The sequence below is a fragment of the Musa acuminata genome, chromosome BXJ3-9 (assembly GCF_036884655.1).
Source record: "Musa acuminata AAA Group cultivar baxijiao chromosome BXJ3-9, Cavendish_Baxijiao_AAA, whole genome shotgun sequence".
NCBI lineage: Eukaryota > Viridiplantae > Streptophyta > Magnoliopsida > Zingiberales > Musaceae > Musa > Musa acuminata.
The window spans coordinates 45,644,042-45,784,103 of NC_088357.1; the positions used below are offsets into that span (position 1 = coordinate 45,644,042).

General features: G+C 37.8%; 20 protein-coding genes across 30 annotated transcripts in view; 15 read left to right on the forward strand and 5 right to left on the reverse strand.

Annotated features, from left to right (window-relative positions):
- Window positions 1–324: 324 nt before the first annotated feature.
- On the forward strand, window positions 325–21,636 carry LOC103999055 (serine/threonine-protein phosphatase BSL3). 2 transcript variants are annotated; one of them, XM_009420698.3, is made up of 21 exons: window positions 325–1,021; window positions 1,296–1,356; window positions 1,543–1,621; window positions 1,812–1,891; window positions 1,977–2,071; window positions 2,181–2,280; window positions 5,727–5,796; window positions 13,352–13,453; window positions 13,544–13,625; window positions 14,335–14,514; window positions 17,608–17,881; window positions 18,053–18,296; window positions 18,521–18,691; window positions 19,033–19,271; window positions 19,572–19,656; window positions 19,772–19,870; window positions 19,948–20,147; window positions 20,241–20,316; window positions 20,418–20,553; window positions 20,631–20,770; window positions 20,858–21,636. In XM_009420698.3, exons 1-21 carry the CDS (start codon window positions 670–672, stop codon window positions 20,939–20,941), a joined length of 2,949 nt encoding a protein of 982 aa, XP_009418973.2. In that variant the 5' UTR covers window positions 325–669; the 3' UTR covers window positions 20,942–21,636. The 2 variants fall into 2 exon arrangements, with proteins under 2 accessions (XP_009418973.2, XP_065022701.1); XM_065166629.1 differs by having other exon boundaries at window positions 1,007–1,021; window positions 1,296–1,384.
- Window positions 21,637–23,171: 1,535 nt separating this feature from the next.
- On the reverse strand, window positions 23,172–29,421 carry LOC135648515 (uncharacterized). Of its 2 annotated transcripts, none has more exons than XM_065166272.1 (6): window positions 29,133–29,421; window positions 27,897–28,294; window positions 25,860–25,945; window positions 24,083–25,775; window positions 23,745–23,946; window positions 23,172–23,652 (listed from the first exon to the last, which is right to left on the reverse strand). In XM_065166272.1, the coding sequence occupies exons 2-6, from the start codon at window positions 28,261–28,263 to the stop codon at window positions 23,439–23,441; spliced, it is 2,562 nt and encodes an 853-aa protein (XP_065022344.1). In that variant the 5' UTR covers window positions 28,264–28,294; window positions 29,133–29,421; the 3' UTR covers window positions 23,172–23,438. The 2 variants fall into 2 exon arrangements, with proteins under 2 accessions (XP_065022344.1, XP_065022343.1); XM_065166271.1 differs by having other exon boundaries at window positions 27,897–28,299.
- A 1,069-nt stretch (window positions 29,422–30,490) lies between these two features.
- Window positions 30,491–34,120, reverse strand: LOC135648282 (large ribosomal subunit protein eL15z-like). The gene is made up of 4 exons (XM_065165778.1): window positions 33,969–34,120; window positions 33,605–33,771; window positions 31,010–31,207; window positions 30,491–30,887 (listed from the first exon to the last, which is right to left on the reverse strand). The coding sequence occupies exons 1-4, from the start codon at window positions 33,970–33,972 to the stop codon at window positions 30,642–30,644; spliced, it is 615 nt and encodes a 204-aa protein (XP_065021850.1). The 5' UTR covers window positions 33,973–34,120; the 3' UTR covers window positions 30,491–30,641.
- A 2,017-nt stretch (window positions 34,121–36,137) lies between these two features.
- Window positions 36,138–37,904, reverse strand: LOC135649496 (protein WHAT'S THIS FACTOR 9, mitochondrial-like). The gene has a single exon (XM_065167898.1). The coding sequence runs from the start codon at window positions 37,819–37,821 to the stop codon at window positions 36,433–36,435; it is 1,389 nt and encodes a 462-aa protein (XP_065023970.1). The 5' UTR covers window positions 37,822–37,904; the 3' UTR covers window positions 36,138–36,432.
- A 5,387-nt stretch (window positions 37,905–43,291) lies between these two features.
- On the forward strand, window positions 43,292–45,732 carry LOC135585378 (zinc finger protein JAGGED-like). Of its 5 annotated transcripts, none has more exons than XM_065167901.1 (5): window positions 43,292–43,589; window positions 43,831–43,942; window positions 44,057–44,164; window positions 44,260–44,683; window positions 44,760–45,732. In XM_065167901.1, exons 4-5 carry the CDS (start codon window positions 44,667–44,669, stop codon window positions 45,343–45,345), a joined length of 603 nt encoding a protein of 200 aa, XP_065023973.1. In that variant the 5' UTR covers window positions 43,292–43,589; window positions 43,831–43,942; window positions 44,057–44,164; window positions 44,260–44,666; the 3' UTR covers window positions 45,346–45,732. The 5 variants fall into 5 exon arrangements, with proteins under 5 accessions (XP_065023973.1, XP_065023975.1, XP_065023974.1 ...); XM_065167903.1 differs by having other exon boundaries at window positions 43,298–43,589; window positions 44,749–45,732; XM_065167902.1 differs by having other exon boundaries at window positions 43,304–43,589; window positions 44,765–45,732.
- A 25,702-nt stretch (window positions 45,733–71,434) lies between these two features.
- Window positions 71,435–72,397, forward strand: LOC103999060 (protein TIFY 5A). Its single transcript, XM_009420710.3, has 3 exons — window positions 71,435–71,665; window positions 71,748–71,847; window positions 71,929–72,397. The coding sequence occupies exons 1-3, from the start codon at window positions 71,562–71,564 to the stop codon at window positions 72,166–72,168; spliced, it is 444 nt and encodes a 147-aa protein (XP_009418985.2). The 5' UTR covers window positions 71,435–71,561; the 3' UTR covers window positions 72,169–72,397.
- A 5,399-nt stretch (window positions 72,398–77,796) lies between these two features.
- LOC135649105 (uncharacterized) lies at window positions 77,797–78,270 on the forward strand. Its single transcript, XM_065167214.1, has one exon. The coding sequence runs from the start codon at window positions 77,797–77,799 to the stop codon at window positions 78,268–78,270; it is 474 nt and encodes a 157-aa protein (XP_065023286.1).
- A 9,390-nt stretch (window positions 78,271–87,660) lies between these two features.
- LOC135649106 (probable glutathione S-transferase GSTU1) lies at window positions 87,661–88,324 on the forward strand. Its single transcript, XM_065167215.1, has 2 exons — window positions 87,661–87,705; window positions 88,028–88,324. The coding sequence occupies exons 1-2, from the start codon at window positions 87,661–87,663 to the stop codon at window positions 88,322–88,324; spliced, it is 342 nt and encodes a 113-aa protein (XP_065023287.1).
- A 4,283-nt stretch (window positions 88,325–92,607) lies between these two features.
- LOC135648504 (glutathione S-transferase U19-like) lies at window positions 92,608–93,844 on the forward strand. Its single transcript, XM_065166257.1, has 2 exons — window positions 92,608–93,002; window positions 93,360–93,844. Exons 1-2 carry the CDS (start codon window positions 92,619–92,621, stop codon window positions 93,702–93,704), a joined length of 729 nt encoding a protein of 242 aa, XP_065022329.1. The 5' UTR covers window positions 92,608–92,618; the 3' UTR covers window positions 93,705–93,844.
- A 783-nt stretch (window positions 93,845–94,627) lies between these two features.
- Window positions 94,628–96,160, forward strand: LOC135649529 (probable glutathione S-transferase). The gene is made up of 2 exons (XM_065167997.1): window positions 94,628–94,993; window positions 95,685–96,160. Exons 1-2 carry the CDS (start codon window positions 94,667–94,669, stop codon window positions 96,027–96,029), a joined length of 672 nt encoding a protein of 223 aa, XP_065024069.1. The 5' UTR covers window positions 94,628–94,666; the 3' UTR covers window positions 96,030–96,160.
- Window positions 96,161–97,468: 1,308 nt separating this feature from the next.
- Window positions 97,469–99,411, forward strand: LOC135649107 (probable glutathione S-transferase parA). Its single transcript, XM_065167216.1, has 3 exons — window positions 97,469–97,486; window positions 98,235–98,333; window positions 99,067–99,411. The coding sequence occupies exons 1-3, from the start codon at window positions 97,469–97,471 to the stop codon at window positions 99,409–99,411; spliced, it is 462 nt and encodes a 153-aa protein (XP_065023288.1).
- Window positions 99,412–101,822: 2,411 nt separating this feature from the next.
- Window positions 101,823–103,161, forward strand: LOC135649528 (probable glutathione S-transferase parA). The gene is made up of 2 exons (XM_065167995.1): window positions 101,823–102,212; window positions 102,674–103,161. The coding sequence occupies exons 1-2, from the start codon at window positions 101,886–101,888 to the stop codon at window positions 103,016–103,018; spliced, it is 672 nt and encodes a 223-aa protein (XP_065024067.1). The 5' UTR covers window positions 101,823–101,885; the 3' UTR covers window positions 103,019–103,161.
- A 16,370-nt stretch (window positions 103,162–119,531) lies between these two features.
- On the forward strand, window positions 119,532–120,338 carry LOC103999066 (glutathione S-transferase U19-like). Its single transcript, XM_009420716.3, has 2 exons — window positions 119,532–119,875; window positions 119,965–120,338. The coding sequence occupies exons 1-2, from the start codon at window positions 119,552–119,554 to the stop codon at window positions 120,292–120,294; spliced, it is 654 nt and encodes a 217-aa protein (XP_009418991.2). The 5' UTR covers window positions 119,532–119,551; the 3' UTR covers window positions 120,295–120,338.
- Window positions 120,339–122,285: 1,947 nt separating this feature from the next.
- On the forward strand, window positions 122,286–123,548 carry LOC103999070 (probable glutathione S-transferase parA). The gene is made up of 2 exons (XM_065167998.1): window positions 122,286–122,796; window positions 123,024–123,548. Exons 1-2 carry the CDS (start codon window positions 122,482–122,484, stop codon window positions 123,366–123,368), a joined length of 660 nt encoding a protein of 219 aa, XP_065024070.1. The 5' UTR covers window positions 122,286–122,481; the 3' UTR covers window positions 123,369–123,548.
- A 779-nt stretch (window positions 123,549–124,327) lies between these two features.
- Window positions 124,328–125,173, forward strand: LOC103999071 (glutathione S-transferase U20-like). Its single transcript, XM_009420721.3, has 2 exons — window positions 124,328–124,675; window positions 124,760–125,173. The coding sequence occupies exons 1-2, from the start codon at window positions 124,361–124,363 to the stop codon at window positions 125,087–125,089; spliced, it is 645 nt and encodes a 214-aa protein (XP_009418996.2). The 5' UTR covers window positions 124,328–124,360; the 3' UTR covers window positions 125,090–125,173.
- Window positions 125,174–125,345: 172 nt separating this feature from the next.
- LOC103999408 (glutathione S-transferase U20-like) lies at window positions 125,346–126,328 on the reverse strand. The gene is made up of 2 exons (XM_009421164.3): window positions 126,002–126,328; window positions 125,346–125,702 (listed from the first exon to the last, which is right to left on the reverse strand). Exons 1-2 carry the CDS (start codon window positions 126,326–126,328, stop codon window positions 125,346–125,348), a joined length of 684 nt encoding a protein of 227 aa, XP_009419439.3.
- A 510-nt stretch (window positions 126,329–126,838) lies between these two features.
- Window positions 126,839–127,812, reverse strand: LOC135649013 (probable glutathione S-transferase). Its single transcript, XM_065167105.1, has 2 exons — window positions 127,486–127,812; window positions 126,839–127,370 (listed from the first exon to the last, which is right to left on the reverse strand). Exons 1-2 carry the CDS (start codon window positions 127,804–127,806, stop codon window positions 127,026–127,028), a joined length of 666 nt encoding a protein of 221 aa, XP_065023177.1. The 5' UTR covers window positions 127,807–127,812; the 3' UTR covers window positions 126,839–127,025.
- Window positions 127,813–128,633: 821 nt separating this feature from the next.
- LOC103999073 (uncharacterized) lies at window positions 128,634–129,882 on the forward strand. The gene is made up of 3 exons (XM_018818145.2): window positions 128,634–128,763; window positions 128,844–128,939; window positions 129,022–129,882. Exons 2-3 carry the CDS (start codon window positions 128,858–128,860, stop codon window positions 129,789–129,791), a joined length of 852 nt encoding a protein of 283 aa, XP_018673690.2. The 5' UTR covers window positions 128,634–128,763; window positions 128,844–128,857; the 3' UTR covers window positions 129,792–129,882.
- A 606-nt stretch (window positions 129,883–130,488) lies between these two features.
- On the forward strand, window positions 130,489–135,571 carry LOC135649012 (pentatricopeptide repeat-containing protein At4g21065-like). 3 transcript variants are annotated; one of them, XR_010501158.1, is made up of 3 exons: window positions 130,489–132,364; window positions 134,613–134,860; window positions 134,963–135,571. XR_010501158.1 is itself a non-coding variant. In XM_065167103.1 (2 exons), exon 1 carries the CDS (start codon window positions 130,517–130,519, stop codon window positions 132,314–132,316), a length of 1,800 nt encoding a protein of 599 aa, XP_065023175.1. In that variant the 5' UTR covers window positions 130,489–130,516; the 3' UTR covers window positions 132,317–132,364; window positions 134,486–134,625. The 3 variants fall into 3 exon arrangements, 1 of the variants encoding a protein (XP_065023175.1); XR_010501157.1 differs by having other exon boundaries at window positions 134,732–134,860; XM_065167103.1 differs by lacking the exon at window positions 134,963–135,571 and having other exon boundaries at window positions 134,486–134,625.
- Window positions 135,572–136,950: 1,379 nt separating this feature from the next.
- The window catches only part of LOC135649011 (BTB/POZ domain-containing protein At1g30440-like), a 6,639-nt gene continuing 3,527 nt past the window's right edge, over window positions 136,951–140,062 (forward strand). The window contains exons 1-3 of one of the 3 annotated variants that reach the window (XM_065167101.1): window positions 136,951–137,424; window positions 137,604–137,774; window positions 138,348–138,641. In XM_065167101.1, the coding sequence (XP_065023173.1) occupies window positions 138,583–138,641 (59 nt within the window). In that variant the 5' untranslated portion in view covers window positions 136,951–137,424; window positions 137,604–137,774; window positions 138,348–138,582. Of the gene's footprint in view, window positions 137,425–137,603; window positions 137,775–137,867; window positions 138,642–140,062 lie in introns of those variants that run through there. The other 2 variants (XM_065167102.1, XM_065167100.1) reach the window with 2 other exon arrangements.

The following is a 140,062-nucleotide window of genomic DNA, read 5'->3' on the forward strand; positions in this document are numbered from 1 at the left end:
AGATCAAAGAAAGCTACGTCATATACCCGACGCCATCGGTTTCTCGTACTTCTCATTGGGCCCCAAAATTTTACCAATAAAAAAGGAAGTAACCTTCGCTGGTAGGAAATAAAGTACTCTTTTGAAACGAGAGATTTGTTTCGGTCTCTACAGTTGAAATGTGATTGGAAGAACGGCGCGACCGTGTGGGCCCCACTTTTTTCTTCCAACCAAAAGGCAGGTTAGAGTGGTTGGTAGAAATTAAAGTGCCGTTTTCGAAGCGAGAGTATTGTTTAGCCCTTTCGATTTATTTCCGGTTGTATTTTTTATGGTTTGCTTCTATTTGCTTTCCGCGAGGGCGATCGATCGAGGGGGAAGAGAGAGAGAGAGAGAGAGAGAGAGAGATAGGGGGGGCGATAAGGGAAGCGAATCCGAGGAGGGAAAGGTGATCCCTTTCTTCCGCCTTCCCCTCATCATTTCTTGGTCTCGATCCGATACGGGCGGAAGATTCGGGGGGTCAATTGGGGTCGCCACCGGCCGATGCGGTGATCTCGAGTCCGCCTCGCGTGAAACGACCTGTGCGATGTCGGCGCCTTCTGCTGCGCGCCGGAGGAGCTGTCGCCGTTTACCGGGGTTGTAGGTCGTCTTCTTCACCGTTCCTGACGCCCGCCGCCGGTGGCAGCTGCGGTGATGGACGTGGACGCCGCGATGTCGACGAATTCAGACCACGATCTGGTCTTGGCGAACCACCACGACGGCTCGGGCGAGCCCTCGTCGCCTCCGACACCGGCGGCGGGGCAGGGGCAGCCCGTTCTCGCGGGGCCGAGGCCGGCGCCGACGTATAGGGTGGTGAATGCGATCATCGAGAAGAAGGAGGACGGGGCTGGGTGCCGCTGCGGGCACACGCTCACGGCTGTCCCGCCTGTTGGGGAGGAGGGCACGCCAGGGTACATCGGCCCGCGGCTTATTCTGTTTGGCGGCGCGACGGCGCTGGAGGGCAATTCGGCCGCACCGCCATCCCCCGCAGGGACTGCTGGAATCCGTAAATGCTCTTTCTGGATCTCTCACCTTCAGTAGTTATAACGAATCCTTTCACTAGAGGAAACTTCATTAGTGGCGATTTTAGTCCTCTGATAGGTAGATTTAGGGATTTGTGGAGTTTTGGTGAATTCTATGGAGGTTGTCTTAGGTTTTCAGGGGAAAAGTGAGACGTACAATATAGGTTTTCATGAATATAATTGGATCTGGTGTAAATATGCATACTTGAAAACTATGTTGTTTGTTTTACCGAACTGCCATTTTTTTTGTTCTTGCAGGTCTGGCAGGTGCAACAGCTGATGTTCATTGCTATGATATGCTTTCAAACAAATGGACAAGGTGTGAATATCAACCAACCGATGAATTGGTTGTACTACATGCTCCTAGTCTCATTAATCTGTATTTGATGTAGCTAATATGAGAAAAGAAACAATTTTGTAGGAGTAACATGTTGTTCAGTGTTTTAATGATCCCTTCAAGCAGTTCTGAAGTAATTATGATGGTTGTTCTGTTATGTGTTATCAGATTGACACCACTTGGTGAACCACCATCGCCCAGGGCTGCACATGTTGCAACTGCTGTGGGCACCATGGTGGTAATTCAGGTATCTTCATAATCAATGTTTTGATAATTTTACTTTATGGTTCTTTATTCAAGATATTACGGTCATAGATGGTTTTGTAGATGGTTGTTCATGTGAAGCTATCTAATATATCGATGTTTCTCTCTGCAGAATAAAATTCATTCAATTTCTAGTTCTCAGTGCCAAATTTTCTTTTTGTGACTATATTCAGGGTGGAATTGGCCCTGCTGGTTTGTCGGCTGAGGATCTTCATGTTTTGGACTTGACACAACAGCGGCCACGGTGGCATAGGTGATAGTCTAATCCAAGCAATCATCTTGACCACTGTGTATGCTTTACAGTTATAAGAGCTGATTAAATATATTAATGAATGTAGAGTTGTTGTCCAAGGACCTGGCCCAGGACCACGTTATGGGCATGTGATGGCTTTGGTTGGGCAAAGATTTCTATTGACAATTGGTGGAAATGATGGTAGGTTTATGCAGATAAAATCATGTTTTTACATACTCCGAAACAATATATATTTCTGCATTCATAGTTTTTGTTGATGAGGTTCACGAGAAAGAGTAAATTATATCAGGTAAGCGGCCTCTGGCTGATGTTTGGGCTCTAGACACTGCTGCCAAACCCTATGAATGGAGGAAATTGGAACCAGAAGGTGAAGGTCCACCTCCATGCATGTGAGTAATTGAGAGTTTGTTTTCTCCATCGAGGTTGTTGTTAAATGAGTCTTCAAATGCAGATAATTTGGCACTTCATTTTAATTTAGTGCCTGGCCTCCAGTTAATAACACTATTTCTTATGTCCTAATCCAATAAAAAAGAATTGATGGAAACATGTGAACAGTGCTACTTTGGAGTAATCTTTTCATAGTTATCTACACATAAGAAATTTATGTTTGTTTTACCTATCAATGACTATCTTGCAATATTATTGAAGGCTTTTGCTAAGGTCTTTTGGAGCCTAGGCATAAGGCAAGCTCACTGAAATAAGGCATACTTAGTGTGTAAATTTATTAAAACACAACATTAATATTAATTAAACATGAGTGAAAATTTACTTAACATTTAATGTCGTCTAAATGATTACATTGGTTCTTGCTTAATAGTTTAAATTGTAGAGTATTTTTCTTTTCATTGCACTACTTGTGAATGCAATGATGTAATTTGGAATCCTGCATAAATTGACAAATCTTAGAAAATCAGAGGGAACAAAAATATAAAAGAATGGACACACTGACACAGTACATTAAAAAAACAAAACAGAGATGAAAAAAGATGCATTGGAAGACGAAGACAAGGCAGAAGTAGTAGAAGAAAAAATGTCACAAGCGGCAAAAAACTCGGGAAAAAAGCTTGGAAGAGCGGCAGCAACAGCAGTAAATCAGAGAATCTGGTATATCAGAATAACAGTAAAGGCATGAGGAACAACGGGTCAGCAGTAACACCAAGAACGGAAAAACATCTGTGAAGTGTGAACAAGTGAAAGAAAAATCAGTAGTAGTAATCAGATAAAAATAAATGTTAGCGTGGCTGCGTGGGACAATAAATGGTTTAGAGCCTGGAACTTTTTTCTTCTCTATCTTCTCCTAGTCTACCTGATATGTTAATAGAGATAAATGGTCACAATAGAAACCTTTTTGTATATGCATTTATAACACTGTAGATTCCAAACCTTTCCTCACCTAAGGTTCAAACACTTCAGTTAGATGCATAAAAGGCAGGCGTCATGTGCGCTTTGCGCCTCAGCCAGGACACACTAGGTGCATGCCTTTTATTTGCTTGATTTGACTGTGTGAGCCTAACATGAAGATCAATTTGAGCTAAATTCAAAATTGAGTTAATGGCGCTTAGGTTGATTCTAGAAGTTTTAGGCTTAAGGTTTTTATTTTTTGGGGTATTCTTGGACATATTTTTATGGGTATTTTATAGGTTTAACTTTTGTGATAGAGATTTTTTAATATTCCAGTTATTTTTGGACTTATTTTGTTCTAATATTAAGAAAGAAATTTTTTAGATTATCTACTTTGGTAGTTGTCCATGTCTACTTTAATGATGTCGACAAAATCAGCTTATTATCTGGCATTTACATACATGAATGATGTATTGCTGGTGGCACAAGAAACTATAGCACTAAACCAGGAGTTGGAAATGGTAATGGAGATGGAGTGGAGTGGCCTAGCTTTTGATCTGTTTTGGCTCTCCTTTTTTTGCCCCTCTAGTGTTTCTTCTTTCTTTTTCAACAATACAAAAATTGTGGTTGAGTGGTGCCCCCGGACTTGATTTCGGGAACAATTGTTAGAGGGCTTTTATCTGCTGGCATTTGCAATGAATCTGATTGGGACTTTGTGTAGTCATCACATCAACATGTTTCATGAATAGGGAGTGAATTAAGAACGAAGTAAGATAGGAAGGGGGGAAAAGAGAGTTTCTATAACAGTTGGAATATCCTGCTTATCAGTGCATAATTCATCTTAACAAGAATGGATGCAGACATAACACTGTATGGACACACCAACATGGAATATGTTTAAGAGAGTAGGGCAAGTTACAGACTTGAAACATGAACCAGACGGTAACCATATGTTTTTTAGATGATAAAATAATTTGATTATTTTATGATATATTATGTGAAATTTGATATCATGGTCATCATATGTGAACTTACAACAGCCAGTTCAAAGAAATACCACAAACTCATACGCACAAAATAAGGAGATCACTTGTATCATTCTAATTCAATTGTATCAGATATAGTACCACGATAAACATGTTTGGGAGCCTTACATGGATGACATAAGCATTTTATGCATGTATCATAATTTAAGATGAAGTGTAGGTGATGCTTGTGGCCAAACATGCTTTGAACTATCTGACATGTAAGAAGAGTACATGAAATGGACATAACAATGATGATCAAGTACCTATGCTACATAAAATTCATTTCTGGCAGATTATAACTTCATCTATTGTAGTTGCTAACGAAAATTTGATTGGACTGTTATAGGATTGGATAAGGGTTGACCCATATCCAATCCACTGAGAAATCAGGTAATGGAATTGAAACAAAATCTTAGTGAATCAAAAGTTTGATCATCATCCATCATTAATCTTTCTTGCAAGATCATTTGATTCTCTCTATTGACAAGTCTTCAAGATCTATTTCTTTCTGGATACACAAATGCTGGTAATCAAGAAGACCACCAGACGGTAGACAATTCACTCAATAATTTGCATTAATCTTTATGGTTTTATTGCTAGTAATATGTGATGAATTAAGTCATTAAGGATTCCTCTGAGTTTCATTTTTGTGTAGATACCTTAGAATTGTTAGATATTCTGCCTTTATAATTTTCTTAGTTGTTATGTAAGTTATTAAAATCTTTGTTTAAGATCTATATTACTCTTTCTCTGATTCTCTAGTTCTTCTATCTCCTAGAAAACTTTTAGTATTTGGATTCTATCTTTTAACAGATTATTATATTTATTGTCTGTAGTTCTATTTGTTGATCTGTTTGGATTTTCTCTATTATCCTCTGTACTCTAAAAAGAACTTTTTTGAGCTTTGTTGGTTGATTGGTTGTGCTTCCCCTCAGAGTACCACAGGGGCAGTGCTCCAATTTGTGATGTACATCTACTAAATAACTAGAGTTTGTCCAATTGATACTTGTTTTTCAGATGGAGCAACTTTTGATCATTATCCGTGCTCATGACAACCTTCCTGTTGAGACTAAAACCCAGGTGACTGATGGCAGTTTGTGATTTAAGTTAAAAGATAAGCTCCCAAATGATTTAAACCTGCTTATTTAGGCCATAAGGTCGAAGCTAAGGTGATTCAAATATGAACTGCCTTGTCCAGTAAACCTGATTATAATATTTAATATTTTTTTGCCATGTTTTATTGTTTATTTTCCTATACATGTGACTTTCCATTCTGGAGGTTGTAGCAAGCAAGCACTATGTACTTTTAGAATTATATGATGATTTTTCATGTTGATTGCGTGGTTGTATTTAAAACCAACTTTGTGGTTGATGAAGTTCTTAAGTTATGAAAATAGTTGTCTAGTTCTAATAAATAAAAAGTATCATTTGTTTAAAGTTTGATTTCACGTCCTGTTTTTGTTTAGGTATGCAACTGCTAGTGCACGTTCTGATGGTCTTCTTCTTCTATGCGGGGGGAGGGATGCAAATAGTGTGGTGAGTTGTTGCTTTTGATTAAGAACATACTGTCCTATCCCCAACTTAGGTCCACCAAGTGATGTTTCTGGTATAACTTAAATTTCCTGCTGTCTTTCTCGATCTGATTAGTTATACTGTATGGGCAGAAATGAATCTTCATTTTTCATTAGCATTGGGCATTTGATATATGATTAGTTGAGAAAGATAATAATTTGGCATTTGGTTGTTTACATTCTCCCTATATTTAATGGTTCAAAACTTCAAGTAGTACTGGTCTTGAAGTTGTGTCAGCCAAGTGAAATATTGAGCAAAGTTTGGTATTTTGCCATATAGAACCATGCTGGCATCCTGTTGGACTGGTTTGTAGCACATGCTAGGCCATGTCGACACCCCGTATGGTTGGGTTTCCTGCTAACATCATTGGTACAATTAGTACAACTGCATTCTTAATTGTATTAAACTTTTCTCTTTTGTGATGAACATGATGAGAAGAGGGTTTAGTTGCAGTTGATGACAAAATCAACAGGTTTTCATGAAGAAAAACAAGATCACCATAGCTTAGCTTGGTTTTTATCTACTGGTGCTAGTCAAGAAGTGATTGGCAAGTGCTACTGGAGATCAGGGCTTTATTGCGCTGGTTGGTAAGCCTTGACTTATGATTTTAAATGACAAAGAAGAAAGGGAACCTGTCGATGTCTAGTGTCCTTATTGACCTGCAGTTTTAGGGAACTGGTCACAAGAGGCAATTGGATCTTTGCCAAGTGTGATCTTTTCTTTGAGCATCGGTGAGTTGTGGTCGCATTCACAGGTTTGTCGGAGGAAGTACTATGTTATACCAAATAAAAAACTACAAGTTTTGGTCTATATGCTGCTGAAACCATAAAATTTTGACCAAAGCTCAGTGAAGCAGCTTCAAACTTGGGCCAGATTGACCTGCTAGGTGTCTATTTGTTGTATTTACCAGGCAATATGCCTATGGACTGAAATGACCATCCTTGAGTCTATAACATGTGTTTTTACTTAAGCAGGCAATATTGCTGCTGAAATGTGGTTTTTATTGTATCCTTATCGAATGTGGATATGCTGTATGTTTCTTCTTAGATTTTGGAGTTTCTCATCTTCATTTATGTTTTTGGTGTGCTACTGTTAGTTATTATTTAAAATTTTAAATAGATAAATAAATATATTGAAACAACTTTTTTACTATGTGGATAATTGCCATGCCATACTAGAAGTCTAGAAGGCAACAAAGGTAGCTTCATGACTTTGCCAATAATTTCTGTGCCCATTCTAGTCAGTTGCTAGCATGTTACATGTTCCCACCTGCTGTGCTAATTGAACCCACAGTGTCATGCATTTGAGACTAAACTAGAATTTGTATAAAGCATGTTTAAACATGTTATGCCTATAAAATTTGGTAATAGCAAGGTTTAAAATTCTGGCTGGTGCCAATATGGTCAGTGTTTGGACCAGTAGGGTTCCAGTATGGACCGATGCATCAACACTTGGAGTTCAGTACTGTCTGAACCAAAAGAAAGGGGCAGAGACGACGGAAGGAGGAAGAACATGATTGGTGACAGGAGGTGGGAAAGGAGACAGAAAGAGGAGGTGAAGAAGAAGCAATAACCTAATGATGCAGCAGGGTGACAATGAGGCGGTGGGAAGGAGGAAGAGGCAGAGGGGGTTGAGAGAAAGAAGAGCATGCGATGAAAGTTAAAAAAAAAAAATACAACTGCCAAAAGCTACAAAAGAAAATGATAGGGGTACCGGGTAATGATAGGCTAACTGCTTGGTCTCAGTTTTAACCATGCCCAGTTCTGTGTAGTACCAGTAAAAGTATGGATCGGTCTAGGTTTTCTAATCTTTGGCTGAGGTTTGTATTATGTTTCATAGACCTATTTAAACATGAAAGGATATTAGTCTCTTGTACTATATGTTATCCCAAGAGGTGTTTTGTAAACATTCCATGTAGTGTAACCTACTAAATGATATAAGCTGTACAATCTGGCTGTCACTTTTGTCCATGTAATCAAATCCCTCATTTAGGTATAATTTTTTATTTCCTTTTTTGCTAATGAGATTTAGGACATAATTATCCAACATACCAAATAGGATGATGTTATTTTTGTCAGTAAATTAAACGAAAATAAATATTAAATAAATACAAAAGTAAAAAAAACCTAATGTGGAGGGCTCACCTTCTCCTATTTAAGGGGAGGGATTCATCTTCTTCATTTCTCACCAAGTCAAGCCTAATAGTGGGAGGAATGAGGTGTTGCATCCTACTAAGGATAGGTAGGTTCTCTTCCTTAAAAAATAAAAAATTTCTTTGATTCCTTTAAATATTTAAAATCTTCTTTTAGATTAAAACATGTTATGATTTTTCATGTTATATATAGTTTTAAAATATTCTTTTAAATGTTTAAAATTTTATTGTCAGATTAAAACATGTTATAATTATTCATGTTATATAAAGTTTCTAAAATTTTCTATTATCCCTTTAAAGATTTAGAAATTTATTTTAGGTTAAAACATATTGCGATTATTCATGCTATATGTGGTTTCTAAAATTTTTATCTTGGATGCATGATATTTGATTTCTTTTGGATTTATACAATACTTGATTAAAAATATTGTTTTATCCTTTATGCAATTATATATTTTTAATCTACTACTATTTATTATATTTAATGATTCAATACTAATGAATAAATATTTTGATTATAATTTCACGTTGTCATAATTTGAAATTAAGGAAATTGTTTAGAATTTGGGTTGAGATCAGCCATCAGGCTAGGCCCGGCCTGTAGGATAGGTTGTAGCTCGTAAACTAGGCCCAGCCAACAGGCCATGCCTAGCTAGCAGGTGAGACCCAACTCATAGGTCTAGCCTTAGCCCGTAGGCTAGCTTGGTCCAACCCAACATGGGTAGTCATGTGCACTACACAAGACTAGTCCATGGGCTATGGGTTGGCCCAACCTAGTGTGGTGCATGCACAGCCATGTGCAGTGCACATAACCAATACATGGGCTGGCCCAATCTTGCCCAGTGTTACGCAATCTAGCCTATTGCCCTTATTTTGTTTGATTTGGGCATAAACATTGATTGAACTAAATCAAATATAATCAGTTTAGATCGATTCAAGGTGATTTCGAATCGGTTTAACTTATTCAATTTGTTTAACCTAAATTGAATCCCATCTAATCTAAATTACACTAGTCTAAGGTAGTTCCAGACCGGTTAAATGAGGATTAGAGATCGATTCGGTTAGGTTCTAGCGAAATCGAGTTTAATTAGATCGATTGAACTATGGTTCAAGTTGATATTATTTGAGTTTAGTTGAGGGCTAATTGATATTATTTGACATTAATGATGTTTGAAAGAGACATTTCAATGTATTATTCTATCTTGATATATACATGACTAGTATGAGATGATATTGTTTCCTTGTCGAGGGTAGGTAGGGTGATTCCCTTCGAGGATTAACGGGCTATCAGATGTGGCGGTTGGATGGTTCCTCTAATTGTTGTTGGGAGAAATATGGCCTCATCTTGGCCGATGAGGGATACCACTTCATCCGTTGTCAGGAGTGTGATATGAGTTTGTCTCCATTCATTGATAGGAGAACACAAACTCATCTCGTAAGGTAAAGCCTCTCCATCTGTTGTTGGGGGAGTGCTCTTTGGGGTATTTGATATATGCCAAAGGGATGATTAACCTTTGGTAATGTATTTATTCTACAGTTGACTTGTAAGGGATCCTACTCACCATTACTAAAATATCTTTGTTTTATTTTTACTTTTAGAGCAACCTCCCAGTAGTATCAGATCGGATTTTAATATAGAACAAACCTTTCTCTATCACTAGGTAGAGCTAGTTGGATTTATTTTTGAGTTGATATCATTATGTTTCTCAACAATCAACACTTGCATGATACTTTGAAAGCCAGTCTATACCCAAAATAGCATCAAAGTCTCGAAACTCTAGTAGAATAAGGTGTACTAGCAAATCACGAGTTTCAATCAAGGTATGCAATACCAGGCGGTACGTATCGGTCCGTCAACTGACCGGTACACGGACCGCCCGTTACCGGACGAAACGAAATATATATATATATATATAGGCGATGCGACGTTGCCGAGGCGATGCGAAGTCGCCTTTTATAAAAATATTATATATATAAATATCTTTATAAATAAATAAATAAATAAATAAATAAATATATATATATATATATATATATATATATAAATGAGACGACGTCGTCCCGTGTGGGAGAAGGAAAAGGCGATGTCGTCGAGGCGATGCGACGTCGCCTTTTATAAAAAAAAAATATAAATATATAATCTTTTATATATATATATATATATATATATATATATATATATAAACGAGGCGACATCGCCCTGCCTGAGAGAAGAGAGAGGCAACGTCGCCGAATTATATATATATATATATATATATATATATATAAAATTTACCGAGCAGTATATCGAATGGTATATCGCTCGGTATACAATATCGTACTGTACCGAGCGAATGTCGAAACTCTAGTACGGTACGATATTGCATACCTTGCTTTCAATAGTAACAATGCAGTTTTTAAATATCTGATCAGTTATCAGAGAGTTTCCAATTGATGTTGTTTTCATGAGCAATCCTTTGATATGTGCCTCGGTTGTTGACAAAAGAAGCATACACGTCCCACGGGGCATGAGATGGAAACATGATCAGTCTTCTCACAAAAATAACATCTTATGACAATTTGATTACTGGGAGCTCTTGCCTGCTGGTGTCTAGATTGTCTACTCTTGCTTTTTTTTTTTAGGGTCCAAAGTGTGATCTCCTAAACGCAGATGGTGCAACACTAAAAGGTCGTTTCGATCCTTTACATGTTGCAATTCATTATCCAATTTTTTTACCACCAAAGTTTGATTGAGTACTTCAACATGTGTTGATAAAATCAATATAGCAACAAACTTTCTAATTGACGGACGAAGTCCCCTCTCAAAGTGATGAGCTATCTGATGTTCATTGACGGCAATATGTGGAGAGAACTGAGCCAGCTTAGTAAAATAATTATCATACTCTATCACAGTCCTACTTCCCTGATGGATGCTAAGAAACTCTTGTTGCTTCTCGAAGCAGACTGAATCAGGGAAGAATTGCTTATAGAATGCATTTTTAAATTGCTCCTAAGTCACCACATTGCCTCTTGCCTCCAACATCTTCCTTTTTGAGGTCTACCAAGTGTCTGCCTTCTCTTCCAAAATGAAAGAAGCGAAAGGCACCTTTTGATTTGCCCTACATTCGATAGCTTCAAATGTTTTCTTCACTTGAAGGATTCAACGTTCAGCAAAGATTGGATCTGGCTTGCCCTCGAAAATAGGTGGTCCCAATCTCTTAAAGTGATCGAAAGTGTCATTTCCACCCCGTAGAGCTTCATCTCGCTCCTCCTAACACTTAAATTAGCCTCTGATAGTATTGAGGACTCCGTGTACATCATCTAGAGCATTGCCAGGTGCTGAAACACGAGGTGCATTTTGTGGTGTTGGAGAATTTGGCATATAATCTGTCACGACTCAGGGCTAATAAGCTAACTGGCCCATTAACTTTGTTTGACCTAAACTATTGGTCAAAATGCTTAAGTTGAAGTGATAGTAGCATACTCATCAGACCCTTATAGGTCAATCTTAATTTTACTCACTTTCGATGTAAGACTAATCGGGGTGTTACAGTCAGTGATTTAAAAAGCGCTAGGCGCCAAGGTCCAAAAACGCCCAAGGCGCTAGGCACTCGCCCGAGCGAAGTGAGGCGCCGAAATATAAAAATATATAATATAATTAATAAATATAATTATTTAAATTTTTAAATAAAAATATGTTATTAAATTAATATAATAAATACAATTACTATTACTAGCATACTGTTAACTGTATACTGTATACTGTTAACAGTATACTATCGAAAGAGAAGAGTGTAAGGGAAGAGTCGGAAGACCGAGGGTGTTGATTGAGAAGAGAGGGAGCGGCAGTTGCGAGCGATGGTAGCGGCAGCAGCGAGCAGTAGCAGCGACAGCGGGAACGACAAGTGGCGAGCGGAGACAGTGGCAACGGTAGCAGCGAGCAGCGGGAGCGGAGATAGTGGCAACAGTAGCAGTGGGAGTGGGAGCGGCGACAGCAGCAGCGGCGGCAGTAGCTTGAACGGCGAGCAGGGTTAGGGTTGAGGAAGTCATGCTGATATCAGTGCTTTAGTTGGTTCGACGGAGACCGAAACAGACCTCAAACGCTGGTTCGATCGCTTGGTTTAACCCAGGCGCTTGCCCGAAGCGCCCGGTGCCTGGGCTCGGGCGAGCGCCCAAGCGACGCCTCTTTGAAACGCACGGCTTGGAAATGAAGCGAGGCGCTCGGGCCTCGCCTCGCCTCGCCTGAGCGCCTAGGCGAGTGCCCGAGCACGTTCTTAAATCACTGGTTACAGTCCATGCCCAACAAATACTACACATTTTTTAGTTTCAAGATTCTAAGTCTTTACTTATCCAGGTAAAGACTAAAATTTAATTTCCACCTTACACAACTAGTTGGAGGTGAGTAGCGGTTCGAGTTGGATTACTTTCATATTGTATAAACTACTAATTAAAGATATTTGTGTGATTATTATTATTTGTCACTCATAAGTAGAAGTCACTAATGTACCAAAATCAACCATAAACTTCTGTTATACCTTTAGATGTTAAGCCAATTTAATTATCCTATCCTTGTTTGTATATCTAGTTTCATACAAGAATAAAGACTTAAAATCCTTTTTTGTATCCCACATGTGTTTTCCAATTATGTTGACCTTAAAAATGACCAAGTTGATTACAAGGTCGAAAGGACAGGGATTGATCTTGGGATCAACAATGGAATTTTGGGACCAGGAGATAATATGGTCAGTTGGAGTTTAAAAATATTTTTAACAGAAATAGTAAACAGAAAAAGTAAAAAAGCTAGCAAACTCATTTAACAATAAGCTGAAGAGCATTATCGGGTCAATCAAACTGGATATTTCCTTAAAAAGAAAAGAGGATTATAAGGTCAATGATATATGTGTGATGCAAGCCGAAGTAATTTTCAGAACAGATTACAAAGAAGTCTCCAACAAAATGCACATAATAACCCTCCTAAACTTAAATGTAGGTGTTTAGGATATGTAATTTACTCCAGAGGGTCTTGTCATAAAACAAAATACACTGAGAAATTTGCATGTTTGGATGGGATGGCATGATGATGTGATCAGTCTGAATTGGTCACAACTTATGATTGGTCTGGCAGAGGCAGACTTAATTGACCCCCATCATGAGATCAGCATACCTTAACTTTTCTACTGTTTTGTGTGTGGGTCCTGCTGAACCTGATTATTTGTTTTTTGATCATAGCTTACTTAGCTAATGTAGCATTTACATTGTTCCTTTTCTAAAGGTTTGTCTCATTAAGACATGACAAGGTAATAAGATCACCTTGTATAATTATTAAATATACTTAACTTTCTGTTTCCGAGGTGAGCTGATAAGTGAAAATTTATGTTGATTCTGTAGCCTTTATCCAGTGCTTATGGTCTTGCAAAACATAGGGATGGGCGTTGGGAGTGGGCTATAGCTCCTGGTGTCTCTCCATCTCCAAGATACCAGCATGCTGCTGTAAGATTCTCATATTTTGCCCCTTTCTCCTATCATCACTGCTTATGATTTAACCTGATCCATTTACGTTAAGAAGCATTGTTCTTTTAGGTCTTTGTTAATGCAAGACTTCATGTGTCTGGAGGGGCTCTTGGTGGTGGACGCATGGTAGATGACTCTTCAAGCATTGCAGGTAGTTTCTGCTCAAACTAGTGTAGGACTTTTAGCTAGCCTCATTTCACAATTGGATTGTTCTAATAATATTAGGCCACCTTACATATATAGATTTCACTTTTTATTATTTTAAGCTGTATATATATTGAATATTTGAAGATGATATGCATTAAATTAGTATACAATTTGCATCAAGATCTTCATTGACAATCATCCTCAGGAGTTAAGATAATGGTTTGAAATTTCAAGCAGATCGATGTGTACCACCCAGTATTTACTGTTTTTTTCTCCCATGTAATGGTTCAGTGCAAACATATGAAGTGCATAATGTGGTTGCACACATGCTTGTAAATGATTTTATTGAATGCTTTCTCTATTGTTTTGGAGCACTGTTTTTGTTCTATAAATTATTTTTACAGCAATTGTGCTTTGGCTTATTGTTCATATCCCTTGCTGTCAATTGTCTACCAAATAATATATACAGAAGCAAGTTATGTGATGTGTTATGTAGTCCACATGGTTGTTTCTTGTCACGAGCAATGAATTAAAATGATCAGTTCTTCCTCTGTTTGTATTAATGTGTTACAGTGGCTATTAATTTCTTGTTTCATGAATTCTTATTAAAATTTTCTCCACAAAATAACATTAAGGATGATTGTCTTGGTTTCCTTATGATAAAGTCCTACGAGATATTAAGTGCTATTGTGTGGTTTTCTTTTTTGTGGTAGTGTTGGATACTGCTGCTGGAGTTTGGTGTGATACAAAGTCTGTGGTGACAAGTCCCAGGACAGGTAGGTATAGTGCAGATGCAGCTGGCGGTGACGCATCTGTTGAGCTAACACGGCGTTGTAGGCATGCAGCTGCTGCAGTTGGTGATTTGATCTTCATTTATGGAGGGTTACGTGGAGGTAGGAGTATAAACTGATTTATCTGTAGTAAATGGGATGCATTTTTCCTAACAGAATATTCCGTTTTTTTCCTCTCTTTTTGTCCTCCTTTGCAAGGAAAAAGAAGAGAAAAAAGGGGGATATATCTCATGAAAATGTCTATGAAATTTAAAATCAACTCCTGAACTTCTTATGCTTGCCATTATTTTGTTACTTAGTTATAAGCAATTTTCTTGGTTTGGACCAAGGTTCGCAATTTTATGCATAAGTACTGTTCTAGTCAGGTTCACATGTCTACTGTATCAGTTGTTACCAGTGTACAACACTTGGTACACTGGTTCATCTCAAGGTTTGAAAAAAATTTAAAATGCTGAAAAAATAAAAAAAGAAACTGCCCCTGTCCTGTTTACCTTGGTCCATGTACTGATAACATGTCGGACCTGTAGATACTGGCCGAACAGAACCGTATTGGATGGTGTTGTGAACCTTGGTTTGGACAATGATTTTTCTTGGTTTTGCCTTGTGTCTTGAACTTTTACATCGATTGACAAATTGGTTAGTATGGAGAGATGCATAGACCACTTTCATCAATATTTCCAATGGAAATTTTCCATATTATTTGGTTGTTCATGGTTGGGTTAGAAAACAAAATATGCCCAATGCCAATGTTAGATGTACATCAATAATCCAAAAATTCAACTTCTGCATTATACCAGATACCTTTCTTAGTACTAGCATATTTGTATAAGATTAGCCCAAGTAAACTATTGAACCTTCATGAATACAATATTTTATTACTTTTAGAAATATCATATTTGTCCTGGTATTATCAGGTAGGCGTAAGTATTTTCGCATATAGCACCCAAAATGTTATGATCTTCTGGGGTTGATGTGTTTGTTTAGAATTAAGCATTTCAATTAAGATGAATTTGTTATTGGGGCTTGAAACAATTTACAATAGTAGTCATGCAGCTAGTTTGGGGTTTACATATGATTGCAAGTGTCATTTTAGTTTTGGATGTTTGACTGTGCTGATTAATGAAAGGATGATGCACAATTCTCCCAGACCTCTGTCCTGTTGTTAATTTATGATGCAATAGCATAAATTTAAGACTATAGGAAAAGCCCGAGAAAAGAAGAATAAATGTTGTACTATCATGGCAAACTTGACCTGAAAACACAACATTTGAAAGCCATCATAGTTTCTTTGTAGTTTGTAATCTTTAATGAAACCATAAACTGAAGCATCTTTGGTTGGACCCTGGAGCACGATTATTTTAAATATTGATTTTGCAGACACGTGACAGAGATTAAGTTCCTGAAATTAGCTATATATGATTGCATTAACTCAATTATGTAGAGTGAAATAGTTAAGAGAAAGCTGAAAGGATAAAGGATTTTCATATTCCACCATTTTGGAAGAGATTAACATGACAGAAAACAAATAGGAGACAGCAATGGGATTTTCACCAGACAGATTGTGTTTTAAATGATATTATTTCATTGTTTCTAAACTTGTAGCTTCTATTACGCTTTAAATATAATGACTTCCAGGACATCTTCAGATTCAATTTGTACCCTAGTTTCAGAATCTATTGTGCCTGGAGTTAACCTATACATGGGAAGTGAGCGACACTTTTTTACATTGTTTTAGAGGGTGGTGGTCAGTTCAAATATTTGCAACTGCTGTTTAGAAACTTCAACTGCGACATTTGTGTATATGACCACATGTAATTAATCACAAACTGATGAGAAAATGTCTGTTTTGTGAGGAATTACAAAACTGGTGGTGGTCAGTTCAAATATTTGCAACTGCTGTTTAGAAACTTCAACTCCGACATTTGTGTGTATGACCACCTGGAATTAATCACAAACTGATGAGAAAATGTCTTCTTTGTGAGGAATTGCAAAATGATGGCTTAGATTAAGATGGTTACATCAATGAGATAGCACCAATGGGCATACGTAAGTTTTCTTTAGGTTCTAGTTGCTTATTTAGGGTGTCTTTTTTGTTCAAAATGTTTGTGACCAAGCACATCATGATCAAGAAATTCCTTTGAATGTCTTAAACTCATTCCTTAATATTACATTTATGTGTATAAACCTGCTTTGTTAGTTGACAGTGTGCATAATAACATGCAGTTTGTGACTGGTGTTGTATGCTCTTCATTTTTTTTATGAACATCACATTTGTTGGTTTTATGGTTCTTATTTATAGTGATAATTAATTAATTATATGCCTCATGATCAAGGATTTGTGAGGTTTCTTGCTTACATTAGTTTTCTAATGCTTCTATGTTAGGATTTGTGACCAGTTCCTTTTTGATACCAAGGATTGAAATTTTGTACCATACCGGGGTTTCGTGTTTTGCTCGGTATGGTACAGTACAGGTGTATCGAGCGATACGCTACGGCATACATACCTTTTGGTATGCTTAAAAAAATATTAAAATTAATTTTAATATTAAATATATATAATCACAGAAATTAAAATAGCTAATGATGGTGTGCTTAAAACGATATTAAATATATTATATTTAAACGATACTAAAAATGTAAAAAATATATAACTTAGCAGCGCCCGAACCCTAGGCGAATAGCTGCGGCGTTGAGGGATGGCAGTGGGCGCTGCAGCGAAGGAGTGGAAGAAGAAAAATCTTCTTCGGTGTCGAGGGAACGATGGTAGCAGGCACCGAAGAGCTGCAGCGTTGAGGGAGCGATGGCAACGGGCGCTGCAGCGAAGAAGAAGATGATGAAGAAGAAGAAGGAGGAGGAGGCGGCACCAAGTACTATTTATCGAAGCTTCTCCCTCTTCTTCGAACGCCTCTTCCTCCTGGTCTCGCCTCGCCTCGCCTCGCCTCGCCTCGCTGCAGCCGGGCTGATACCACCCGGTAGCAGGCTGTCCGCGTGCCGGTCAACTGGTGGACTGGTATGTACCGCCCGGTATGGGCGGTACCATTCGGTATTGCAAACCTTGTTTGATACTAATATTTTTTGGGAACTAGTGGAAATGTGTTCCTATATATTAATAGGATTTTGGTTCATATGACCAATTGCAATAAATGCTTGTCAAAATGCTTTTGTTCAGTTAACTAGAATGTGGTTTTTCTGCAGGTGTGCTTCTTGATGATTTACTTGCTGCTGAAGATCTGGCTGCTGCTGAAACAACAAGTGCCGCTTCCCATGCTGCTGCTGCAGCAGCTGCTACAGATGTACAAGTAGGAAGGGCACCAGGAAGATACCTGTATTCTGATGAAAGATCGAGGCAAGATATTCCTGAAACAGCTCCAGATGGTGCAATCATGGTGGGAACTCCTGTTGCCCCACCTGTCAATGGAGATATATATACTGACATAAGTCCTGAAAATGCCATGCTTCTGGGACCAAGGTTGTCTAGGAGTTATGACTCATTTCCTTTTTTGACTTACTATGTTTTGTCAAATTTCGACTTAATTGCCATGTGTTTGTTAGCTGTAAATAGCTGATGTGCTCTCTTGCAAGTTAGGTCAGATAGTCTAATAATTGATGGAATCTGTTGCTTGTGATGAACTTGGTGCAGGGAACTGAACAAAGGTGTCGAGTATTTAGTTGAAGCCTCAGCAGCAGAGGCTGAGGCTATCAGTGCTACTTTAGCTGCTGTAAAAGCACGGCAAGTTAATGGTGAAGTTGAACAATTGCTTGATCGTGATCGTGGTTCAGAAGCTACACCAAGTGGGAAACTAATCTCAAGTATGGTTAAGGTGCCAGACCCTTCTGCAGCAAACAACACCCCACCAACTGGGGTTCGGCTTCATCATAGAGCGGTCAGTATAATAAAATGTCGACATGGTAGTTTGACCTTTTCTTGATCGTATGGCATGACCAATTAACAAATCACCAAGTTTGGCTCCATATTTCTTTTAGTTAATGATTTGTAAATAACTTCAATGTTGTCATTATATTTGCAAGTCCCAAATAGGCTTTTTGAACATCTGATCAGTCACTATTGCTTTCTTGGACCTTGAAACTCAACATGTTCATTATGCAGGTGGTCGTTGCTGCAGAGACAGGTGGTGCCTTGGGTGGCATGGTCAGGCAACTTTCAATTGATCAATTTGAAAATGAAGGCAGGCGCGTTAGTCATGGTACGCCCGAGAATGCAACTGCAGCTCGGAAGTTGTTAGATAGACAAATGTCTATAAATAGTGTGCCCAAGAAGGTAAACTTTGTTTTTACAAATGGAAAGCAAATTATAATATGTAGATGGAGAGCATGCATTTTAGAATTGCATCTTTGGCATGATTTATGAGAAATGTGATATTTTCTACTTAAGTCTATTAGCTTGGTAGATATTATAACATACTTAAGATACAAACTGCAGCAAATTTAAATGATTAAACTTTGTGTAGCACTATTAATAAAACATAAACTTAATAATTGAAACTCAGTAGTTAAGAATCTTCCTTAGCTTCCAAATTTGTATCCTTATATGTGTATCTGTCATGAATTTTCTAAAGAAACCCTCATCCAATTCTTTGGTATTTTGTAATGCTGATCCAGGTAATAGCACATCTTTTGAAACCTCGTGGTTGGAAGCCCCCAGTACGGAGACAGTTCTTCTTGGATTGCAATGAAATTGCAGATCTTTGTGACAGTGCGGAAAGAATTTTTACTAGTGAGCCAACTGTTCTACAAATTAAAGCTCCTGTTAAGATATTTGGTGATTTACATGGTCAGTTTGGGGACCTCATGCGCTTGTTTGATGAGTATGGTGCTCCTTCAACAGCAGGGGACATAGCGTGAGTATCTTGATTATGTGAATGAATTGTGACTTTATTTGTGAAAGTGATCCTGTATCAAAAGGGATTACAGTTTCCTTGGGTTGGCATAACATGCAATCATCTTTCATCTTTTTCTTCTGATTTTACTCTATGAGAGTTGCTTAGTACTACTGTACACACCAAGCTTATTTTATGTATTTTGTACTTTTATTTGCACATGTATTCCAAACTCTTTGCTTCCCAGTTTATAATATTCAGAATAGCACATGTATCACTTGTGTTCTGCTTGCAATGCTGACTTGCTTTTATGAAATTTAGTTATATAGATTATCTCTTCTTGGGAGACTATGTCGATCGTGGTCAGCATAGTTTGGAGACTATTACTCTTCTTCTTGCATTGAAGGTATTATTTGGATGGGATGCATGCATCTTCTGTTGGATTTAGTCTTTCTAGTGGCAGTCAAGATATAAGAAACTACTTATCTACTAAAGGAAATTGGTTTTTTTGGCACTTGCAGGTTGAGTATCCTCATAATGTACATTTAATTCGTGGAAACCATGAAGCAGCAGATATTAATGCTCTATTTGGATTCCGGATTGAGTGTATTGAGCGAATGGTACAAATAATTGTTTGTTATTTTTGAGGGTTTTTGAACAATTTCTCCCATTTATCTATTTTAATATCTGGAAACAGGGGGAACGAGATGGCATCTGGGCTTGGCATCGCTTTAACCGACTTTTTAATTGGCTACCTTTAGCTGCACTGATTGAGAAGAAAATTATCTGCATGCATGGTGGCATAGGTCGGTCCATAAATCATGTGGAGCAGATTGAGGATCTTCAACGGCCAATCACAATGGAAGCAGGCTCAATAGTTCTTATGGATCTTCTATGGTTTGTAATTTAACAGCTACAAGTAGCTTCTTTTCTTATTTGCATTTGATTTATCACGTAAATAATGTATTTGTCATTGTCCTAATAATTTAGGTCTGATCCGACAGAAAATGATAGTGTTGAGGGGCTAAGGCCAAATGCTAGGGGTCCAGGACTTGTCACGTTCGGGGTTGGTGTTTTAGCATCGACTTAATTTTTGTTTTTTTGCTTTTGTTTATCTTTTTGTTTTGATTTCTTTCGTCAATCTGATCTCTTTTCATATTACTGCAGCCTGACCGTGTTATGGAGTTTTGCAATAACAATGACCTCCAGTTGATAGTACGAGCACATGAGTGTGTAATGGATGGTTTTGAGCGTTTTGCTCAAGGGCATTTGATTACTCTTTTCTCTGCAACCAATTATTGTGGTAGGACTGGGTTTTTAACATGCTAAGCATCCCATGTTAGGTTCTCCCCCTTAATTCTTCTAATATCTTCTGTACAGGGACCGCAAATAATGCGGGGGCAATTTTAGTTTTGGGAAGAGACCTTGTGGTTGTTCCAAAACTTATTCATCCTTTGCCTCCCGCCATTAATTCCCCTGAAGCATCTCCAGAGCGTCATACAGAAGATACATGGATGCAGGTATATAACATTCTTTCTTCTATAAACCTGGTTCTTGACTTTTTCTCTCGGCCTTCTGAACCTTTTATTGTTCCTTTCATGCATCAGGAGCTCAATGCCAACAGACCACCAACACCAACCAGGGGCCGACCTCAAACATCAAATGATCGTGGTTCTCTTGCCTGGATATAGCAATAATATGATATATTATAGTCAATCCTGTTCACTTGTCTGGGGCTCTTGGGATTATGGCCACCCCTTCTCGAAGACTCGGAACCATACCCCTTAGATTGATCCGACCACAATTGAGCTGTCAAGGTCTTGAATGGGTCAGCAAAAGAGCTACATCATGAAGCTGCAAAGAAAAAGCTGACATCAGGTTTGACGAGCAATTCACACTCCACATACCATATGGCTGGTTCACTGCATCTTGGGTGTAACCAATCTGAAGTTGCCTCAGTTCCTCAGAAGTTTCTCCTGTGTATATGTAGCTGTTGGATAGGCGAATGTGTACGTGGTTTCTTTTCACCATTGGGATCATTGATAGGTTTGTTGTGTGCTATGTATTCTTTTGTATGTTCGGATTTCTCTTCTGTGACCACACGATAGTTTTGGTAACAGCAAGGTCTATTGGGAAGTCCTGTATAATAGATAATTCTACTTGCAGCACTCCTTTTGTATCTTCTTTGGTGCTGTTGGCGTAAGTTTTGTGCGGGAAACACAACTTTGAAGGTTGACAAGAAATTGTTGATGTTGAGGGCATGGGGATACATTTGGCTACTTGTTCTGAATGGTGTTTGATACAATTGTTGTGTGCTTGTTATGTAAACTACAAATTTGTGCCCCTTTTCAAGGCAGTAATCACTACTTGGAATTCAAGTTACCAAGGTTGATCTTCCCCCTGACATGTTGTCAATCAAAATTAGAAATGCTGTGAAGTTGATTCCATCTGCAGGGGATTGATTTCACATGTATCCGATCAGTATGCTCTCAGTTTTCAGCTGTGTATTAGGATGAATGAACCTACCTTGTAGCATCTTCATGTTTATAATACTTGTGTCGACCATCAGTAATTACCACTCTTGGCAATACCATATTATATTTTCTTTGAATCTTTTTGATTGTGAATGAATCCTTCATATGTTTACAGGCATGTAACAGTTGATTGTAAATTGATCCGATGTCTTCAATTGCACATCATAGTGTCAACTTGAAAGTGATCCGTGTAATTATCGATTAACATGATTTTTGAATTTAATCCATTTATGTGATCCGAATTCATTACTATTATCAATGATATTAATTGACCCATGTAATACTATTATCAATGATATTAATGGCATCGCATCTTTGTCATGCCAATCCAAATAATTACAAAATCATCTTTATTGTGGCGAATCAAGTTTGGCTCAAATGTATGAATCAAACCATCTTTCTCAATTTTGATGATGAATCCTCATTAATTACAAAAGAAATGGAGAGTCTATTTATGTTTTGATTGTTACCCCCTCGCCACATAACACTTGAGCAAGATATCCTCGTCATCGTAATAATTATATATCTACAAAACACAATAAGAAGAACGAGAGAGGGAGAAAGAAATTGAATGTGACCCCTCTCGCATAATCCACATACCAAAGAGAGTAAGGCGTGTATTATAATAATTATGGTTTGATGGTGTGTATTACTTTGTACCGTCTCTCTCCGTAATGTGAATGAAAAATACACACCATCAAACCATCAAATAGCAGCAGTAGATGGTAATAATTATTATAACAAGGCTGCGGAGGAAGAGAGATGGTGATGTGTAGGATGATGGCAAGGACGATGGAGAGTATGATGGTGATGATGATGACGAGTTTGATGAGGAGGATGATGGTGATGCATATCCACTTACGGATGTTCTTATAGTAGTACACTAAGTGATGCTGAGATGGATAGATGAGTTGACACGATGAACTCGAAGTTAGATTATGGCGGCCAGCTGTGCACTAGTCCAAATAGTCTATTAAGACAACAGGTCAATGGTGATGGAAGTCAAAATCTGCTAAACAGCTTGAAGAGTCTTTTCTCTCCTTTCTTGCTCTTATTTCCCCATCTTTCAATTTACTTTCAGCATATAATATAAAATAATGATCATAATGATATAGCTAGTTTAGAATTATCCAAGAATTTACTTCATTGGGATTTGGATTAGGCTAAGATGTTGGTGTTATGTACCTGTGGATTTAGAATTATCTGCAGGATTTGTTTATTCCTTTTAGCTGTGATGATATCATATAGAGTCAATGTCATTACATCAGCATTTTTTATTTGCTCAACCATTTTCAATCCATGAACCTTGTGATTGAACATCCTGTAATGCACATAAATGGAGAGTGATGTCAAATATGCAGCATTTTCTAGTGTGGCAATCACCAAAAAAGTCAATGCAGCTGCACTGGCATGGTTATATACATCCAGTGCAACGATAACAATTATATGGAACTTGTGATCTGAAGTAGTTATTTACAACAGTAGTTGGGCGGAAAACCCTTCTCCAAAAATACAATTCATTTGATATATAGTCATACAAACTCGGGGCTGCGAAATATACCCCCTCATGTATTGCTAACATATACTGAACTACAGCTGCAGTGGCGCCTTTTCTATGTTTGCATCATTTATCGTTCACAAGCTGATTTGTGGATCAATCATCAATAACAAGATTACCATCACTTGTATTGCCAGCTTTATCAATCACAGGTAGTGGTCCACCAGGTAGAGTGACATCTAACAAGTTGATACCTTCTACCTCAAGTATTCCAGGATCATCGATCCAATCTCCTGCATCGTAGCTGCTTATGCTGAGCAGGTCATTTTCGCCATTTATCAAGCCCTTGCTTTCTGTTGCCACTGGTTGTCTGGTCAAATACGGATATGTGAGATTAGTTAGTTCGTTTTTTGCTCCAGCATGAAATAGAATTATTAAGTAAACACATGCATTGGAACTAACCCTTCTTGAAGGTGCAAGTTATAGTGGACGAAGGTAGTGTCATTCAACCTCGCACGTTCCAATCTGTTCTTACTTGAACGGGCATATTCATTGATGTAGCAGTTCCTCCTGAATGTAGGCATGCGGCATGTCTGGCTTAGGATCCTAACGGCAAATCGCTGTAGGTCTGGATAATCTGATGCATACATAGACCACCATGCAGCTGGAAACAAAAATTTTCAAGCAATGATTAGTTTTGGAAAATCAAAACCTTACGCAACATATTTTTCACTTCAATTATTGGTACTAAAGAAATTTATGTTCCGGTAAATTATCAACAAAATAGAAACCAAACTTACCTGGAGGCAGTGATTCTCTTCCCCTTAAAGCCAACGGTCGACTAAAGTCTCCTAGAGAATCTTCATAAAAAGATTTATGCTTTGTAATATTATCTTGGGCAGTCAGATCAGGCTCTAATGTCTCAATACAATCAAGCAAGCCTTTCTGAATAACATTGGTAATAAAAAATCTGGTGTTATAATAGATGGAGGGATTAAGATAATAAGCAGCAGCATGCAGGGGGCTGTGAAATTCATCATGTACACGATTTATGACCCCCAAATATGGCAAATAATCAGATTCCTGGTTATCAAATGCCAATATGATATCCTTTTTTGCTTTTTCAAATGCATCATATGTATATCCCATAGAAGGCCTTTCTCCACCATCTCCAAGGTGTAGAACTCTCACAAGGGGTTCTGAGACCTTTATGATGTTTGCACATGATTGCCAGAACTGCAAATCAAATACAATGTTCTTTACACCCATTCCTAACTTTTGCTTAGACAACACCGACTCCTCCCAGGAGTCATAAGTGAACATCTGCTGAAGAGCGTCTTTGAGAGAAAATATTTTCTGTAAAGTTAGATGGTCTGTTATAGACTGTGTCATGCCAGGTCGAATTAAATCTCTTCCTTCAGTAGTCTTCTTCAACAAATTAAGGAGCCATGCATCATTATAAATCAACTGAGTGATTTTCTTTGCCTTGGCAATTACACCATATACTTCATCCATTTCACTCAAGCCTTTAAACATTAGTTCAATGCAATGGTTCACACAGACACTCCAAAAAAAGGTTTTATACTTGTCCATTAGCACCTTTCCTGCAGCTTTATACCAGGGTGCACTATCCGATAAGAAATGTACTATGTTTCCAGGGCCAACATCTTGAATGATACTCTCATATAAATGGACAAGGCCTTCCAAGGAAGTCTCAATCTGGGATACATCTACTGACTTGAGAAACATTGTTCCTTTTGGACAATAAACAAAAAAGTTAATTATGGACCGACCAGCTGTATCCATCAGCCTATCAACCAGGACAGTACAGCCCGTCACTTCCCATGACTTACGAAGCTCTTTGCTGATTTCTTCTGCATCAGTGGTACATCTACTTAATAATTTACCTTTGAGGGAATGATGCGAAGGCATTTTGTAGCCAGGCCCTACACCAGCGATAGCATCTGCCATTCTCTGAAAATACACTGAATTGGCTGCACTTAGTGGTATGCCAGATTCATACATGAATTTTGCAACCGTAATATCAGCTTGGTCTATGATTTCTTGTGAAGCAAAAGAAAGTTGCAATGTAGACAGAGGGAATGTTGAGCCCTGTGGACTGCGTAACATCTCCACTTTCTTTCTCTTTATGGAATATCCATCCTTCCCTCGTCTCCTATGAGAAGCAGCTGTTGGAGAAATCGGAGTCACTTTAAGAACATCACCATTATATTCTTCTGTGTTCTGCTGGACATTACAATTTTCCAAAACCTTAAAGCCTAGATGTTGTTGCATTTGTGCTTTGACATCATCAGGTACTTGGTCACATGGTGCTATGTTACCTCTTTCTCCTGCTAAATGTTGTTTAAGACGAGAAATTCCACCACCTAAGATTATCTTGTGGCAATATTTGCACTCTATCTTTTGTCGATCCCCATTGACCATTGCACCATGAGCCCATCCAATATCAGTGGCTCTAGTAGGCATGAAATCCTTGAAGAATTCAAAATGCAAGAGAACAAATAATTAACAAAATAATCCAACCGAAAGATAGATCAAGCATCCTAAGGAACATACTTGCTCATCCTTATATTGAATACATGAAAAGGCATCAATGAAACCCCTTGTCCCAATCTCAAACTGTTGCTCAGATGTTCTTTGAGCTGCATCACATGAGAAGGAAAAAAAGAGAAAGAAACAAGTCATATAGACAAGGAACCATATGTCATAGTAGGCTAATTGAAAAAGACCGAACAGAGACCAGAAGCTTTAAGAATTATATATTAATTTTTCCTAGAGAGGCTAACATTATTTCTGACAGAAACAATTGAACAGAAAATCCATCTAATTTGACTGGAAAACAAAGACTAATAATTGAATATATAATTACAATAATGACAGCTATATTTTGACAGGTATGATGTCTGGAATACCATGAATTCATGATATCATACTTTCATAGATGCAAAGCAAAGAATGCATAACATAATCATCACTTACTTGTTAAATAATGAATATACATATGAATAAGCATAAATATGCATGGAGATGTTTGATTATATGTGTTCAAACATAGACACATGTACTAACTTGGGAAAAAACATGCTATGTTCTCAATAGCATGACATGAAGTTGATATCTAGTGCCTAGTATATGAGGACTAGCTTATGAAAGCAAAACCTTCAAAATTGAAAATTATGATGAAACGGCACATAATGTGTTCTTAATAGCATGATATGAAAATTGATATCTGGTAGCTGGCATATGAAAACTAGCTTATGAAAGCAAAACCCTTAAAATTTATCTTTCAGACAAAGTAGGTGAGAAAATTTTGAGATCATATTGTATTATCTGTGCTGATCTAAACCTAATTTGCCAAGGTGAAAAAGTCTGTGCTGATCCACATATGGGGCAAACTTAATTTTGTCACTCCACGTGTTCTACAAATTCTATCATCAAATTGACATGCAAGAAGAAAACATTTAAATGGTGTACAAGCAAAGAATCATGCTGCCTTTTAACTCAAAAGGGACAACGGCAATAAACAAACTCTTGCAACCTCTTATCTCACACATATCTAGCTTCCTATGTGGTGGCATTATACTAAAGTCACTAAACTAAGACCAATTTATCCAAGTAGTTAATGTATTAGGAAATAGTCATATACACACTTCCATAATATTTTTTGGTTATTTTCCTTTTCTGTAAAGATCATTTACAAAACCTAATTGGAAACGTGTGTTTTTAAGCCATCTAAGAATGGGACCCTATGAATAGAACTTGTAATGATACTGTATGAACTATGAAATACTTTAACATTATATTAACAAGTGTTTAATACGTTAAAAAAATTGTTATCTTAAGAGGAAATAAACATTGGTGAGACTAGAAAGAAGAGTTTTTTATTATTGCACTAGAGAAAAGTATTATACTGGAACAAATACGAGGTTGGTACTGGAGAAGTGGTTGTTTGGGTGCAGCAAAGGGCAAAAGTCAACATACAGATAAGGCATCTAAGAGGTGTCACAAGAGAAAGCAAGCAACCTAACAAGAGACAGAGGAACTCAAAATATTTGGACTGAGACCATAGCCTTATACATTTTTTTCCCTTTTTTTATGTCATACAATTCACCCCAACTTTTCATGTCTCAAGCTAAAAATGCTCTCTTTGACTACCGCATATCCCACTACACATACTGACTCCAATCGGTGGCGAATTCAATTGTCCAAAAAACAGCAATAATTTAACTAAACATAACATTTATTGACAGAAATTAACAATAAAGGATAATAAACAAAAGCATTACTATAAGCATAATATTAAAAAACAAAAATCAAACCAAACATGTTATTAACATTACCCATTTAGTCATTTTTCCTTATTGTTCATCTGAATGTCAAAGAATAGGATTATTCTAATAGTGATTAGGATAAATTAGCAAGTACAGAGAGGAGTTCAAAATAAAACAGAAGGAAATAAATTCATATTCTTCTATGATTGCAAGTAGCTAATATACAATCTGGATTTGCATTTTTTAAAATATTGACCAGTGCACAAATCCAAGTAATATATGATACTACAAAAAAGGAGAAAGATAAAAGACAGTATCATACAATGAACTTCTGCTTCATTAAAGGTCAATACTTCTTGTCTAGCATGTGTCATGTCCTGATCTGATGCATCTGATTCCACACTATAATTAGTAGAAATTGGTGCTGAAGAAGTTCCCTCAGCTGTCTTTCGTCTTCTTTTGTTTGGCCTTCTCGGTTTTCGTGTTGCTAGATGATGCGCTATTATCTCCCTTACTTCTTTCGGAACGGCATCACAACCCTTGATTTCTCCTCTTTTGCTCGCCAAGTGTTTCTTAAAACGTGTAATACCTCCAATCATGATCCTATGACAATAGTTACACTGGACATGATGTCTATGGCCACCTATCATGGTACCATATTGCCACCCTATGTCCGGTGGTCGAGGCATTCTTTTACCTAAACCAAGAATCCCGCAATACCTGTCCTGTACAAAAAAAAAAAAAATCATCTAAAGACTAATAATCATGAAGGCAAGTAAACTCAAAAAGTAATACACGATTAGACACTGAATGGTTCATGCTCTATTTATATTGTTTTTCTTAAACATCACTAATTTATCTACAAATTTGAAGCATTAGTCCAACTAGTTTGCAAAAACCCAAGGTTTTAAATGTCTAAAAAATGACAGCTTCAGATGTTCCACATGACATAATATAATGGTTGGCATGCAAATCTATTGGCAACTGAAGTTGGAACTAAAATCTAAGCAGTGGAAACCACACAAAATGTTCCTCCAGTTTCTCATCCAATACTTCGAGCACAACAGCTCCTGAGCTGATGGTATTTCGAAAACTAGGATAGTAAAACAAGATTGACGCCAATTATATTATACAAACGCGAGTTCAATTCATTTTCTTTATTTGAGGCGATCATAATGTGTCTGGCCACATAATTGTGATGATTGAAATTTGAAAGCCATGACTATGAGTATTAAGGATCATCACCAATATCATCAAAAGAGACCTTTTATGGATGCAGAGTGAAGAAAGTACAGTAAGCAAACAAACAAGCATTAAACCCCGGTTAAAAGTCGTACATTCCAGTTTTTAATCACAATGGGGATAAAAGATTGTAGAATTAGATCGTTATCTCTAACCAAGATATTCTTTTTATGTTATGAAGCTCTGTAACACAATTAAATTCATCAAAAAGCGACAAGAGATTCATCTGAAAAGAAATATAACAGGCGAGACAGAGAAAGCCGGTTTCCGACTCCGTTCCATCGATCGATTCCGAAACGAAGTAACAGAAGCTAACCGGTGTCGGAAGCGAGAAGGGAGCCGGGGCCCTTCGCGCTTCTCCTCCTCTTCCTCCCTCTCCTCCGCTGCCGCTCTCCGCTCGACCTCCCCTTAAACGGGGGCGATCACGCCGAGCCCGATCGGGCAGTACCTTGGCACGAGACGCGCATCATGTCATCATCAAACGACGAATCGGGGTTTCCGATTTGACGCGACGAGATCGGATTCCCGCGATGCCGGTTTGGGGGCGGGACGGTGGCGAATTGCGCCCGAGAAAAAGGCCCGATAAAAACCCTTGTTCTGGCAACTCGTAACGGGGGCAGATGCCCGTTATATATAGCCGTCTCAATCGGGGGGGGGGAGGGTGGGGGGTTCTCATTTTGCCCGTTACGTATCGGCGCTATTAATGCGATGTGGTCTACGGTAACCTGCTTTTGTGCCGCATCAAGATTGCTAAACACCTGAGATCGTATTATACTGCTTTGAGATTTGTGTATGCCTTAGAATTTGGATCATTTTTCCTGAATTATTAGAACAATATTAAATTTAATCTATGCAACTTCTCTACATAAACATAAAAGAATCACATACCAAAAAAAAAAGTAGCAACGTTTCGTACATCAATTGGTTTTAATTTTGGAGTGATTTAAGACTCCAAATTAATCACTATAACAACGAGTATTTTCTCTTTTTATGTTTGATTTAGATACAGTATTTATCAATTGATAGACGAATAAAATTGAGATTTTATATCAGTGGCAAACTGTCCTTTTAAATCATAAAATTCTAGTTTTACAAGGCAAATGTATTGATTGTTCATACCTTAATAAAAAGATATATATATAATTCCAATTTTTCATAACAATTATACTGTATACAGATGTAGGCTTTTTGTCACTTGGAGAAAGCCTCTATCTATACCAATACAGAAAACCAACCTGCCATAATGTGATGGGTATCCAATGCCAAGTAAAAATAATGAATTATAACACCTGATAAATGTCAAGACTGGGTCTTGATTTTGGACCCATGAGCTCATGATTCTGGAAAGAATCATCTGTTGAACTAATTTGAAGTCTTTCCATACCCTGTTTTCCAGACTCAGGACATAAGAAATAGATTTATTTGCCAAGATAGAAAGAAAAAATAGTACGTATCCTAAGAGGCAACGAATAATTACTTGTGACATTGCAAATAAAAAGGAAGGTTCGTATGCTCATCATAAGAATATGAGAAATCGTCATCCTAAGACAAAAAAAAGCTTTGAAAAATATAAAGGAATATCATTAAAGAAAAGGTAAACCAATGAAGAAGGCAACTGACAACTGAACTAACTCAAAAGGATAAAATTGCAGGGGCTCATAATTTCTCAAGCAATGGAAAAAGAACTGCCTTTGATGAAAGGAAAGTATCACTGCGATACATGGTTCTAGAACAAGCACCGAAAAAAGTTCCCAAATCAAATGGACAACTCGAGTTCCTAGTTTTGAACAAACAAAGTCCGAGGTAAAACCGACAATCAAAGTTTCTAACGGTAACGGCGGAGAGACAATGTCTGGTTCCTCTTCCAGGTTGCCCTGCGAGATGGTCTAGCCTTGTGGTGCAGGTGGCCCTTGCCACGAAGGCCACGATACTTCTTGCCAGCAGAAGTGAGACCGCGAAGCTCCCGATGCTTATGGACACCCTTGCAGATCCAGTTAATCCTGGGGTCATTCCGGATTGCACTGTGAGCTGGGTCAATAAGGATAATCTCATAATACTTGAAGGTTGAGTCCTGTAAAATACCGAGGTAGTGAGGGGTATTATCAAAATTCCGAATATGTAGGGTACATGTGAACATACATAGACAAGAGAAAAAAAAATGACCGTTAAGCATAAACTGACAATTCATCTAACCTCATTCACCCAGTAAGAATTAACCACCCTCAACCCTCCCAACTTTCTTCCAGCTCTCTCCTCAGCAACTGACCTCTTGTTTCTTTGAAATTTCAGCTGAGTGATACCCTGATGCTTTGGCTTTCCATAGACAATACCCTTAGGCACTGGTCTCTTTCTGCCACCACGTCTAACACGAACACGATAAATCACATATCCCTGCATGTTAGGAAAAACAATGGAAAATAATGAGGCATCAACTCAGAACAGCAGCTGTGCAACAAGGTCACCCTGATGCAAGAAAGCTAAAACACCTATAGAATAAACATAATGAATGGGTGAGAACATACAACCAAATACAATTGGAATAACCTGTGGTTCACTATAAGCCTAGAAATATGTATCTACCAGTGCCAGATGGTCAAGACAAAATCCACAGCTTACCCACTATGTATGATCAGTTTGAAATGTAGAAGCTGCACTCTAAAGTCTAAATGATTTAGCAAACCAGATCCATACTCTATGCAGTAGACATCCTGATTATTTGATGTCCAGAGCTGCTAGAAATCATAAAAAAAATACAATTTGATTTAAGGATTAACTGATCAATACCTAAATCACCTATAACTTCTTTAGTGAAACTCTTGCTAGATGAAACATCCATAGCTGATCTAACAATGGAGAATCTTCTGTTCATGTAAAAGATATACACATACATTCATTTCATGACAGTAATATTATCATCATTGTTAATATCCAAAAAGCTACATCATGGCTTCATCAATCATCATATTATTGAATGCTAATCTAGGGCCATTCTCTGATCCTTTCACATGTCTTTCAAGATCCACTCTTCATCTTGTTAATCAAGTTGTAATCCTATTTTTCAGTGTTGTTAACCCAATCTCACATAGTTGATGCTGTTCTTTATGTTGCAGAATCTTCTTTTTGATCATGAAGCCAAAATTATAAACAACTAGTCTAGTAAATTTGTTCTAATAAGCAACCAGTTTATGTTTCTCTAATTACAGAACTAAATCATTTAACCGGAAGATAGAACAAAGTGAAGATTTAATATGGAAAGAAGAGCCTTTTTCGTGACAAAAGATCAATCATATATCACAATATATTCTCAGCCACTTGCAGACATCTAGTACAACTTAATCCATCATATGCCTGACATATACTGATCAACTTAGACTCCAGCCCCAAGGTTACAATGAAAAAGTGACAAAAACCCATCAATCATGCTTCAATGATCAAGCCAACAAACCAAACTTTCACAATTAAATCATAGACCAACAGCTACATACTAGTTTAACCAGATACTGGTACAACCAAGAGTGTGCCATTGGCTTACACCAGTCTGCAAAGACCAACACTACACCAGTGCCCACCACTAATACACATCTGGCTGATGACCAATATTATTCTGTGATATCCACAAGGACAGGTATGATACAATAACACATGGTGATAATGGCTTGTTTTTTCCTAAACATCTAGAAAGTAGTAAAAGTTCATCAAAGTTGTTAGATTCTATTTTTTTAATTTCTAGACATTCTTTTACCAGCTATGATATATTGTAACCAATATCATATAATGTCACCCACCAAAGATAATTTAACAGATATAAGCAATCAAACATTTTATGAATTTCAAGCACTAGTCCAATCAAAGAAACTTCAGTGAAAAGACTCATGCATCAAAAACAACCATGGAATGTGGCTTCAAGGTATCAAACACACCAGAAATAAGAATAGATAAAGGTCCAGCTGATGAATATCATACAACCATACATAATGTATTACGGTATTCAGTAATAAAGAAACATCAATAAGAAAGCACAAAATAATAACCATGCTTATGTGGCCCCCATGTATGTGGGGGCAGAATCCATACAGGCGGTATATTGTAGATTGAGGCTGTATTGACTGTATGCAAGGTGGTCATACATCTGCACCTGTGCATACAGCTAGATACCATATAGACTACATATTTCTTTTGCAAGTCGATGACCTAGATCATCTATCTGATGGTTTTTTGTGATGGCACTCTATCCTATATCTTGTTGGTTTTGATCACATACCCTTTAACTCTTCATGAAGGATATCACATGCTACCGTAACATGATCACAATCATATACACAATCCAGTAAATCTAGCAATTTGTGAAAAACCATAAAATATGACCAACATTTAAACCACAATGAGTTAGCATAACTAAGTGATCAGCCTTAAGAAAAAGCTACACGAAACTACTCTTGACCACTTGATATGAAATATTCTGGAAACAAACTATACAAACATCTATATTTCATGAACCTTCAATGCGTCAAGGGAGATAAATATGGTAGCTCAAATTATTCCCTTCAGCAAACTATGAAAGGAAAGAGAATGAACTTGTATGCAACATACCTAATCACCTAACAAAGTTAGCGATCAGGAACAGAAACTGACACCTAAAGTTGCTATTTTTCACCGTTACTACCGAGAAAATTAAGGCACAAATGTCAACTAGCGTAAAGATATATCAATCACTTCAACTATAAAAACAGAGACAATCATGTGCACTAAAAGAAACAAAATTTCCTCTTATTTTCTGCAATCGTCCACCTGCTTGGCCTTATAACCGAGGCGCCGGGCCTTGTCGGGGCGCGTCGGCCTGGTGACACGGACGATCGACGGGAGCTGGCGGTACTCCCAGCACCTTACTCGCTGCAGGAACCGCATCACGTCCGACTGTTTTTTCCGCCACAGCTCCGACACATACTTGTAAGCCCCTAAAAAAACCACACCACAAACCATCCCAATGAACCAATGCTTCCAAAGATCTTCAATGAGCGAACTAAGAATCGCTTAAAAAAATTCCGACAGGCAACAACATGAGATCGAGTGGATTCGAGGAATGAACGATCTGCAGCCGACGAGAATCGACACGACAAAGAAAATAGGTAAGAGAGAAAACGGGAGATCGCACCCATTGCTCCGAAGAGGATCTTCGGTCGTCGAGGTTAGGGTTTTCGCGGCGTGGGCGGAGGCGGCTCTCGTTATGACGGAGACGGGTTTATAGACGAGAGCGAAGTCCCACGTAGGAGGAACATACACCGTCGGATCCAGGATGTGTGATCCGACCCGTTCGTTCATCCGCGCGTTGTTCTAGGGTTTGGCGTTGGGTTGACGTCAACGATCGAGCCAGGCGTCCTTAAATCGCGTGCGAGATCGAAGATGAACGGTCATGATTAACTTATGGGGATTTTAGTCAAATTATTCTTCAAAATGGATTTTTTGTTTTTTTATCGTCAAAATCTTTTCCTTAAAAATTATATACAAATAATTTAATGCAAGTGAATAATTTAGATTCACTACTTAATAAAAGGTTTTTCTACATGCCTAAAGTCTTAAAATAGCATATTTATTATAGATAATTTTATTTTTTTATTTTTAAAATTTAATTTCTCTCACATATATATAAAGGAAATAAGATGATGATTAACTTATAATCTACTTATTTAACTGATATATTCATTATTGAATTTTGATTTGTTACCCATGGTTTAATTAGATGCTAACTAATTGGCTATCAATTTTAACCATTACTTATAATTTAGATATTTAAATATTTTTTAACTAAAACAAAAATAACACTAACTAGTTAGTACCCATGGTAAGGATTAACTTAAAGGATCTTAATATCGATGGATATCGATATGCTATATCAGAGAATTTAAAGGCAAATGTGCTATTTACAAGCCTCTAAATGTTTTGGAGGATGATGTTCATTCAACAAATCATGTTCAATGTTGCTTCTCAAAGTAAAACAAAGAAAAAACAAAAAAATCATTCTGAATAGTTTTTTTTCCTTATTGCAGCATACAACTCACTAAAGATTAATCAAGATAAAATACTGTAACCTGTATTGAGCTGTGAAACATTGCATGTTGTGTATGCTTTGATATGTTTGACTAAAATCTTGGTCTAAACAGCTTGACAACAGTGGAAAACAATGAACAGAACAATTAGCATGATTTTGAATAAAAAAATAAAACAATATTATGATGGTGATAGAAAAATAATTCACACTTGCTGTCACCAAAAACTTGAACTAGGTCAACTTGCCAGCTTTGATCCCCTTGTAGAATTTAACCTGATAGGTTTGTACCCATCCATCAAACAGACTGCAAGGCTTCTATAATTACTAACCAGATTAGGGCTTCCTTGTCAACATCATGCAGAGCATTCTTACTTTTTACATGGCAGATAATAAGCTGTAAGATGGAATCTATCTTGCAAATTAACATAGCCTCCAATGATACCCATTGTCGAAGTAGAAATAAGCACTTTCTATGGATGGCATAAGGATCTTGATGATTCAACGGCTAGTCGAACAACTTGCGAAGCTTGATGCTTTAAAATTATTAACATGGCTCCTTTACAACCATGATCAAATCAGTAGCCAGGGCTCATCTGATACAGTAACCAAGTAGAATCTCCACTGTCATGCATTGCCTTCTTGCAATTCTTTCAAAAGCAAAATACAATGTTTATTCAAAAAAGAATTCTCAAAGGGACAAATGTTGATGATCAATCAAGCATTAAATGGTAGCACATATCAAGTTTCTAGAGAAAAAAAAAAGCAAGGCATAACAAAACTGGCTAAATGAAAATGTGCATGTAAAAGAATGTCAAGTTAAAAAAGAAGCAGTTGGTGATGAGGTAATAGAGAACCAAACAAGAGTAACTATTATTCTGCACTAATGGTTAGGTAACCTATTTTTTGGTACTAAATTTGTGTCATGTTTCTAAAGCAATCAAGCACAAATCCAAAACAGTGCATTATCTTGAAGTTTCAACATGCTTCAAAAAGCTAATCACATCTAATGTCACACTGTGAAAACATGTTCATAATGAGCATTAAGCAACACAGGCCATTGGTGTCAAAGAAAATGACAATCTAAGGCATGTAGCAATTTAATCAGCTAGAAACATTTCCTGCTGATAACTGGAATTCCAAAGAAGTAAGCAACCATATTTTGATGGTAATATGCAACATAAATTGAGAGATTCAGAGATGAAAAATCAATAAACCAATCTAAGTCTCCACAAGTATCAAGCATGAAAGAGGGCCCAAGAGTTTGGAACATAAAGGTAGCACTAATCCTAATATTGATAAATGATGCCAATAATAATAATAATAAAACACTTCAATGGTGTGATAAGATATCACATTGTGTACAATAATTCTACACCTGATAGATAGGCTTTTGGCTCTGTCGATTTCGGTTAAATTTAAGCAAGTCACTTACTTCCATCACATTATTTTCAGAAACTCTTAAGCCAATTTTTGTTACGGTGTACCTCAGCCAAGCTCCTTGAATATCTCATTCCTTGATATCTTGTGCAAATTTCATGCTTCCATTTCTCCTTATAAACTAAGACAAAATTCAGTTAGAAACCATAACCCTCCTATTAGTTCCATGTCGAGTTGTTTCTCTTTGTTCCATGGTAGAAGACTGACTAACATGTTCATCATCGCTCTCATCCTCAGTGTCAACACCTGAAGCTGCTGACAACTCTTCCTCCTCCTCTTCATCTTCATCTTCATCATCCTCTTCCTCGCCTTCTTCATCTTCAGCTGTGATGTCAATATCGATAGAGCCATGGGCAGCACCAATTCTGGACTTGCTATGCTTTTTCTTAGCATCTGTCTCTTTCCCCTTGTGCATGAGATGGATATATTGATACCTCAACCCCATCAGTGGGTGCTTACCCACCAAAAGATCTCTCCTATATGCCTCTCGGAGCACCACCGTTTGTGTCTTCAGCTTATTGGACACGTAAAAGATGCCCGGGTGATGCGTGATCACCTTCCTAAAGCCCGGTGACAGTCCGAGATGCTCTCCGAGCAGAACCAGGTTCTCCTTCTCCGTCTTCTTTGGCACGAAAAGGTGTAGGACCTCATGCAGCTTTGCCACCATCCACTTCTCTGCAAGATCGCTCTTTGGCACGAGATGAGATGCGTCCTCGTAGGGGGAGATGTAGGGCAGCTTCTGCCACTCATCCAACCACTTTCTCACCTTCTTCTCCAGGTCGAAACCCCGAGAGAAGTGAAGGGGGAAGGCGAGCGACATCCCCTTCTTGTACCCGCCGGTCTTCATGGCGTACCGCTCCATAGCGGAGACGGCGAGGTCCTTCCGGTACAAGACGAGCTCGAGGTCGAGTGCGCCGCCGACGCCGGTGGTGGAGGGGACGATCTGGAAGTAGTCGGGGTAGTCGGGGAGGAGGGAGCGGGCGTAATCGCGGGGGAGGCCGAGGTCCCAGCGGAGGCGGTCAACGAGGCAGAGGGGCAGACGACGGCGAGGAGCGAGCATGAGGAGGCGGAGGAGGCGGTCGGCGGCGTCAGGGCGGGCGGCCTCGAAAGCGCGCCGCTCGTCGTCGTGCAGGCTGAGGAGCGCCGGGGTGGGGCGGATGACGGGGCGGGGGGGAGCGCCGGCGGCGGGAGGGGGAAGCTCCTCGATGAAGGCGGAGGGGAAGAGGCGGATGAAGCGGATGGGGCGGAAGGGGAGGCGGAGGTAAGCAGCGCGGGAGGCGATGAAGGCGAGGGGGAAAGAAGGGCCGGAAGGGGAGGAAGAGGCAGCGGAGGAAGGGAAGAGGAGGAGGTCCTTGAGGGCATGGAAGGGCTGGAGGTGCTTCTCCTTCTCGACGGCGTGGTCGAGAGCGCGGTCGCGGATCCACTTCACCCGGGCGTCGACGAAGGCGCGCCGCGGCTGGGAGATGGGTGGCAGGCGGTGAAGGCGGCTCAGGAGGCGGCAGAGGGGCGGTGGCTGCGGCATGGTTGGCGGCGGAATGGTTCGACGCCTCCTTGGTTTCGACCTGATGGAAGCAAGCCCGTGGCCGCCGACGCTACCGGTCCGGGTTTTAGAAGGGTTTTAGTTAGGCCGAAACGTGAATGGGCCAAGAAGCCCATGAACCAAAAAGTCCTAGATATTAATACCTAACACAATATTTTAATTACTTAAAACAATATTTGAAAATTATAATAATTATTTATTTTATTGTACAACGGAGACGTTTCAATTTAAATTAATATTAATATTTTTAAAAGCTCAATAATAACAATTCTGATCCCCTCCGAGGACTTTCCCGACGGTCTACCCGTATGCCCCTCCGACCTTCTCGTCTTCAAACCCTGCGTCGCTGCTGCGGCCGTGTCGGCTGCAGATCGCGTTGGAAGCTACATGGTTGTCGGAGGATCGTGGTGAGGTAGGGCTTGCCACTCGCTGCAGCGTCGGCGACGCCCCGAGTATCAACCTGACGACTTCGTTGGTGGCGGAAGGTACTGCCCGAGTGCCCGACTGATGCATCAATTACAAGGTTTGAAGATAGAGAAGTTGCTCGTTCTGATCCACTTCTAAGGATTTCTCCTTAATTTCTTTTGCTTTGATACAAAGACTTCTAAGTTACTCGCACTTATACGTTAGTTAGATCATCTGAATTGGGAAAGTTGCTGTCTGTATTTAATCATGAATGTGCCTTCATCAAATTTTAGTTGCCCCTTTTCTTTACATAGAACTTCCTTTGGTGAAAAATTAGGTAATGATTGACGGAAAGATGGACGCAAATCTAAATCAATTGCCATGAAGTATTACTATAGTACCAAGGCGAATGGTCGGATTATGATGTGGTAGGATGAAAGTAGATGAGATTCACAATGCTTTTCTGTTAGATATATACACAGTAGGTTCTAAGATTCTGCTTTAATTTATGTAGGTGGAAATGTCAAATGGAATTATGGTTTAGAACCACAAGGTGGCAAGGTGAATGGGGCTAAATGGAGTCATTGGGAAAACTGTTAACACTAAGCTTAGGGATGTAAAAATTTTGTGATTTTTCTATGAAAATATTGTTTCTTACATCCTCTCTAGGAATAGTAAATCTAGAATCTTTTGCTTTCTTTAGAAATATTTTAAGACTATGATGGAGCTTATCTCAGTGGAGGCAGGAATTAAAAGGAATCTAAAGCTAGTGAGATAAGCACCTGTGAAAACTAAAAATGAACCATTAGTGATGAAGTCACGTGATATGCATTATATGATAGACAACTGAATGTTATTTTTTAATACAAGCTTTTTCCCTGAAACATTATGGTATAGCAGCATGTTGGTGGAATGTTAGCTTGGGCTATGTCATAGCCAATGAGGGTTTAGAACCACAAGGTGATATGGTAAATGAGATTGAGTCGTTGGGAGTATTATTAACACTAAGCTTTAGAATGTAATTAACCAATTGAGTGCTGTGATTTTCCTACGAAAGTATTACTTCTTACATCTGCTGTACGAATTATAAGTCAAGGATCTTTTTCTTTCTTCAGAAATATTTTAAGATATGATGGAGTTTGTCTTAGTTCAGGCAGGAGTTTAACGAAATCTAAACTACGAGATATGCATTATATGTTGTATATCTGCTTGTAGGTGGAAATGTTAGCTGGGGCAATGTCATAGTGAATGAGGATTTTCAACTACAAGGTGGTATGGTGAATGGGATTAGATGGAGTCGTTGGCAATCTCATTAATACAAAGTTTAAGAATGTAATTAACCAATTAAATGTTGTGATTTTTCTATGAAGATACTATTTCTTACAACTAATCTAGTAATATTAATCTAGGATCTTTTGCTTTCTTCAGAAATATTCTAAGATTATGATGGAGTTAATCTTAATAGAGGCAGGAGTTCAACAAAATCTAAGGTGGTGAGATAAGCACATGTACAAGCTGCAATGCTTTAAATTGGGCCATTAATGATGCAGCTACGACATATGTACTATATGTTAGTCAACTGAATCTCATTTTTTATTCTGAGCTTACTCCTAGAAGCATTGTGGTATATCTGCATACTCAGAGCTTGTTAGACAACTAAATGTCATTTTTCAATGAGAGCTTGTATCTAGAAGCATTGTGGTATATCTGCATATAACTAATCAAGTGAAAGTTACATGATGGAGGATCACCTAAATTCTGGACCTACTATTCCTTTAATACAGTAGTCTCATGAAGCTGCAATTCTTGTGCTTCTCAGGTGGTTCAGATAAAATTTCAAAGATTCAGTTGAAAGTGTAACTGTATGTGAGCAGACCATGAGAATCTATTTCTTTTAAGTCTCACATGGCAATTCTCTACAGACAACTGAACAGTTGCTGATTTTTTCCTAATAAGTTGATGTAATCTCTCTCTCTCTCTCTCTCTCTCTCTCTACATGTGAGCAGACCATGAGAATCTATTTCTTTTAAGTCTCACATGGCGATTCTCTACAGACAACTGAACAGTTGCTGATTTTTTCCTAATAAGTTGATGTAATCTCTCTCTCTCTCTCTCTCTCTCTCTCTCTCTCTCTATATATATATATATATATATATATATATATATATCTATCTATTTATCTTTTGCTTGCTATCTTAACAGTTATCATATGCAGACCTGATATCTAAATAGAAAATAGCTAGTTGTCAGTTGGTAATTAGCTTTTGTAGCTTCAATTTTGATTGCTTGAACAGCAGCTGCAATCAATGATTTCTTCTATCTTTCTTTTTCCTATGAAAAACTTACAAGAGTATGCATGAGTTGCTATGTAGAACTGGCACCTGTAGCAAGGTAAAATATTTTAGATCATTCATGTCTTGGTAATAGCACATGGTGTACAGCATCTTCTTTCGATTTAACCAAACGAATAAACTTATTTAGTGAGATTGCTACTTGATATGTGCATTTTGTGTGTTTTCTGAAACTATGACCAGACTGACTAGGATTTGCTGGTTGTCCAATAAATTGGTACTTATGAAGCATTGAATCCTACATTGTCTTAAGGTTATATACTTTTGCCTCTGGTGGAAACTTGATGTGGAATGCTACACTCCAGAGTCATCTTGCAGTGACCGTGGGCCTTTTGCTTCACCAAATTGGTATTGGAGGGAAATTGTCCATCATGGCTTTTCTTTGTCAATATTCATTATCTTTTCTTTTCCTGGTCTCTATAATTTGGATCATGGAGTTCAAAAAAGAAATTTATTTAATTCCATGCAAACTCAGATTAAAAACTTACTGTTGATTCTGAAAGACCAATGGCTATGTTGGAAACTCACTTCTCTTCATAAATCCAATGTTCTCTTCTAGATCTGTCGTTTACCGGGACATCTTTCTTTCTAAATTGAAAAATACCCTATCCCTTTCACAAAACCTCTAGTCAATCTTCTACTCATGAAAGCCTTAAATTGTTAGGTGCTCTTTGAAATAAAATAATTTGTTAGCCAAAAGGATCAAAGAGTTTGGAAAGACATGGTTCAAGACAATAAAAACTTGTGGCTGATACAAGATTAAGATGATCTTAACAGGGGAAACCCAAAAAACTTTATGTCAGCTGTGTGGTTTGAGAAGCAAAATTTGAAGGTCAAATAGATGAAGATCCCACACTAGTTGGTTTGGTTGCATAAACGTGAAAACATTTACACCTAATTTATCAAGTGCTGATATCTCATGAGCTTTTCTTTTGGAAATTTGGAAGTCACAATTTTTTGTTTGTTTCTCAGGGATCTATTAGATAGAAGACCTGAAGATAATACTGCATCTATTAGACTAGATGTTACTGTCATTTATAGGATAGTGCTTACATAAGTTTAAATGTTTATCGGTTGGTACTGTATGCCCTTTTATTGCTTGAACAGTATGCTGCAGTAACTTAGTTCAAAAGCTTGTTAAGAGAACAGATGGGCAATTGGTTTTGTGATATTTTGATTCCTTTGAATAGTCCAAAACCAAGGACTCTTGACTAGTTCTCTGAGATACATGTCATATGACTTGTTATCCATGTCATGTGCAAGTGTGAATAGCATTCGGCACTCTTCATGAACATGTCTATGTTATGTGCACAGATGACTTTTTGTCCAATCAGTTCTAGTGTTAATTGCAGCTCCTTTTGTTATTCCTAATCTTTGTTGGTTGAGTACTGTCGTTATGACTTGCAGGGTGTTTCCATGACTTTAATATACATCTGTTTGAGCCATGTATGTATTCAAAAATTAAGCATTGTCCTTGCACACGTTGCAATTCCGCAGACCAAGTAGCAGTGAAAATTGGCTCATAGTTTGTTTATATGGCTCCTGTCTGTAGCATTATCCTTTTGTTTGTAGCCAATAACCTTGCACTATAACTTCAAAAAATTCATGTGTATCTCACAAAGAACATAGGCACAGTCCTGTTGTTGTCAGCCAGGCTTTAGTGGCCTTATCTTTGTGGTCTACACTTGCCAGCCTGTTCATATCTTGGCAATTTCTTGATGGTCTGGATAAATCTTGTTAACTGTACTGACCCATGTTGTTTCCACTGAACAAAATTTGGAACTCTAAAGCAACTGTTTTCGGAATATCTCCTTGAATTTGCATGAGGAATTAATCTGTTTGCTAGCATATTTTGGCAAATAGTTAGCACATAATTCTGCTTATTTGATCATAATGGTAGCCCTTGTGTATAAGTAGCCAAGTTGAACACAGCACTGATATCTGACGTTTTTTCAGCACCAGTGTGGATGTCATCATATTGAGGTTGGAAGACAGTATAGTGATCTCATACTTGTTAAAAGGTTTTAGATCTTTATTCATGATTTGAGCCTAAACTAGCATTTGATATGAAGTTAAATGCTCAAAAGAAATCTTAATATTGGTGAACGTTTGAAACTGCTTTTTTTTTTCTTCGTCGTAGAGAATTTTTTAGAAAATAATTTAGATATATTTTAGAAAATACTCATATTTTAGGTATTTTTTCAATCATTACCCCCATTTTACTTTTTCTCAAACAGTATCTCTAATTTTATCTTTAAAATTTTTTTCCTCTATTGCAATATTTTGATTGTTACAGTATTTTTGTTATGGTTAATAAAAACACTGTAAAGTTTACTTGAAAACATTGTAAATGATCTAAATAAATTTCTAACCTCAATCAAACGAATTATAAACCTAAAAATATGATATTATAATGGTTTATAAATAATGACAACTAAAGAAATACCATATGATGTTACTCATAATGTTTTTTTAATAACATTTATAATATTTTCAGTATATTAATAAAATATTATTGAAGAATATTATAAACGAATCAAATAAAAACACCATGAGAGCTGTAAACTAATAAAAAAATAGACTGAAAATTTTAGGAGGAAAATATTTTAGAGATATTTTGGATTTTTTTTAAATTAAAAATATTACTAAAAATATCTAAAATATTTTTAAAAAAATTAAAGAGGAGATATTTTAAAAAAATTCAAAATATGAGTATTTCATGAAGCAATCGTCCTTCCATAAAAAATAAAAAATCTTACAAGATTTAGTTTATGTTGTTTGTTGTTTGTGGGATTGTTGTTGCATGGATTTCCCCATGGTTGCCAGTAAAGGTCAATGTCTGTGTGGGTGGCATGTCTGATAGTAGCAGTTCCTATGCACATATCCAGCATACAGTGTCCCATCAAAGACAATACCATAACTGCAGAGCCGTACGTCACAATAATTCATGCAGGACCATTTGCCATGGAGGAGCATTAAGAACGAAATGTGCGGGTACGGTCTCTTGCCTTCTTGCTGCGTTGCTGACGGAGCTTTTCTGTTTTGTTATGGTCCATAGAATAAAGTTACCTCTTTTTTCTTTTTTTATCTTGGACAACTTATGGGTTCAATCCATTATCTCCCAAGTACTGCATTCACAGAAGTGTTTCCGAGTTCCATTTTTTACAGCACTACTCAGCTGGATTCAAGATTATCACTCCCTAATTCTTGCTTGCTCTAATATTAATATCTGTAGATCAAGTTACTCTTTCTAGATGTTGGACAACTTGAAGGTGCAATCTTTCATCTCCAGATGTTGCATTCGCAGATGGGTTTCCAGGTTCCAATTTTGTTACAGCCTTACTCAGGTGGATTCAACATTATCACTCCCCAATTCTTGTTTGTTCTAATATTAATATCTGTAGATCAAGTTACTCATGTTGGATCTTGGACAACTTGACGGTGCAATCTTTCATCTCCAGATGGGTTTTCAGGTTCCATTTTGTTACAGCCTTCCTCGGCTGGATTCAACATTATCACTCCCCAGTTCTTGTTTGCCCTGATGTTAGCTGAGAATGTCGAATCAAAAGGTAGGGTTCTTGATTTGCTAATTCTTGTGCAAGGATGTTGTTTGTGGCATTAATTGGACACGTACAGTAATCTAGGCTGTATTTTGTGTTAGTAGGCCGCACTTGAAGGTGGTGGTCAGCAGCTGTGTCAGTGTTCTTTGCAAGTTGGAAAGGGCAATATGGGGCAGTTCTGTCTGTGTCTTCCACACCCTTCTTTTCGTGGTCTCAGTTGCTTGGCAGTTTGCCCCTCACATCCAACCCAAGGAAAGCTATCCCAAGCAAGGCCTGACCACAGAACCCCTCTACAGAAAGGTATATTCCTTGCCTTGGATTCACCTTTCTCATTAGTATTAATTTCAATGATGGGGAAGCAACTCATGTGTGCGTTTGTTGTTGTGTCCCCTGTTCCAACCTATTTTTGGTGCTGTACTCACCTGCGGATTTGCTTCTCTCTGCCAATGATGGAGTCCTTCCACCTCTAAGATCTGTTGACTTTGATGTTGCAGACACTTCTCTACATTATATGACATTTTTGGGAAGGTAGAGACTTGCTTCTTCTGTTCACTCTTTTCATGGTATATGACCTGCTAATTCCCCCACCGAAGTCTTCTGCTAGTCCAGTTGCAGAGAGTGTGATGGAATCTCCTCCTCCTCCTCCTCAAGAGACACAACAGCCGCCGCCCCTTGATCTGTCGCTCGCCTTGGCCCCTTCCTCGCCTTCCTCCGATCAGGAGACCAAGTACGTGAAGCTCTTCCCCTGCCTCTTCTGCAACAAGAAGTTCCTCAAGTCCCAGGCGCTCGGTGGCCACCAGAACGCCCACAAGAAGGAGAGGAGCGTCGGGTGCAGCTCCTACCTTTACCTCGCGCCCACCGCCGTCGCCCCCACCGCCGTCCCTCCGCCGCCGCTTCCCATCGCGTCCCACGCGTGCAGGTACCTTCCTCTCACCGACTACTCCTTCGGCAGCCACTCGGACGGCTTCAGCCCCGCCCGCAGGGGCCCCCGGTTCGCGGCCGACCACCCGCTGCTGGCGACGGTGAGTAGCGGCAGGGCAATGTGCGCCGCGGGGGACCTCTCCACGAGCGGTGACGAGACCATCGACCTGCTCAACTGGCGGAGAGGGTCCCACCCCACGCAGGAGCTCCCAGCCGTCCCTGCCGACGGCGACGGCCCGGCCGAGCTCGACCTGTCGTTGAGGCTCTAGTGTTTGCGTTGTTGCTACCTGTTATCAGTTCACTGCTCGTTTCGGTTGAGCTGCACCGGGGTTTGGCTGCGCCTCGACGGCTGAGCTATAAGTGGGGGGGGGGGCCGTTGGCGGCGGGATGGTGTTGGAGTGGGAAGAAGACACGGCCATGTGATGTGGGTGGGCATCGTGTCATCTGGTGGTGGGGCAACGGATGCGTGCATTGTGGATACTGTTGACATCATTGTCTCCCCTCGCCTTCTCTCTATTGTAGCTCATAGGCCAATCCTTTGGAGGTCCTCACATCAAGTGCTACTTAAACTTGTGGATGATATCTAGGCTCTAAAGAGGTTCTCTTCATGCTTTGAATCTTTCGATCATGTATAATAAAAAACTGTTTTAAGTAGAGATGACATGATCTTGGAAAGAGATGTCAAAGGCAATTCTAACCAGTGGAGAAGTTGTTCTCATGAACTTTACTTAAAATCTTAAGTGTGTTCTTGTTATTTAATTCGAATAAAAACAATTCGATCGTGACATCAAGACTCGAGAGATGAGTATGCGGCAATGTGGGTGGCAGGGATGATTGAGAGTGGTACGGTTAATTATTTGCTGGAGGAAGAAGACGACGACACTCCAGTGCTAAGAATGGTGCAGCGCTGTAGGCACTGTAAGAATGATATGTTTGTCAACGGTGACACAGTGACCTCTTAGTAACTTTCGGCAGATAGGACTTTTATCCATCCTAGTAATAGATAAATATCAATACCAAAACTATATGATGTTATATCAATACTTAATCGAACAGATAAATCAATACTGATTACATAGCACCAAGTATTAGCAACCAAATAATGGATTAATCTCATATCAAGCTTCTTAATGTTGGCCTTTACCACAAAAGAAAAAAAAATATTGTGTTCATGATTACTCTACACAAACTTTACAGGATTCATTTTCCTTTGATGCCTTACCTTTCATTATAGGACCTACTGTGTGACAGTATATTATAGACCATTTGTGGACACAAGAAACAATCTATCTCATCCTCAACCACAAGGATATCATTTCTACAAATAATATTTCAGCTTTGGTAATCAAGAAAGGTGGATGCTAATATCAGAACTAGAAATTCACACCACTATGGGTAGATATTGGATATCTAGAGAAATCCAACATATATACTCTCATCCCTGTCATCCCTATGAGAGCCTCTTACATCTAGTCATATGCTGCTCATGATTGAGGAAGGAGAACTGCATGTTCTATTAATTTCTAGTCACAGGGGATTGGAGAAAGAAAGAGTGCTCATGGAATCAAGTGGATTGATAGGTGTGGATATCATAAAGAATTCTGACATACTGGCATCCCTATCAGGAGCCTCATCTATGAATTGTACATGTGTCTATAGAGAGAGAGAGAGAGAGAGGACAAATGAGCTTGTTGCTTGTTAGATGCGTGCAGCATAATATCTATAGAGTAGCAATGGCTGTTTGAATGCTTTTAGACCAGTCCATCATGCTGCTACAGACATCAACCCGTCCGCATTGGTTTTCCTCACAGCTTTGTTGCTGCGGCTTTCTATGGTCCCCATAGCAGTGAGATCTTGAGAGACACAAGTGACAAAGATGATGGCTTCTTCTTCGTCTTGTTGCATGCTCGCAGGGTTTAGAGAGAGGGGCAAGGTTTTGGATTGTGCGTGCAGTAAATAGCTCCCCAGCAGTAGTGGGGTGGGCATCTCAAAGCAGTCACACCACATCACAGTCCGATGCTCGCACACAGAGAAGAACCTGAAGGCGTGGCTTCGGATAACCATGAAGCCGGCAAGAGGTTCGCATGTCGCGGTCACATCTGCATCTTGCAGTGCTTCTGCATTTTTTGGCCTGTCATTGTAGCTCTGTGGACAAAGTCACATAAGAACAGCCGCATTGGATGCAAGACACCGGCACAAGATGTGGGCAGTGATTAAAGAGAAAGAAAAGTTGCAGTGGGATGGACGGTTTGGGAGCACCCTCCAGTATTTTCGACAATGAAAGGTTGGTTCTTTGCGATTTGGACGATTGAGATTTGAACCGTAGTAATAGTGTAAAAGTAAAACATGTATCACATCATGTTTTTTTCTTTTTTTTTTTTTTGGCACAAACGATAGAGAATATAGGCATTCTACTTGCTAAGGATAAGACTGAGTGCTTTAGCACTTTCTTTTTCTTTACTAAAAGGATTGCTAACGATAAGATCGTAGGCATAAACAATCGTCATATATTATTGTTATATAAAAAAATATTATATTAGAAACTAAAATTAAATAATAATATATCATTCATAAAATCTTTATTTTATCATCGTCGAATTCGAAAACTACAGCAGTATCGATATGCAAGGAAAACTAAACTCGTTTTCTCCTCTCTTCTTATTATTGATAGGACGATTATGAGCAATTGATTAAGGACAAAAAAAATATGAAAGAAGATTTATAATCTCTCGATGGGAGAGTTCCTCCCATCAAGATCATCTTTTGATTAATCCTACTATAATTTGATTTCCTTTATATTGATTGATAATCATAATCAAAATCAAATGATATATATAATATATCTTACCTAATTAGATATGATCATATAATTTGATATTCTCCCACTTGACCCATTAATTGGTAATATATAAAAATTTTTAAAATTAAAATAATAAAATATAAATTTATTTAAAAATAATTTTACTTAATTGAATTATAAAACTTTGAAAAATATTTTATGTATAAGTATGAATTTTATAAAATAGGCTAATAAATCTAATAAATATAATACTATATTAAGTCTGACTATCAATCTAAGTAATAGTGATTGTATGTCATCAATATCATACTTAATTTTATATACCGTAATAATGTTGGCCCTTCCTAATGTAATCCAAAATTATTCTTATAATTTATCTGATCAAAATAATCATATTAGTACATTCAACCATAATATATATATATATATATATATATATATATATATATATATATATATATATATATATATATATACATTAATATGAATAAGATAATAGAAATAAATAACTTTAATTATATAAATAAAAATATTAATTATAATATCTACTCAAACATATATCATCATATCTTTTATGACTTAATTACAAATCCAATCATAAAAATACATTCTTTTAAATACTTAAGATTATTAGTCTTAAGTGAATGGATTAATAATTAATATAGTGAAACTTAAATTTTTAATTGATATTAATTATTTTTGGATTTTTTTTTATTATCAAGTACTTTATATTATAAGACATAAAACTACTAGCATACTTACTATTCTTAGAGAAGAAAATTACCATAATATATCACAAAGTATGTTCGGTGATTTGATAATTAAGTCTAACTACATCAAGTTTGAGATAAAATTATACAGTCATAAAGCTAAGCTCGGACTCAAAGAATACCACAAAATCAACTTTTATTATTGAAAATATAATAATATATTATTTAATATTTTTTATAAATAACCCCTTCAATTAATAAATATAAAATATAAAATAATTTTTTTCTTATAAAAATAATTTATAGAATCAACGTATGAGAATACTATCATTTCAAATTGATATATTTATATATATAAGAGTATATAATACTTCATCCCTTTTAGATATCTTATAACTTTCTTCATAACTCAAAATAATAATGAGTCACTAATGATTCTTAATGAGTTTATTTTTTAAAACTAGAGAAAATGTCTCATTATGATCGATGTATTTTTTATAAATAAAACTATTGACCATAAATCTGACTGCTATATTGTTTGATATTATCTTTTAAGTCTTTATATAATAGACACTTTTTTTATTATTGGGTAATTTATATTGAGATATTAAGAGATAGATCTTAAGGATTACTAGAACTATCAAAAAAAGAATATATTAATTGAGTCTAATTAATATATAATTTTATTCAATAAATGATAAAAATTAAAAAAAATTAATCAAAATATTTTTTTTAAAATAACTTTGAAAAGAATTAGATAAAAAAATTATTCATTTTATATGCATAATTAAAAGCCTGTTACATGCTCCTTTTGAAAATAGTAAAAGATTCTTTTGACTCCTATGTCATAATATGATTTTTGTAGATATACTACGTAATAATAAAAAAATGATAAGTCTCTTTTCCCTTTCAAATATTATCAAAACTGTCGATTGTCACTGTTCTACAAGATCATTAATGATAACATCAACATAATGTGAAAGTTCATCAATGTTATATTATTATTTACCCTCATATCAATTCTTTTAGTGATTAGAAACAATAATCCTTCAAAATTGATAAATGAGTATCAACTTGTATCTCCTTAATATCAAGATTAAATTTTGATACTTTTACTCTCATTGATTCGCTATTTTGTAGAAATCTTATATTACCAAATTTAACTTTTCTCATTATGACAATAAAATCTACAACCCTTTGAATTTTTTAGATAAATAATAAAATATCTAAAAATGATTCTTAAATCTATTTTTTTTTCATGTGAATTGAAGACCCTTGTTTTTTCATAATAATCCTAAATATGTAAATATCTTTAATTGGGTTTCCTACTAATTCATAACTCAAAGGAAATTGATGGAATTGACTTACTAAAAACTCAGTTCAAAATATACATAATTATCCTTAGAACTTCTCCTCATATTGATTTAAGTATAGATGAATAATACATCGTACTCCTAATCATATATATAAGAGTACAATTTTACCTTTTAATAATTTTGTTATGTTGTGGCACAACTTGTGAAGTATACTAAATATCTTGTTTTTCTAGAAATCTGGCAAAAGGATCAAAATTATGATTGGGTTCATCATATTTATAATTAAATTGACCACCCCCATCAGATATAATAATATTTAAAATTTTTATCTAATTATCTCTTGACTTTATTTATATACACCTAAAAGTGTGAATAGACTAAGACATTTGATAGTTATATCTCAACAAGTAATCTATAAAGGTGATATAATGTCTGTCTCTACTAAAACAAGGAATATAGAGTAGCCCTTATATGTAAGCATATATAATTTTAAGGAGTTCATGAAACTATATTTCATTTCAATATTTGATTACAGGATCATTGTAAACTTAAGATTTACATTAATTTTATACAAACCATCATACAAAATTCAAAACTTTATTAAATCATGATGAGTTTATCTCCACAAAAAAAATATATCTTGATAATTCTAAATAAAGAAAGGAAAACTTTTATTCTAGAATTATAAGAATATAATATTAGATGAATAATCTCTAAGTGATAAGTACCAACTATTATGACTTTTAATTTAAGATGATTATATATAATGATAAATATTTCATACTCTTTTAGTTCTCATATTAAAATAAATATCTATTATTTGTAACATATGTTAAAGCATTATAATCAATCTACCAAGTATTAAAAAAATAATTTTTGTAATATTTGATTCAAAACATATAAAGGCCAGGCTTATATTTTTTTCCTTTCAAATCATATCATGTAGTCCTTCTTCACATGGTCTTTCTTGCCACAGAAATAACATTTTACTATGAAAATCTTTTATGAGTTTATGTAGTATTTCTAAACTCAAGTGATTTACGCTTCAATTTTCTTTTATTGTTACCCACTCTTTGAGTAGTACCCAAAATATTATGAGTCTTTTCTACTTTAATCTTAATTCTTCCTATACATATATATTAGTCAGCTCATCTAAGTTTCATTTATCCTTAATTTTATTATAGTAAATTTTAAATAAGTCAAACTAAGAAAAAATATAATTAAGAATAAATTATACAAAAAAGAACTTAACTATATTCATGCTCAATATTCTTGAGCTTATAGCTTTGTCAATCATATTGAAAATATAATTTTAAATTCCTCAAATATTGTCATACTAAATTTTATTTAGTTCTTCATTAATATGTCAGTCAATGACTTGTTAATAAATTTAAATTGATTTTTAAAATATTCTAGTATGCTAGTTGTAGACTACCATGAAGTCTAAATATTATTAATAATTATCATAAAGTTTAATTATTTATTTTATCACATAATTAGTTGTAGACTGTCATACTAAATTTTAGACCTTTTTCGATCATTTATCTTAATTATTTATTTCATGAAACTTTTAGTAGTTATATTTATGATTCTTTAAATCTGTTTAATCAAAGTCTAATACACTCAAAGTAAATTGTATATACTCAAGTCATTTATAATATTTTAATTTAAAAAATATAGGAATATTTATAAGAATGCAATGAATGAAGTATTACTATAATAAAATAGTTAGTAAATGTTGAACTATTGATATCATATCTATTTTACTTATGAAATATTGACATATCCAGTGTTCACATAAACTTATTTATAGAGGATTGATATCATGTTTATGGAATAGTATTATTATTTTTAGGTATATAACTCAAAACTGTAAAGATATTCAAAATAGTATCATCTTAGCCTTTCACATAATTATTTAAGTAGATTCTCCTTTAGGATTATCTAAATATCCTAATTATATGTATCTTTGTGAATACTTGATATCATTTAAGACTAAGTTTTTAATATAATTTTATAAGTTATTGATGTAGGCCACTTTAATAACTACAATACCAATATAATAATATATAAATATAATTTAAAATATTATATAAATAATAAAATATTTATTATATTTTATATCCCATATGTCTATCATCTTAAGCCACTTTGCTAGTTGCCAATTAGAGAAAACTTAAGGATATGAGTTACAAATAATATACACTAAATTTTTTCAATCTAATTTATGTCAAAATAGTTCAAAAATAATAAAATATAATCATCATAATTATAAATTATTCATTAGTATAAAAAAAAACTTATATGATAACTATAATCATCTTGAAAAATAAATCATATCTTTATATAAAAAATAAATATTATTTCATAATTTCATGAATAACGAAACAAATATCTATGAAAAATAATTATATTTTTAATTATCACATGTAAATTTTTATTAATTTGTCATATGAGAAAATTATAAAATAAAATCATAATTTATGATTTTTAAATTTCGTATAGAACCCTAAATTAGACTAGTTAACCTTATTTAATTGGATAAGCTCAGAATTGGACTACCTAAATTAGGCTCATAAATTTGGGCTAATCATTCACCCAATTAGGCTCAAAATTTGATGAAAATTTGACTTTCTCCTAATTAGATCAAAAATTAATTTATTGAATCTAAATGCAATCAAGTAGTCAAAATATAATCATTATATTTGATTAAAATAAATCAAATTAGTTAATTTCGTAATTGAGGTTGTTCATTTGCCCACATGCGGGTCTCGTCGATAGTGCACCAGTTGTTCATTTGCACGCTACCCGCGGTGGCACAGTTCTTCTCACACAATCGATCAGTAACCTCAGTGGTTGTCATGCCATGTTGCCATGTGTCTGTTGCGTAATTGCTGGGAACCGCAACCTTCAACATCCAGTTGACATCGATTAGGCCAACAGATGTTGCCACAATGACATTACTATAGTTGTCATAGGTAACGACATTGCTACAATCGCAGCAATGCTATAGTCACCGTAGCCACTATAGGTAGTGGCTCTACTGCAGTCGTCGTAGGTAGCGTGGCTATTGTAGTCACCTGCAACCAAGGCAAGCTGACAGTCGTAAGGCTGCTATGCATAAACAGTCATGCATATGACCGTCATTGGCTATCGCAATCTACAACACTTTCGTTGTGTACGCAACCATTGGCCACAATTGGGCTAGCGACTATTAGATGTCGTCGCTCTCAATAATATTATCACGGACAATAAGATGTCAATAGTAGTCCATCGATTAAATATGAAGAATCTCGCATTGTCGACAAGCAGTCGATACGACGGACTATATAGAAAAGCATATCGACAATACCTTTTTATAAGTGAAGGGTACTAATAAATATATCTAAATATAAAATAGATCTAAAATATTTTTATAATCTAAAATATTTGATTTCAAAACATGACTCTGATACCAATTGTATGCATAAAAAATCATAATATACTATTGTTATGCAGAAAAACTTTAATGTTAGAAGTTAAAATCAAATAAAAATAGATCAAATATAAGATGGGTACCTATGTTATTCAGAAAGTCATTATATGATATGCAAGCGTAGTATCGTTAGATCTGAAAGCTATAATAATTATGATCTACAAGGAGAATTAAACTCATCTTTTTCTCTTTTTCTATTCTTTATAGGATCACCATGAGTAATGAATTAAAAACAAAAATAAGTTGAAAAAAGATCCGTAATCTCTGAACAACTTGTTGTTTTGTCCCTAAAAGGTCATTTCTTTTTATATGTGAGAACAAAAAGTCTAAAATAAATAATTAAGATAATTCCTCTTCTACTTTCCCTAGCTTTAAAAAAAAAAACTTTAATAGCTTACATAAGGAGGAAACTCATGCTCATTCCATTAACATTGTCTCATGTCATGGCTGCTTTCACTTCAAGAAAAGAAGCCCACATCAGGAGAAACCTCATGTTCATTCCTTTGACATTGTGTCTCGCGTCATTGCTGCTTCATTGTAAACAAGACACAGCATGCACAAACCTTGGAACTTAATCTATCAAATGAAGTTGAATTTTCCATGTGTAGCCTCCAGATTCAAACACAAAACTTTATGTTCTTATATTATATTGAAGTGTTGATGTTAACCCATCCAAACTTTATATTCTTGAAAATATAAAGAACAATTCCTTTTCTTACTGTGAAGAACTATGTGATTGGTGTTGAGAAGAAAGTCATCTGAACAATGAGAGCAAAACATGTATATGGTGTCAATTATTTTTAGTGGAGATTGACACAGCATGATGGAGACTCTCTCTAATAAGTGTATGGCTATGAGGTTTAACTGACTGCCTAAGTATCATCATTAGACTCACCTATATATTATTGTGTTAGAAAATAAGAATTCCACATGAGATGGAAATATTATAGCTTTGTACACCAACATTTTCTTTTGGTGCAAAAAGACATCTAAATTTAATTCCTCATGATAAACCTGTCTGTGTCGCATGAATTGGTTCAATTAATTCCTCATCTAAATGAAAGATTGAAGAGGGCATTTTACACATGATGGAGGAAAATGGATGATGGCTTCCTTTTGACAAGTCCACATTTTATGAAACAAATACATGCTTACTTTTCCTCATGTTCTCATCATCAAAACCACACTCACTATCCAATCACATCTACCTTCACCAAACAAAAAAAAAAGGGAATCACAATTCCAAGTGATTTTAACATTGTGCTTATCACATTTGTTGTTGATGAATGATACTTCTTTTTCATTAAAAAGATCAAACTATACAAATGGAAATATGAAATTTACTATTGTCTCCCACTAAAGAGAAAAATCAAATCAAATTTTCATCTGATTAATTTAGCATACTTCATATTAGCTAATCTACCTTAAGATTTCTTCAATATGACCACACACTGCCATATCAAATTCTTCTTCGATAATTAAAAAAAAACCCTTAATTTGTCCAAGAGTATGACCCAATTATCCTTATAGTATAGCTTGGGAGATGCCCAAATTAAATTATATACTCTAATTAATCTTGTCATTGTATCTTCTACCTTCATCATTCATTCAGATGAGAGGGAGATATAGGTTGATGCGACACAATGTGATAGGTGAAATATTGACCCAACAACGCTATATCGCAAAATATTTTCCTTATTAACTCGTTATAAAAGATTATCTGGGACACAATCATAAGTGGTCGAGTCCACATCAGCCCTCGAGCGATCAATCAAATCTTCCATTTGATCACATCGGACTTCTTACGATCTTGAATCGAGTCGAGTTGATCTAGGCATCACGAAAATCATAATGCTTCCCCAAATTTGATTACAACCCATTAACCAAGTCTTATTCTTCGTGATGCAAATAGTTTTAAGTTCAACCAATTCTTGAAACAATTTGTTCTCCATCAGCACATTGCAAGCAAGTATATATAGTGGAGATGCCATCAAGCATTTCAATGTCAGGTAAACTTTTACCACTGCTCAGTCTTACCAACAACCCATATTCTTTGTGGTTGAGACTCATGCAACACATTATGCTTGAGCAAAATGGGGTGGTCATACATCAACATCTGAATGGTCTTAAAGAGAACAACTAGTGGTTTTTATAGTCTTAAGAAATCAATAGGCATAAATAAAGTTGTTTTCTTCAACTTGAGTCTTGAATTGTAGATTTCTTTAATGGCTTCGTGCAGTTGGGGAATTTTCTTCGGTGGTTTTATCTTTGCGAGCGTGAAATCAGAAAAATCCCCATAACACCCTTTCGATGTTTAATTTAATAAGCTAATCAGAATATATTTCGATTCAAGTTTTATAAAAAATATATTATTGTTATATAAAAAATATATTATATTAGAAACTAAAATTAAATAATAATATATCAAATATATGATGTATACCTTCGATATCATTCATAAAACCTTTTATCTTACCATCGTCGAATTCGAAAACTACAATAATATCGATATGCAAAATAAACTAAACTCGTCTTCTCCTCTCTTCCTATCATTTATAAGACGATTATAAGTAATTAATTAAGGACAAAAAGAATATGAAAGAAGATTTATAATCTCTCAAAGAGAGAGTTCCTCCTATCAAGGTCATCTTTTGATTAATCCTATTATAATTTGATTTCCTTTCTATTGATCGATAATCGTAATCAAAATCCAATGATATCTATAATATATCTTACTTAATTAGATATGATCATATAATCTAATATTCTCCCATTTGACCCATTAATTGGTAAGATATAAAAATTTTAAAATTAAAATAATAAAATTCAAATTTATTTAAAAATAATTTTACTTAATTGAATTATGAAACTTTAAAAAAATATTTTATGCATAAGTATGAATTTTATAAAATAGGCTAATAAATCTAATAAATATAATACTATATTAAGTCTAACTATCAATCTGAGTTATAGTGGTTGTATGTCATCAATATTATACTTAATTTTATATACCACAACAATGTTGGCCTTTCCTAATGTAATCCAAAATTACTCTTATAATTTATCTTATCAAGATAATCCTATTAGTACATTCAACCATAATATATATATATATATATATATATACATTAATATGAATAGGATAATAGAAATAAATAACTGTAATTATATAAATAAAAATATTAATTATAATATCTACTCAAACATATATCACCATATCTTTTATGACTTAATTAAAAATCCAATCATAATAATAAATTCTTTTAAACACTTAAGATTATTAGTCTTAAGTGAATGGATTAATAATTAATATAGTGAAACTTAAATTTTTAATTGATATTAATTATTTTCTAAATTTTTTTCTAATTATCAAGTACTTTATATTATAAGACATAAAACTACTAGCGTACTTACTATTCTTAGAGAAGAAAATTACCATAATATATCATAAAGTATGTTCGGTGATTTGATAATTATGTCTAACTACACCAAGTTTGAGATAAAATTTTACAGTCATAAAGCTCGGACTCAAAGAATACCACAAAATTAATTTTTATTATTGAAAATATAATAATATATTTTTTAATATTTTTTTATAAATTATCCCTTTAATTAATAAATATAAAATATAAAGTAGATTTTTTATTATAAAAATAATTTATAGAATCAACGTATGAGAATACTATCATTTCAAATTGATCTATTTATATATATGAGAGTATATAATACTTCATCCCTTTTAGATATCTTATTACTTTCTTTGTAACTTTTTTTATATGATGTAACTCAAAATCATGAGTCGCTAATGTCATGATGATTCTTAATGAGTTTTTTTTTAACTAGAGAAAATGTCTCATTACGATCGATGTATTTTTTATAAGTAAAACTATTGACCATAAATCTGACCGCTATATTGTTTGATATTATTTTTTAAGTCTTTATATAATAGATACTTTTTTTATTATTGGGTAATTTGTTTTGAGATATTAAGAGATAGATCTTAAGGATTACTAGAACTATCAAAAAAATATATATTAATTGAGTCTAATTAATATATAATTTTAATCAAAATATTTTTTAAAAATAACTTTGAAAAGAATCAGATAAAAAAATTATTCATTTTATATGCATAATTAAAAGTTTGTTACATGCTCCTTTTGAAATTAATAAAAGATTCTTTTGACTCCTATGTCATAATATAATTTTTGTAGATATACTACATAATAATAAAAAAATATCTCCTTTCCCTTTGAGATATTATCAAAACTATCGATTGTCACTATTCTACAGGATCATTAATGATAACTTCAAAAAGTTCATCAATGTTATATTATTATTCACCCTCATATCAATTCTTTTAGTGATTAGAAACAATAATCCTTCAAAATTGATAAACGAGTATCAACTTGTATCTCCTTAATATCAAGATTAAATTTTAAGATTTTTACTCTCATTGATTCGCTATTTTATAGAAATCTTATATTACCAAATTTAACTTTTCTCATACTATACTATGATTATGACAATAAAATCCATAACCCTTTGAATTTTTTAGATAAATAATAAAATATCTAAAAATAGTTCTTAAATCTAATTTCTTTTCATATGAATTGAAGACCCTTGTTTTTTCATGATATTTCTAAATATGTAAATGTCTCAAATTCGATTTCCTATCAATTCATAACTCAAAGGAAATTGATGGAATTGATTTACTTTTATTGTTACCCACTCTTTGAGTGGTACCCAAAATATTATGAGTTATTTCTATTTTAATCTTAATTCTTCCTATACATATATATTAGTTAGCTCATCTAAATTTCACTTATCTTTAATTTTATTATAATAAATTTTAAATAAGTTAAACTAAAAAAATATAATTAAGAATAAATTATACAAAAAAGAACTTAACTATATTTATGCTCAATATTCTTAAGCTTATAGCTTTGTCAATCATATTAAAGATATAATTTTAAATTCTTCAAATATTATCATACTGAATTTTATTTAGTTCTTCATTAATATGTCAGTCAATGACTTATTAATAAATTTAAATTGATCTTTAAAATATTATAGTATGCTAGTTGTAGACTACCATGAAGTCTAAATATTATTAATAATTATCATAAAGTTTAATTATTTATTTTATCACATAATTAGTTGTATACTGTCATACTAAATTTTAGACCTTTTTTTCCATCATTTATCTTAATTATTTATTTTATGAAACTTTTAGTAGTTATGTTTATGATTCTTTAAATCTGTTTAATCAAAGTCTAATATATCGAAAGTAAATTGTATATGCTCAAGTTATTTATAATATTTTAATTTAAAAAATATAGGGATATTTTTAAGAATGCAATGAATGAAGTATTACTATAATAAAATAATTAGTAAATGTTGAACTATTGTAATCATATCTATTTTATCTTTAGGTGAAATATTGACATATCTAGTATTCACATAAACTTATTTATAGAAGATTGATATCATTTTTATGGAATAGTATTACTATTTTTAGGTATATAACTCAAAACTATAACGATATTCAAAATAGTATCATCTTAGCTTATCGTAGATTCTCCTCTAGAATTATCTAAATATCCTAATTATGTGTATCTTTGTGAATACTTGATATCATTTAAGACTAAGTCTTTAATATAATTTTATAAGTTATTGATCTAAGCTACTTTAGTAACTACAAGACCAATACAATAATATAAAATATAATTTAAAATATCATATAAATAATAAAATATTTATTATAATTTATATCTCATAAGTCTATCATCTTAAGCCACTTTGTTAGTTGTCAATTAGAGAAAACTTAAGGATATGAATTACAAATAATATGCACTAAATTTTTTAATCTAATTTATGTCAAAATAGTTCAATAATAATAAAATGTAATCATCATAATTATAAATTATTCATTAGTATAAAAAAATATTATATGATAACTATAATCATCTTGAAACATAAATCATATCTTTATATGAAAAATAAATATTATTTCATAATTTCATGAATAACGAAACAAATATCCATGAAAAATAATTATATTTTTAATTATCACATGTAAATTTTTATTAATATGTCATATGAGAAAATTATAAAATAAAATCATAATTTATGATTTTTAAATTTCATATAGAACCCTAAATTAGACTAGTTAGCCTTATTTAATTGGATAAGTCTAGAATTGGACTACCTAAATTAGGCTCATAAATTTGGGCTAATCATCCACCCAATTAGGCTAAATAATTGATGAAAATTTGACTTTCTCCTACTTAGATCAAAACTTAATTTATTGAATCTAAATACAATCAAGTAGTCAAAATACAATCATGATCAAGTTCAATCAAAATATTTAATTAAAATAAATCAAATTAGTTAATTTCATAATTGAGGACACAAGTCAAAAAATTTTAATTTTTGAAAGGCAAAACTATACTTTTTCGTAAGATATATAATAGAAATATTTAATTTTTAAAGGGCATAACTGAAAAGTAAAATTTAAGGATACATATTTAATTTTTTTTATTTCTAAGAGATAAAAATATCCCTTTAGAAAAACCTAATTCTCACGTGGCGTTCCACTGTGCCCACGTACGGATCTCATCGATGGTGCACCGGTTGTTCGTTTGCACACTGCTCGCGGTAACACAATTCTTCTCACACAATCGAATAGTGACCTCAGTGGTTGTCATGCCATGCTGGCATGTTCCTCACAAGTGGAACACTTTCATAGTGCGTCATTGATCAAGCGTCATCGATAGATCATCTCACCACGCGACTGTGTACATGCACTGATCGACGAACTCCACAATCGTCGTAGTGCATGGCACTGCCCATGTGTCTGTTGCGTAATTGTTAGGAACCACAACCTTCAACATCCAGTTGACATCGATCGGGCCTACAGACGTTGCCACAATGACATTACTATAGTTGTCATAGGTAGCAAAATTGCTACAACCACAGCAATGCTATAATCATCGTAGCCACAACTCTACTATAGCCGTTATAGGTAGCGGGGCTATTGTAGTCACCTGCAACCAAGGTAAGCTGACCATCGCAAGGCTGCTACACATAAATAGTCATGCATACGACCGTCGTTGGCTATCGCAATCTACAACTCTTTTGTTGTGTATGCAACCATTGGTCACAATTGGGCTGGCGACTACTGGAGGTCATCATTCTCAACAATATTATCACCGACAGTAAGATGTCAATAGTAGTCCATCGATTAAATACGAGGAATCTCTCGTTGTCCACAAGCAGTCTATATGATGGACTACATAGAAAAGCATATCGACAATACATTTTTATAAGTGAAGGGTACTAATAAATATATCAAAATACAAAATAGATCTAAAATATTTTTATAATATAAAATATCTGATTTCAAAACATGACTATGATACCAATTGTATGCATAAAAAATCATATTATACTATTGTTATGCAGAAAAACTTTAATATTAAAAGTTAAAATAAAATAAAAATAGATCAAATATAAGATGGGTACCTATGTTATTCAGAAAGTCTTTATATGATCTGCAAGCGCACTATCGTCAGATTTGAAAGCTACAATAATTATGATCTACAAGGAGAATTAAACTCATCTTTTTCTCTTTTTCTATTCTTTATAGGACCACTATGAGTAATGAATTAAAGACAAAATTAAGTTGAAAGATGATCCGTAATCTCTTAACAACTTGTTGTTTTATCCCTAGAAGGTCATTTCTTTTTATATGTGAGAACAAAAGGTCTAAAATAAATAATTAAGATAATTCCTCTTCTACTTTCCCTAGCTTTAACAAAAAAAAAACTTTAATAGCTTACATAAGGAGGAAACTCATGCTCATTCCATTAACATTGTCTCATGTCATGGCTGCTTTCACTTCAAGAAAAGAAGCCCACATCAGGAGAAACCTCATGTTCATTCCTTTGACATTGTGTCTCGCGTCATTGCTGCTTCATTGTGCACAAGACACAGCATGCACAAACCTTGGAACTTAATCTATCAAATGAAGTTGAATTTTCCATGTGTAGCCTCCAGATTCAAACACAAAACTTTATGTTCTTATATTATATTGAAGTGTTGATGTTAACCCATCCAAACTTTATATTCTTGAAAATATAAAGAACAATTCCTTTTCTTACTGTGAAGAACTATGTGATTGGTGTTGAGAAGAAAGTCATCTGAACAATGAGAGCAAAACATGTATATGGTGTCAATTATTTTTAGTGGAGATTGACACAGCATGATGGAGACTCTCTCTAATAAGTGTATGGCTATGAGGTTTAACTGACTGCCTAAGTATCATCATTAGACTCACCTATATATTATTGTGTTAGAAAATAAGAATTCCACATGAGATGGAAATATTATAGCTTTTGGTGCAAAAAGACATCTAAATTTAATTCCTCATGATAAACCTGTCTGTGTCGCATGAATTGGTTCAATTAATTCCTCATCTAAATGAAAGATTGAAGAGGGCATTTTACACATGATGGAGGAAAATGGATGATGGCTTCCTTTTGACAAGTCCACATTTTATGAAACAAATACATGCTTACTTTTCCTCATGTTCTCATCATCAAAACCACACTCACTATCCAATCACATCTACCTTCACCAAACAAAAAAAAAAGGGAATCACAATTCCAAGTGATTTTAACATTGTGCTTATCACATTTGTTGTTGATGAATGATACTTCTTTTTCATTAAAAAGATCAAACTATACAAATGGAAATATGAAATTTACTATTGTCTCCCACTAAAGAGAAAAATCAAATCAAATTTTCATCTGATTAATTTAGCATACTTCATATTAGCTAATCTACCTTAAGATTTCTTCAATATGACCACACACTGCCATATCAAATTCTTCTTCGATAATTAAAAAAAAACCCTTAATTTGTCCAAGAGTATGACCCAATTATCCTTATAGTATAGCTTGGGAGATGCCCAAATTAAATTATATACTCTAATTAATCTTGTCATTGTATCTTCTACCTTCATCATTCATTCAGATGAGAGGGAGATATAGGTTGATGCGACACAATGTGATAGGTGAAATATTGACCCAACAACGCTATATCGCAAAATATTTTCCTTATTAACTCGTTATAAAAGATTATCTGGGACACAATCATAAGTGGTCGAGTCCACATCAGCCCTCGAGCGATCGATCAAATCTTCCATTTGATCACATTGGACTTCTTACGATCTTGAATCGAGTCGAGTTGATCTAGGCATCACGAAAATCATAATGCTTCCCCAAATTTGATTACAACCCATTAACCAAGTCTTATTCTTCGTGATGCAAATAGTTTTAAGTTCAACCAATTCTTGAAACAATTTGTTCTCCATCAGCACATTGCAAGCAAGTATATATAGTGGAGATGCCATCAAGCATTTCAATGTCAGGTAAACTTTTACCACTGCTCAGTCTTACCAACAACCCATATTCTTTGTGGTTGAGACTCATGCAACACATTATGCTTGAGCAAAATGGGGTGGTCATACATCAACATCTGAATGGTCTTAAAGAGAACAACTAGTGGTTTTTATAGTCTTAAGAAATCAATAGGCATAAATAAAGTTGTTTTCTTCAACTTGAGTCTTGAATTGTAGATTTCTTTAATGGCTTCGTGCAGTTGGGGAATTTTCTTCGGTGGTTTTATCTTTGCGAGCGTGAAATCAGAAAAATCCCCATAACACCCTTTCGATGTTTAATTTAATAAGCTAATCAGAATATATTTCGATTCAAGTTTTATAAAAAATATATTATTGTTATATAAAAAATATATTATATTAGAAACTAAAATTAAATAATAATATATCAAATATATGATGTATACCTTCGATATCATTCATAAAACCTTTTATCTTACCATCGTCGAATTCGAAAACTACAATAATATCGATATGCAAAATAAACTAAACTCGTTTTCTTCTCTCTTCCTATCATTTATAAGACGATTATAAGTAATTAATTAAGGACAAAAAGAATATGAAAGAAGATTTATAATCTCTCAAAGAGAGAGTTCCTCCTATCAAGGTCATCTTTTGATTAATCCTATTATAATTTGATTTCCTTTCTATTGATCGATAATCGTAATCAAAATCCAATGATATCTATAATATATCTTACTTAATTAGATATGATCATATAATCTAATATTCTCCCATTTGACCCATTAATTGGTAAGATATAAAAATTTTAAAATTAAAATAATAAAATTCAAATTTATTTAAAAATAATTTTACTTAATTGAATTATGAAACTTTAAAAAAATATTTTATGCATAAGTATGAATTTTATAAAATAGGCTAATAAATCTAATAAATATAATACTATATTAAGTCTAACTATCAATCTGAGTTATAGTGGTTGTATGTCATCAATATTATACTTAATTTTATATACCACAACAATGTTGGCCTTTCCTAATGTAATCCAAAATTACTCTTATAATTTATCTTATCAAGATAATCCTATTAGTACATTCAACCATAATATATATATATATATATATATATATATATATATATATATACATTAATATGAATAGGATAATAGAAATAAATAACTGTAATTATATAAATAAAAATAATAATTATAATATCTACTCAAACATATATCACCATATCTTTTATGACTTAATTAAAAATCCAATCATAATAATAAATTCTTTTAAACACTTAAGATTATTAGTCTTAAGTGAATGGATTAATAATTAATATAGTGAAACTTAAATTTTTAATTGATATTAATTATTTTCTAAATTTTTTTCTAATTATCAAGTACTTTATATTATAAGACATAAAACTACTAGCGTACTTACTATTCTTAGAGAAGAAAATTACCATAATATATCATAAAGTATGTTCGGTGATTTGATAATTATGTCTAACTACACCAAGTTTGAGATAAAATTTTACAGTCATAAAGCTCGGACTCAAAGAATACCACAAAATTAATTTTTATTATTGAAAATATAATAATATATTTTTTAATATTTTTTTATAAATTATCCCTTTAATTAATAAATATAAAATATAAAGTAGATTTTTTATTATAAAAATAATTTATAGAATCAACGTATGAGAATACTATCATTTCAAATTGATCTATTTATATATATGAGAGTATATAATACTTCATCCCTTTTAGATATCTTATTACTTTCTTTGTAACTTTTTTTATATGATGTAACTCAAAATCATGAGTCGCTAATGTCATGATGATTCTTAATGAGTTTTTTTTTAACTAGAGAAAATGTCTCATTACGATCGATGTATTTTTTATAAGTAAAACTATTAACCATAAATCTGACCGCTATATTGTTTGATATTATTTTTTAAGTCTTTATATAATAGATACTTTTTTTATTATTGGGTAATTTGTTTTGAGATATTAAGAGATAGATCTTAAGGATTACTAGAACTATCAAAAAAATATATATTAATTGAGTCTAATTAATATATAATTTTAATCAAAATATTTTTTAAAAATAACTTTGAAAAGAATCAGATAAAAAAATTATTCATTTTATATGCATAATTAAAAGTTTGTTACATGCTCCTTTTGAAATTAATAAAAGATTCTTTTGACTCCTATGTCATAATATAATTTTTGTAGATATACTACATAATAATAAAAAAATATCTCCTTTCCCTTTGAGATATTATCAAAACTATCGATTGTCACTATTCTACAGGATCATTAATGATAACTTCAAAAAGTTCATCAATGTTATATTATTATTCACCCTCATATCAATTCTTTTAGTGATTAGAAACAATAATCCTTCAAAATTGATAAACGAGTATCAACTTGTATCTCCTTAATATCAAGATTAAATTTTAAGATTTTTACTCTCATTGATTCGCTATTTTATAGAAATCTTATATTACCAAATTTAACTTTTCTCATACTATACTATGATTATGACAATAAAATCCATAACCCTTTGAATTTTTTAGATAAATAATAAAATATCTAAAAATAGTTCTTAAATCTAATTTCTTTTCATATGAATTGAAGACCCTTGTTTTTTCATGATATTTCTAAATATGTAAATGTCTCAAATTCGATTTCCTATCAATTCATAACTCAAAGGAAATTGATGGAATTGATTTACTTTTATTGTTACCCACTCTTTGAGTGGTACCCAAAATATTATGAGTTATTTCTATTTTAATCTTAATTCTTCCTATACATATATATTAGTTAGCTCATCTAAATTTCACTTATCTTTAATTTTATTATAATAAATTTTAAATAAGTTAAACTAAAAAAATATAATTAAGAATAAATTATACAAAAAAGAACTTAACTATATTTATGCTCAATATTCTTAAGCTTATAGCTTTGTCAATCATATTAAAGATATAATTTTAAATTCTTCAAATATTATCATACTGAATTTTATTTAGTTCTTCATTAATATGTCAGTCAATGACTTATTAATAAATTTAAATTGATCTTTAAAATATTCTAGTATGCTAGTTGTAGACTACCATGAAGTCTAAATATTATTAATAATTATCATAAAGTTTAATTATTTATTTTATCACATAATTAGTTGTATACTGTCATACTAAATTTTAGACCTTTTTTTCCATCATTTATCTTAATTATTTATTTTATGAAACTTTTAGTAGTTATGTTTATGATTCTTTAAATCTGTTTAATCAAAGTCTAATATATCGAAAGTAAATTGTATATGCTCAAGTTATTTATAATATTTTAATTTAAAAAATATAGGGATATTTTTAAGAATGCAATGAATGAAGTATTACTATAATAAAATAATTAGTAAATGTTGAACTATTGTAATCATATCTATTTTATCTTTAGGTGAAATATTGACATATCTAGTATTCACATAAACTTATTTATAGAAGATTGATATCATTTTTATGGAATAGTATTACTATTTTTAGGTATATAACTCAAAACTATAACGATATTCAAAATAGTATCATCTTAGCTTATCGTAGATTCTCCTCTAGAATTATCTAAATATCCTAATTATGTGTATCTTTGTGAATACTTGATATCATTTAAGACTAAGTCTTTAATATAATTTTATAAGTTATTGATCTAAGCTACTTTAGTAACTACAAGACCAATACAATAATATAAAATATAATTTAAAATATCATATAAATAATAAAATATTTATTATAATTTATATCTCATAAGTCTATCATCTTAAGCCACTTTGTTAGTTGTCAATTAGAGAAAACTTAAGGATATGAATTACAAATAATATGCACTAAATTTTTTAATCTAATTTATGTCAAAATAGTTCAATAATAATAAAATGTAATCATCATAATTATAAATTATTCATTAGTATAAAAAAATATTATATGATAACTATAATCATCTTGAAACATAAATCATATCTTTATATGAAAAATAAATATTATTTCATAATTTCATGAATAACGAAACAAATATCCATGAAAAATAATTATATTTTTAATTATCACATGTAAATTTTTATTAATATGTCATATGAGAAAATTATAAAATAAAATCATAATTTATGATTTTTAAATTTCATATAGAACCCTAAATTAGACTAGTTAGCCTTATTTAATTGGATAAGTCTAGAATTGGACTACCTAAATTAGGCTCATAAATTTGGGCTAATCATCCACCCAATTAGGCTAAATAATTGATGAAAATTTGACTTTCTCCTACTTAGATCAAAACTTAATTTATTGAATCTAAATACAATCAAGTAGTCAAAATACAATCATGATCAAGTTCAATCAAAATATTTAATTAAAATAAATCAAATTAGTTAATTTCATAATTGAGGACACAAGTCAAAAAATTTTAATTTTTGAAAGGCAAAACTATACTTTTTCGTAAGATATATAATAGAAATATTTAATTTTTAAAGGGCATAACTGAAAAGTAAAATTTAAGGATACATATTTAATTTTTTTTATTTCTAAGAGATAAAAATATCCCTTTAGAAAAACCTAATTCTCACGTGGCGTTCCACTGTGCCCACGTACGGATCTCATCGATGGTGCACCGGTTGTTCGTTTGCACACTGCTCGCGGTAACACAATTCTTCTCACACAATCGAATAGTGACCTCAGTGGTTGTCATGCCATGCTGGCATGTTCCTCACAAGTGGAACACTTTCATAGTGCGTCATTGATCAAGCGTCATCGATAGATCATCTCACCACGCGACTGTGTACATGCACTGATCGACGAACTCCACAATCGTCGTAGTGCATGGCACTGCCCATGTGTCTGTTGCGTAATTGTTAGGAACCACAACCTTCAACATCCAGTTGACATCGATCGGGCCTACAGACGTTGCCACAATGACATTACTATAGTTGTCATAGGTAGCAAAATTGCTACAACCACAGCAATGCTATAATCATCGTAGCCACAACTCTACTATAGCCGTTATAGGTAGCGGGGCTATTGTAGTCACCTGCAACCAAGGTAAGCTGACCATCGCAAGGCTGCTACACATAAATAGTCATGCATACGACCGTCGTTGGCTATCGCAATCTACAACTCTTTTGTTGTGTATGCAACCATTGGTCACAATTGGGCTGGCGACTACTGGAGGTCATCATTCTCAACAATATTATCACCGACAGTAAGATGTCAATAGTAGTCCATCGATTAAATACGAGGAATCTCTCGTTGTCCACAAGCAGTCTATATGATGGACTACATAGAAAAGCATATCGACAATACATTTTTATAAGTGAAGGGTACTAATAAATATATCAAAATACAAAATAGATCTAAAATATTTTTATAATATAAAATATCTGATTTCAAAACATGACTATGATACCAATTGTATGCATAAAAAATCATATTATACTATTGTTATGCAGAAAAACTTTAATATTAAAAGTTAAAATAAAATAAAAATAGATCAAATATAAGATGGGTACCTATGTTATTCAGAAAGTCTTTATATGATCTGCAAGCGCACTATCGTCAGATTTGAAAGCTACAATAATTATGATCTACAAGGAGAATTAAACTCATCTTTTTCTCTTTTTCTATTCTTTATAGGACCACTATGAGTAATGAATTAAAGACAAAATTAAGTTGAAAGATGATCCGTAATCTCTTAACAACTTGTTGTTTTATCCCTAGAAGGTCATTTCTTTTTATATGTGAGAACAAAAGGTCTAAAATAAATAATTAAGATAATTCCTCTTCTACTTTCCCTAGCTTTAACAAAAAAAAAACTTTAATAGCTTACATAAGGAGGAAACTCATGCTCATTCCATTAACATTGTCTCATGTCATGGCTGCTTTCACTTCAAGAAAAGAAGCCCACATCAGGAGAAACCTCATGTTCATTCCTTTGACATTGTGTCTCGCGTCATTGCTGCTTCATTGTGCACAAGACACAGCATGCACAAACCTTGGAACTTAATCTATCAAATGAAGTTGAATTTTCCATGTGTAGCCTCCAGATTCAAACACAAAACTTTATGTTCTTATATTATATTGAAGTGTTGATGTTAACCCATCCAAACTTTATATTCTTGAAAATATAAAGAACAATTCCTTTTCTTACTGTGAAGAACTATGTGATTGGTGTTGAGAAGAAAGTCATCTGAACAATGAGAGCAAAACATGTATATGGTGTCAATTATTTTTAGTGGAGATTGACACAGCATGATGGAGACTCTCTCTAATAAGTGTATGGCTATGAGGTTTAACTGACTGCCTAAGTATCATCATTAGACTCACCTATATATTATTGTGTTAGAAAATAAGAATTCCACATGAGATGGAAATATTATAGCTTTTGGTGCAAAAAGACATCTAAATTTAATTCCTCATGATAAACCTGTCTGTGTCGCATGAATTGGTTCAATTAATTCCTCATCTAAATGAAAGATTGAAGAGGGCATTTTACACATGATGGAGGAAAATGGATGATGGCTTCCTTTTGACAAGTCCACATTTTATGAAACAAATACATGCTTACTTTTCCTCATGTTCTCATCATCAAAACCACACTCACTATCCAATCACATCTACCTTCACCAAACAAAAAAAAAAGGGAATCACAATTCCAAGTGATTTTAACATTGTGCTTATCACATTTGTTGTTGATGAATGATACTTCTTTTTCATTAAAAAGATCAAACTATACAAATGGAAATATGAAATTTACTATTGTCTCCCACTAAAGAGAAAAATCAAATCAAATTTTCATCTGATTAATTTAGCATACTTCATATTAGCTAATCTACCTTAAGATTTCTTCAATATGACCACACACTGCCATATCAAATTCTTCTTCGATAATTAAAAAAAAACCCTTAATTTGTCCAAGAGTATGACCCAATTATCCTTATAGTATAGCTTGGGAGATGCCCAAATTAAATTATATACTCTAATTAATCTTGTCATTGTATCTTCTACCTTCATCATTCATTCAGATGAGAGGGAGATATAGGTTGATGCGACACAATGTGATAGGTGAAATATTGACCCAACAACGCTATATCGCAAAATATTTTTATCTGGGACACAATCATAAGTGGTCGAGTCCACATCAGCCCTCGAGCGATCGATCAAATCTTCCATTTGATCACATCGGACTTCTTACGATCTTGAATCGAGTCGAGTTGATCTAGGCATCACGAAAATCATAATGCTTCCCCAAATTTGATTACAACCCATTAACCAAGTCTTATTCTTCGTGATGCAAATAGTTTTAAGTTCAACCAATTCTTGAAACAATTTGTTCTCCATCAGCACATTGCAAGCAAGTATATATAGTGGAGATGCCATCAAGCATTTCAATGTCAGGTAAACTTTTACCACTGCTCAGTCTTACCAACAACCCATATTCTTTGTGGTTGAGACTCATGCAACACATTATGCTTGAGCAAAATGGGGTGGTCATACATCAACATCTGAATGATCTTAAAGAGAACAACTAGTGGTTTTTATAGTCTTAAGAAATCAATAGGCATAAATAAAGTTGTTTTCTTCAACTTGAGTCTTGAATTGTAGATTTCTTTAATGGCTTCGTGCAGTGGGGAATTTTCTTCGGTGGTTTTATCTTTGCGAGCGTGAAATCAGAAAAATCCCCATAACACCCTTTCGATGTTTAATTTAATAAGCTAATCAGAATATATTTCGATTCAAGTTTTGTTTCTTAGGCATGCTTATGAAACCCTTTTTATAGTGGGTTCTCTAAATCATTACCTTCAAATGATATATCGAGGGATGTGGTACATTGATTTTAGATATAACTATCACTAAGGTGTCGATCGTATCGTGCCAATGGTATCAAACACGTGATGCCGAGTTATTCATCGCATGACATCAAGGTATCATGTGGTGTCAAGGTATCAAATGCATAGCGTAGGGTGTCAAGTTGTCGAGGCATCGGACGTGTAGCACTGAGGTGTCAACCTTAACGTGTCGGATATGTGAGTTTGACATGTTGGTAAGATGGTGTTGACGTATCAATCACATTATTCTACTTATAACAAATACATAAATAAATTAAATTTATTTATTATAAGATACATAATCAAATAATATTTTTAAGTTTTTTTTTATAAAAGATAAATAACGAAAATAAAAATTCAATTCAAAGTGTTTCATCATCCAAAATATTTTTAAACTCTACTTTGATCCAATAATCTATTCCGATCCACAATTTTTCCTATATCTACCTCATTGGAAAATATTTGGATTTTAATTATTAATTTATAATCATCCCCAAATAGTTAGAAATAAATATACAGCTGTACCTACTACGGGCCATCATATTTAATGACTATAAGTACCTAAAATATTTATAATATACCTACCATCTTAATCATCATTAAATCACTTCCACTAATTAAATGATATAATTAAACTAATCGATATTAATACCTACATAATTTGGTCAAATTAAAGTCATGCTGTAGGTATATGGTGGGAAGGTAGGCGCAAATCGACGAAGGAAGCTTTAGCGCATATGGCCCGCGTGCTCCACGTGCGCCTCCCCTCTCTTCTTCTTCCTCCCCATCGTCTTCCTCCCGTGGAGAACGCGTATATGACACCTGCCCTCCTTCGCTTCCTCCTCCCTTGTCATCGCCCTACACCCAAATAGCGCTTCGAGAAGGACTGCGGAGACAGAACACGATGGGGTTCGGTTGCGATCCCGAGCTCCGGCTCTCGCTCGGCGGCCGGGACGACGACGAAGGCAGCAGCTCGAACGAGCAGTGCAAGTCTGCGAGGCTCGGCAGGTGCGTAGTATTGTGTTTGCGTCACGGAGAATTGGAAGCAAGGGTTGATGATTCATGTAGGTTGTAGTTGACGTCTTCTCAGGGTTGAGTCGATGCTGAGAAGCTCGACGCAGCACCAGCAGCAGGTGACGACGGTCTTCTGCAATGGCCGGGTCTACCTCTGCGACGCCACCGAGATCCAGGTTCCTCGTCGACCTGATCTTACTTCTCTCTCCTCCTTCTGGTCCATGCACGGCTACTGATCAATTCGATTCGCCCCGCAGGCAAGAGCGATCATATCCATGGCCAGGAGGGAGATGGACGACAGGATGACAAAGAAGAACCAGCAGCAGCCGACGGCGCCGCCACCTCCTCAGGCTGTGCCGCAGATCCTCAACCCCGGGCTGTCCATGAAGCGATCCCTGCAGCGGTTCCTGCAGAAGAGGAAGGCCAGAATCAGAGATGTCTCCCCTTACACTCAAAGACACAAGCTGTTCCTCCCGATCGAATCACAGCAGGCTTAACTCCTGCAACTGTTCTTGATACGCTTCAAGAAGAGAGGACCAAAGAGATGATTGTATTGTTCTCCCTTTCTGATTTCTTATTCCTTTTTCCTGATATGTTTGAGCTTGACATAGGCGTTGTTTTACATATCAGGCTTTTGAAAGGTTTCTCCATCCATATTGTATTATGTTTGATCAATTCAAGTTTAGCTGCAAATTAATGGGTATTGATAATAGTACGGGTGATTAATTACGGTTTTATTTTTTCGAAGCATGTGGGCTCGAAAAGATATCTTTGAGGGTAAAAGAGGTCCGAGAGACTTACAAACCCTTGGTTCCCCTACTTCTCAACTAATGTAAGACTAATATGACCTTATCAATGCTTTCTCCTGGAGGGGAGCCAAGAGCTCAAGCGCCCTCCTTCTAACGCTAAGCATTGAGTATGTCATTTATTTCTATAATAATTGAGGGGTAAGGGAACCAAGGACTCATAAACCTCCCAAGTCTTCTTTACCCTCGTAGGCACCTTTTGGATCTCACGTACTCCAAAAAGATAAAACCATGCAGATGTACTTATCTGTCCAAAATATTAATTCCTTGCAAGCCCATCACACTAATAATTATCGACCCATCACACTAATAATTATCGACTAAATAACTTATCAAATTGACACTAGAAAGAGAGCTCTTGAGCCTATGACTTTTTTTTGAGAGGGAGCACCAATAAAGTCATTTGAATCTCACACACTTTAAAAAGGTAAAATCGTGTATGTTTATTTGCCCAAAGTAGATAATTCCTAACGAGCTCATGACATCAATAACCGTTGACTAAGTGACTTCTCAAGTATTACCGCATAAGATCTCAAAAGAGAAGGAGAGAAAACAAATTATTTTCTTATCAAAGAGGACTTGGCAGTTCATCAGCACTAACAATCACCATATTAAGATAGTATATCTATCTGGACCCAATAAGTCAATTCAAAAAAAAAATTAATGTGGAATTAAATCTGGGTATTACATTCTTTCACATAATAGTAATTCTTGGAGAATACTTTCACATTATAGTAATTCTTGCAGAATACTATAGAACAATCAATATTCATTGAAATTATTTGTTCTTTAAGAAGAAATCTTTCCAAACTTCAATTCCTTATCCTTCTAACTAAACTTATATTATCATAAACAATTCTTTTATTTGTTTAGTTTGACAAAGCAATTGTTTGGACTTCAAAGACATTTTTATTTAAAGAAATCAGCAACCTCATAAATGAGCCTCTTCATTATGTGCATTATTCAGCAAGAAGAAAAAGTAGTAGAAGAAGAAACTCTTCACAGTCAAACACAATGTAAAATCCTGAGTTTGATTCTTGGAGAACATATGCACCACATGTAAAATCTCAAAGGTCAAAAACCATGGACACCACAACAAGACATTTTCCTCAAGGATTCAATGCTGTCCTTGTCACCTTTTCTGTTGAACATATGGAGATTGAAAATTGGCTGTCAAAGGTTTCTCATATGTGATGTCCAAAGAAAAGAGCACCAGCATATTCTAGATGGAGTATTGTGAGATGTGGAGGAAGTAGCAAAGTCCTCATTTGGTTGCAAAGGTGGTGTGCTTAGTTAAGGCAGATATCAGGTGGACTAAATCATTTGCAGTGGGTTTGGCAAGTCATGCCAAATCTTTGTGTGGGAGACAGTGGGCTACTAGCTAACATCAAACTTGCATTACCACAGGCTAAGTTGACCAAGTTGTTGACTCAAAAGTTAATGGATTAGCTATATTTAGTCATGCAGCATGTCTTTGATCCCAATATAAAGAACTTTTCTAGATATGTAGGTTTGAAACATCATTATCTAATCAATCTTTTCGAGATAAAAAAGATGAGTATATTTAGTATACCCTAACTAGACTAATGATTTAGATGTAAAAATTTATCAGATGAGATCAAACTTTAATATGACACTTTGTATAATAATTATATAAGCAAACTATCATTGTTGCTCCATCGAAATATAAATCACATAAGCATAATTGATCGATGATATGATTATTAAAAGATATTTTATAATTACATAATAATCATGAACACTGGGTTCAAGATCAATCTATCTCTCGCAAAAACCCTAGATGACACAAGGCTAGATGGGATCGATCATTTTAGTTCTTGAAATCCTAACCTCGTACTAGTAGAGACATCACAAACAATACAATGTCGATACATTCTTTGGACCTTACCATGACTAATTTTCATTGCGGATAACATGAAACAAGTCTTCAAAGAAGAGTCAACATATAAATAAATGCCTTGTAGCTTACAAAAGTTAGTGATCCAATCTATTTTGCCATAAGGCCCATTTGAGGCCTACACAATGAAACTATAATTGGCACTTCTTTGGAAGCTTTTAAGAGAATACAGAAGAGCTATATCGAGACATCCGAGTTGATTAGTACATTATTACACTAGTAATATGTTAAAGATTTGAATCCATGTACATGCGGTATATATGTCGTCGCGAAACTTTCTTCTATTTTAGCATCCAAGGATTATGAATCTAAAGATATATCAATATTTTTCCAACCAATTTCACAAAATTGGGTATCCCATATTGAGATTTTTTTTGGGTAAATCCAACATAAATTATTTTATGGCATTCATTTCAGAAAATCATAAACCATCCTTCTTATGACCATTATCATTTGCCTCAATTTATCTGTGAGAATTCAATGTTTAAATCTATATTGGGGACACCAAATTACGACCGAATGGAATGGATCGAATTCAGATTTACATATATAAATAAGCTTGTGTGTTTGGTTTCGTAGATAATTTGACCAAATAAACATACGATCAGAAAGATAAGAAAATAACATTATATTTGGTGCTATGGCAATCATCCGCGGTCAATCGATTCTTTCTACTCAATTTGAACTCTCAAATCCTCCTTAGATCTTTTCTCGATATGAATAAATATGGACTTCAACAGTGGAAGGGTTTTAGTGAGCACACTTTTGGTGCAATACCCTAATAGAGATTGGACAATCAAGCTCTTCTCGAGTACTAGAGAATTTTACCTTGGAAGAAGTCATCACATTGGGTCGATTAAAGCTTCTTAGGTGGATTCCTTCCTCGCTGATGAGTCATCATCGTTGGTCGGATTTCTTGTTCATGTCTCTACTCTCCAAAAAGGATTTTTACTAATTTAGAAAAGAAAAAAGTCAAACCCAATGAATATGTCAAATCACATTCACAATCAAGATCGCCATTTAACACTTTCAATTTTCTTTTCTAACCTTATTTAAGCTCGACATCCTCTCTTTTATCATTAATTCTCAACATAATATTTTTTTTACGTGATCAAACCTACCCACCATTGTTATCATTATAAGTTTCAATAAATATTTTTCACTTAGATATCTAATTCATATTTAAATGAGTTGGGCTCAAATTTAAGGGCCTAATATAGGATCGGTGTAGATATCATATGATTTTACCCGTTATAATTAGTTGCTTTTAGTATTTCTATCTCTATACTTTAAAAAGTTGTATTGACATTCTTATAATTGTGAAAATGAAACATCTAGGTCCATTTACCCTAACGTCATCGATTTTACTAACGAAAATGTAAAAACAAAGGATAAAAAATAATTTTAATGTTTCAACTAGTGTTGATGGATGATGGTGTCACTAGGGTCTGCGAGTGACTATTGTGGATGAGGATAGTAACATAAGAGTCGCTCAACATCTGCATCAATGCCTATGTAGATGCAGAGCAATGCCGCTTTGCATCTACGTCGGCATTGACACAGATGGTAATGGCCATCGTGGTGTTTATAGCAAAGATGGTGGCTGTCTTGTTGCTAACTCGTTAGGCAGATTACTCGATCCGAAACTAGGGTTGTCGTAGCTTCTGCTGTTGCCCCCACTACTATATTAGTTTCGGCATAGGCATAAAAAAGGGGAGATGGGGGGCTCATCAGAGAAGCAGTTTTATTCATCGCAGTTATCATCAACTAGGAATAGAAGCTTTGGAAGGCTAATAAGCAAGTAGTTGTTGAGCTCCCAACAAACGTATCCAACAACGGTAGAAAAATGTGCGTCCCAAAATTTGACCTAATGACCGAGCAGTCTTCACTTTTCACCGTCATTCTCTTTATCCACAACAGTCACACGCGGCCCCCAACAGTGTTATCGTCCACCAACACTAACTAAAATATTAATATTATTTTTTTTACCTTTTATTTTTATATTTTCATTAATAAAACTAATGACATTATCATAAAATTGATCTATATATTTTACTTTTATATCTATAAGGATGTCAATATAATTTTTAAAATATAAAGATTGAAATACTAAATGTAGCTAACTAACTACAATTAGCCCAATTTTAGGATGCATTGATTCTTGAAACTCTAATTTGAAAAAATAAATTCGGTATATAAAAGTTTATTATTGTTAAAAATAAGTTCAAATATTTTTTGTGTGATTCCTATCGAGTTAAGTCTCCTCGAACCGGTGACATAGAAAGCCACACCGATGTGTCACTATTGAGAAGTCCATCATCCACAAGCTAATGTATTTTATTGGGAGACAACACCGTAGCATCGACACGAAAGGGTGGGTGGGTGGGTGTATGGATGAGCTCCAATAAAAGCTGAAACCAAAAGAAATGCCACGAAGCTATTGCCATCATCGTGCTAAAGAGAAGATGGCTTTCCGACTACATGAAGTCATGGAAAGGTGTCTCTGCCGACGAAGTCTTGCGTGGTTGCTTTAGATAGAGGCTTTGACGGCTAAACTAAAATACACGCACTCGCTCTCTTTCTTGTTCATTGAAAGTTGTAATTATTCATACATAATTAGAAGTCGAAGCATTAGAAATGCTTTTACAATTTTACACATCAATACATGATATTGGTTTTCGCTATAAAAAATTTACTTTAGAGTTTAAATTTAGCCTAAATCTTATTATTATGATCCCACCCGATGAGATAGTCGATTGAGTCGTGACAATTAGTAGACCCTTATAACTCAATCTAAATCTTTATTTATTTTTGACGTAAAACTAATCGACACGTTATAAAATCCTTCGAGTTGTTGTATAAAAATTCTCATCATTTTATTTTGATTTTGAAGGATGAGACATGAATTAATATATGCGTGTATTTTTTTTATAAAATGTTAGAGTCTATTTGATCGGCTTAAATTAAATTTATACACTTTTGAATCAAAATTTAGATAAATTCAGATATAAAAATAGGTATTTGAGTCGGATTCGACTTCTCAAGTTTTTATTAATTTTGGGCATAAAGATAATCTTTTTTTTTTATACCCGTTTATTAACGTACGAGATTAAAAGAGAATTGGATTCATATTCTGAATTCAAACTTCTTAAATAATCAATCGAGTGAATTCGAACTAAATTTACGCGCGACTCATTACTATCTCCGAATCCATGTTGATAGTAAGAACACCTACTTTTATATAAGAATTTTTATTATTACTTGAATGATTAATCGATTATTTATAGATTTTGACTCAGAATATATATATATTATGTCACATTATGGCCTCTAAATCTCCTCCACAGGAGTATAAATCCTTCCTTCAAACCTCAGTCTCTTCTCACACTGCTGCTTCAGAGATGGATCAACCACCATGGCCAGTGCTCCAAACCAAGTCCAAGCCAAACTCCAGCAGCAGAACTCCCCTCAACCCAAAGAAGCTTCCCATCTCCATTCTTCTCTTCTCCCTCCCCCTCCTCTACGTCTCTCTCCTCCGCATCCCTCCCTCCACCCTCTTCACCGACACCGCCTTCTGGTTCCTCCTCTCCAACTCCATCGTCGTCGTCGTGGCCGCCGATTCCGGCATGTTCTCCTCCTCAAGCACCGCCGGCAGCGACCTCTACGACGAGTACATCAAGCTGAAGTCACCTCCATGGTTTGAAAGGGCTGCGGATGCAAGCGCCGTAGCTGAGGAGACTGAGGAGATCAGAACGGACTGCAGAGAGGAGGAGAGTGAGTATTCGAAGATGTCCAACGAAGAGCTCAACAGGAGAGTGGAAGAGTTCATTAGGAGATTTAATAGGGAGATGAGACTTCAGGTTAGAGACGAATGAATGAGTAATCACAGCTTTTTCTCAGTCAACACAACCATTGACTACAGCACTCAAGTCAACCCTGCTTCGAGTGTGTGTTCTACAGGAAAGTTAGTCCTGATGTAGTAGCACTAAAGCAAGCCATTTATAGCTTCTTTCTCCAAGTCAAAAGCTCCTCTGTTCATCTTTTGGAAGTCACATATGTTTAGTAGGTTTCTTTGCGCTATCTGTTTCTCCATCATAAAACATGTTTGCTAAGTCATATGTTACAGTATGATAACAGTCTGGTATAGAATGGTGCATCAGATTATAATAGATTTAACCTTTAGTTCAAGAAAAATTAAGTCATTAATTTTTCTCCTAGTTAATGTATCATGATCTTGGATGAAGTTTCTTAATAGCAACATCAAAATCTCTATCATAATATGATGTTTTCGATATCGGATTTATATCGATCCATAGTCGGACTAGTATGTAGTAGTACATACCATTACACTAAGCACATATCGTAAAATTATTTTCTTTTAGATTTAAATATATGTGATTGAGTATGTCATACTCCGTGTCATCAATCTAATAAGACATGTCTATCGATCCGAACTGAACGTAGATTATGTACTCAAATGGGTTAATTATAAATTTGGCTCTACTTATCACTTGTTGTTTCTCTCCAAATGAGATCAATATGTGACATATTTTATTATTGTAGGAGATAAAATACTTTGAACCAGCTAATACACACAGGAAGCTGACCTCCCTTTCCTTTCTTCTCTGTTTTCTACCATGTCCCTCTTCTTTTGGATTTCCTCACTTCTTTTGCAGTATAACTTTTACAGCTTCTCTCTCTCTCTCTCTCTCTCTCTCTCTCTCTCTCTCTCTTCTCTTCTAACAGTAGATCAAAAGAAGAGGAAGGGTGAGGAAATAAAAAAGGGGAGAGATAGAGAGAGAATAAAAAACAGGGAACATATATCAGCTTGATCTTAATAAAAGTCTACATACTTGATGAATATATATCAGCTTCCTCAACTTTTACTGTTTCTTTTGATCTCTCTCTTCTTTTGGATTTTTTTCACCCTTGATATTAAAAGTTACTCAAGTATGTAAAATCTTATTAAGATCAATTTGTAACATAATACATATATGTTCTCACCTAGTAACATGAGGAAAGCCAGGCATTAGCATGAAATAAGAGCAGCAATAGAACTCATAGTTTTAAGTCAAAGATTAAATAGTGATTGTTGTGGATTTAATTGTGAATTAAGCATTCCTACATGAACAAAGGAAACTAAATGAGAAAACCAGAGACTCAATGTCCTAAACATGTTCTCAATATAATCTTTTTGGAAGTAATTATTTTTATTTTTTCATATGCATGATCTATATAATATATATATATATATATATATATATATATATATATATATATAACAACAAGGACAATTCAGCATCTAAAATAAATGGTTCACACATATTTTTGTTATTTTCATCTTTTCTAAAAACCTTAAAACTATTAAGACTTCATAGCTCTATCAAAAGACTTGTTTAAATCATATTGTTAAGTTACAGATAAATCTTGGGGGAAAAGATCCTCTCATAGAACAGCATATTTATCAGTTTTAGCTTTCCTAACAGTCCAATTTGCTGTCTGATTGCATTCCTGATAAATAATGTAACATAGTAGAAGAATTGAGTGACAGTAAAAGATGCTTAATATATGTAATAATATGCTCCTCAACCCATAATGGATGCTTATCAGAAGTAAGCTTATCTGTTCATGTAGCTGAGCCTATTTCAATCTATAGCTGACTGAGAGACCTTTGAAGTGATGGCACACTGCAATCCCATCCTCACAGCCATTGCTTCACATTGCAATGTTGATTTGTTGATGGCAATCTAATTGCTCATAGAACATTTGTTGTGTGGTTGTGGTTCATGCAAATTGATGCTCCTCCTGCATTTGCTCAAAAAACAGCATCCACAAACATACATGACATGGACTACTTATGCTTTACAAAATTAGATATGATGTGTTGAAATCAACTTAGCTGGTAGATAGCTACACTTGCTAAGGAATAGTTCTATCACCCAAATATGAGGACAATTCTTTACAATAAATGCTTGTCCAAAGTATACAACAAAGGATACTATCTTCTAATTATTTCTTTGAAGTCAATCCCCTTTTTTTTTCTGGACTGCATTAATTATTATATTTCATGGAATATTTTTCTCATTGATTAAATGGAATGGAAAAAACCAGTGAGTAGGCCCTTTCATTGAGAAAAAAATAATAAGATATACATCCAAAAAAATTGTATATTATTAAGATCTTTTTGTGCTTATATGTTAAGAGTATAATGGCAATCATACAACTCCAATGAAGTGACAGTCTTGGGAAATCCATAGAAGTCTCTCTCTCTCTCTCACTCTCTCTCTCTCTCTCTCTCTCTCTCTCTCTCTCTCTCTCTCTCTCTCTCAAAGGTGATGCTTCTCTCAAATAATAATCAAGGACTCGTGCACATTACGAAATATAAGGGTGACACTCGAGATTGTGATCCTTGATAGATCCTTGATTGTGATCCTTGGGCTATAATTTATTATCTATTAATATAGATACTTGATTTATGTGAATTTTGTAGTATATAAGAGTAACACTCACTCATTATATCTGTGCTTGGTTGAAATTTAATGTGGATACCAGTGGATCTCTGGTCACATAAATAATTATATGGATGGTGACAAATGATGGAAAGCAAGAGCTGACTTGTTCTTTTCAATAAAATAAACAAAACATCATAGATCAAGAAATAATTGAAATGTGAAGATTAGTCTCGTGTAAGAATTAAAAAGCACTAGATTCGATAGAGTAATAAGAAATGATTGGGTCGACCAAGAGTATGGTGTCAATCTATTGGGATAGACACTTTGTGAAGTGACATATGAATCCAAATCATTTAAATCTTATTTGAATCTCAACCATGAATATTATTTCCTTACAACTCTTGCATTGAAGAAACTTTGTCGGACATATGTGATAGATACTACATGACCTAACACTACAGTCTTATAATATACATCGACTGCTCTCGCTGTCCTTCACTAAACTCCAACTCATCATCTTAAATATTCCATCAAATCTTACCTCATCACCATATATTTGATTTAAAAATACCATGTCGGCCTTAATTTTCATACCCTCCGCCTTATTATTTGATATAGAAAATATTCATTTTGATCCAAAGCTCGACATGTATCGATCACATCATTAGAAAACGATAAAGGATTTCAACTGACGACTTTACCATGCCACCGAAACTTATTATTAACGAGAGCGATCTCTTTCTAATTTCTCTTTCCACATCCCAATCGCAGTTTGAAAGTTTGATTTAAGAGAGACTATTTTTAATTTCTCATTATATTTCTAATTTCATTAATGATATTTTAATCTCACATCATATAGAAAAAAATATCTCAGGGGATCAAGACGTGAGATGAGACTAAAGTTGCTTGTATCGAACCAAGTTAAGCTGCTCAAAACGATCATTGATATCAGATCCAATAATATAGCCGCCTGAGAGATGCAAAGAAGACAAATGGAGAGGTACCGTAGCAGAAGACCTGATACCAAACAAAGCCAGTTGTATATAACAAAGCGTAGCGCTGCCACCTGACGTACGTGATCGCACTGCTACATGACAACCCATGCAAACACGTAGCCGACGTGTTTGCCACAGCATGTTGTGTAGTGCGTCAATGCTCTCCACAATAATATATATATCTCACCTGCTACCTCGTCAAAGTTGGTGCTGCTGTTGCTGCTGCTGATGATGATGACCGCTCCCATTTGAATACGTTGCTGCCTGATAGAAATGAAATGAATACGTTGCTGCCTGATAGAAATGAAATACAAAGAAGAAGATTATATTGATTGATTGTTATCATGCCTGCAAGTGCTTCTGCCAAGGACACCGATCTTGGACCAATGTGATAAAAGTGATTTGCGGGTGAAAGGCTTCATGAGGAAGTCCACTGGTTGATCAGCAGAATGTATGTGAGAAACACGTAGTTGATGTCTGACAACTTATTCTCGCACAAAGTGAAAGTTGATGGTGATGTATTTCATGCGAGAGTGGAATACCGGATTGGCGCATAGATAAGTAGCTCCGATATTATCATAATATATTGTATGAGTAGAGTTGATGTTGATGCCAAGTTCCTTGAGGATATTCATGACCCAATTGAGTTATGCAACAGCGGTGGCAATGACATGGTATTCAGCTTCAGTTATAGAGTTATAGAACGTGCAACTGTCTTTTGCTTCTTGGAACTCCAACTGATTGGATTAGGTCCAAAAAAAAGAATATACCTCGATGTGGATATTCTATCATCAAAATTTTCTACTCAATCAGCATCAGCAAAAGCATAGAGATGAAGGGGGGAGTGTTTGCGAAAAAAGAGACCATAATTGATAGTTTTGTGAAGATATTGCAATATTCGTTTGACTGCAGACCAATGCATAGTAGATGGTCGATGCATAAATTGGGATAATTTATTGATCGCAAAAGAGATATATGGATGGGTGAGAGATAAGTACGGAGCCAAGGACTTAATGGTATTGAGTTGGGTCTATAGCAGGGCTTCCATCACATAGTTTGAGCGACTCGTCAATAGATAGAGGTGTTGTAACTGCCTTTGCATCTTGCATGTTTGTTTTAGATAATAGATCTTGAATATACTTTTGTTGTGATAGAAAGAGCCCGGAAGATGTGTATATTACTTCCACTCCCAAAAAATAGCTAAAGGTTCCTAGATCTTTAAGGGAGAATCGATCTGCTAAATGCTTGAGGAATGCCTTGATTTCTGTAGAATTGTTGCCTGTGATAATAATATCATCCACATATACCAGAAGATATAATATATTGCCACTTTGATGATGAACAAATAAGGAGGAATCAGACTTAGATTTAATGAAGCTAAGTAATACCAAAAACGAACCAAGTTCAGTGTACTAAGCTCTTGGAGCCTGACGAAGTCCATAAATAGCTTTTTATAGTTTACAAACATGCTTTGGATATTGAGGGTGGATGAAGCCAGGAGGCTGCTGCATGAAGAGATCGTCAGTTAGGGTCCCCTGTAGAAAAGCATTGTTAACGTCGAGTTGATGTAAATGCCAGCCTTTTGAGATGGCCAAACTCAGAATAAGTCGGATTGTTATGGGTTTAACAACAGGGCAGAATGTCTCTGTAAAGTCAACACCAAGTCGTTGATGAAACCCTTTTGCCACTAAACGCGCTTTATATCTGGCTATGGATCCATCTGGGTTCCGCTTAATTCGAAAGACCCACTTACACCCGATGATGTTTTGTGTGAGATAAGAGGGTACAAGGGTCTATGTAGAATTATGGAGGGGTGCATCATATTCTTCACATATGGCTTTACGCCAGTATGGAGATTTATGGGCTTGAGTAATTGTGGTAGGTTCAATGGTCTTTGTTGAGGATGTTGTGATGGTATGTAGGTCAAGGATTTGTCGTGGTTTAAAGACACCACTTTTGGAGCATGTTGTCATTGGATGTCCAGGGGCTATAGAGGATGTTGTATATATGGGTTATGGAGGGGCACAGATTAGGGTAGGCTGAGAGAATTCAGTGTCATTGGTCCCAAAGGAGGATAAAGGTAGTGAATGTAATTCCGAGGGAATACCTTCAGTCGTAGGGGAACCTTGTGAAGAAGGGAGAGGCGCAATGGAGGGGGTGAGGACCTGTTGCACCGGGAGAAGGAGAGAGTGTGGATCCTAAGGAGAAGTACTGAATGATATTATGGGAGACTCGGTTGATAGGATTGATGGCATACTCCAGTGATGTATATGTGATGGAGTAGGTCACATAACAGGAGACTCAAGGTTATGAAACGGAAAGGTAGTCTCTATAAAAATAACATGACGAGATGTAAAGACTTTTCGAGATTGGAGTTCATAGCATCGAAAATCATTATGGTCAAGGGAGTATCCAATGAAAACACAAGGTTTAGATTTTGATATTAACTTATGTGAGGCATAGGGATGGAGCCATGGATAACATAAACATCCAAACACTTTGAGTTTTTGAAAGTTTGGAGATTTGTGAAATAATTTTTCAAATGGTGACTCGTACTCAAGGATAGGAGTAAGCATACGATTAATGAGGTAGACGACAGCTTGAAATGATGCAGTCCAAAAAGTTGGTGGCATAGAAGCTTTGTGTAGAAGTGTGAGACCAGTTTTAACTATATGTCGATGTTTACGTTCAGCAGAATCGACGAGTTGAGGAGTGTGTAGAGGCGACCTGAGGTGTTATATACAACAATCAGATAGGCAGGATGTGATGGCTTGATATCCATTGCCACCATCGGAGTAAACAGTTTTAATTTTAGACTGAAAGAAGTTCTCGATCAATTTTCGAAAGTTGGTAAAGACTATGGAAACTTCAGATTTATGGTGAAGAGGGTATAACCATTTGTATTTGGTAAAGTAGTCTATGAAAATAACATAAAATCTAAATTTATCAAAAGAAGTAATTGGAGCGGGGCCCCAAACATCAGTGTAAATAACCTCAAGGGGTTTAGAGCAAGATATGGAGGATTTTCCAAAGGAAAGTCTATGACTTTTATTACTTAAACAAGCAAGACAATGAGTTATGATGTTATTGGTTGTAAGCGTAGGAAGAGAATAATGAGAAAGTAATTTTTATTGAATAAAAGTTGAGGGATGACCAAGATGACGATGCCACACATCGATTGAAGCTACGATCAAAGAGTAGGCAGTGGGTTGGGTGATTTGTGGAACTGACGGCCACTCGTAAATGTTGTCTTTACTCTGGTCTCGGACCAAGGGTGCACCCGTGCTCAAATCATTGACAAGAAAGGAGTTAGGAAAGAATTCAATTGAGGTATGATTCTGTTTGCAGAATTGAGAAACAAAAATAAGGTTTCGTTTGATGTGGGGTGCACACAAAACATCATCTAGCATAAATGAAGTGCTATGTGAATTAAGCATTGTAGAACCAGTATGAGTAATGGAGAGTCTGTTACCGTCACTGATGATGATGTCTTCGTTTCCGCCATAGTCATTGTGGATGGACAAGTTTTGTAAATTAGAGGTGATGTGATGAGATGCGCCAGAATCCACAATCCAATTTTGATAACTAGTAGTCGGAATAGCTGAAAGATTTGTGTGAGGCCAATGTGACGGAGGAGGAAGTCTGGGTCGAGTTCTACAGACTTTTGCAGAGTGGCCAACTTTGTCACATAGTTGGCATATAACTCTTTGTTGATTTATGTGATCAGGACGCCAGGGTTGAGGATAATTGAAGTAGCCACCTTGATGGTTGTAATTGAAATGTTGAGGAGGGGAGGTTTGTTTGGAGCCCACAAGTGTAGGCATGCTAGCCAAACCTTTGTTGATAGATTTGTTGTACCGGGTGCTCTTCTTCTTAGATTTCTGACTGACTTGAGCCATGATGGATGGTCCTGGCAACTTGTCCTCACGCTTGAGATATATCTCATAGTTAGTCAACTTGTCATAGAGTCCTTCAAATGACACTGGAGAATCACGTGCAAGTATTGCTGCTGCCAATTCCTTGTATTCGTCTCCTAGGCCGTTGAGGATATGGACAGTAACTTCTTCATCACTGAGGGAATAACCTATCAAGGCCAAGTTGTCGATGATAATCCTTATGTTATGTCAATAATCAGCAATAGTACTTCCCTCTTGTTTTATCGTCATGAGACCGGACAAGAGACTAAGCATGCGAGTGCGGGAACGATTGGCTAAGGTGGTTTGCAACTTGCACCAAGCTTCGATAGCAGTGTCACATGAAGAAATGAGTGGGGCGAGGGATCTAGCGACCAAGGCTTGAATAGCTTGAAGGATAAGACGATCCTGGCGTAACCATAATTTGTGGTCCGGATTTGGTACTGGACTGGGTGCGCCTGGGATGTTGAGAATTGCCGGTGGACAACAAATGAAGCCATCGACATAGCCTAGAAGATCATAGCCAAATAGTAGATTAGAGAATTGAGCACGCTAGGATGCGTAGTTGCCACCTTTGGATAATTTGAAGGGAATAAGGGTTACTGCATTTATGGAGATAAGGCTTGTATGTGAGAAAATACTGTGATTCCCTGTAGGAACAGTAATGGGAGCATCAGAGATAGATGATGAGGACATATGGAGGATATATACCAATATGTGGGAGCAACTAGAAGTCTGCAGCGAGACAATGATTAGGGAGGAAGAGGTGTTGGTGGCAAATGATGACAAATGGGTTATGGGTTGTTGATCAATATTGATAATGATCAATATTGTGTAAAGCTACAGATCTCTATGCAGTAGTGCTATAGTCTCTGTGCAACAGTTCTGCATTTACAAGGTTGCGTCGGCTCTGCTTCTGTAGGAAGAGGTAGAGGAAGGGCGACAATAAAGAATACCGCTGGCACAGGGAGGAGAAGAGGGCATGGCGTGGTGGCCCTTGTTTAGCTTCGAAGGAGGTCGACACACCGATCCTGGAGGACGTATGTGAAAAACGCTACACTACTTTAAGATGGAGTTGCGGTCCACGAGACAATAGGAGAAGGAGCCGAGATTTGGTGGAGTCCGACGGGGAGATGGGTCTACTTTGAGATGTTTAGAAGTGGCCTTCACGACGATAGCTCTGATACCATGATAGAAATGAAATAGAAAGAAGAAGATTGTATTGATTGATTGTTATCACTGCAACGAAGTGCATGTTGTGTGTGGCCATAAGGAGGTGTCTGATGTAAGCTACTTTCGTGGTGGCACATAATAGCCAAACAACCTGCTTGAGATTAAGTTTGTTGTTTTATGTTCTTAGTAGCTGGTTTCAACACATGTGAAAATAAAAATAAGATAATTGAACTTGATTCACTTCGTTGGCCTCTGCTACCATGCCATTGATCCTATGTATGAGCTTCTTTCTTCTTCGGTTCTTGGAATATTGCTCAGTCGAAGAGATCTGTCACTCTTAAGAAACATATGGGGAGAGAGATGACAATCCTCTTCTCATGCGGTGACAATTCTTTGTCCACTTCAGCACAACCTTCTCTCCACCGGAAAAGAACCTTAATTTTCTTGGTGCTGAACTCTTCCCTCCGAAATGACCCTAGTCGTTGATCGTCCGATCAACGGTGCAGATGATGGCCTCGATTCGTGACTCAAACCATGACTCGTTTCCTTCGACCGAATCCACAGGAGAGCAATACTTTATTCCACCTTCGTGGCCGTACCGCAAATCTACCCACCCGGTCGTTAGATTAACGAAGACGAAACGCTCGTGGGACCCACCCTTTGGCACCGACAGCGAGAAAGACGGGTGACGTCATCTAAGCCGTCACCTCACTGGCGGTGACCGCATCGCGATGGGGGAGGTAGACACGAAGGGGGTGGTGCTGCTGGACTTTTGGGTGAGCGCGTTATTATTTATATAAATAATATGATAATTATATAAATAATTATAAATAAAGAGATATTATAAAAATATGATAATTATATTATTTTTAAATTAATAATATATATGAAATATTTATTTAAATTATTTCATAATGTTGGAGATCACGATTGATATACTATATTATCATAATTTTTAATTTAAAATTATTATAATATATTATTAAAATATTAAAATGACTATGATAATTTTTCATAATTTATTTTTCTCAATACTATCCATTTTAATATGCACCCGTTTATTCTCGGCACTCTTTAATGTTTTATTTCATGTATCAGATCTATGAATGCGGGACAAGGCTATGGAAGCTCAAGCGTGAGGGACAGGCGGCGGCGGCCAAGGAGGTGTTCGTCGGGAACCTGAAGCTGTTGGAGGGCGAGCTGGGAGACAAGAAGTACTTCGCCGGCGACGCCTTCGGCTTCGTCGACATTGCGCTCGTCCCCTTCGTGTCCTGGTTCTACAGCTACGAGACCTGCGCCGGCTTCAGCATAGAGGACCTAGCGCCAAGCGGTGCATGGAGCGCGAGAGCGTGGCCAAGCCACTGTCCGACCCCCACAAGGTCTACAAGTTCGTAGGCGTCCCCAAGAAGATATATGGAGTCGAGTAGTCTACAATAGTGGTAGTGACTGTGTGTTGCGTCGTGTTTGCCTGCTACGTTGAAATCCCTGTTGTGTTGCCCTCTCTCTCTCTCTCTCTCTCTCTCTCTCTCTCTCTATGTATATATATATATATATATATACACATGTATATATACATATGTATGTATACATGTACATACATATGTATATATACATGTACATACATATATATATATATATATACATATATATACAAGTGGATCTCTGATCACATAAATAATTATATGGATGGTGACAAATGATGGGAAGAAAGAACTGACTTGTTCTTTCCAATAAAATAAACAAAACATCATAGATCAAGAAATAATTGAAATGTGAAGATTAGTCTCGAGTGAGAATTAAAAAGCACTAGATTCGATAGAGTAAGAAATGATTGGGTCGGTCAAGAGTATGGCGTCTATCGATTGGGATAGACACTTTATGAAGTGACATATGAATCCAAATAATTTAAATTTTATTTGAATCTCAACCATAAATATTATTTTCTTACCACATATTTGATTTAAAAATACCATGATGGCCTTAATCTTCATACCCTACGCCTTATAATTTGATATAGAAAATATTCATTTTGATCCAAAGCTCGACATGTATCAGTCACATCATTATAAAACGATAATGGATCTGAACTGACGACTCTACCATGCCAGCGAAACTTAATAGTTTTGAATATTTTCTAATCGATTAACACACAGATGGTTCTCTGTGGAAAGTGCAAATTTCTTCCATTGATTTCTCTCGGTTGACGTGGAGAACAGGCGTTATGAGCAGAACGAAACAATTTATAGGTAGAAGCAATTCACTAGGAGTCACTCATTCTTCGATGAAACTTGGTTTGAGAGGTAGGCAGTCCCCTATACTCGATAGCCTCTTGGTCGTGCCTCCACGCCAACAACCCTGCACAACAAGCCTATGCCGGGAGTGTCCTAACTCGATCCCTTCAATGTTTTACTAAGGAAAGCTGAGGGAGTAGAAGGTAATAACATCAACAGTATAATCAAGGAAGTAAATGGTCTTTTATGCTTGCTTGTCCCGTCTTGACCTAAGGCTTAGCTTTTATACTTGGATGCTAGGTAGAGCAGATGAGCCTTCGTTAAGGCCCCCCCTTATCTTGCATAGCAGAGACATTTCATGTGAGCGGCAGGCTTGTTGACGTGTGCTCCTAGGGGCGGCAACTAGGGAATGTTGGGATGACGTCTTTGGTCTAGCTTCCTTGATTTTTGGGTCAAGCAGGGCATGGTCCCTTCATCATTCGTCTGGAAGGGAAAGCTGGTGAAGTTATGTTATATCGTTGACTATTAATGCGAAGTCAAGTTTATTTTCCTAACAACAAAATTGTGATGAGTGAATCTTGTGAGTCTATTTCAAGAAGTTGGGGTAGGCAATATGACCTCGTGTTGACAATCATAAGAAGTAGGTGGTTTTGAGTTTTTATTTAGGTATTACTTACACGAGAAAAGTTAGAGGTGCCAGGATTATCCCTATCACTATTTATAAGTTAACTAGGGAGAATCGACATAAAAATAAACGCATATGATTAACAAGATCGGTCTCTTTCTAATTTCTCCTTCCACATTCCAATCCGAAGTTTGATTTAAAAAAAAAGACTACATTGGATCAACAAAAAGTATTTCTAATTGATCTTTATATTTCTAGTTTCTTTAATCATATTCTAATCCCACATCATACATAAAGAATGCCTCGGATCGACAATACCTCAGGCGATCAGGACGTGAGATGCGGCTAAAGTTGCTTGTTCCGAACCAAGTTAAGCTAACCTACTCAAAACGACTTGATATCAGATCATAATAATAATATAATAATATTAATATTATTATTATTGTTGTCGTTGTTGTTAAGTATTCTGATAGCCGCCTAACAGATGCAAAGAAGACAAGTAGAGAGTTACCGTAGCAGCCAGACAAAGCCAATTGTACATAGCAAAGCGTAGCAATGCCACCTGATGTACGTGATCGCACCGCTGCATGACAAGCCATGCTACGTGTTTGCCACAGCATGTTGTGTAGTGCGTCAATGCGCTCCACAATAATATATATCTCACCTGCTACCTCGTCAAATTTGGTGCAGCTGTCGCTGCTGCTGCTGCTGATGATGATCGATCCCATTGAATCTGGTGCTGCTGTCGCTGCTGCTGCTGATGATGATGATCGATCCCATTGAATCTGGTGCTGCTAACGCAGTGCATGCGTGTGTAAGCTACTTTTGTGGTGGCACATAATAGTCAAACAGTCTGCTTGAGATCAAGTTTGCTGTGCTAAGTTCTTAGTAGCTGATTTGAACACATGTAAAAATAAATTAAGATGATTGAATTTGATTCTCTTCAGGAAGTAATATATTCTTGATAATTTTCACTTTTCATCTGATGTTTACTAAGACACTCTCAGATGATCAAAGCTTGATTAAGATTCAAGTTAAAAAATAATCATTTTTTATATGTCGAAGTTGAAGTTGATTTTTTTTCTTTTGAAAAATTAAAAAAAAAAACTTGTGTTACTTTCAAAAGGTACTTTATCTTTGCTTCTTTTTTTTTCACTTTCTACGATAAAGAAGTATTATTAAAAAAAATATTAAAAATTTGAACTTAAGTTACTTTCAAATTTAACGATAGGAAATATACCATCAACTGACACATGATTATCATATAAGATCCAAGTCATTCTCTATCCATCTATATCTTCAAAGATTCAAAGTAAAAAAATATAAGATTTTTTCTTGTTCATTATAACAAATGAGACAAGCATAAAAAAAATTTTATAAGATAAGCAATCCTAAACTTCATTCTCTTCGATTATGATATAGAAGATTATCGTATATTTTTTTTTCTCTTTCATTGTATAAAAATATATTATGCCTTTTGCATAATATATTTCTTTCTATCTTTCAAACCCTTTCGTATGCCTTTTGCACTTAATTATGATATGTACAAGTGTAAGAAAATCTTTCAAAAAATGGAAACAGTGAGAATAAACCAAAAAAACCATCATATACCTCTCATCTTTATTCTCTGTATTCGCATCATTCACACACTAGTATATTTTTTAATGTCTCTTCAAATGTTCATACATGCCAAAAGAAATAATCTTATAATAAAAATTATAAATCTATTTTTTTCATTACATAGAATTAATAAAATATATTATTTATAAATCATCTTTATTGAGATATTTTATTAGTTAATGCACTATTGCATAGTTGGTATATCTTATGTCTGCGTGTCCTTGTGATTAAGATAATGAATAGAAATGAAATGTTGTATGCATATTATCTTCTTTTTTTTTTTTTGGTGAAAACAACTCACATCTAACTTTCTTTTCCTTTATCAGCACAATCCTCTTCTTTTTTTTTTTCTCCCAATCTTTTTCAAGTTCTCTGTTTATCACACTTATTGCTTGCATCACAAGTTAGGTTTCATTGATCCTACCATATGGGTTGGCCATCCATCAACAACGATACAATATAGATATTTATGGGTTTTATAAAGGACAAATGCATTTCCATTTGTATTTTCTATTCCTAGACAAGTCCATGCAGATGAAAACAATTGAGGCGCTCACCATCTCCATCCACATGAATGGAGATGAGACCACTAAAGATATTTTTGTGGTGTGGCAATGGCCTCTGCTGCCATGCCATTGATACTACGTATTAGCTTCTGGCTTCTTAGGTCCCTATGCATCAGTCGAAGAGATCAGTCACTCCAAGAAACATATGGGGACAAAGATGACACTCCTCTTCTCACGCAGTGACAATTCTTTGTCGACTTCAGCACACCCTTCTCTCCACCGGTAAGGAACCTTAATTTTCTTGGTGCTGAACTCTTCCCTCCGAAATGATCCTAGTCGTTGATCTTCCGATCAACAGCAGAGATGACGGCCTCGATTCTCGACGCTGATCACGACTCGTTTCCGTCGACCGAATCCTCAGGAGAGCAATACTTTTTTCCACCTCTGGTATCGTGCCCGAGAATCTACCCACTCGGGTCATTACATTAACGAAGACGAAACGTGTGTGGGACCCACCGTCTGGCATCAACAGCGAGAAAAACGGGTGAGTACAAAATAAATTAACGGCGATCCTTAGGATGTGACACGTAGGAAAAGAATAGTGTCGATGGTTACGTTAGCCGTCAGCTCACTGGCGGTGACCACATCGTCATCTTCTGCTTCCTTGCGTCTCTAAATAGGGCGCCCAGACACGTCCACGCCCGACGATGCCACCAACTAGCATAGTGAGAGAAGGGCAATTGAGTGAGCGAGATCGAGCGATGGGTGAGGTAGACACGAAGGGGGTGGTGCTGCTGGACTTCTGGGTGAGCCCGTTCGGGCAGCGGTGCCGGATCGCTCTGGCGGAGAAGGGGGTGGAGTATGAGTACAGGGAGGAGAACCTCCTGGGGGACAAGAGCCCGCTCCTGCTCGAGTCCAACCCCGTGTACAAGAAGGTCCCCGTCCTCATCCACGACGGCAAGCCCGTGTGCGAGTCCCTCATAATCGTCCAGTACATCGACGAGTCGTGGCCCCACAGCGCACCGCTGCTGCCCGCCGACCCCTACGGCCGCGCCCATGCCCGCTTCTGGGCGGACTTCATCGACAAGAAGGTGCGTCCTCCTTATGCCGATGCCTCCCATGTGTTCGACTCTTGTTCTTCCCTACGGATTACCATGTTTTTTTTCTTTTTTGAAAGAAATATATTTATATAGATAAAGAGATTATAAAATATGATAGTTATATATTTTTTAATTAATAATAAATATAAAATATTTATCTATTTTCTTTTAAGAGAATCATAATAATATGTTATCATAATTTTTATTATTTAAAATTATTATGATATATTATTAAAAGATTAAAATAATCATGATAATTTTATGATGATTTATTTTTCTCAATAATATATATTTTAATATGCGCCTATTTGTTCTCAGCACACTTTAATGTTTTACTTCGTGTATCAGATCTATGAATGCGGGACAAGGCTGTGGAAGCTCAAGGGTGAGGGACATTCGGCGGCCAAGGAGGAGTTTACCGGGATCCTGAAGCTGCTGGAGGGCGAGCTGGGGGACAAGAAGTACTTCGCCGGCGACGCCTTCGGCTTCGTCGACATCGCGCTCGTCCCCTTCGTGTGCTGGTTCTACACCTACGAGACTTACGCTGGCTTCAGCATAGAGGAGTTAGCGCCCAAGCTGGTGGCGTGGGGCAAGCGGTGCATGGAGCGGGAGAGCGTGGCCAAGACACTGTCCGACCCCCACAAGGTCTTCGAGTTCGTGGGCGTCCTCAAGAAGAGATTCGGAGTCGAGTAGTCTTCAATAGTACTAGTGATTGTGTGTTGCATCGTGTTTGCCTGCTTTGTTGCAGCTCCTTTGTGTGTCTGATGGCATTATAGTTGCCATCTCTGTTGTCTTCTTGAATAAGATCACTTTCTTGATGGTGTTATGTGGCATATGCAGCAAAGCATCATCTCATTGGAAAATAGGCAATATTCTCTCTCTCTCTCTCTCTATCTCTTCCTTAAGTGCCGTTGGTATGTACAAGTCAAAATAATTTTTAATGGTTTCTTAATGTCCAAGCAAGAATTTAAAATTTAAAGGGGAATGGAGTTGATTCACCAGTTCTTAATGGCTTCTTAATATCATGAAATTTTATGTTATTTATCTGAAAAGTATATATATATATATATATATATATATATATATATATATATATATATATATATATATATATATATATATATATATATATATATATATATGTTATCTTCAATGAAAAATCATGCCCAGAAAAAAGCGGACTCGGACCTGAGAAACAGATCCGATAATCCACCGGTTCAGCGCCGCTCCACGTCCCTTCGAAATGGTTCTAATCGTTGATATTTCGATCAACGGTGCAGATGGCGGCCTGGATACCTGACGCAAGCCATGACTCGTTATCCTCCAGAGACCAACACTTTTAGCTAGTATTTGATCGTTACCTAGTTTTCTACCGACCCAGTCGTTGAACGAAGACCAAAAACTTGTGGGACCCACCCTCTGGCTCCAACAGCGAGAAACGTGGGTGAACTGATCATAATAAATTCGCCGCGATACTTCCATAGCGACGCGCGAAATAAATCGCGTCGATGGTTACGTAAGCGGTTACCTCGCGGGCGGTGACCACATCGTAATCATCTGTGCTTCGCTATTTAATGCCACAGTAACATCCACCCTCGACGTTGCCACCAATTAGCCGGGGGAGAGAAGGGCTTTCGAGTGAGCGAGATCGAGCAATGGCGGATGCGGAGCCGAAGGGAGTGGTGCTGCTGGACGTCTTGAAGAACACGTTCGGGCAGCGGTGCCGGATCGCGCTGGCGGAGAAGGGAGTGGAGTACGAGTTCCGGGAGGAGAACCTGAGGGACAAGAGCCCGCTCCTGCTAAAGTCCAACCCCGTGCACAAGAGGATCCCCGTCCTCATCCACGACGGCAAGCCCGTGTGCGAGTCCCCCATAATCGTCCAGTACATCGACGAGGCATGGCCGCACCGCGCACCGCTGCTGCCCGCCGACCCCTACGCCCGCGCCCAGGCCCGCTTCTGGGCCGACTTCGTCGACAAGAAGGTGCGTCCTCCTTACGCCGATGCCTCCCATGTGTTCGACTATTATTCTCCTCTTCGGATTGCCATATTTTTTTGCTAAGCATTCGAGCCTGGACCTTGCGGACATACTGTCCATGTTTTTTTCCGTCTTCTCCAATGATAGTGGGCGCCACCAGATATTGTCCATTGGGGAGGAAGATAGGCCGGCGGGTAACAAACCAAGAGGTAGTTTTGTTTTTTTTTTGTGTGGAAGAGAGTTGCCATCCGTTGCACAGAACGTCGCACAGAACAAACAGTTGAGAATGCCTTGGTAACAAACCAAGAGGTAGTTTTGTTTCTTTTGTGTGGAAGAGAGTTGCCATCCGTTGCACAGAACGTCGCGCAGAACAAACAGTTGAGAATGCCTTGGTAACAAACGAAGAGGTAGTTTTGTTTTTTTTGTTAGGAAGAGAGTTGCCATCCGTTGCACAGAACAAACAGTTGAGAATGCCTTCTTCTAATTCTTCTTTAATGGTCAGAATCCACTTCCAGATTTATTTATTTTCTGGATATTTTTGTCCTCCATGTTTAATTTTTGCGCGTTTGATGGAATCTGCATAATCTAATTTTTTTTATCGAGAAATAAATTATGGATCATCTTTTCGTCTTGTCAGAATAATTGTGCAGCACCTGTTTATTCTCAGCACCCTTTAACGTTATTCTTCACGTATCAGTTCAGTGAATACGGGACAAAGCTGTGTAAGCTCAAGGGCGAGGAACAGGCGGCGGCCAAGGAGGAGTTCATCGGGATCCTGAAGCTGCTGGAGGGCGAGCTGGGAGACAAGAAGTACTTCGGCGGCGACGCGTTCGGCTTCGTCGACATCGCGCTCGTCCCCTTCGTGTCCTGGTTCTACACCTACGAGACCTGTGCCGGCTTCAGCATGGAGGAGGCAGCGCCCAAGCTGGTGGCGTGGGGCAAGCGGTGCATGGAGCGGGAGAGCGTGGCCAAGACACTGTCCGACCCCCAAATGGTCTACGAGTTCGTGGACCGCCTCAAGAAGAGAATCGGAGTCGAGTAGTCTACAATAGTAGTAGTATTGTAGACAATCAAACATGGTGTTTGCCTGCATTGTTGCAGCTGCTTTGTGTGTCTGATGGCATTGCAGTTGCCCTCTCTGAATAATACATCGTATCTTTCTTGGTGGTGTTATATGGGATTGATGGGGGATATAAAGAGGAATAACCTTTGTATATGAACAAATACTAAAAAATCATAATACGCGGCGGAATTAAATAGTAACACAATCAAACAGAACACCAAGATATACGTGGAAAACCCTTTAAGCATTAAAGTAGAGGATATTGATGAAACTATATGTGTCGATCATGATCCTCTTTACTCAAGCGTTAATCATTCTTATAGAGACCACCAGGGCGTCATCATAGTTTGGATCAAGGTACTCCATCTCCTAATCTTTAAGATTATTTCTAAGTCATCTTTTGTCCTCAGGCATTTATTGATGGTGACTCGAGCATAGGCTATACAACCGAAGGTACTATCCCCTCTCGAGATAGGTCCCCTGATGATGACATCGATCTTCCTCTCCACCAAGCCTAAAAGGCTAGGGGAAAAGGTTCCTAAGGTCTCCGAATGAATTCATCGAGGTGCCTCTTATGAATAAGCTCCTTGATTTGTTCATTCAAATCATGATATTCTTCCATGTCATGACCATAGTGATGGTGGAAGTTACAATATTTGAATTTGTCCCCCTTTTCCTATTGTATCTTTATCGATTAAGGGTCCTTAAAGAACCCTTTTCCCTTTATCTATAAGGAGACCTCACTTCTCGTCGTATTAAGAGTTAACTTGGGTCTTGAGCGAGGCAACTTAGGTCGATCTTGTTTTCTTCGAGGTGACCTAAGGGTGGGAGCTAACGGTGGTCTCTCCTCTCGCAACCTCTTGTGCATCTCTTCCTACTTACTTCAAACCATTTCCTTGGCAACTCTATGTTAGTTAACCCTCTAAGGACCTCTCCACCAATGATTAAAAAAGGTGAGAGGGCTTGAGCCTCCTCATGAAAGCTTGAATTACAAGTGACGAATGGGCATCTTGCACGTCTTAAATTTCATTGGTGAATTAAGCGATGAAGTTAGAGAGTATCTCTTCCTCCTCTTACTTAAGCTCGAGCAACATTGTTGTTGATGGCCTCGGGATTACATTCCTAATGAAGTAGAGTTAGAACTCCTTTGTGAGCTGAGTGAATGAGTTTACCAAGTATGGCTCCAGATGAGTGTACCACTCCTGCATTGGGCCTCTCAACGTCATTGGGAACATGCAGCACATCATAGCATCTATAGTGTCATAGAGAAACATCTAGGTATGGAAGGTGACAATGTATTCAACTTGGTCGATTTTGCCATCAAAGGCTTCTAGTGATAGTATATGAGTACCCCAATCTTTGATACTGGACTTATAGATCTAGAAGTTGCAAATCTAGTACACCAGTCATTCGGAGTGATGGCTAATCTTCTGAGGGTTATTGAATACCGATAGAGGACCATTCGCTCCCAATGTCATGAGAAGAATATTCCATATATTTTTGCTCAAATAAATCCCTGGCAAGGGCCATTCGGATTGAGAGAGAAAGAGTTCTCCGAGAGAATCCGATTAGAGCGAGATTCGAGTAGAAACCATATGGACCTTACAGCACCATTCTTGATATATGGTCTCTGGGATATTAGATGGATAACGGTCTATATATACATGATAAGTGAAAACAAATATATCCAATGGATTGGTTTCCCTTGTATCGTTTAGGGATTATGGTGTATGTCCTAGTATATCTGCAGTCGATAAGTCAAGTGAATTATTATAAAGATAATAATTCACTGAGCTAGAAGAAGTTCTAACAAGTATGACTCATGGCCAACTCGATATTAGGCTTAGAAGGTCATACATATTTGATAGGTGTTGCGACGAGTAGAGGTTTGAATATGAGATACCCGTTGAAACCCCTATTTTATTAGATATTCAATAAGCCCTTAAATTATTGGATCCTATGGATGTGATCTAATAAGAGTCAATAAGAGATTATTGGATAGAGATCCACTAATCTAATAGGTTTGGGTAGTTCGATGGAGATCTAATACCCAATAGGGCAGGATCCATTATGGTTAAGTTGATAAGAAACTTCTATAAATAGGAGAGGACCAAAGGGCCATTAGGTAACTCTTTTTTACTACCAACTCCTATTCTCCTCTGCCTTCTCCTTCTCAACCAACAGCCTATATTTGAGCACATACAAGGGGACAAGAGCCCGTTGCTGCTCGAGTCCAACCTGGTGTACAAGACGATCTCGGTCCTCATCCACGGTGCTAAGCTGGTGTGCTAGTGGTCTCTCATCCTCCATGTCATCGACGAGGCGTGGCTCGGTATTATATTTTTAAAAATTATATTAAGATTTTTTTATTTATAAAAATAAAATATTTAATTTAGTTTCTTGTAATGTATTCAATTCTCATTATGAAAATATCACACATGTTATCACATATAAAAAAAATAACACTATAATAAGATTAAAAAATAATTTTATGATTTATTTTTTATCATTCAAAAAAATAAAAATGATAGGAGTTTTATTAAGAAATGAAGTGTGATTGTGTTATTTAATTATTTAAATTTTTATATTTTTGAATATTTTATTGAAGAGTGAAGCAATAGGTAGAAAGTGAAATAGAAAAGTTATAGAAGAAAAAATTAATATCGATAAAAATAGTTTATAAAATTATCTTTTTAACCTTATTTACATGCGATATTTTTATTCAGAAAATTAAGAAAAAAAATGAAGTTAAGTATTTTATTTTTATAAATTTAAGAACTTCAATATAACTCTTAAAAGTATAAGAATCGAGATACTAAACATAGCAAACTCCTTAAGTAATATATAATTAGATCACTTTCCCCACATATGTATTTTTTTAGAAAATTTTATCCTATTAAAGAATCTATGTTTTTTGATCGAGAAATAAATTCTCGATTATCTGCTCGTCTTATCAGAATAATTGTACAGCACCTGTTTGTTCTCAGCACTCTTTAATGTTTCCTTGATGCATCAGTTCTATGAATGCGGGACAAGGCTGTGGAAGTTCAAGGGCTCAGAACAGGCGGCGGCCAAGGAGGTGTTCATCGGGAACCTGAGGCTGCTGGAGGGCGAGCTGGGAGACAAGAAGTACTTCGCCGGCGACGCCTTCGGCTTCGTCGAAATCGCGATCGTCCCCTTCGGACGCTGGTTCTACAGCTACATGACCTGCGCCGGCTTCAGCATAGAGGAGGCAGCGCCGAACCTGGTGGCGTGGGGCAAGCGGTGCATGGAGCGGGAGAGCGTGACCAAGGCACTGTGCGACCCCCACAATGTCTACGAGTTGGTGAGCATCCTCAGGAAGAGAGATGGAGTCGAGTAGTCTACAATCGTAGTAATGATGATAAATGTTATTCCAAAAATTTTATATTTTTGATAATTTTTTAATATTTAATTATCATAAAATTATTTTAAAATAGTATTAACCATTTCAGAAATTATGTCCTAGTAGTGATTTCATAAAATTTTAAGTTGGTTTTGTAAGTGTTAATGAAGTTACACTCAAATTTTAATTAAGTTACACTCAATTACAATATCAATTCAAGAAATCTTAAAATTTGATAATTAATTACTATAAATATATTTTAAAAATAAAAAAAAAAGTATAAATCATTTTAAGATTATGTTCTCATAGTTCTATGAAAGATTGGGTTGGTTTAGTTTAAGTTGATTAGGTTATGCTCGAGATTGATCTAAGTTATAATCAAAATTATTTTTTTTAAAGTAATCTAGATAATTAATTATCGTAAATTAATGTATGGATAAAAAATGATACTAATTATCTTATATACATGGGAAGGTAGTTTCATAGAAATCTAAGTTGGTTTAGTGGAGCTTGAACAAGTTATATTCCAAATTAAACTAAATTACACTTAAATCACAAAATATATTCAAAAAATTATAATTTAAATAATTAATTACCATAAAATCCTCGAAAAAATTTAAAAAACTAATCACCTTATCATAGAGGTTATATAAAAGTTTGGATTAGTTTAATAGATATTGATAAAGTTACACTTGATTATGATATCTGTCACGACCCCAAGTGAGTCAACTGGTTAATAATTATATTTTGATCCTTCAATCATGGACCAAAATACTTAAGCGGGAGTTAATGTATTACACTCATCATACTAATATAAGCCAATCTTACACATTTTAACATAATATACTTATCAGACTCATATAAGCCAATCATACATATTCTCACTTCCCATGTGAGACTAATGGGATGTTACAATATCAGTTTAAGAAATTATAAAATTTATTAATTATCATTAATTTTTTCAAACACAAATGATATTAATAATCTAAAAATAATATTTTAGTTATTTATGAATATTTTGGTTCGTTTAATAGAAGTATACTTGGTTATACATGGAATTGAACTAAGTTACACTCAAGTTATATTGGATCACAGAACTTATTCAAAAAAAATTAAATTTTAATTATATTTCTTTTATTATTTGAGAAAAAGATGTCAAAAGTAAAACTTAGAGTAGGGGCCACCATCGGATAAAACACCAAGGAGATTACCATTTGTAAATCCCTCTTTGCTATTTATAATCTTATTTTTAAAAATTATTATTATTTCTGAATTAGCTCTTTATGAATGTATGTAAATATTTCTTTTCTTCTTTGTTTTTTTAATCTTCATCTCTTTCCTCCTCATCTTTCTTCTCATTCGCATCTTCCTCCTCGTACGAAAATAAGAGAGGCGAAGAGCGTTATCAATAAAGAGCATCAGTGGTGAGCATTGTTAGTGATAAATGATGATGATAATAGTATCGACAAGGAGTTGGATAAAATAAAGGATCGTAGGAAAGAAAAAAAAAAGATAAATTTGATAATACTTATTTATAAAAATAATAAAAATAAATATTTGTATTATTTTTTCAGGAGTTGTCAACGATACGAGTTGTGAATAGTAAATAGGAGCTTTGAATAGTAAACTCCAAAAACTTAAAGTAAAACTTTATTTGCTAAAATACTCATGAATTAAACAAGAATCATTTAAAACAGTGACCATTGGACAGTCTTATGTGCTATCCATCTAACTCGAACTACACTTGCTTCAACAAGTTCACCCAATTAATGGTTGGAGTAGACAACTCCAATCACAATTATTTTGACAAGCCAAAATAATTTTTAATGATTTCTTAATGTCCAAGCAATAATTTAAAATTTAAAGGGGAATAGAGTTGATTCACCTTAATATCATGAAATTTTATGTTATTTATCTTAAAAGTATATTATATCTATACATATATATTATCTTCAATGAAAAATCATGTACAGAAAAAAGCGGACTCGGACCTGAGAAACAGATCCGATAATCCACCGGTTCAACACCGATCCACGTCCCTTCGAAGTGATTCTAATCGTTGATATTTCGATCGACGGTGCAGATGACGGCCTCGATACCTGACGCAAGCCCTGACTCGTTATTCACCAGATCCGATAATACTTTTATCTAGTATTTGCTCGTTACCTACTTTTCTACCCACCCAGAGGTTGAACGAAGACCAAAAAAGTTGTGGGACCCACTCTCTGGCTCCAACAGCGAGAAACATGGGTGATGTCATCATACTAAATTCGCCCCGAGAGTTCCAAAGTGACACGCGGGAAAAAAATCGAGTCGATGGTTACGTAAGCGGTTACCTCACGGGCGGTGACCACATTGTAATCTTATGCTTCCTTGCTTCTCTATTTAAAGCGCCCCATCAACACCCACCCTCGACATTAGCGCCAATCAGCCGACGGAGAGAAGGGCTTTCGAGTGAGCGAGATCGAGCAATGGGGGATGTGGAGACGAAGGGGGTGGTGCTGCTGGACTTCTGGGTGAGCCCGTTCGGGCAGCGGTGCCGGATCGCGCTGGCGGAGAAGGGGGTGGAGTACGAGTACCGGGAGGAGAACCTGGGGGACAAGAGCCCGTTGCTGCTCAAGTCCAACCCCGTGCATAAGAAGATCCCTGTCCTCATCCACGACGGCAAGCCCGTGTGCGAGTCCCTCATCATCGTCCAATACATCGACGAGGCGTGGCCCGACTGCGCGCCGCTGCTGCCCGCCGACCCCTACGCCCGCGGCCAGGCCCGCTTCTGGGCCGACTTCATCGACAAGAAGGTGCGTCCTCCTTACGCCGATGCCTCCCGTGTGTTCGACTCTTATTGGACCTTGCGATATTCTTTAGCGCCTTTCCCGTCTTCTCCAATAATGGTGGGCGCCACCAGATAGCCTCCATTGAGGAGTCAGGTAGGCGATCGGGTAAGAAACCAAGGGGTAGTTTTGTTTTGTTTTGTTGTTTTGTGTGGAAGAGAGTTGCCATACGTTGCACAGAACAAACGGTTGAGAATGCCTTCTACTAAATCTTCTTGAATGGTCAGAATCCACTTCCCGATATACTTATTTTCTGGATTTTTTTGTCCTCGGAAAACATGTTTAATTTTTGCGCGTTTGATAGAATCCGCATAATATAATTGTTTTGATCGAGAAATAAATTCTGGATTATCTGCTCGTCTTGTCAGAAGAATTGTGCAGCACTTGTTTGTTCTTAGCACTCTCTAATGTTTTACTTCGTGTATCAGATCTATGAATGCGGGACAAGGTTGTGGAAGCTCAAGGGCGAGGGACAGGCGGCGGCCAAGGAGGAGCTCATCGGGATCCTGAAGCTGCTGGAGGGCGAGCTGGGAGACAAGAAGTACTTCGGCGGCGACGCGTTCGGCTTCGTCGACATCGCGCTCGTCCCGTTCGTGTCCTGGTTCTACACCTACGAGACCTGTGCCGGCTTCAGCATAGAGGAGGCAGCGCCCAAGCTGGTGGCGTGGGGCAAGCGGTGCATGGAGCGGGAGAGCGTGGCCAAGACACTGTCCGACCCCCACAAGGTCTACGAGTTCGTGGGCGGTCTCAAGAAAAGATTCGGAGTCGAGTAGTCTACAATAGTAATAGTAGTGACTGTGTGTTGCATGGTGTTTGCCTGCATTGTTGCAGCTGCTTTGTGTGTCTGATGCCATTGTAGTTGCCCTCCCTGTTTATCTTCTTGAATAATAGACCTTCTCGGTGGTGTTATGTGGCACCTGCAGCTTCATCTCATTAGAAAATAGGCAGAACTCTCTCTCTCGCCTCTCTCTCTCTCTCTCTCTCTCTACTAGCTTGTGCTTCCCAACCAAAAGGCAATTTATTTCAGTGCATGATGTCACATCATATAAATGCATGATGCCCAAGTGTGTGGATGACAGTGTCTTTGAAGAGTCGAGCCAACCTTTACCGACTTCATTCGAAGAAGAAGAAAGCCCAGTCAAAATGTACCGTCCAACTTCTTCTTGTGCTCCAAGCCAGGACTGAAATGATAATAGCTGAGCTGACTCACCTGTTTCAATTATTTTGTCTCGTAAATGTTTTTTGTGTCTTTTATTTGGAAGAAAAAACGTGTAGCCTCGTATATAAGAACAGATCCTCGTCGTTGATCACTCGATCGACGGCGCAGAAGCCGGCCTCGAGGAATTTCTATGACGCCAGCGATCACCGCACTTTGTATAGTTATATTTTGTGCCACTCTCTTGTTTGGTACCCAGAAAAGTGATGAGGCGACACTTTCTGTCGTGGCTATTGTTGATGCCGAAGGCGAAGAAGACAGAAATAGCGACGATCGGCGGAAGGTGAGATGAAGCTTGGGCGTTACGGCTGTAGGTGGAATGAGTAATTGCAGCGGGAAAATAAAGGATATAAGATCCTTATAGTTTTATAATAGAAGAAATGAAAAGAAAGATGATTATTACTTTGAAGGGATCAACCTCCTAGGATTTATAAAAGATTAGAATAATATTTCATAGATGATGAAAAGAAATAAATGTATCCATATTTATAGAGTTTCACCTTTGAGTTCATTAAGATTTAAATTTTTAATAAAATAAATAAATATTAAATAAACCCCTATTCAACTTTTATCAGATAACAAAATTATAGAAAATAAAAAGGATCCTAACATATGAGAAAAATAAAATGACACCACATCAACACAACACCATGTGATTGCCATATCAACACCACATAATTGCTACCTTAGCATCACATGGCTACCACCTAAGTGTCACATGGTGGATTTGTGATCGATATCGTAATCCTACATATGGTTGGTATACACCTACCATGGGTCTACGTATGATCAACACATGACCGACACCTTAGTAATTGCCCTTTGTAATTTGTATTGATCATTGGAAATAATGATCCAGTGAATCAACTATAAAAGGGCTTCCCATTTATGTTTTTAAGAATTTTTCCTTAATGCTATTTGAGTCATTCGTCGACTCCTTCAAATAAAAAACTAACTTTAAGTATCAGAAGAACCTAATTAAAAATACTTTCGATGTAATTTTATAGGAATCAGTCTCTTCGAGGTTGATAGGATTTGATCTCTTCTGGAGTCGGATGGTTCTATACCCTCAGGTTCGTTGCACTCTCTAAAGAGAGATATTTTGTGCCACTCTTTTGAGTCGTACCCTGGAAGCAACCCTTCATCTCGTTAAAGGAACGAGACGCACCCACTAGGACACACCAATCACGAGAAAGATGAGTGAGTCGATGGTACCTTCACCGCGATCCTATAAAACACAAGTGAGAAAAAAATCGTGGTGGTAGTGGTCTGCGTAGCCCACATCGTCATATTCTGCTTCATCGCCCCTCAATTTAGAGAGTGAGAGAGCGGAGAGACAAAAAGAGAGCGATGAAGGCAGTGGTGCTGCTGGACTTCTGGGCGATCCTTTAAAAAGCAAGCGATAAAAAAATCGTGGTGGCAGTGGTCACCATGAGGCGCAAGCCACATCGTCATCTTCTGCTTCACTGCCACTCTATTTAGAGAGAGAAAGCAGAGAAAGAGAGACAAAGATGGGTGTTGGGCTAACAGTCCATATTCAGCCCAATATGAGCTTTCTCAGCCCATATCTCACCCCCTCTTAATCTAACCCTAATTAACATTAGGGGGGTATGGGTGGCTGTGTTTTAGAGGCAGAAAAAGGCCATAAATCGGATAGCAATGAGGGCAGCAATATCAGAGATCTTCGCAGTAGAAACGAGGAGAAGAAAAAGGCAGAAAAACAAGAGAAAGAAAGGGAAGAAAATAAGGATAATGCAGAGAGACTGTTCTCAATCATCTAGCAGTATTCTCATCTCAGGTTAGATCAAATCTACAGTAGACTCTTGCTGTGATTACTTGGGGAGGTTTTAGATATTGTGGACAGTGACGTGATTCTTATATCTCAGTTATTCTCTTGTGATTGTTGCTAGGGTTTAGGGCAAGAGATTGAGATTTGTATATTCATTATTCTCATAGTAGATTATCTCTAGTTTGCCCCATGGTTTTTACCCTTCATATTGGAAGGGTTTTTCACGTATATCTTGATGTTCTATTTGATTGTGATTTCATTTAATTCCGCTGCATATCATAGCCTGCTAGTATTTGTTCATATATAAAAGTTATTTTCGCTTGATATCCCATCAACTAGTATCAGAGCAAGAGTTTTGGGGATTTAATTTTTGTATTTGAATATGGAGGCCAGTAATGTTTCTCACATAATTAGTTTAAATGAAAACAATTGGATGATATGAAAACCAAGAATGAAAGATCTCTTGTATTATAAAGATTTGTATTGACCTTTGCAGGGGGATAGTGCAAAACCCACAACTAATGATGAGTGGAAGAGGTTAGATCGAAAAACAATTGGGTTTATTCGACAGTGGCTTGATAATAGTGCCTTTCACCATGTTTCTACTGAAATTTCTACATATTCTCTTTGAAAAAAGTTGGAAAGTCTCTATGAAAGAAAAACAGTTGGCAACAAAGCTTTTTTTATCAAAAAACTTATGAACCTAAAATATAGAGAGGGTGCTTCTATTGTTGAGCATTTGAATAAAATACAAAGTATTACTAACCAGTTATCCTCTATGAAAATGTCTCTTGATGATGAGTTGCAAGCATTATTACTTCTCAGTTCATTACCAGAAAGTTGGGAGACACTAGTGATTTCCCTCAGTAATTCTACGCCAGATGGTGTTGTCACTATGAGTCAAGTAACAAACTGTTTGTTAAATAAAGAGTTTAGAAGACTATGAGTCAAGTAACAAACAGTTGTTAAATAAGGAGTTGAGAAGACTATGAGTCAAGTAACAAACAGTTTGTTGAATAAGGAGTTGAGAAGAACGAGTTCAGCAATATCTCAGAATGATTCACAAGCACTTATCTCAGAGAATATATAAAGCGCTAGTCATAAGTGCCCAGCAAGCCAATCACGTGAGTGATGGCACGTGTGACTTGATACAGAATCTTTTTTGCTTATTATATTTTTGGCGTATATCACTTTATAACTATTGCATAAATGCATATGTATTGTGATGTCCTTGGATTTGTGCAATGGGAATCGGATCGTGATGAGATCACGATAATGAGATCGATTCACCTTTAAACACATATCCTAAATAATCCCGGTCATAGGTTACTCGAGAGGGACATCGTGATAACCGGATAGACTGGTGTGCTGTATACCCGTCCATATGATGGATGCAGCTGGTCTCATAGCTGCTCGTGTAGGGACACTAGGGATACAGTACAGGTGCTCATTGGAGAATGAGTTCACTGATTGATCCGCTTACGGAATGCTGGATGGTTGATGATGCCTTATTGTCAGACAACGATTCCGTAGTCCTAGTGGTGTATCTGGTTCTTAGACTTGAGACACCAAGGATGTCCTGTATGAGTGCTCCACTCTTTGATACCAGACTTATAGGTTTGACTGTTCCCAGATCTAGTACAGCTGGTCATTGGGAGTGGTAGTCGACCTTACGAGGGCTATTGAGTGTCGATAGAGGATCATCCACTTTCGGTATCATGAGAGGAATATCCCATGTGTTCTTGCTCAGACAAATCCCTGGCCAGGGTCATTCGGGTTGAGAGAGAAAGAGTTCTCCGGGAGAATCCGATTAGAGCGAGACTCAAGTAGAAACCGTATGGGTCTGACAGCACCATGCTCGATATACGGTCTCTGGGATATTAGATGGATGAGGGACTATAGGTACATGGTAACTGAGGACAGACAGGTCCAATGGATTGGATTCCCCTGTATCGTTTGGGGACTACGGCGTAGTGGCCTAGTACTTCCGTAGTCGATGAGTCGAGTGAATTATTACAGAGATAATAATTCACTGAGTTAGAAGGAGTTCTGACAGGTATGACTCACGGCCAGCTCGATATTGGGCCTAGAGGGTCACACACATATGGTAGGCATTGCGATGAGTAGAGGTTCGGATATGAGATATCCGACGGAGCCCTTGTCTTATTGGATGCAGATCCAATACCCACTAGGGAAAAGGACCCATTAGGGTTTTGACACGGGATCTCTATAAATAGGAGGGATTCACAGCCTCATAGGCTAGAGTCTTTGCTTGCCCTTCCTATTCTCCTCTCCCTCTCCACCTCAGAGTAGGCCTGGAGTTTTGAGGAGCGTCGTCGCAACCCTGCTGTGTGGATCACCGCTAGAGAGGAGGACGCTTGACCTCCTTCACCCTCTCCTGAGGATCTACAAGGAAACAGGGATATACGATCTCCCTAGGTAACACAATCTCTATACGCAGTTTTGTGTTTTGCGGATTTTGCGTACCAATCTTCGCATGACGACGAACATCTTTTTGGGAATCGGGGATTTTTGTTTTCTTGTTCTTCCGCTGCGCATATGATGTCGCCCCCCATGATTTCCCAACAGTGGTATCAGAGCCAGGTTGTTCGTGCGAATGATTGGTTTTTGAACTGCGTGTGTTGTGTTTAGGAAGAATTTTGACGTCAAAATCGTTGACGCAAAAGCGAGGAAGGGCAGCAACAGTTGCTGCCCTCAATCTGCATGCCTGCAGCCAGCCGCAGCCGCAGCCAGGCAGCACAGCGCCGGCGCATGCGCAAGCGCTGTGCCTGCAGCAGCCGGCCGGCGGTCTGCTTGCAGCAGGCTTGCGGCCGGCGGGGCTGGGAGCCCGCTCGGTAGAAGCGCCTGCGGCCACTGAGCCCGCGGGCAGAGGCGCCGCGGGGCAGCAGCGCGGGCTGAGGCACCGCAGGGCAGCGGCGCCTGTGGCCGCTGCTCCCACGGGCAAAAACCCCGCAGGGGCGGCCGCCAGCGAGACAGCACCACCTACGGGCGCTGACTCGCGGGCAGAACCGCCCGCGAAGGCGGCGGCGCCCGCGGGGGCGCCCACCTGCAGCGGCAGCGACCCCAGCGGGCGTGCCACCTGCAGGCGAGGGCAGTGCCCTCGCCCTCGCCGCACAGGCCGCCGCCAGCAGGGTGGCGGCGGCGGCGGCGCAGCAGCGAAAAGGGGAAAGGGTATTAGGGTTTTCTGCGCAAAAGACAGTTTTGCCCCTCGAAATTTGAGAAATTCCAGTTTCTGTCTTTTGTCCAAATTACGAAAATACCCTTAGGAATTGAGAAATTCCCTATATATCCCTGATTTCAGAAAATATTAATTAATTAAAAGGTTTAGTTGATTATTATTTTTATTATCTAGTAGTCCTACATAATGACGATTATTTATACATGTGATGTATGATGAGTGGACGGATGATCATGAACCGTGTGATGTGTGTACTTGTGATTATTATTATTGAGGTCTGCGAACCTCCATTATATTTCTCGTTTATTGTCGGGCCTGCGTGCCTATGATTAAGTTGTAATCACATGAGGAGGCGCAGCGGGAGCGTGGAAGCCATAGCGGGACCCACGAGACGGACGATCGTGATGCATGAAGATGCATCAAGATGTCGACGGAACCAACGAGGACGAGATGGACGATCACAAGGCATGGAGATGCACCGTTGCACACATAGATCTTGATGTGAGTGATTAGGCCTACTGGCTCGGGCCTAATCATATTAGGTTGTGGTCCATGATCATCTGGTGTGATTGCTTATACACATACTAGATATGTATATATATTTGCATGCGATGTAGATATATATTAAATATGTACATGTGTGACATGTCATAATAGGAGACCAAATCATAGAAACATCTCTCGATAATATTAAGTCGGTAAACGTGAGGCAATTAGATTGACCCACGTGGCCTTCCATCGTTATGAGTAGGAACCGAATCCCGGTGTAGGTTGAGTTGGTCGAGTCCCTCGAGACTCACCTATATCGCGATTCGCTATCTTGCTTACGACATAGAGATGTCACCGGTGACCTGAGGGCATGATATGCTTGGTCGAGTCCCTCGAGGGTATATCATCAAATCAGACTCATCTTGTAACGAAGGTGTTGACTTAACCGAGCATCATGGTTGGTCGAGTCCCTCGAGGCCATGGTGATTCGGAGGCCGAACAGGACGGGAATCACAAGGAGTTGTGATCGGCAAGAGTTGTCTACCTTTTAGGCTTAGTGTGATTGGTCGAGTCCCTCGAGGTTACACTAAGACGCTGATTGGATCCTGATCCCCACTAGAAGTCTGCCGGAGACTTCCGTTTCACGTGCTGAGGGTGTCGCGTGACTCGTTAGTAAAATAGTGGGAGCATATTAAGATAGAAGTCCATATCTTGATAGTTTATTTCTTGCAAAATCTGCATGTTATTCATTTTTGCTACATCTTTATTTTCAGAAAATGTCGTTTTCAAATCCCTTACGTGGCATACTTGATGTCAACCGCCTCACTGGTCCAAATTATACGGATTGGCTCCGTAACTTGAGAATTGTTCTCACAGCGGAGAAAATCGTGTACGTCCTTGATACAGTGATGCCTACGCCCGAAGAAGGGGCAAGCGAGGATGAGATCGCTCGCTACGTGAAGTACATTGATGACTCCACTCTTGCTCAGTGCTATATGTTGGGCTCTATGACTCCAGAGTTACAGAGACAACATGAAAAGATGGATGCCAGATCCATTCTCCTACATGTCCGTAAATTGTTTGAGGAACAGGGAAGGACTCAACGATATGAGATATCCAAGAGCCTTTTCCGCGCTAGGATGACTGAGGGGACACCGGTTCAGAACCATGTCCTAAAGATGATTGAGTGGATAGAGAAACTCATAGGTCTAGGAATGGTCCTAGAGGATAACTTGTGTGTGGACATTGTGCTTCAATCCCTACCAGATTCCTTTTCACAGTTCATAATGAATTTTAATATGAACAAGCTTGAGGTGACTCTCCCAAAGCTCCTCAATATGTTGAGGGAGGCAGAGAGTACTATTAAGAAAGAGAAGCCAGTTTTCTACACTGGTGAGACCAGAAAGAAAAGGAAAGCAGAAAGGTCCCTTAAGAAGGGAAAGGGTAAGGGCAAACAAGGTAAAGCAAAGGTTGCTAAGAAAGACCCAACAAAGGACAAAGGCCAGTGCTTCCACTGTGGTAAAGATGGGCACTGGAAGAGAAACTGCAAAGAGTACCTTGCAGAAAGGGCGAAACAAAAGCTTGATGAAGCTTCAGGTACATTTATGATCAGTCTCCATTTGTCAGAATCTTATGATAACACATGGGTATTGGATACCGGTAGTGCTTATCATATATGCAATTCGTTGCAGGTTCTGGCAAGACCTAGGAGACTTGAGAGAGGCGAGATGGACCTCAAGATGGGTAATGGAGCAAAAGTTGCTGTAGTAGCTGTTGGCGAGGTAGCCTTACATCTGCCTAGTGGAGCTTTTATTGCATTAGATGCATGTTATTTTGTTCCTTCTATTATCAAAAACATTATCTCCATTTCATGTTTAACAGTTAGTGGATATAAATTTGTTTTTGAGAACAATGGTTGTTCAATATTATTAGATGATAAGATCATCATGAAAGGAACATTGCATAATGGTAGACACTACTCCACATATCATGAATGTAAATGTGTCTAAGAGGAAACGAGATGAGGTGAACAGTGCATACCTGTGGCATTGTAGGCTAGGTCACATCCATGAAAGAATGATTCAAAAGTTACTAAATGATGGATATCTAGATCCATTCGACTATATGTCTTATGCAACTTGTGAGCCTTGCATTCCTGGAAAATTAACCAACTCTCCATTTAGTGGAATTGGAGAGAGAGCCACTGAGTTGTTGGAACTCATACATAGTGATGTATGTGGACCCATGTCAACTCATGCCATTGGAGGTTACTCCTACTTCATTATATTTACTGATGATTTCTCAAGGTATGGATATGTGTACTTAATGAAGTACAAGTCCGAGGCCTTTGAGAAATTCAGAGAGTATAAGAATGAGGTGGAGAACCAGACTGGAAAGAGTATCAAAACTCTTCGATCAGATCGAGGAGGTGAGTACTTAAGTACAGAGTTTACTCAGTTCCTCAAGGACCATGGGATATTATCCCAATGGACACCTCCTTACACACCTCAGCTCAATGGTGTCTCTGAAAGGAGAAATCGTACGTTATTAGATATGGTACGGTCCATGATGAGTTTCGCTGACCTACCCATCTCATTCTGGGGATATGCCCTAGAAACCGCAGCTTACCTTCTGAACAGAGTTCCAACTAAGTCGGTGGTGTCTACACCATATGAGATATGGAAAGGGAAGAAGCCTGATCTTAAAGTAGTTAAGATTTGGGGCTGCTCTGCCCATGTTAAAAGACACAACCCCGATAAGTTAGAATCAAGGACAGGGCGATGTAAATTTGTGGGATACCCCAAGGAAACTTGTGGGTATTACTTCTATCATCTCGAGGACCAAAAGGTCTTTGTAGCTAAGAGAGCAGTGTTCCTTGAGAAGGAACACATTCTTGACGGAGACAGTGGGAGAATGATAGAATTGAGCGAGGTTGGAGAACCAAGCTCAAGCACCACTCTACAGCCCGAGTCTGTTCAGGTATCTAATACACAAGTTTCAACTTTACGCAGGTCTGATAGAGTATCCCATCCTCCTGAGAGATATGTGGGACATATTAGAGCAGAGGATGTAGAGGATATTAATCCTCAGACCTACGAGGAGGCTATTATGAGTATAGACTCCGGGAAGTGGAAAGAAGCCATGAATTCTGAGATGGATTCTATGTACTCCAATAAGGTTTGGAACCTAGTTGATGCACCCGAAGGTATTGTACCTATCGGTTGCAAGTGGATCTTTAAGAAAAAGATCGGAGTAGATGGAAAGGTAGAGACCTATAAAGCAAGGCTAGTGGCTAAGGGGTATCGTCAAAGGCAAGGTGTTGACTACGACGAAACTTTCTCACCCGTAGCAATGCTAAAATCCATCAGAATTCTATTGGCTATTGCAGCACACTATGATTATGAGATATGGCAGATGGATGTGAAAACCGCATTCCTCAACGGGAACCTGGAGGAGGAGGTGTATATGATGCAACCTGAGGGATTCGTGTCCAAGAACTGCCCAGATAAGGTGTGTAGGTTGCTTAGATCCATTTATGGACTAAAGCAAGCTTCCCGAAGTTGGAACATAAGATTTGATGAGGCAATCAGATCTTATGACTTCGTTAAGAACGAAGATGAGCCTTGTGTATACAGAAAGGTAAGTGGGAGCGCTATTAGCTTTTTGGTGTTATATGTGGATGACATCCTCATCATTGGGAATGACATAGGAATGCTATCCACAATAAAGGCTTGGTTATCTAGACACTTCTCCATGAAGGACTTAGGAGAAGCATCTTATATCTTGGGGATTAGAATCTATAGAGATAGATCCAAAAGGATGCTTGGCTTGTCCCAGTCCAGGTACATAGAAACCATTGTCAAAAGGTTTGGCATGGAAAATTCCAAAGGGCAAACATGAATATGATACCTTATGCCTCAGCAATAGGGTCTATCATGTATGCCATGCTATGTACTAGGCCTGATATAGCGCATGCTCTGAGTGTCACGAGCAGGTATCAGGCGGATCCAGGCTTGGAGCACTGGAAAGCAGTAAAGTGTATCCTTAAGTACTTGAGAAGGACTAAGGATCTTTTACTGGTATATGGAGGTAATAGCCTTAAGGTTGAAGGCTTCACTGACTCAAGTTTTCAGTCTGATGTCGATGATAGCAAGTCGAATTCAGGGTATGTGTACACCTTGAATGGAGGAGCAGTGTGCTGGAAGAGTTCCAAACAAAATACCACTGCTGACTCGACCACAGAGGCGGAGTACATTGCTGCATTAGATGCAGCAAAGGAGGGAGTCTTGTTGAAGAAGTTCATCACAGATTTGGGAGTCGTGCCGGATAGTGAGGAGCCGATTTCCCTATATTGCGACAACAACGGGGCAATTGCTCAAGCGAAGGAACCTAGGTCTCATCAGAAATCTAAGCATGTTCTGAGGAGGTTCCACCTTATCAGAGAGATCGTGACCCGAGGAGATGTAGCAGTGGAAAGAGTTCCATCCGAAGATAACATTGCAGATCCACTAACAAAGCCATTGTCTCAGATTGTCTTTGAGCGTCACAGGGGTCTGATGGGGATCAGACACATAGGTGATTGGCTTTAGGTCAAGTGGGAGATTGCTAGTCATAAGTGCCCAGCAAGCCAATCACGTGAGTGATGGCACGTGTGACTTGATACAGAATCTTTTTTGCTTATTATATTTTTGGCGTATATCACTTTATAACTATTGCATAAATGCATATGTATTGTGATGTCCTTGGATTTGTGCAATGGGAATCGGATCGTGATGAGATCACGATAATGAGATCGATTCACCTTTAAACACATATCCTAAATAATCCCGGTCATAGGTTACTCGAGAGGGACATCGTGATAACCGGATAGACTGGTGTGCTGTATACCCGTCCATATGATGGATGCAGCTGGTCTCATAGCTGCTCGTGTAGGGACACTAGGGATACAGTACAGGTGCTCATTGGAGAATGAGTTCACTGATTGATCCGCTTACGGAATGCTGGATGGTTGATGATGCCTTATTGTCAGACAACGATTCCGTAGTCCTAGTGGTGAATCTGGTTCTTAGACTTGAGACACCAAGGATGTCCTGTATGAGTGCTCCACTCTTTGATACCAGACTTATAGGTTTGGCTGTTCTCAGATCTAGTACAGCTGGTCATTGGGAGTGGTAGTCGACCTTACGAGGGCTATTGAGTGTCACTATGAGTCAAGTAACAAACTGTTTGTTAAATAAAGAGTTTAGAAGACTATGAGTCAAGTAACAAACAGTTGTTAAATAAGGAGTTGAGAAGACTATGAGTCAAGTAACAAACAGTTTGTTGAATAAGGAGTTGAGAAGAACGAGTTCAGCAATATCTCAGAATGATTCACAAGCACTTATCTCAGAGAATATATAAAGGTCAAAGTCTAGAATCAGTTCACGTATGAGTAGGAGCAAGTCAAGATCAAGAAAAGATATTGTTTGCTATAACTGTAGTGAGAAAGGATATTACAAGAACCAATGTAAGCAACATAAAAAGAGCAAGAAAAATGAAAAAGAAGTGGAGTCTATAGAGTCAAAAGATAATATCACAGCTACAGTGTAGTGTGGTGATTATTTGATTTTGTCTCCTTCTAATAATATATTTTTTGTGTATGTCAGGATCTTGAGTAGGTGATTGACATAGGTACTTCTTATCATGCTACACCACAGAGGAAGTTTTTTGCTACATACAAGTCTGAAAATTTTGGTGTTGTTAAGATGGGCAACTATGGCATAGCAGATATCATAGGCATGGGTGATATCCATTTAAAGACCAACCTTGGCTGCAAGTTGGTGCTTAAGGATGTGAGACATGTGTTTGACTTGAGGCTGAATTTAATTTCAGTTGGAAGGCTAGATGATGAAGACTATGATAGCAGATTTTACAGCGAGCAATGAAAGCTCAGTAAGGGTTCTCTTGTTATAGCTAATGAAAAGAAATATCATACTTTATATAGGTTACAGGCTAAAGCTTATGGTGAGTAGTTAAATACTACAGAAAAAGACTTTAACATGGAGTTGTGGCATAGGCGATTGGGACACATGAGCGAGAAGGGGCTGCAAGCTCTTTCCAAGAGAGAGGTATTGCCACACCTCAGAGGTATATATCTGAACCCTTGTATTGATTGTTTGGCTGGTAAACAACATAGAGTTTTATTTGCTAGTCCTGCTTTGTCTATAAAAATGCATACCTTAAACCATATTTATACAGATATATGTGGTCCTTTGAGGACAAAAACTCATTGTGGATCTGTTGATATTCTTGGTATAAGTGGTGCACTTTATTTTGTCAATTTTATAGATGATTTTTCCAGGAAAGTTTGGGCCTATGCTTTGAAGACTAAAGATCAGGTTATTAATGTCTTCAAAGAGTTTCATGCCAAGGTTGAAAGGGAGACAGAAAGGCAATTGAAATGCATAAGATTAGATAATGGTGGTGAGTATATATGATTATTTAATAATTATTATAGATCACATGGGATCCAACATGAGATGACAGTTCCTAGTGCACCTCAGCATAATGCAATTGTAGAGAGGATGAACCGCACCATCATAGAAAAAATCAGATGTATGCTTTCACAGGCCAAGCTACCTAAAAGGTTTTGGGATGAGACTTTAAGGACTGCAGTTGATGTAATCAACTTATCACTATGTACAGCCCTAGATAGTAATGTTGCAGAGCATGTATGGTCAGGGAAAGATGTTTCCTACATGCATTTAAGAGTGTTTGGTTGTCGTGCATTTGCACATATTCTAGATAATGAGAGATCCAAGCTGGATGGTAAGACTAAAGAATGTATTTTTCTTGGCTACTTATATGATCATTTTGGTTACAGGCTTTGGGATCCAGAAAAGCAGAAGGTGTTTAGAAGCAGAGACGTAGTCTTCTTTGAGGATCAAACTTTTCAAGATTTGAAGAAGAAGACACCAGTCAATACTTCTGCAGAAGGATTACCCAATTACTCCTCCAATATATCAGGGTGATAGGGGAGATGTGCAGGAAGATAGTATAGAGCCTGATGTTGATCTACCTGCAGGACATGTTGAGCAAGAAGAAGTTGGACAGCAACTTCTCGTAGAACCTCAGTTGAGAAGTTCTTCTAGATAACGTCAACCTTCCAGAAGATACTTTATAGATTAGTATGTGATGCTTACTGATGCAGGTGAACCAGAGAGTTACCAAGAAGTAGTTGAAAGTGAGCAGAAAGAGAAGTGGTTAGTTGCTATACAGGAAGAGATGGATGCTCTTCAGAAGAACCATACTTATGATTTGGTGCTACTACCAAATGGAATGAAGGCCTTGAAGAACAAGTGAGTTTTCAGGTTGAAGACTCAAGAATATTGTTCTCAACCAAAGTACAAAGCTAGATTGGTTGCGAAAGGCTTTGGTCAAAAGAAAGGTATTGACTTTGAAGATATTTTTTCTCCTGAAAATGTCTTCTATTCGTGTTGTTCTTGGTATTGCTGCTAGCCGGGACTTGGAGGTTTAGCAGTTAGATGTGAAGACAGCTTTCCTTCATGTGGATTTGGATGAGGAAATTTATATAGAGCAACCAGAAGGCTTCAAAGTCAAATGTAAAGATAACTTTGTCTGCAAATTGAAGAAGAGTTTGTATGGGCTAAAGCAAGCTCCAAGACAGCGGTATAGAAAGTTTGATTCATTTATAACAGAAAATGGATATAAAAGAACGTCTTCAGATTATTGTGTGTACATCAAATGGTTTGGTGAGGATTTTATTATTCTATTATATTATGTTGATGACATGCTTATTCTTGGGAAAGATATGTCTAAAATTGACAGAATAAAGAAGGAACTGAATGAGTCTTTTGCAATGAAGGACATGTGGCCAGCAAAGCAAATACTGTGTATGCAGATTTCCCATGATAGGAAAAATAAGAAGATTTGGTTATCACAGGAGAAATATATCAAGAAGGTATTGGAAAGATTCAGTATGAGCAATGCAAAACCAGTTGGTTCTTCTCTTGCAGGTCACTTCAAGTTGTGCTCAGAACAGAGTCCGTCAAGTGATGAGGAGAAGGAGAAAATGTAAAAAGTTTCTTATGCTTCAACAGTTGGAAGTTTAATGTATGTAATGGTATGTATGAGGCCAGACATCGCATATGCAGTTGGTGTTACTAGTAGATTTCTTGCAAATTCAAGCAAAGAGCACTAGGCAACAGTGAAGTGGATTTTAAGATATCTCAAAGGGAGCTCTAAGGTTTGTTTAAGCTTTGAAGGTGGACCACATATGTTAACAGGTTACACAAATGCAGATATGGCAAGAGATAAAGATACGAAAAAGTCTACTTCAGGTTATGTACTTACTTTTGCAGGGGGAGTTGTGCCATGGTAATCCAGGTTGTAAAGGTGTATTGCTCTCTCCACCATATAAGCAAAATATATTGCTACTACAAAGATATGGAAAAAAAAATTATGGATAAAAGAATTCTTACAAGAATTGAGGTCGAAACAGAAAAATTATATGGTACAATATGACAGCCAGAGTGTCATCCATTTGTATAAGAATCTAATGTTTTATTCCAAGTCAAAGCATATAGATGTCAGATACCATTGGATTCGAAATGTATTTGAAGAGAAGCAGTTGCAGCTTTAGAAAATTCACACAGATGACAACGGAGCAGACATGTTGACAAAGACTTTACCAAAAGAAAGACAGGAGATATGCCGACAGCTGGTCGGCATTACTTCACGTTGAGAAGTCATGAGACAGCCTCCCTTATGGGCTGAAGGGGGAGGTTGTTGGGCTGACAGCCCATATTCAGCCCAATGTGGGCTTTATCAGCCCACATCTCACCCCTTCTTAACCTAACCCTAATTAACATTAGGGGGTGTGGGTGGCTGCGTTTTAGAGGCAGAAAAATATCATAAATAAGGCAGCAACAAGGGTAACAACATCAGAGATCTTCGCAGCGGAAAAGAGGAGAAGAAAAAGGCAGAAAAATAAGAGAAAGAAAGGGAAGAAAATAAGGACAACACAGAGAAACTATTCTCAATCATCTAGTAGTGTTCTCATCTCAGGTTAGATCAAATCTACATTAGACTCTTGTTGTGATTACTTAGGGAGGTTTTAGATATTATGGCCAACGATGTGATCCTTATATCCTAGTTATTCTCTTGTGATTGTTGCTAGGGTTTAGGGCAAGAGATTGAGATTTGTATATTCATTATTCTCATAGTGGATTATCTCTAGTTTGCCTCGTAGTTTTTACCCTTCATATTGGAGGGGTTTTCCACGTATATTTTGGTGTTCTATTTGATTGTGATTTCATTTAATTCCGCTGCGGCCTGCTAGTATTTGTTTATATACAAAAGTTATTTTCGCTTTATATCCCATCAACGGGAGGAACAAAAAGAGAGCGATGAAGGCGGTGGTTCTGTTGGACTTTTGGGCGAGCCCGTTCAAGCAACGGTGCCGTATCGCATTGGCGGAGAAGGGAGTGGAGTACGAGTACAAGGAGGAGAACATTCTAGGGGACAAGAGCCCGCTGCTACAGCAGTCCAACCCCGTACACAAGAAGATCCCCGTCCTCATCCACGATGGCAAGCCCGTGTGAGAGTCCCTGATCGTCGTCTAGTACATCGATGAAGCGTGGCCCGACCACGCGCCGTTGCTTCCCGCCAACCTCTGCTCCCCCGCCCAGGCCCGCTTCTGGGCCGACTTCGTCGAAATGAAGGTGCGTTCTCCTTACGCCGATGCCTCTCATGTGTTCTGACTCTTGTTCTCCTCTTTGGATTACCACTGTGTTTGATAGAATCCACTTCCCGATATATATTTTTTTCTGGATCATTTTATCATAGGAAAACACGTTTAATTTTTATGCGTTTGATAGAATCCGCATAATCTATTTTTTGATTGATAAACAAATTCTAGATTCTTCTGATGTCACATCATATAAATGCATTATCCTTAGTTTATCAACAAAAGGCCATTTATTTTAGTGTATGATGTCACATCATATAAATGCATGATGCGCAAGTGTGTCGACGCCATTGTCTTCGAGTAGCCCAGCCGTCTTCGAGAAGTCAAGCCATCCTTCGTTGAATTCATTCAAAGAAGAAGAAAGCCTAATCGAAATGTACTGACCTATTTGTTCTTGTGCTCCAAGCAAGGATTGAAATGAGAAGCTGACTCACCTGTTTCATATTATTTTCTTTTTTTTTCTCGTAAATATTTTTTGGTCTTTTATTTGGAAGAAGAAACGTGTATCCAATAATAAAAGACTCGGATATAAGAACAGATCTTGGTCGTTGATCGCCCAATCGACGGTGCACAACTTCGAGGAATCGCTGTGACGCATGCGATCACCTCACTCTCGAGAGAGTTATATTTTGTGCCACTCTCTTGATCGGTACCCAGAAAGCAACCGCTCTTGTCGTTGGGGGAGAGAGTGCCGGCCGCTGGGACCCATGAATAACGAGGTACATGGGTGACCGAATGGTACATTGACCACGATCCTGTCAAAAACAAGCGCGAACAAAAGTCGAGGCGGCAGCCTTGACCACATCGGCATCTTCTGCGTCACCTGCCCCTCTATTTAATGATTGAGAGAGCGGAGAGAGACAGAATGAGAGCGATGAAGGCGGTGGTGCTGCTGGACTTCTGGGCGAGCCCGTTCGGGCAGCGGTGCCGGATCGCGCTGGCGGAGAAGGGAGTGGAGTACGAGTACAGGGAGGAGAACATCAGGGGGGACAAGAGCCCCCTGCTGCTCGAGTCCAACCCCGTGTACAAGAAGATCCCCGTCCTCATCCACGACGGCAAGCCTGTGTGCGAGTCCCTGATCATCGTCCTGTACATTGACGAGGCGTGGCCCGACCGCGCGCCGCTGCTTCCTGCCGACCACTACGCCCGCGCCCAGGCCCGCTTCTGGGCCGACTTCGTCGACAAGAAGGTGCGCCGATGCCCTCCATGTGTTCGATCTATGTTCTCCTCTCCGGAATGCCATATTCTTAGTTCCCTTTCTATGGTTTTACCCATCAGGTCTGTGAATCTGCATTGAATCTGTGGAAGCTTAAGGGCGAGGCCCAGGAGGCGGCCAAGGAGGACTTCATCGAGATCCTCAGGCTCCTGGAGTGCGAGCTGGGGGACAAGAAGTACTTCGGCGGCGACGTCTTCGGCTTCGTTGACATCGTGCTCGTCCCCTTCACGACCTGGTTCTACAGCTGCGAGACCTACGCCGGGTTCAGCGTCGAGGAGGCCGTCCCCAAGCTGGTGGCGTGGAGCAAGCGGTGCCTGGAGAGGGAAAGTGTCGCCAACTCCCTTTACGACCCCGTCAAAATCTATGAGTATGTCAAGACGATATTTGGATAGTGAATAAAGTCCCCACATATATATATATATATATATATATATATATATATATATATATATATATATATATATATATATATATATATATATATATATATATATATATATATATATATATATATATATATATATATATATATATATATATATATATATGGTTTCTAGACCTTCAAGTTAATAATTCGAGGTCCCCAAATATAGAATGAAGTTTGTGATTGCTTTCTTTATCATAATGAATGAGAATGAAGTTTATGTTTACCTATTTTGAATCTTAAACTACGTAGATAAATGAGTGAATGGTGATTTAGTTCCCACGTGGTAACCACATGTTGATAATAGATTCCATATCAACATGCTTCAATGTAACTGTTCAATTTTCAAGTCGATAGACTTGACCATCAATCAAGGAAGTATTTTGAATTAAAAAAAATATTATATATCTATTATTTACATAGCTGATATCAGAAGCATGGTGGCAACTCGACATGTTTGAGAGTTATCTTGACCATACTCAAATTGATAGCTGGGTTGGCCATTGACATCAATCAATGAAGCCACGCATAATAAGATCAGATGAAGGTGCTTATCAACACTATCCATGACATGTCCCATCACCAAATCTCTTAGTTTAGTCATGTTAATCACGAAGCACTATATTCAAAGATGCGTTCGACCATCGTACTCGATCTTGTTAGCCTACTATACACCACCTCGTTTAACCTTGTCAACCCATTATGCACCATCGCGCTCGACCTCATCGGCCCATTAAGCACCATCGTGCTTGCCCCCCTCGACCCACTGTGTGTCACCACGCCTAGTTTCGTCAGCTCATTGTGTGCCACCGTGCTTGGTATAGTCAATCCATTGAGTATCGATGTACTAGACCCAATCAGCTAACATACACCTCTAAGATAACTTAGCCTTCATCAACCATAATATTTCCTCTAACTTATGGTATCAATAGTTAATATAAACCAAGTGTTACTTCCCAATCCATTGTTCTCCCAAACGTTGGGGGGTATGTGTTATGAAAAAAATGAAATGACATCGTATCAACACTATGTAGTTGCCACATTAACACCATGTGATTGCTACCTTAGCATCACATGGCTACCACCTCATCGTCACATGACTGACACATTAGTGACATGTGATTGATACTTCGATGTCATATGTGGTTAACATATACCCAACATGTGTTTACATATGATTGGCACATGACCAATATCTCAGTAAATTACCTCTCCTTATTTGTATTGATCACATAAAATAACGATTTAGAGGGTTCAGGGCTCCCTCATGTTTGTTTTGAAAGACTTTTTTCCTAATACTATTTAAGTCATTGATTGAATCTTTCAGACAAAAAAATAACTTAAGTATCAAAGTAACTTTTGTAGAGAACACCAATTTTACAAGATTCAATCTCCAGGTCGATAAGGTTCGACCTCTTCGGGAATATATAGGTTCAATGCTCTTAAGTTCAAATAAGTACAGTGTCATCAAGATTTGACTATGATAGATTAGAAGAAACCTTTGTTGGCTGGCTCTGAATCATATAATCAAATCATGTACTAATAATATTTTTTTTAATCTCATGAATATTTTTTTATCTTTTATTGGGAAGAAGAAACGTGTATCCAAGAGGTTCGGATATAAGAAAAGATCCTAATCGTTGATCATTCAATCGATGGCGCAGAAGGCGGCTTCCAGGAATTTGTCTTAACTAAAGCAATAACTGCACTCCCGAGAAAGAGTTATATTTTGCGTCACGCTTTTGACACAACCCAGAAATCAACCCCTCGTGTCATTAGGGGAACGGGTTGCCCCCATAAGGACCCACCAATCACGAGAATGACGAGATAACTCCTGGTACATTCACAAAACACGCGATAAAAAAAACGTGGTGGTAGCGGTCACCTTAAGGCGCAGCCCACGTCGTCATCGTCTGCTTCACTGCCCCTCGATTTGGAAAGTGAGAGAGCGGAGAGACGAAAAGAGAGCGATGGAGGCGGTGGTGCTGCTGGACTTAAGGGCGATCCTGTAAAAAGCAAGCGAGAAGAAAATCGTGGTGGTAGCGGTCACCTTAAGGCGCAGACCACATCGTCATCTTCGGCTTCACCGGCCCTCTATTTATAGAGCGAGAGAGCGGAGAAAGAGAGATAGAGACGAAGAGACAAAACGAGAGCGATGAAGGCGGTGGTGCTGCTGGACTTCTGGGCGAGCCCGTTCGGGCAGCGGTGCCGCATCGCATTGGCGGAGAAGGGAGTGGATTACGAGTACAGGGAGGAGAACGTCCTGGGGGACAAGAGCCCGCTGCTGCTGCAGTCCAACCCCGTGCACAAGAAGATCCCCGTCCTCATCCACGATGGCAAGCCCGTGTGCGAGTCCCTGATCATCGTCCAGTACATCGACGAGGCGTGGCCCGACCGCGCGCCGCTGCTTCCCGCCGACCCCTACTCCCGCGCCCAGGCCCGTTTCTGGGCCGACTTCGTCGACGTGAAGGTGCGTTCTCCTTACGCCGATGCCTCCCATGTGTTCGACTCTTCGGATTACCACTGTGTTTGATAGAATCCACTTCCCGATATATATTTGCATAATCTATTTTTTGATCGATAAACAAATTCTAGATTCTTCTGCTCACTCGTTATTTGATCTGCTCGTCCTGTAAGAACAATTGTGCAGCGCCTGTTTGTTCTCAGCACCCTTTAACGTTATTCTTCACGTATCAGTTCAATGAATGCGGGTCAAGGCTGTGGAAGCTCAAGGGCGAGGCCCAGGCGGCGGCCAAGGAGGAGTTCATCGGGATCCTGAAGCTGCTGGAGGGCGAGCTGGGGGACAAGAAGTACTTCGGCGGTGACGCCTTCGGATTCGTCGACGTCGCGCTCGCCCCCTTCGTGTCCTGGTTCTACAGCTACGAGACCTGCGCCGGCTTCAGCATCGAAGAGGCGGCGCCCAAGGTGGTGGCCTGGGGCAAAAGGTGCATGGAGCGGGAGAGCGTGGCCAACGCACTGTCACACCCCGACAAGATCTACGAGATAGTCGGCGTTCTAAAGAAGAAATTTGGGGTCGAGTAGTCTGCAGTAGTAGTAGTAGTAGTGACTGTGTGTTGCATGGTGTTTGCCTTCTTTGTGTCTGATGAGATACACACTTGTTGGTGGTGTGTATCACTTGAATAATTGCCCTCTCTGTTATCTTCTCGAGTAATAATATATCACTTCTTGGTGGTGTTATGGGGCACCTGCACCATTCTTTCATTAGAGAATAGGAAGAATTCTCTCGCTCTCTCTTAATATATAGACACTAACGTGTGCTTCATTGAAAGATTATAGATCACTTGAGTTCTACCATTAGCTTAACTCTTCCCATCCAAGAGGAGCTCGAGTTACGTGTAAGGAAGTGGAATTGCATTATCCTTCGTTTATCAACAAAGGGCCATTTATTTTAGTGTATGATGTCACATCATATAAATGCACGATGCATAGGTGTATCGAGGTCGAGAAGTCAAGCCATCCTTCGTTGAATTCATTCAAAGAAGAAGAAAGCCTAATCGAAATGTACTGACCAATTCGTTCTTGTGCTCCAAGCAAGGATTGAAATGAGAAGCTGACTCACCTGTTTCTTATTCTTTTCTCTTTTTTTATCGTAAATATTTTTTGGTATTTTATTTGGAAGAAGCAACGTGTAAGCAATAATAAAAGACTCGGATATAAGTGGTCGTTGATCGCTCAATCGACGGTGCACAAGGCAGCTTCGATGAATTGCTGTGACGCATGCGATCACCTCACTCTCGAGAGAGTTATATTTTGTTCCACTCTCTTGGTCAGTACCCAGAATGCAATCCCTCTTGTCGTTGGAGGAGAGAGTGTCGGCCACTGGGACCCATGAATAACGAGGGAGATGGGTGACGGAATGGTACGTTCAGCACGATCCGGTAAAACACGCGCGAAAGAAAGTCGAGGCGGTTGCGGTGGTCTGCCACATCGCCATTTTCTGCGTCATTGCCCCTCTATTTAATGAGTGAGAGAGCGGAGAGAGACGAGAGACGGAGAGACACAAAGTGAGAGCGATGAAGGCGGTGGTGCTGCTGGGATTCTGGGTGAGCCCGTTCGGGCAGCGGTGCCAGATCGCGCTGGCGGAGAAGGGGGTGGAGTATGAGTACAGGGAGGAGACCGTCCCGCGGGACAAGAGCCCGCTGCTGCTCGAGTCCAACCCCGTGTACAAGAAGATCCCCGTCCTCATCCACGACGGCAAGCCTGTGTGCGAGTCCCTGATCATCGTCCAGTACATCGACGAGGCGTGGCCCGACCGCGCGCCGCTAATTCCCGCCGACCCCTACGCCCGCGCCCAGGCCCGCTTCTGGGCCGACTTCGTCGACAAGAAGGTGCACCGATGCCCTCCATGTGTTAATGTTCTCCTCTCCGGAATACCATATTCTTAGTTCCCTTTCAATGGTTTTACGCATCAGGTCTGTGAATCTGCATTGAATCTGTTAAAGCTCAAGGGCGAGGCCCAGGAGGCGGCCAAGGAGGAGTTCATCGAGAGCCTGAGGCTCCTGGAGTGCGAGCTGGGGGACAAGAAGTACTTCGGCGGCGACGCCTTCGGCTTCGTCGACATCGCGCTCGTCCCCTTAACGTCCTGGTTCTACAGCTTCGGGACCTACGGCGGGTTCAGCGTCGAGGAGGCGGTCCCCAAGCTGGTGGCGTGGAGCAAACTGTGCCTGGAGAGGGAAAGTGTCGCCAACTCCCTTTGCGACCCCCTCAAAGTCTATGAGTATGCCAAGAAGATATTTGGATAGTGAAGAAAGTCCCGTCTGTATGTAATAAAATAAAATCAAGACAATTATTCATAAATATTATTGATGAGATACATCTTTGACTTATGTTGGCTGTCACCGGAGAAAAGGAAATAACTAAAATTTGAAGAGGACGATGAAGCAAACAAAGGAGGTATTTTATTCAGCAACCACAAGGAAGTAGGTGGAAGACAACGATAATTTCCAATTGATCCAACTGTGGCCACAAACACGACACACAAACATCAAACCACAAGGCCTAGAATGGCTGCAACCCGGGGTTCTTGTTCCTCAGGAAGCACACGAACTCGTAAACCTTGTGGGGGTCAGGAAGCGACGACATGGCGACGCTCTCCCTCTCCATGCACCGCTTGCCCCACGCCATCAGCCTCGGAGCTTGTATCTCCGTCCTGAAGATTCCAAATAGCTCGTAGGTGCGGTACCAGGCCACGACAGGGACGAGGATGATGTCGACGAAGCCAAAGGTGTCGCCGCCGAAGTACTTCTTCGCCCCTAACTCACCTTCCAAGACCTTGAGTGCCCGAATGAACTGATCCCTCGCCTCCTCCTGTTTCTCTCCCTCGAGCTTCCACAGCTTCAGCCCACACCCGAAGATCTGACATCCAAAAAAGGTAAGCATGCTTGTCAAGTTCTATGCTTTGTGCTTGAGAAAAGCTCACAAAATTTATCTTTCTTAACGAATGAGTCAGGAAATCGAATGGTGAGAGAACACATCATCATCATGCCAAAAGAATCCGACAATTCATGAAGAATTTGATGTTGTATTGGTAGCTTGCGTCAATCAGTGAAGACTAAATTGACATCCACATGTACGCAAACATGCTGCGGATGACGAGCTCAAATGGCAGAAACAAACACAGGAAGGCGTAGCGGTGAAATCAGTCGCCAGCGGACCTCCTTGTCGATGAAGTCGGCCCAGTAGCGGGCCTTGGCGCGGCCGTAGGGGTCGGCGGGCAGCAGCGGCGCGCGGTAGGGCCACACCTCGTCGAGGTACTGGACGATGACTAGGGACTCGCACACGGGCTTGCCGTCGTGGAGGAGGACAGGGACTCTCATGCGCACGGGGTCGGACTTCGCCAGCAGCCGGCTCTTGCACTCCAATATGCTCTCCTCCTCTCTGTACACGTACTCCAACCCCTTCTCCGCCAACGCCACCCGGCAGCGCATCCCATTGGGGCTCGGCCAAAAGTTCAGCAGCATCAACCCCTTCGTCTCCGCCATTACTGTTCTCACCCGATGCTCCCTCGCGCTCTCTCTTCTTCTTCTCTTATATGAGGTGGGAGGAAGGGTTAATCTTAGGGATTCACTTAGCGTCGTAAGACATGCATGCACATGAGATAGTGAGTCGGGTCTAACAAGCCATTGGGTCAACCGTCGGTCGTGATGCAGACAACTTTTAATGGTGATAGCTCTTGGAAGATCTGTTCAATAAATGACTAAGAGAGCCTTCTTCTACTTATTAATCTAAATAGAATTAGCCAATAGTGTCATATATATCATTTGGTGTAATGAAAATCTATATTATATAATCTTATTTATTAGGATCTAAGCATATCCATAAATCATGATTATTTATCATTTCTTCAGAATAATTACATCAAAAGTTAGACCTAAATTTTGAGATGATATAATAAGACTATAAAATAAATCGGATCATTTAGTATATTATATATGAACAAAAAAGAAAATAAATGTTGTCGGGGAAGCTGCAACCCATGGTTTTGAGGAAGAAGAAAGAGAGAAGAAATCGATTACCACGGCAAGCTCAGTCCATGGTTTGTTGTCGGCATAGCGACGTACTATTCAACAATCACAAGGAAATAGATGGAAGACGACGAGAATTGCCAATACCTCCCACCTTCAACACACCACACGCACGACCTAGAAATATTGCAGGCAGCAGAAGAAGAATCCTGCTTCACTCGAGCCCGAACGTCTTCCTTATGAAGCACACTAACTCGTAAACCTTGGCGGGGTCAGGAAGCGACATGGCGACGCTCTCCCTCTCCATGCACCTCTTGCCCCACGCCACCAGCTTGGGAGCCTCCGTCTCCGCGCTGAAGCTTCCAAAGGACTCGTAGGTGCGGAACCAGGCCATGAGAGGGACGAGGGCGATGTCGACGAAGCCGAAGGCGTCGCCGCCGAAGTACTTCTTCTCCCCCAGCTCGTCCTCCAGGAGCTTGAGTCCCTCAGTGAACTCCTTCTTCGCCTCTCCTTGTGCCTCTTTCTTGAGCTTCCATAGCTTAGTCCCACACTCAAAGATCTGACAACCAGAGAATAGAAAGCATGCTTACGAGTACTACAAACGCATGCTGGAGATATCGCATGGCGGAAACAGACGCAGGAAGGCGAAGTAGTGAAAGCATGCAGTAGCAAACCTTCTTGTCGACGAAGTCGGCCCAGAAGCGGGCCTGGGCGCGGCCGTAGGCGTCGACGGGCAGCAGCGGCGCGCGGTCCGGCCACGCCTCGTCCACATACTGGACGATGACGAGGGACTCGCACACGGGCTTGCCGCCGTGGACGAGGACCGGGATCTTCTTGTGCACGGGGTTGGACTGCAGCAGCAGCGGGCTCTTCTCCATCACGTTCTCCTCCTTGTGCTCGTACTCCACCCGCTTCTCCGCCAGCGCGATCTGGCAGCGCATCCCGTAAGGGCTCACCCAGTAGTTCAGCAGCACCAAATCCTTCGTCTCCGCCATTGATGTTCTCGCTCGATGCTCCCTCGCTCACTCTCTAGTCTTTGGGAGCTTATATAGAGGTGGTACGTTCGTGTAGTCTGCTTTGTAAGACGTGCATGCACATAAAATAGGCTTCGTGTCAACGATCTGTTCTGATGTGGGGATCCAATTCCAATGGCGATCTCTTGGAAGATCCAAGATCTGCTTAGGAAATGGCTAAGGAAACGTGTCATGGCTTGCATCAGAGACAGAGAAGCTGTTTATATAAATGGCTAAGAGAGAGAGAGAGAGAGAGAGAGAGAAGCTTCCAAATGCAAATAACAAGAAGAAAACATTGGGGTGCTCGATCTTTCCTAATGTGAGCTGCTACCCAAAACACTAATCAATCATAGGAGAGATCTTAAACATGGATTCTTTGTTGTCATTGCTTACGCATGCGATGAACAAGTTTGATTTCTTATTATTAGTGCTATTATTATAATTATCCTGTGTATGTTAACATTGATCTAAGATCAAGTTTGTTCCTGTCATCCATTCTATTATGTAAGGTTATACTTAGGAATAATCCTTTTGTTAATCATCCATTCTATTAGTTTGTTCTTTGACAAATTCCATTGGAAACTGCTCTCTGTAGATGAACCTGTCTCAACCATTCAATCTTCTCCATCTTCTGCAAACGTCATTAAACCAGTATCTAACATCCCCCTAAACATAGAAGTCAAAGTCAAACTGAACATTCTATAAATAAGTCAACCCCCTAACTGCCTCAGAAGAAGTCCAAATCTATCATCAATTGTCCATCACAAAATACTTGTAACAAAAGAACACATAAATTACACACAGGGAACGCAGATGAAACCTTGAAGTGAGAAGGGAGGAGGAGAACAGAAAGGCCTCCCTCTTCCTTGTTTGCTGGTAGACAGATGTGCTACGATTATATTAAGTATACCAATCTCTTGTCTTTTCTCCAACCATAAGGTACCATTGAAGGCTTTTTCTTTCTTCTGTCTCTCTCTAGATTCAACAGTAGAAGAGTTTTCATCTTCTTTCTCCATCAGAATTTGCTGCAGATATGAACGGTTTGCGTGTGAATTCGTCCCCCCAGTTGATTCCTCCGAGTGGTGTAGATCATCCAAACGAAGCCACCTTGGAAGGTGAAGAATGTTACATATCTGTTCTTCTTCCTTCATTTCATCTTGTTATCTCCTTACTCTGCTGTGTTTGATGTCGTCGCAGAGAATGTGAAGTCGTTGTTGAGGTTGATACATGATTACACAGAAGGCGGTGGGCGCAGACCACAATGCGTCACCGGGATGATGACGGTCCTCGATGGTCTGAAGTCTCAGGTCCAGAAACTGCAGCCTCCACGGAGGGGAGAGGCCGAGCTCCGCAGGTGCAACACCGACCTCCGCCGTGGCGCGCCTCCGAGGGAGAAGAAGCCCCTCGACCCGGCTGCTGACGAGGTCCAGAAGCTACGCCGGGAGCTGTTCACGAACATGACCGCCCGCAGGAACCTGGAGAGGATGTTCTCCAGCCTTGGCAAGGAGAAGGAGATCATGGCGGCGGAGCTGACGAGGAAGGCGCGGGAGCTGGCGGAGGCGGAGGAGCTCGTCGACGACCTCCGGGCGCAGAACGAGGTGCTTCTGGAGAAGGTCAAGGCGTGCGCGTCGGAGCACAAGAAGAACGGCGGGCAGTCGCAGCTCAACTCGGTGCTGCAGGAGCGGAACAAGGCACTGTCGGAGCAGCTCCTCAAGTCGTTGGATGCGTACAGAACGGTGAAGAGGTGGCTAAGGGATGCCCAGGAGGAGAACGCGAGGATCGTTTTGGAGGCCGCGGAGGTGGCGGCGGCGAGCGCGGGGATCGTGCATCGCGTACGTGAAAGAATGGAGGGAGGTGGGAATGGGAAGGTGAGGACGGAGGGGGAGATTAACTCCTTGGAGCAGATGCTGCATGGATTGCAAGGGAAGCTGAGGAAAGTTAGCCCAAAAAATAAGGGAGATTGTTAGGAGCTGAAACCTTCAAGTTTAGGTGGAGAGATTGAGAGGAGAGGGACTGATGGAGAGGAAATGTAACGTTTTCCTTTTCTTTTAGTTGGAAGATTTGTATGGACTTTATACATATAAGAATTGTAACATGATAAGTTATCAAACCAATTATTTTTCTTTATAGAGACAAAATTAATATTTTTTAATGAAAAAGACCTGATTAAGATAATCATAATGAGCTCTTAAAAGGATATAATTAGAAGTTTTTAAATTATAAAATAATATATTTCATATCATATACTGAATATGAATATATAAAAATGAGCTAATTACATATTATCTTTTGTAATTATTTATTTTTAATATTGTGATTCTTATATTTTCAAGAGTTATATCAAAATTTTTATACTTACGAAAATAAAATATTAATATTTTTATAATATTAAAAAATAAAAAAAAGAGTGAAAGGTTTTATTGAAACAATGAGTTAAATTTAAGATATTAAAAATAATTAATTATAAGAGATAATCTATAATTACTCTCAAAAATAAAAAAAATAGAACTTATTAGCTCAGTTGTTGAATATATATAGGTTGTCTTTTTTTACTTTTTAAATAGATATTTTTTGAACCGTAGGATGAGAAACATTCTTAATAACAACAAATCTTAGCCATCAATTTACCCAATACTATGACCCACACAACAACTACTGAAGACATCCATCCTCGCAGCAGCGGGATGGCCTGATGCAACCTGGGCGAGCCCCATCGGCCGTCGCCCAACCCGCCTCTTCAAACCCCGCCGCGCTTGGCCGCTGCGTCGCGCTGCTGCAGACATGCAAGTCCCTGCCTTGGCTCAAGCAGATCCACGCTCACGCCGTCCGCCGTGGCGTCCCCCTCGGCCACCCCGGCCTGGCCAAGCACCTCGTCTTCGCCCTCGTTTCCCTCCCCGCCGCCGACCCCATGCCCTACGCCAGCGCCGTCTTCGCCCAGGTCCCCAACCCCGGGGTCTTCAGTTACAACACCATGATCCGCGGCTACGCCGAGAGCTGTCACCCCCGCCACGCCCTCGACGTCCACCGCCTCATGCTCGCCGCCGACGTCCCCCCGGACTCCCACACCTACCCCTTCCTCCTCAAGGCCTGCGCCAAACTGCTGTCTCTCCGCGACGGCGAGAGGGTCCACTGCCGCTCCGTCAAGGACGGCCACGACGCCTGCGTCTTCGTCCAGAACACACTTGTTCATTTTTACGCGGCCTGCGGACTCTTCGAGAGCGCACACAAGTTGTTCGAGAGGATGTCCCACAGAAACCTCATTTCCTGGAACTCTGTCATTAATGGCTTCGCCATAAACGGGAGGCCTAATGAGGCGCTGACCCTCTTCAGGGAGATGGTCGCGGACGAGGACGGCGGCATCGAGCCTGATGGTTTCACCATGGTCAGCTTGCTCTGCGCCTGTGCCGAGCTGGGGGCCTTGGCTCTCGGCCGCAGATCCCATGTTTACCTTGCTAAGCGAGGCCTGGACCGGAACGCCCACGTTGGGAATGCGCTCATAGATTTCTATGCCAAGTGTGGAAGCATCGAGGAGGCTTACAAGGTATTCGACGAGATGGATGAGAGGACTGTGGTGTCGTGGACTTGTTTGATAGTAGGGTTGGCCATGAACGGGTTTGGCGAAGAATCTCTCGACCTCTTCCATGCAATGGAGAGGGAGAGATTGATGCCGACTGAGATCACCTTGGTTGGGGTGTTGTACGCTTGTAGCCATTGCGGGTTAGTCGACGATGGATTCAGGTACTTCAACAGGTTGACACGAGACTATGGCATCGTGCCCAAGATAGAGCACTATGGTTGCATGGTTGATCTCCTGGGACGAGCTGGCTTGGTGGAAGAGGCACACAGTTACATCATGAACATGCCACTGGAGCCCAATGCTGTCATCTGGAGGACCTTGCTTGGAGCATGCACCATGCACAAGAGGCTGGAAATTGGGGAAGCAGTTTGGGCTAGGCTCGTGGAATTGGACCCTGGCCATAGTGGCGACTACGTGCTCCTATCCAATATGTATGCTGCTGTCGGTCAGTGGGGGATTGTTCACAAGCTCCGGAGGAGCATGCTGAAGGGAGGGGTGAGAAAGATGCCTGGCCACAGCCTCGTCGAACTGGGCAACCACATGCACGAGTTCATCATGGGTGATCACTCACATCCTCAGAGCCAGCAAATATATGAGATGCTCGAAGAGATTGCAGCGAGGCTGAGGCTGGAAGGCTACATGCCTCACACAACGAATGTTTTGGCTGATATAGAGGAGGAAGAGAAGGAGACGGCACTGAACTACCACAGCGAGAGGTTGGCCATAGCCTTTGCTCTCCTTAACACTGCCCCAGGGACCCCCATCAGGTTAGTGAAGAACCTGAGGGTATGTGCAGATTGCCACATTGTGACCAAACTCATATCCAAGATTTATGACCGGGAGATTGTGGTGAGAGATCGGAGTCGATTCCACCATGTAAGAGGTGGATCCTGTTCTTGTAAGGATTATTGGTAGGCTACAGTAGTGTTCTCCCAGCAAGATTATACTGCATTCGGAATCAAGGTACACAATCAACTCCAGTTGGTTTCTCGTTTATGATATTGTAACATGTTAATGGAATGCAGCAAAGTCCAGTGTGAATCAAAGCTAATTAGTTCTATGCCATCTTCTTTTACCTTTTTTGTAGCAGAGAAAAGAAAAGTGCATTTTAGTTAGTTCTATGCTAGTTAGTTAGGGGTATATATATACTTGTTGCATCGAGATAATATATCCATGAATAAATTATTGTTGGAAACATATCTTTATTATCTGGTTTTGGTGAGTTTTTCTTGTCATTTATGAGAGTTCTGTATTTAGGTTTGAAAATATCTTGTGCTACAATCTTTTACTCTAATAAAGTACTTACCTAAATAAAGTTGAGATCTGGACAAAGAAGGGTTTAACAATATCTGATACAACACTCATGCTACAAACAACTCTTGTGTAACATATAATCCTGCTTATCTTACTTATGTTCTGTATCAAGGATTCAATAGATGAGTTTTGTATAAAATTTTGATGATTAAATTAAACATTTGAAAAATAGGCAGAATAAACTGTACAATTCTTTACAGGCTGATGTTAAAACTGTCTTTTCCAGATGTTGTAAGTTATTTCTGAAGTGATAAGTTTAGTAGAAGTTCCATTAGGTGTTTGCCCTTGTGATAATGTTAACAAAACTTTTAAGCGAGGTTCGGCGTTTTGGGTACCGGATCTGTTTCAATGATCTGGTCAGACTAGTTTACCGGTCAGTATTGGTAAATCATGTGTTGGTACACCACTATGTATTGGGGTTTCGGAGTGGAAGAAAAAGAAGGCGAAGAGGAAGGGCGGATGGAGGTAGAGGATGAAGAAGAAGAAGTGGTGGAGGAGGAGGAGAAAGAAGAAGGAAGAAGAGGAGGAGGTGGGAGTGTACTTGGGAAGAAGAAGGAACGCTACAACAGCGGCGTCGCGAAACAGCGGCATTGGCGGCAATGTCATGAAGCAACATCTGTAGCAGCAACATCACAAAGCAGTGGCATCGTGAAGCGGCAGTAACATCGTGAGAAGAGTGCTCATGTTATCGAGCCCTAGTTTCTATTTTAGGTTTTTTTCTTTTTTAATGCTGAGTTCGATGACCCTGTTGCTATTTGTAGGTTTTTTTTATTTTTCTTGAGTTGGACTGAACGGCCCGAAATAGGGTGCTCTGCGTATCGGTCCACACCCAAACCGGTACAGGCCGCTTGTTTCGTACCGTTTAGAACAGTATGATGGTCCTTGCTTTTAAGCATCTTATTTGGACCTAGTTCTGTATTCTTAGTTTGTAATGATTTTCTCTCGTAGCATCTCCTATTTCCTTTTTCTGTACAATGTGTTCAAAGCCACATTTGAGCTTTGACTTTAGACTACTCTGACTCTGTAACTATCATCTGCAGGTATAAAAAGACTTCTCTAGATTTCTTGCTACCTCATTGCAAGCATGGGAGCATTTCTACAGTGTTTAGAATATAGTTGGCAGTGGCACCAAAAACTTGGGCTTTTTAACTAAATTTAAGAAATAAAGTTTGCTTTTGGATTATTGAACTTCTACTGACCAAATCTAATATGCAACCAGGTGACTGAGCATTGGGCTCTACTAGGTTTCTATCCCTTGTCATCAAAGCATGTTCAGCTAGTCAAAATTTTTTTATATAGTACCATTTAGTAGATGATATCCCACTGAAGAATGTCACGGGGAAAGTTTTGTGTTTGCGTAAAGAAATCTTAGGATGACAAGAGATCTTTGTCACTTCTAAGTTCCCTCGAAGTTGGGATGTATATTTATAGGCTAAAGAAGGATTTTGAATAGTATTGAAATGAGGTGGCATGTTGTCCTTTAATCGAGGAAAATTGCCTTTTTTCACATGCATTACGATTTTTTATATGATGAAATGAAAGGGATCATTGGAGGTTTTTGAAGACATAGCACTGGCTCAGCATAAGTATTAGAAATAGGCATGTTTTGAACGAAAAGAAAATCGAAAAAGAACAAAAGAAAAAGAAAATACCTGAGATGATAAGTCCATAACAATAAATTCAAATATATGATAGTTTACTACGTTTGTCATTTTTACTATAACTTTTTAATTTAGTAATCAACTTTTATCCTTTCTTCCTAATGTGCAGATGGTCCTCATTTGAGAGGAATTGTCTGGTCATTTGAGCTTTTCTTTGGATGCAACTTCACTAGATGAACATTTTTTTGGCTTTACAGCTCCTTTGGATATTTGTTTATGCTTGTCATATGATGCAGATTTTAAAATAATGATGACCCTTGGAACTCTTGCTTGGTTCACTATAAACATCAAAAGCTGTTTGGTCATTGTTGGCATTGTCATTGCATTGAACAATTCTTGATTTATATGCTCCCAGAAGTGCAAGTGGAGTGTTGGAGAGATGGAGCTTGAGTGGATCCTTCCGATGCTGCTCAGACTTGGTAAATGACAGCAGATGCTTGTCTGGAAGCTGAATGAGCAAGCACATTGGCTAGATTGTATCTGGGTAAAAAAAAGAAGAAGCATCATTTAGCATTATTTTGTTGTTTGCTGTGTTTGTCACAAATGAAATTTAACATACTGCTTCTGTGTATTATTGTCTGTTCAGATTCCTTTGTCCAATTCAGATGAGAGAATTCTTGTTGGAAGATCCAAATTGACTGTCATGCTGAAGTCCAAGAGTCGATGCTGCATCACCAATTACAGTCAAAGGTAGTTAAGAAGCCAGTTGGCCAGTTGTATATGTGATAAAAAAAAGGGTATACCTAGTGCAGGTCTCCAATCCAGTATCTTTAGAGGTTTAATATATGCAGCCTTGCTTCTGGAAATAATTTGTCATGCTGATTCTTGATTACTTCTGGAAATGGTCCCGGTACAACAAAAAGATAAATGCTGGGAGACTTAGCAGGATCCGAGTGGTTAAGCTTTGTTCCTCCTCAATTATTATGATGTGTGATAACTTTAAACATCAACCACTTCACTGTTGGAGTAACAGGTGCAGTGTTCCTTTCACTCCATGAATGCATTGTTTGTTGATCCTGTTCCTCTCTCTAGCTTTAAAGTTGAGACTTGGGCAGGTTGCAATGGTCCAAACACCAGAACAAGACTGTGTTCCCTTAGCTTTTCCAATTGTAGATTCATCTCTTTCTTTATCGATCTGTAGTGTATTTTTTATACATACAATAACAAAAAGAATAGCATTAAATTTTGTGTGGGATTTGGCATGCAGTGGATGATATGATAATACATCAGCAAGGGATATTTTCCACCATATCCAGCAATTCAAGGTACTTCTTGTCTCTCTACCCTCTTTCATGCTTTATTCTACCATAGAAATGGGGAGGGGGAAAAAAAAGGGAAAGGTTCTGTGTCCCATGGTTTCTCAATCAATCATCCAAAGCAACAATGATTGAAATGATACCATGACACATCAAACTTTTCATAGTATCATTTATAAAAATGCCTATTTGTTCAGGTTACCTGTCACACAAATAGTACTGGAACAGAGTCATGGTTTATTCTACTCTGAGACAAAATGAAAGATGGGTTGCTCAATCATGCACCCATTGCATTCATGATTGAGGTGGTATCATGGCACATTAATCTATTTATAGAATCATTCATCACAACTACTTGTTTATTTGTGTCATCTTGCTCTCAGCTAATCTATACAGGGATAGAAGAGTTGCTGAATCACATCAGATCAGTTGAAGTGGTTATGGAAATTCTTCGACATTGTTGAGCATGCAAGAATTTGAACTCAGTAAAAATTTGCTCTCAATATTTCCTCTCTTTATTTTTATAATTAAGTTAGTCAGATGATATGTATATCAAGTTCATCCCTCTTTATGGTGTACAACCATTTGTACTCCATAATTATCACTCTAACAGGGAGTTCAATTCAGAAAACAGAAACTATACTAAGGTAATCACATTTCTTTTTTATGTTGGTAAAGATCTTAGATTCTTCAGCATATATCTTTCTCTTAGAAAATAATATACATGAATTAAGATCTTGTCATGATCTCACTAAAATCCATGGTTACCATGTGAAGAGTGGATTATAGTGCAAGCTAATAATAATAGTATTATATTAAACCCAATGTGCTTTGGACTTGCCCACCACCGTAGCCTAAAAGGCAAGCAATGGTCACTTTGCATCCCAAAGCGTTGACCAATCTTTTGCTCTCTCTCTCTCTCTCTCTCTCTCTCTCTCAACTATCCTTTAGATTTCATTAATTTAATATTTTAACTTCTATTAATCGTGAGATCATTTGATGCAGTCACTAAGCTTCACGTCCATAAGATTAGATGAAATTTTATACTGGTAGTTACTCAAGAATTACTTCGTATAAATCTCCATGACACAAAAACAAATACCTACTTGCAAAATACAACATATAATTCGGTAAATTATTCGGAATTATAGAGGATGCAACTAAGCATCAAACAGATTAAAGTTGATGCTTTATTTATTTATTTATTTTTTGTACAGAACTAAATATATCTTCTTCTTTTTTTATAGAATTATAAGATTTACTAAACTTTCTCTTTTTGATATTATGATTTCATTTATGTTTACTTTATAAATGAATGATATATATTGTTAATGCTGATATTTAAGAGCATTTTATGATCCTTAACTGCCTCTCTTAAACCAGTACCAAAAGTGCCTCCATTGCTATGTTGGCCACCTCACCATCCCTGCCATCTTCCAGTCTTCTTCGTCCTCACCCATCCGATGGCCACCATAAACCCGAGCAGCAAAAGGTTGGCCTTGACAAGGAGTAGACCAGAAATGCCACGAGCATTGGCACATGGAGGCCTTGAAATCCTCTACCACAGTTGACCTCGTTCGTATTCTCTAGTGTTCTTAGGCAGCTGCAACAGCAGCACCACCAACCAAACCGCTTCATCACCCCCACATGGACACCAGTTGTGCGCATTACCGCTCCCAATTCCATGCCAGTAATCATAAAAGAAAGGAGGAGAGAGGGAAGGGGAGCGAGAGAGAGAGTTCGAAGTCACAAGAAATCACCAAACAAGGACACCCCAATGAGTGATGCACAGGTAAGTTTCTTTGGTACTGTCTGCGCTTTTTTCTCAGGGAATCTCTCTGCGCTGGGACCCAAAAGTTTGAGTCTTCAATGCTCATTAATGGGAGCAAGGAAGAGCACAACGCTCCTTTGTTCTTTGCTGCTTCCTCTATGATCTTTTCCCCCTTCCTATTTGTTTTCTACTTTTGACAGATGGTTGATGCATGGGTTGGTCCCCTCCAGCTCAACATGGTGCGGTTTGGAATGGTGTGAAGAGGTCTGCAAGCAGGGCAAAAGACAGAACAGAAGCTGCACTTTTGTTGTGGTGTGAAACGTCTTCCTTCATCTCCTGCCATCTCTGTTTGTTTGGTTGGGAAATGAAGGGTGGGTTTTCCTTCTCTGGGGATTATCTGGGTTTTGGAGCTTGCTGAGGGTGCTAACTTGTTCTACAGTTTGGTTTTTGTGCTTTGGTTGCAGATTCATTTACATTAGAGGTTTTGGTGGGGATTGGGGAACTTGGGGTTGTTTACCTGGTGGTCCTGGTGGTGATCTTTTTGTTCTTTTGCTTTTGTGTGATTAGGTCTGGGTTTTGTGGGTATGTGGTGAAGAATTGGTGCTTGTTTGGGGCTGTTTGTTTGCTCTTCTATCTTTTGAAGGTTTGGTGGTGGTTTTGACTCCTTCCATGTGTGAGAATGGCCTAAAGTTTGGATCTTGGAAGGGATTGTTTGAGGGTTTCATGGTGGCCTCTGTTCTTTGTGCTTTGAGCTCTTCTGAGTTATTAGTTTCTTGAGCGATAGTTAAATTTGCGACATTGTGTGTCTTTTTCGGGTGATGTGTCGGTGGGCTTTTGATTCTTGAGCACGGTTGTGCCTGGAAACATTCTGGTATTTTGGGGGGATTGGGGTGTGCTCTCGAGTTGGTCTCAGCTTGCAGTTGACGGTTTTTATTTTGGATCAGGTTGCAGGGATTTTGGTACTGAGGTTGAGGTCTATCTCTGAAGCTGACTGCAGTTTTCTGTGAACATGTTCCTGTGAGGCAACAGATTGATGGAGAATAGCTTATGGCCTAAACTTTTGAGCCTCCTTGTCGATTACTGAAGATCGCGGCGTGTTCAGAGTGTGATCTCTGGTTATTGCCAGGTTCTGTTTGAGGTTTTTTTGCTCTGGCCATTTCATTTCAGAGTTACTTCAGAATGGCCTGCAAGAAGCTGGGATCAAAAGCTGATGCCTTTCAACGACAAGGGCAAGCCTGGTGAGCTGTATATTCTGCCTTTTTGTTCTAATGATACGCATATATTCTAAAGTGATCTTAGAATTGCATCTAAGCTATCTTCTATTCTGAGTGGTCAGAAACTTGTGACTCAATTGATAAGATCATTGTAGATCTAAAGCCAGTATTGTAGTTTACGAGATGTATGACTTTCCAAAAGTGCAAGCTCTTATTTATGTCTAGAAGTTACGGCCTCTGAAACAGGCAGTCTTTTATGGATTAGTTTTGTCTATTTTACTAAATTTGACAATAGAATCCTTAAAAATATTATCTGAAGTATATTATTCATGTAAGAGACTCCATGAAATATACAAGGCTATGAAAAACTGATTGCTATCGTTATTTGCTATTTCTTTTTAACTTCTACAAATTTTCCTGACTTGTTGAATATTATATTTTTCTTGGTGAATTTATTAGTATGGTTGTCACCCTAATTTCAATTCTACAATGTTCCACAGTTTCACAAGCAAAATAATCTTATCTTGACAATGCTAAATGGAACCAACATTTATAGAGGTTGTGGCACGAACAGTTGGTGGCTTGCTGCACATTGTCCCATGAATTAACGGTTAAAGGGTAAAATAAGAAGGAACAAATGGATTTAATTATTAAGAATTAGTTTATCCTCAAGCTCTAATTGTTTCTCTTAGTTGTTGTTGGATACTTGGATATGCCATAAATGTTTAGATAAGTACTCCAAATTTAGCCCAAAATCGGACAAGCCCATAGTATAGGTGCCTTGTTGCCTCTATTTGCTTGTACCACATAGATTTAAAGAGAACTAATCCTGAATGGTCACGGCATTTTAAGGAACAAAGATAAAGGGAAATCAACATCCTGAGAAAATTAGCTTTGCAACTACAGGAGCGATTTCAGTGAGGAATCGGGGAACAAGATTTTCAGGGACTAAAGTGAAATTATTAGATCTTTAAATGGGATAATCATACTTGAGTTATAAAAAAATGGTGGTCTGCTGCACAAGGATCCCAGCAATATAGGGTCTAGAAATTATTGTGATCATCTTTGTTTGAGAAGAGCAGACACAGCGATAAGAGCACCCAAACAGGAACAAGATTCATATGGTGTGCAGTTCTCTAGGTCACCTCTTCCATAATAGTGGCAATACGAATATCAAATGAAAAAGGCTTTTCTGAGTTAAAATTTTCTCTCAAAAGATTGCTCATTGAGGACCTCAATTTGGTTTTGCTAGACAATTTGTGGTCCTAGAAATCAGAAACGTGAAATATAGGCATCATATTTGGTTAAACACTTGGTTTGTTTTGTGTATTTTCTTGGGTCTATGACTATTATTAGGAAGTGAAGCTTAAAAGCTAAAAGCATTTGTGAAATATTGCAATCGTCTCAAATAATTGCTAAGATCTATTAACCATGTAGAAATGCTT

Excerpts from the sequence above, each read along its gene's own strand:
- LOC135649528 (XM_065167995.1), top strand. The coding sequence starts at position 101,886 with ATGGGGGATGTGGAGACGAAGGGGGTGGTGCTGCTGGACTTCTGGGTG. Across the intron at positions 102,213-102,673 it reads CCGACTTCATCGACAAGAAG|ATCTATGAATGCGGGACAAG; the intron begins GTGCGTCCTCCT and ends TTCGTGTATCAG.
- LOC103999060 (XM_009420710.3), top strand. The coding sequence starts at position 71,562 with ATGGGGTTCGGTTGCGATCCCGAGCTCCGGCTCTCGCTCGGCGGCCGG. Across the intron at positions 71,666-71,747 it reads AAGTCTGCGAGGCTCGGCAG|GGTTGAGTCGATGCTGAGAA; the intron begins GTGCGTAGTATT and ends ACGTCTTCTCAG. Across the intron at positions 71,848-71,928 it reads GCGACGCCACCGAGATCCAG|GCAAGAGCGATCATATCCAT; the intron begins GTTCCTCGTCGA and ends TTCGCCCCGCAG.
- LOC135649496 (XM_065167898.1), bottom strand. The coding sequence starts at position 37,821 with ATGCCGCAGCCACCGCCCCTCTGCCGCCTCCTGAGCCGCCTTCACCGC.
- LOC135648515 (XM_065166272.1), bottom strand. The coding sequence starts at position 28,263 with ATGCCTCGACCACCGGACATAGGGTGGCAATATGGTACCATGATAGGT. Across the intron at positions 25,946-27,896 it reads TAATGAAGCAGAAGTTCATT|CTCAAAGAACATCTGAGCAA; the intron begins GTATGATACTGT and ends CATGTGATGCAG. Across the intron at positions 23,947-24,082 it reads AAGAGAATCACTGCCTCCAG|CTGCATGGTGGTCTATGTAT; the intron begins GTAAGTTTGGTT and ends TTTTGTTTCCAG.
- LOC103999408 (XM_009421164.3), bottom strand. The coding sequence starts at position 126,328 with ATGGCGGAGACGAAGGGGTTGATGCTGCTGAACTTTTGGCCGAGCCCC. Across the intron at positions 125,703-126,001 it reads CCGACTTCATCGACAAGGAG|ATCTTCGGGTGTGGGCTGAA; the intron begins GTCCGCTGGCGA and ends TTTGGATGTCAG.
- LOC103999066 (XM_009420716.3), top strand. The coding sequence starts at position 119,552 with ATGAGAGCGATGAAGGCGGTGGTGCTGCTGGACTTCTGGGCGAGCCCG. Across the intron at positions 119,876-119,964 it reads CCGACTTCGTCGACAAGAAG|GTCTGTGAATCTGCATTGAA; the intron begins GTGCGCCGATGC and ends TTTACCCATCAG.
- LOC135585378 (XM_065167900.1), top strand. The coding sequence starts at position 44,716 with ATGGTATATGACCTGCTAATTCCCCCACCGAAGTCTTCTGCTAGTCCA.
- LOC135649105 (XM_065167214.1), top strand. The coding sequence starts at position 77,797 with ATGGATCAACCACCATGGCCAGTGCTCCAAACCAAGTCCAAGCCAAAC.
- LOC103999073 (XM_018818145.2), top strand. The coding sequence starts at position 128,858 with ATGAACGGTTTGCGTGTGAATTCGTCCCCCCAGTTGATTCCTCCGAGT. Across the intron at positions 128,940-129,021 it reads AAACGAAGCCACCTTGGAAG|AGAATGTGAAGTCGTTGTTG; the intron begins GTGAAGAATGTT and ends ATGTCGTCGCAG.
- LOC103999070 (XM_065167998.1), top strand. The coding sequence starts at position 122,482 with ATGAAGGCGGTGGTGCTGCTGGACTTCTGGGCGAGCCCGTTCGGGCAG. Across the intron at positions 122,797-123,023 it reads CCGACTTCGTCGACGTGAAG|TTCAATGAATGCGGGTCAAG; the intron begins GTGCGTTCTCCT and ends TTCACGTATCAG.
- LOC135649106 (XM_065167215.1), top strand. The coding sequence starts at position 87,661 with ATGGGGGAGGTAGACACGAAGGGGGTGGTGCTGCTGGACTTTTGG. Across the intron at positions 87,706-88,027 it reads TGGTGCTGCTGGACTTTTGG|ATCTATGAATGCGGGACAAG; the intron begins GTGAGCGCGTTA and ends TTCATGTATCAG.
- LOC135649012 (XM_065167103.1), top strand. The coding sequence starts at position 130,517 with ATGCAACCTGGGCGAGCCCCATCGGCCGTCGCCCAACCCGCCTCTTCA.
- LOC135649013 (XM_065167105.1), bottom strand. The coding sequence starts at position 127,806 with ATGGCGGAGACGAAGGATTTGGTGCTGCTGAACTACTGGGTGAGCCCT. Across the intron at positions 127,371-127,485 it reads CCGACTTCGTCGACAAGAAG|ATCTTTGAGTGTGGGACTAA; the intron begins GTTTGCTACTGC and ends TCTGGTTGTCAG.
- LOC103999071 (XM_009420721.3), top strand. The coding sequence starts at position 124,361 with ATGAAGGCGGTGGTGCTGCTGGGATTCTGGGTGAGCCCGTTCGGGCAG. Across the intron at positions 124,676-124,759 it reads CCGACTTCGTCGACAAGAAG|GTCTGTGAATCTGCATTGAA; the intron begins GTGCACCGATGC and ends TTTACGCATCAG.
- LOC135649529 (XM_065167997.1), top strand. The coding sequence starts at position 94,667 with ATGGCGGATGCGGAGCCGAAGGGAGTGGTGCTGCTGGACGTCTTGAAG. Across the intron at positions 94,994-95,684 it reads CCGACTTCGTCGACAAGAAG|TTCAGTGAATACGGGACAAA; the intron begins GTGCGTCCTCCT and ends TTCACGTATCAG.
- LOC135649107 (XM_065167216.1), top strand. Across the intron at positions 98,334-99,066 it reads TCATCCACGGTGCTAAGCTG|TTCTATGAATGCGGGACAAG; the intron begins GTGTGCTAGTGG and ends TTGATGCATCAG.
- LOC135648282 (XM_065165778.1), bottom strand. Across the intron at positions 31,208-33,604 it reads TCGGTTATAAGGCCAAGCAG|GGATATGTGATTTATCGTGT; the intron begins GTGGACGATTGC and ends CCTAACATGCAG. Across the intron at positions 30,888-31,009 it reads ATTCTTACTGGGTGAATGAG|GACTCAACCTTCAAGTATTA; the intron begins GTTAGATGAATT and ends GGTATTTTACAG.
- LOC103999055 (XM_009420698.3), top strand. The coding sequence starts at position 670 with ATGGACGTGGACGCCGCGATGTCGACGAATTCAGACCACGATCTGGTC. Across the intron at positions 13,454-13,543 it reads CAAGATACCAGCATGCTGCT|GTCTTTGTTAATGCAAGACT; the intron begins GTAAGATTCTCA and ends TTGTTCTTTTAG. Across the intron at positions 14,515-17,607 it reads TTATGGAGGGTTACGTGGAG|GTGTGCTTCTTGATGATTTA; the intron begins GTAGGAGTATAA and ends GTTTTTCTGCAG.
- LOC135648504 (XM_065166257.1), top strand. The coding sequence starts at position 92,619 with ATGCCACCAACTAGCATAGTGAGAGAAGGGCAATTGAGTGAGCGAGAT. Across the intron at positions 93,003-93,359 it reads CGGACTTCATCGACAAGAAG|ATCTATGAATGCGGGACAAG; the intron begins GTGCGTCCTCCT and ends TTCGTGTATCAG.